The 136107-nt window shown below is 57.7% G+C and overlaps 6 protein-coding genes and 2 long non-coding RNA genes across 26 annotated transcripts in view; 3 read left to right on the top strand and 5 right to left on the bottom strand.

Moving 5' to 3' along the window:
• Positions 1-3145, bottom strand: part of TOR1B (torsin family 1 member B) — a 4296-nt gene extending 1151 nt beyond the window's left edge. Inside the window, exons 1-3 of one of the 2 annotated variants that reach the window (XM_042913475.1) lie at positions 2883-3145; positions 2005-2270; positions 438-613 (exon numbers count right to left, since the gene is read on the bottom strand). In XM_042913475.1, the coding sequence (XP_042769409.1) occupies positions 438-613; positions 2005-2270; positions 2883-3081 (641 nt within the window). In that variant the 5' untranslated portion in view covers positions 3082-3145. The remainder of the gene's footprint in view (positions 1-437; positions 614-2004; positions 2271-2882) is intronic. The other variant, XM_042913474.1, reaches the window with a different exon arrangement.
• An 18436-nt stretch (positions 3146-21581) lies between these two features.
• PTGES (prostaglandin E synthase) lies at positions 21582-44604 on the top strand. 10 transcript variants are annotated; one of them, XM_042912336.1, is made up of 6 exons: positions 21582-21782; positions 23952-24079; positions 30169-30292; positions 31114-34302; positions 37390-37472; positions 44035-44604. In XM_042912336.1, exons 4-6 carry the CDS (start codon positions 33766-33768, stop codon positions 44282-44284), a joined length of 870 nt encoding a protein of 289 aa, XP_042768270.1. In that variant the 5' UTR covers positions 21582-21782; positions 23952-24079; positions 30169-30292; positions 31114-33765; the 3' UTR covers positions 44285-44604. The 10 variants fall into 10 exon arrangements, with proteins under 10 accessions (XP_042768270.1, XP_042768272.1, XP_042768271.1 ...); XM_042912337.1 differs by lacking the exon at positions 21582-21782 and adding an exon at positions 22519-22702; XM_042912340.1 differs by lacking the exons at positions 21582-21782; positions 23952-24079 and adding exons at positions 26868-26937; positions 29047-29425 and having other exon boundaries at positions 34106-34302.
• On the bottom strand, positions 25181-28404 carry LOC122204725. Of its 2 annotated transcripts, none has more exons than XR_006195762.1 (3): positions 26720-28404; positions 26315-26629; positions 25181-26066 (listed from the first exon to the last, which is right to left on the bottom strand). It is a non-coding gene; the product is annotated as an uncharacterized LOC122204725 (long non-coding RNA). The 2 variants fall into 2 exon arrangements; XR_006195763.1 differs by lacking the exon at positions 25181-26066 and having other exon boundaries at positions 26211-26629; positions 26720-26903; positions 27006-28404.
• Positions 33649-39998, bottom strand: LOC122204726. Its single transcript, XR_006195764.1, has 3 exons — positions 39907-39998; positions 39669-39821; positions 33649-33686 (listed from the first exon to the last, which is right to left on the bottom strand). It is a non-coding gene; the product is annotated as an uncharacterized LOC122204726 (long non-coding RNA).
• A 10478-nt stretch (positions 44605-55082) lies between the features above and the next one.
• Positions 55083-96584, bottom strand: PRRX2 (paired related homeobox 2). Its single transcript, XM_042913899.1, has 4 exons — positions 96290-96584; positions 57406-57596; positions 56367-56545; positions 55083-55494 (listed from the first exon to the last, which is right to left on the bottom strand). Exons 1-4 carry the CDS (start codon positions 96582-96584, stop codon positions 55359-55361), a joined length of 801 nt encoding a protein of 266 aa, XP_042769833.1. The 3' UTR covers positions 55083-55358.
• Positions 96585-114163: 17579 nt separating this feature from the next.
• Positions 114164-120172, top strand: ASB6 (ankyrin repeat and SOCS box containing 6). Of its 2 annotated transcripts, XM_042912589.1 has the most exons (6): positions 114164-114416; positions 115897-116078; positions 117113-117219; positions 117325-117433; positions 118489-118575; positions 118683-120172. In XM_042912589.1, the coding sequence occupies exons 1-6, from the start codon at positions 114304-114306 to the stop codon at positions 119348-119350; spliced, it is 1266 nt and encodes a 421-aa protein (XP_042768523.1). In that variant the 5' UTR covers positions 114164-114303; the 3' UTR covers positions 119351-120172. The 2 variants fall into 2 exon arrangements, with proteins under 2 accessions (XP_042768523.1, XP_042768525.1); XM_042912591.1 differs by lacking the exon at positions 117325-117433 and having other exon boundaries at positions 118683-118877.
• A 753-nt stretch (positions 120173-120925) lies between these two features.
• NTMT1 (N-terminal Xaa-Pro-Lys N-methyltransferase 1) lies at positions 120926-130408 on the bottom strand. 7 transcript variants are annotated; one of them, XM_042912593.1, is made up of 4 exons: positions 130271-130408; positions 123476-123687; positions 122361-122613; positions 120926-121314 (listed from the first exon to the last, which is right to left on the bottom strand). In XM_042912593.1, exons 2-4 carry the CDS (start codon positions 123635-123637, stop codon positions 121058-121060), a joined length of 672 nt encoding a protein of 223 aa, XP_042768527.1. In that variant the 5' UTR covers positions 123638-123687; positions 130271-130408; the 3' UTR covers positions 120926-121057. The 7 variants fall into 7 exon arrangements, with proteins under 7 accessions (XP_042768527.1, XP_042768529.1, XP_042768526.1 ...); XM_042912595.1 differs by lacking the exon at positions 130271-130408 and adding an exon at positions 128771-128941; XM_042912592.1 differs by lacking the exon at positions 130271-130408 and adding an exon at positions 128144-128278.
• A 1039-nt stretch (positions 130409-131447) lies between these two features.
• The window catches only part of CD4H9orf50 (chromosome D4 C9orf50 homolog), a 5826-nt gene continuing 1166 nt past the window's right edge, over positions 131448-136107 (top strand). The window contains exons 1-4 of the mRNA XM_042912124.1: positions 131448-131982; positions 132225-132315; positions 132417-132533; positions 134542-134705. Of these exons, the coding sequence (XP_042768058.1) occupies positions 131448-131982; positions 132225-132315; positions 132417-132533; positions 134542-134705 (907 nt within the window). The remainder of the gene's footprint in view (positions 131983-132224; positions 132316-132416; positions 132534-134541; positions 134706-136107) is intronic.

Raw genomic sequence — 136107 nt, 5'->3', positions numbered from 1 at the left:
AGCGAGGGAGGGGCAGAGAGAGCGAGGGAGACCCAGAATCCGAAGCGGGCTCCAGGCTCTAAGCTGTCAGCACAGAGCCCGATGTGGGGCGCGGGCCCACAAACCCTGTGACCATGACCTGAGCCGAACTCGGATGCTCAACCGACTGAGCCACCCAGGCGCCGCCCCACCCCCACCCCCCTGTGCTGACTTTTTACCCTCAGAGACACGTGCAGGTAATGAAATTGCCTGTTATCAGCAATAATTTCATTCATTTTTCTCCCACCCGCAGCTGCCATGCTGAGAGTAGCAACCCCAAAGTAACAGAAGTCACCAATTCACTTTTGCCAGGCACCTCTGTCCCTCGGCAACAGAATCCCGATGGTTGCCGGGGCCTCCTTCTAGCACTAGGAGAAAGAACGGCTTGCGGGGCCCCTGAGAAATCCCCTCCCGCTCACCTGAGAAACATGAAAATGGCCTTCCGGTAAGACACGCCATCAACCTGCTCGTAGTAGTCTAGAAACGGCTTGATCGCGTCGATGACCCCGGGGTGCAATTTGTCCATCTCGTCAAATATGAACACGGAGCTGGCACACGCACTCACGTTACCCCGGATCCATCCCTGTAACTGGTCCTGGACCAGCCATAAAAGAAACAGAAGCTCAGAGGATGTGCCTGGAGAGGCACACGTGCGACCCTGTTCCTCAGGCTCCGAACGATGAAAAATCAGAGCTCTCTGGGATTCGACAAAGAGCTCTTGGAAACTGCCTCCCAACCGACAGCTTTTCCACAACTTTGTCTATAAAAAGTCGAACCTGGCAGATAGGTGCTAGGGTGTCAAGCCGTTTTTCTTTTCCTAACTCAAATGACGTGCCGGAGAGGACTTTCTAAAGGTACAAGAGGGGCCAAAGGCATGAAGAGTCATCAGTTCGCTGTTAACCCATCATTTCCACTCACTGTGAACTGAAACCTCAAGTTAATTTCACCAGACATACTGGGGAACAAGAAACTGCACTGAGGTTGGCACAGCGCCCCACACCAATGCCTCGTACCGACGCGGCGAACGAAGGCAGTGGCGCTCCCCAGAAAGCACGTGTTCCTGAAACAAAGATACCCAAGCAACAAGCCCTCAACCCCCAGACACGAAAGGCTCCAGAGGCACCCTCACCCCATCACTGGATTCCTAGAGATACAACCCTTTATCCAAGGATTTGGAAAACGGAAATCCCTTCTTATTCTTTCTTTTTGGCAAGCTTCCCTGTCTCACGAACACCCACTTTCAATTCCTTGTCCCGATCAGTTTCTGTTTCCTCTGTAGGCCCCCACCTAACAGTAAGACGATTAACCTTTACAAGGACGACATTGATTTAAATGAGAACCCTACCAGACAACTTATAAATTAAATGCAGGAAGAGTAGCTCAAAAGAAAAAGTTATCTCTTAGGATTCAGTTCTTCGCAGCTTTCGTGTGAAGAAAGAAAAGCAACACCAAGGATTTGGATGGGAGGCACAAAGGGAACAGAAGCTGGGGCAGGGAACCCTCCAGTCTACAGCGCTAAACACAGAGTGCTCAATGCACATGCTGCATCACAGGGGAGACTTAAATGAAGCTGTGTCCAAACACATCGTCTGAGACCTGCTCCGCTCCACCAAGGGCTGGGACGGGAATGCCGAACACGCTGGGTCACTGCAGAACGTGGCTAGTGGGAGTTTGGAGAGCTGGGTTCAAGCGTGTGATTTGCCACAAGGCCAGAAAGACTGTAAGGAGCAGGTCCCCTGGCCTCTCTTGGCTCCACCTTTTAATGTAAATAAACGTCACCTGTCCCACTGTATTATTTTGGAACCAAACGAGGAAAAGAAGTGGTGGGAGAGCTCAGCCAACAGCAAAGGGTTACCGTGGGCGAGTGTGCCTTAACTCAGCGGGACCCCGGGCTACTCCAAAGCCAAGAGAGGCAGCAGAGGCCAGAGTTAGTGAAGGTCGCCCCGACCAGAGTGGCCGGTGGACAGGGTAACGGGATTCTCTTGCCTGGTACAGTTTTATGTGCTGCTCGTGAGGGAAGTGCAGAGTCGAGACAAACAGGTGGACAAAGTTACTCTTCAGGCCTTTCGAGTGAAGATTTTCAGCCACAATTTGGCTGACAAAATTCTTGCCCGTGCCAGCCCAGCCGTGTAAGGACAGAGTCAGCGGTTTCTTGGGGTTTTTATTGTTCTTGAAGCCAGTCAGCGCCTTGAGAATCACCTCTGTGGCCAGATGCTGCCCAAACAGCTTCTCCTCTAATTCCAGCTTGAGGGCTGCAGGAGCCAGCCGGAGAACAGAGAGAAAAATATACATTAAACAGGCACCAGAAAAGCAGCGCTTTCCCCAGCTGGCCAAAGCGAGAGGCACCTATTAGCAAGCGGTCCGGCAGGGTGTCTGCCAAACCCCAGGGCTGGCCAGGAGCACAGCCTCGGGTTGCAGAGCCACACGATGCCACTTCCAAGGAAATGCGCTAGATGGATGTCCTGCTTAACACTCCAGCGTCTGATAAGGAAGCTGAACGTGTTCGTTCGTCCAAGGATTAGCCCTCTCTGGACTGCGCTGCGTGCTATTCCCCAGCTACCCCTGCTGAAGTGTAAGAAAACCCGGGGCCAAACGTGGGCTTTCTGGGCAGCCGCTGCACACGCTGCACATCTGAAAACTACTTAATGGGGCAAAGGGCTGAGCACGCTGCTTCCAGCTTCTTTCTGTACTCCCAGGGAATCCGAGGCATTTAAGAAGGAACTTAGGCAGAGCCCCCACGGTCTGCAGGCTGTCTCAGCAGGCACGGCTTGCAGGGCGGGAGTCCGGACCGAGGCCCCGTCCGTCCTCCCTCCCGCCCCAGCTCAGGGTGAGCGCCGCGCCCCTCGCGGGCGGACCCGCCCTACCGGACGCGTTGAGCCGCTGCTCCTCGCGGCAGCACTCGGCGAAGCGGCAGTACAGGTCCGTGTAGGACAGGTAGCCGGTGAGGGCGGACGCGGCCCCGAGGGCGATGCCCACGCTGATGGGCTCGATCGCCGCCACCACGTGAGCCGCCAGCAGCGGCCCCAGCGCCGCTGCACGGCCGAGCCCCGCCGCCCGCGGCATCGCCCCGCTCACAGTCCGCCAACCTCTGCACCGCGCTCCCAGGCCGCGAAGCCGCGGCCGGACTTCCGGCTGCGTCACTTCCGCCCCGCAGGCCCGCCTCTCCCTCGGGACGGCCATATTGGCGGGGACTGGGGAATCTGTGTCGCCATCTTTGTGCGTGGCGCGAGAGGCGTCCCGGGGCTGGCCTCTCGCGACCCCCTCGCCTGCTTCTTCTCGTTTCCAGCCCCCACCCTTGGCTTTGTCATCCCTTCCCCTGGAGCTGTCATGAGCGTCTCCCATGTCGGCCCACCACCTGCCTTCCTGAAACAGCTGCTCTGCGCCCCGGAGGTCCAGGCCCGGGCCGGGAGGCACCAAGACCGAGGCGCACAATCAAACCAGAAACCCGTCCGGTCGTTCAGCATGCGACAAGGCAGGCCCTTTGCTGGCTGCTGGGAAGACAACAGTGAAGGAGAGGGAGTTGGCTCTGGCCCTCTCCGGTGTCCAGGCTATTGGGCAAGAGCCCGTACTGGGCGGTGGGAGAAACACAAGGGCCGTGGAGCAGGGAAAGCTTCTGTCTAAACGGAGAACGAAAGGAGTTAGCCCGCAACAAGTGAGGAGTGGAATCTTCACCCAGAGGAACAGAAACTGCAGTTTGGAGAAGTGTTTCACACGGTGGAGGCTGGTGACAATGAGGGGGCAGAGCCAGGTGGAGACTGGCATGGGAAGACCTCCAGGGCTGTAAGGAGGCTGGCTTCTAGTCTGGGGGGGGGGGGGGGGGGGGGGGCATAGGGAGCCACGGAAGGTTTTACACAAGGAGCAGCATGGTCAGAACAGAGATCACTGTGGTTGTTGGGTTCAGTGAGGAGGTTGGTCCAGGTAACCTTGGCCCAGACTTGGCTGAAATTGGTTGAGTTTACCCATCAGCCAACCTATCAACAAATATTTAATGAACACTGGTGCCGTGTCAGATTCGGTGCCATATGCTGGGGGTGCAGCAGGTATCCGGGCTGACGGAGCCCCTGTCCTCACAGAGCTCTCGGTCTAGGTGGGGGAGACGGAGGGGCAACAGATGCTTTACATACCTTGAGGTCAGTGCCGTGAGGTGGGATGCACAGAGGGGGCACCTCACCCAATCTGCAGGCTGGGGAAGGCTTTCCTCCCTAGCTCCGTTTTGACCTGAACGACGAGCAAAATTGCGACGGGGCAAGATCCCACTGAGCATGCTGGAAGAACAAAGGAGCAATATTGTCTTAAAATGTTGGTACAATAGACAGGAGATCGGGTCTTTTGCAGCCATTTCAAACTTACGATGAAAAGTTTCAATGTCCGTCTAAAAATGCACAGAGGAGATAGGTGAGCAAAAGGCATGTGAAGACCCCTACCCGAAACCCTATCCTGCTCCATAGGCATTGACTCTTCATCCTTCAGGTGGACTCTGCCTTTACTAGGCCTAGTTGGTGCCTCCCTCTGGATTGGCAGCTGCTAAGAAAGGACTTCTGCGTGGATCTGGGGCTTGGTTCCCCGGCCGGATGGCCTCCTTCCTCTCCACCGTCAGCCCCTCGCTTGCCACACCTTCCCTGTCTCCCCACTCTACAATCCTGAACTGCCCTGGGGCTCTGTTCCAGACCCCTTCTGTCTCCATCCTCTCTCCCTGGGTGGGAGGCCTTGACTTTCTCCCCCAAGACCCTGCATCTGGCTGCACACTGGACACCTCCACTTGGCTATGCACCGGGCATCTCCCCATCCCTACAGTCAAACAGAAGCCTTGATTGTTTTCTCCAACATGTCCCTCCCCCACGGCCCCTGTCTCAGGAAGCGGACCCGCCTTCCCCCAGTTGCTTAGACCCAAAGCTAGTAGCTGCCTTGGATTCTTTTTTCCCCCCAGTCTCCACTTCCAATCCATCAGGAGGTTGCCGACCCTGTCTCTAAAACCTGTCCAAAGCTCTTCAGTCGCCGCCATCTTTTCGGCCACCCCCCCCCCCCCCCACCGTCCGAGCCTCTGTCATGCATGACCACAGTAGCCCTCTGGGCAGTCCCCTGCCTCTGCACTTGTGCCCCCTGATTCACACTCCCCACGAGAGACAGGTGGTGTTCTCCCAACAAACCGGATCATCTCACTCCCGATTCAGCCTGTCAATGGCTTCCAAAAATCCTTAAGAAAAAAAAAAAAAAATCTATCCTTTTTATTCTGACCTCGAAGCCCTCTGTGATGTGCCTCTGCCTTCCTCTCAGACCTTCACCTCCCCCATACTCTTTTATTCCCAAACCCACAGCCCCTTCTGCCTCCCCACTGTCCGGTTCTCTCTGCCTGGAATCTTGCTTCAGAGTCTCTCCTGGCTGAGAACTTTCAGGCCTCAGCTTGAAGTCCACCTGCCATATCTAAAGTAACTCCACTTCTACCCCCAGTCACCTACTCTCCCTGTCACCCTGTTTGTGTCCCTGTCTGTTGTCCAACTTTGCCACTGGCCCGCGAGCTTCTGGAGGGAACTTAACTCTTGTGTTCTGTTTCTCGCAGCTCTTGGGACTGTGCCGCATACACAGTAGGAACTCAACAAATGTGTTTAATGTTCAAGGTTGCGACACTGTCCAAGAAGGTGGGCTCTGATCTGGGGTCCAGGGATGCTGCTATGGACGGAATGTTCTCATCCCCCCTAAATGTATATTCTGAATGTGATGGTATTAGGAGGAGGGGTCTTTGGGGAGGTGGCTGGGCCATGAGGGTGGGACCCTTAACATTAAGTTGCTAATAACAGGGAAAACTGGGTGAGGGCTCTATGGAAACGCTCTGTACTAGCTTTGCAGGTTTTCTGTAAATCTAAACTAAAAGGTTTCTTTTGTTTACAAAAAGCAGTCCCGTCTGTGCTGCGTCTGGCCCTCAGTGATACTGTAAAATCCATAATCACACAAGCTTTAATTCTTCTAAACTGACGTGGGTTTGTGAAAGTGTGGAAATTGCACTTGTTGGGCAGAAAGGCTCAAAAGACTGAATGCAGTGTGTGTGAATGGATAAATTATCTATTTTAAATCCGTGAAGAGGAGGGAGGATCCCAGGGGTGGGGCGTGTAGGACACAGTGGCAGGAGCTCTGGGGCCTCGATGCTCTGCCACTGTCCTCGGGAAGAGAGAATCTGATTGGCCCAACCTGGGTCAGGTATCTCGACCTTGGATCAACTAACCATGGGCAGGGATGCTGTGCCAAAGTAGCCCCCCATTGGTACTATTCTATACATATCCGACATTTTGTTCCCCTAAAAAGTGAGTATTTCCTCGTTTGTCTTTTGGTCCCTTATGGTGCAGTTGGCCACTGGAATCCATGGAGGGGCCTCAAAGCCGCCTCCCAAAGAACTCTCTGGGGGGTCAAGACACATTGGAACCCAGGAGTGGACATAGCTGAGCCCCAACAGTTGTCCCCCAACTGTGTAATGATCCTGACACTGCTTTGCACTCCATTCCTGCTCTTTTAAGAAAGTTAAATTTTTTTAATGTTTATTTATTTTTGAGAGAGACAGAGAGAGAGAGAGAGAGAGAGAGAGCGAGCATGAGCGGGGGAGGGGCAGAGAGAGGGAGACACAGAATCAGAAGCAGGCTCCAGGCTCTGAGCTATCAGCACAAAGCCCCACTCTAGGCTCGAACTCATGGACCGCGAGATCATGACCCGAGCTGAAGTCGTACGCCTAACAGACTGAACCACCCAGGCGCCCAAAGAATGTTAAAAAATTTTAATAAAACAATTTATATATTTCAAATTGGCAAAAATGTACTATCATTTAGAGTATCTTAGGATACATTGCCTTAGAATGGGAACTCCCAGTACTCTGAATTCTGCAAGACATAGCTAGAAACTTTGTTTCTATAGAAAAGGAGGACTGTTTAAGTCAGATCAGAGGGAAGGTAGTGGAGGCCTATGTTTCTTTTTTTTTTTTTTTTTTTTTTTTTTTTAAATTTTTTTTTAACGTTTATTTATTTTTGAGACAGAGACAGAGCATGAACGGGGGAGGGTCAGAGAGAGGGAGACACAGAATCTGAAACAGGCTCCAGGCTCCGAGCTGTCAGCACAGAGCCCGACGCGGGGCTTGAACTCACGGACCGCGAGATCATGACCTGAGCCGAAGTCGGCGGCTTAACCGACTGAGCCACCCAGGCGCCCCGGCCTATGTTTCTTTTTTATTAATTGCTGTGATACTGGCTGCGATACTATTCCTTTCATATTCATTTCTGTTACAAATCTTACAAAGGGGAGTGCTTCTGGGTATTTAGATCCACATTCTATCTTAAGGCTGTATGTTGGGTTTTCATAAATTGTCCAAGGCTGTGGGGGCTGCTGTCTTGTGTCACTGTCACTGGAAGCCTGGTGCCTTCCTCACCCTCCACCCAATCCCCTGGCCCTCATTCTGCACCATTCTCTTTACTCTTTCTATCATCGCTCTGTTGGAGCATTGCTTACAATGTTTACATTGTTGATCAAAAACACTCAAAGCCACCAGCTTGACTCCTCGAGGCTGTCATAAATGCAAAGAGCAACGAGAAAAGTCTTGGAAGGGTGATTCTGGTGCAGACAGGGCTCAGCCCTCTGGTGTCGCTGCTGGTTGAGATTTTCAGGACCAGAGACAGCACCCCACTCCCCACCCCCAACCACACCTGTTTCCCAGGAAGCCTTGGGTTTGACCTTAAGGAGAGACCTGATTGACTAGGAAACTGGAAGGCTGGGAAGACCTGGGGAGGAAAGCACTAGAGGGTGCTAGTGAGCTACTGGTCTGAAGACTGATATCTGTTCAAATTTTGACTCTATCACTTACTACCTTCTGCAACCTTCAGAAGGTCACAAAATTAACGACAACAAAAAAATTTTCAAAATCTTAGATTACTTAAAATGCCAGGATGCCTGGGTGGCTCAGTCAGTCAAGCGCCAGACTTCAGCTCAGGTCATGATCTCACGGTTTGTGGGTTCGAGCCCCATGTCGGGCTCTGTGCTGACGGCTCAGCCTGGAGCCTGCTTTGGATTCCGTGTCTCCCTCTCTCTCTCTGAACCTCCCTCCCTCACACTCTGTCACTCTCTCTCTCTCTCTCTCTCTCCCAAAAATAAATAAACATTAAAAAGAAAGCCAATTGTTGGGGCACCTGGTGGCTCAGTTGGTTAAGTGTCCAACTTCAGTTCAGGTCTCGATTCAGGTCATGATCTCACAGTTCCCGGGGTCGGGCTCTGTGCTAACAGCTCAGAGCCTGGAGTCTGCTTCGGATTCTGTGTGTCCCTCTCTCTCTCTGCCCCTGCCCCGCTCATGTTCTATCTTTCTCTCTCTCTCTCTCTCTCTCTCTCTCTCAACAATAAAAATAGACACTAGAAAAAAAATTTTTATGCCAATTATTTGCACTGAGCCCTGTTCTCATCCAAGTTTTTTTAGTGTCTATATTATACAGAGGTGCACTCCTGGGGTTTCCAGTGTTTGATGTTCTCCTCTCGTTTGTTATTCTGCATACGATGATACCCAGTTTGTTTCTATGAAATCTTACAGCTATATAATGTTACATATGCTTTTAAACAGCTCTGTTGAGCTCGAGTTGACATACAACCAAGGGCACATATTCAAAGTGTACAATTTGATACGTTTTAACACATGCACACGCCCACGAAACCATCGCCATGATCAAGACAGGGAACATCATCCCAAAAGATCCCTCTTGTCATTTTGTCATCCTTCCCTCTCATCTCCACCCCCCCCCACATTCCCCCCTCCCCTACCAGCCACGGGTTTGCCTTCTATCCCTGTAGATTAGTATGCTTTGTTTTTTTTAATTTTTTTTAACGTTTTTTATTTATTTTTGAGACAGAGAGAGACAGAGCATGAACGGGGGAGGGTCAGAGAGAGAGGGAGACACAGAATCGGAAGCAGGCTCCGGGCTCTGAGCCATCAGCCCAGAGCCCAACGCGGGGCTCGAACTCACGGACTGCGAGACCGTGACACGAGCCGAAGTCAGACGCTCAACCGACTGAGCCACCCAGGTGCCCCTAGTATGCTTTTTATAGAATGTTGCATGTTTTAGAAATGACATTATGTATTATTTTATTTGTTGCATGCTCATAAATGCCAGGCTCTGGGTGCATTAAGTCATTATCCAATTTAATTCTAAAGCAACGCTGTGAAACAGCAGTGGAAATCTCCATTTTACAGGCGGAGAAGTTGAGAGGTTTAACTAACGTGCCCGAGGAGCTCACTTCAGGAACAGAAAGTGGTGGAACCAGGACGGACACTCGGGCCCTTTCAAGGCCTCCCTTCCCCCCACCGCCAAGCTCCCACCCACTGACCTGTCGCTCTCCCTCCTTCACCAAGCAGGAGACAAAGTGCCTGGATTCAAATTCTGCCTCTGCTATGACCGTGTGTGTATGACCCTGGGCGGGTCACACAACCTCTCCGGGCCCCGGGGTTCCTCATTTGTAGAATGTTTGTAACAATAGTCTCTGCCTTATAGGGTCGCCCTGCGGGTCACTTGAGATGATGTCGGGGGCACCTTACTTAGCAGAGGGCTCGGGCAGGATGACTGAACGTGCGGCCAGGGTGTAGGGTGGGTGCATCGAGACAGACGTGCAGTGTATCATGGGAACCTGGGAGGAAGGAAGGGGGGCGTTGGCGTGGGAACCAAGACTTCTGGAAAGGTATCTCCTTGAACCCCTGGACCATTATTGCCTGTTCTACTCGTGTTGGAAATGCACCCATCCATCTTCTAGGGGTCAAAGTCTTCCTGTGTGTTGGCCACTGCCCGCGTTCCTCCTTGGGATTCACAGCGAGCAAGAAAGACTTGGTGCCCCCCAGCAGGGCTCCCATCCGGTTGGGGGAGTGGGCCGCACATCCCAGCGATTATAGTTTAGTGTCCTCAGGGCCATGGCAGGGGCAAATATTTTCCCATTTCCCATTTATAATCCCTTGAAACTTTTTTCCTCCAAGTTCTACCAGTGTCACCTGGGACTGACCAACTGCCCCACGGACAATTCTTTATAAACACAACGTTACTGAAAAACACCCCAAGGTGTCACCACTGCTGCTGTTGAAAACTTTCTGAAGAAGCTTTCTCTGCCTTGTGCTTATATATTGCACTCCAACCCCTCGCCATTGTTCCCTGAGTGCCACCTCCAGTCCCCCAGTCAATCACAGGTGGATGACCCGGGGCTGGGCTTGGGGGATGACTGGCCTGGCTTGGAAACCCAGCCACACCACTGCAGGCTGTGTGTCCTTGGCAATCGTTTATTTCAAGGCCCAGGTGTTCACTCAAGAATTCTCTGCAGAACATGTTTAACGCAAAGCTGGTTTCTTCTCCCCCTGGGACCTGGCCATGCCCTCTGACCTCCCAGTGGATGTGGGCTCAACGGTTGCCAACTCACTTGATAAGCAAAACACAACGGGAAGAGGAAATCTGCTGTCCAGATCAATCACACGGCAGAGGTCCAAGCCCAACGCTGGAGAAGATGGCCAGTGGGTTGCATCCATAGGGACTACACATTTCAAGCCAAAGAAAACACCAGAGCTGGATTAAGCAGCAAAAGGAACTGGGTCATCAGGGCCAAGGAGACTCACAGTAACTCATCTACCATGCAGAGGTGCTGGGGGCCGAGGGAGGGACCTGAGTCAGGTCCAGAGCGCCTGGCTCTCCCCCTCCTCCTCTCTCATCACCTTCCCTTTGTGGATCTGCTCCATTCTCCACAGGGCACCTGGCTTTGTGTGTGTGGCTCTAGACACCCAGAGAGACCACACAGTCACTGTCTTCTTCTCCCCTGCCCCACTCTCAGCCCCAATTCCAAACTCCCAGGGAAGGGATTTGATTGGCCCAGCCTGGGTCAGGTGGCCCCTGATCCAGTCAGCTGTGGCCAGGGGTGGGAGCAGCATCCCCCCCCCAGTATGAACCACGTGAATGAGGAAAGGGTCGCTCCCAAAAGGAGATCCACCTCTAGCGTGGATCTCCCAGTCTCCTCCCACATGGTCCCCGAGCCCCCCATGCCCTTCCCACTCTGCCCAGCATCCCTGCTCACTCCCATTCCAACACCTAGGTTCATTCATTCATTCGCTCAGCCAAAGAATTCCTTTTCACTTGGCCTTTTGTTCTACTCATACCTTCAACAGGTTGGATGAGGTCCACCCACAGATGTCGATAAATATTTGTGAAATGAATGGATGGTTGGTGCTCCACGGTCCTAAGCTGCATCCCCAGGAAACGGAAGTCACCCAGATCTTCCGGGGGAGAAAGAGCCCCCCAAAGTCAGTCAAAGAGATAAGGTAGACGACAAGACTACTTTGGCAATACCTGGCTTAGCTGAAGGTCGCATGCTCTGTGGCCCCCGAATTCCACTGTTCAAGCCTTTATCATGTTATGGCACACGAAGAAAAGGAAACGATGAGTGCGTCCCACTGTGGAGAGACTGCTGGACGAAGCGACTGGACTCAGGGCTCCGGCCTCCCTAGGTTCTTCCCAGTTGCCCACCTGCAGCCCATTCATAGCGTGGAGGGTGCAGAACCCAGCCCCAGAGGGCCGCACACCTGCACACAGGGGACACATTGGAGGATGTTGAGGCTCCGTTTGCAATATTACAAACCGGCATCAAACCTAATTGGCCATCACTAGGGGAACGGATAAGCAAACCGTTGTCTAGTCCTACAATGGAACATTATGTGGCGGACCAAAATGGATGAACTTGAATCGTGTGTGTCAGTGTCTGTACATCTCAGGAATAAGAGTTGAGTGGACACGTAGCAAAGGATACGGCACAGCACGTCACTTGCATATTAAAAATGCGCATGTGCTCCAACATCGGGTTATGTTACAAAGCTGTAGTCACCAAAACAGTATGGCACTGGCACGAAAATGGACCCAGAGATCAATGGGACAGAGCAGAAATCTACAATTACGTGGGCAATTCATCTTCAAGAAAGGAGGCAAGAATATGCACCGGGAAAAAGACAGTCTCTTCAACAAATGGTGGGGGGAAAACCTGATGGCTCCATGCAAAAGAACGAAACTGGACCACTTTCTAACAGCATACACAAAAATAAACTCAGACTAGGTTAAGGACCTAAATGTGAGGCCTGAAACCATAAGAATCCTAGAAGAGAGCACAGGCAGCAATTTCTCTGACATCTACCTTTCTAGATCCGTCTCCTGAGGCCAGAGAAATAAAAGCAAAAATACACTATCGGGACTGCATCAGAGTAACAAGTTTCTTTCTGCACAGCAAAGGAAACAACCCATGAACCTGAAAGACAGCCTACGGAATGGGAGCAGATACTTGCACAAGATAACGTCTGACGAAGGGTCGTTTCCAAAATATGTAAAGAACTGATTCAGCTCAACGACCCAGAAACCAAATAATCCAGTGGAAAAAAATGGGCAGAAGGCATGAACAGGCACTTCTCTAAAGAGGACGTTCAGGATGGGGCGCCTGGGTGGCGCAGTCGGTTAAGCGTCCGACTTCAGCCAGGTCACGATCTCACGGTCCGTGAGTTCGAGCCCCGCGTCAGGCTCTGGGCTGATGGCTCAGAGCCTGGAGCCTGTTTCCGATTCTGTGTCTCCCTCTCTCTCTGTCCCTCCCCCGTTCATGCTCTGTCTCTCTCTGTCCCAAAAATAAATAAACGTTGAAAAAAAAAAAAAAAAAAAGAAGACGTTCAGGTAGCCCACAGACACGCAGACAGACGCTCAACAGCACTCGTCATCAGGGAAACGCAAATCAAAACCACAGTGGGGTATCCCCTCACACGTGTCAGAATGGCTGAAACCAACAACACGGGAAACGGGTGTCGGGGAGAAAGGAACCCTCGCGCGCCGTCGGTGGGAATGCGAACTGGTGCAGCCACCGTGGAGAACGGCATGGAGGTTCCTCAGAAAGTTAAAAATAGGACTACCCTTACGATCTGGCAATCGCACTATTGGGTATTTGCCCCCAAATCTAAAAACACTAATGCAAAGGGATATATGCACCCCTATGTTTATTGCAGCATTGTTTATAATAGCCGAATTATGGATACAGCTCAAGTGTCCACTGACAGATGAATGGATAAAGAACATGTGGGGTGTGTGTGTGTGTGTGTGTGTGTGTGTGTGTGTGTGTGACTGTATACCTAAAATGTATACATATGTATACATATACGTGTATACATATGTATACATTTTAGGTATACATATGTATACGTATACATATATATACATAAAATATATAAATACATGTATAAATAAATGTATACATATAAAATATGTAAATTATATAAAATATACAAATAAATGTATACATATAAAATACATATGTATACATAAAATGTATACATATGTATACGTATACATATGTATACATAAAATAGATAAATACATGTATAAATAAATGTATACATATAAAATATGTAAATTATATAAAATATACAAATAAATGTATACATATAAAATACATATGTATACATAAAATGTATACATATGTATACATATACATATGTATACATAAAATAGATAAATACATGTATAAATAAATGTATACATATAAAAATGTAAATTATATAAAATACATAAATAAATGTATACATATAAAATACTTATGTATACATTTTATGTATACATATGTATACGTATACATTTTATGTATACATATGTATACGTATACATTTTATGTATACATTACATTTTATGTATTATACATATATAAAATGAAATATTACTCAGCCATAAAAAAGAATGGAATCTTGCCATTTGCAACAACATGAATGGAGCTAGAGAGCATTATGCTAAGCAAAATAAGTCAGAGAAGGACCAAACCATATGATTTGACTCATAAGGGGAATGTAAGAAACAAAACAAACGAACAACGGGAAAAGAGAGAGAGAGAGACAAACCAAGAAACAGACTCTAACTATAGAAACACCGATGGTTACCAGAGGAGAGGTGGTGGAGGGAATGAGTAAAACAGGCGATGGGGATTAAAAAGCACACTTCTTGGGAGCGGGGCACCTGGGTGGCTCAGTCGTTAAGCGTCCGACTCTTGATTTTGGCTTGGGTCATGCTCTCACAGTTAGTGGGTTCCAGCCCCACGTCGGGCTCCCCACTGACAGCGCAGAGCCTGCTTGGGATTCTCTGTCTCCCTCTCTCTCTCTCTCTCTCTCTCTCTCTGCCCCTTCCCTGCTCACACTCTCTCAAAAATAAATAAATAAGCTTATTTATTTACACTCCAATTTCGGCAGGGAGATGACTTTGGGGGAGGATCACCAAAGGGATGGGGTTTGGAGCTTTCCTTTTATGAAAACACAGAGAACTGGAGGGACCACTATAGCAAAATGTAACCATCTGTCACATCTGGGGTGTGATGTTATTTCCTTCCACGGAATAGTTTATAATCGAATACAAGAGTTAGGGTGGCCTCCAGAGAGGTAGCTTGAACCCATCTGGAGAATCTGGTAACCTGACAAATGTGGCTAACGTTGTCCCTGAGAGGAAAGGGCTAGAAAGGCATTCATTTCCCCAAAGCTGGCCTCACCTGGTCAAAGGGAAGCTAGTGTACTTCCGGGGTCTGACCACTAGATGGGGCCAGCAGATGGGGCGACTCCAGATGGCCCCAGCAACTTCCAACAAGTAGTTTTTGCAAGACAGAGGCAGAGAGGCAGAGAATGTATCTGAGAACACGAGAGGCAGGTAGAGGTAGAAAGCAGCGCCCAGGTAACAAAAGGACCCCTAGTTGGCGCGGCAATACCGTTCGCTGGTGTTGATCGAGTGTGTCTTTCCTAATCCTTGAAATCACACAAGATGCGGGTCTTAGGCACTAAGACAAATGTCAACAAGGGGTCCAGGCCCCACGCCCACGTCTGACATCATCCCGCTCCCGTCCACTGAACGCCCCAGAGGTGTATGCACCCTGTGGAAAGTGGAACGATCCATTTTCAATCTCAAGTGCCTTGACTTTGGCAGAAAGGCCCTGAGTCCACCTCCCGGCTCTGCTTCTCATCAGCTGTGTGACTTTGGGCGATTGTCTTAACATCTCTGGGCCTCGGGGTTGTGGGGATAATATTAGTCCCTACTCTGGACTGTTGCAAGGGTTAAGTGGGATTACATATGTGAGGCCCCTGGCACGTAGTAGGCCTTTCCTAAACGGAAGAAACGTCAGGTGCTGATGCCCACAGCACTCGAAAGTAAGTAATCCCAGGGAGCAAGGAAAAGGTGTTAACCCAGCAACACAGTGAGCAAAGTTTAACGCTCCCCTGAAGGGTAAAGATATTCCCAAGCACCCAGCCATGGCGGAGGGATGTGGTTGGATATGTGATGACCGTGTAGAGAGAGCAGCTAGGGGGACGCCCCCGGGGGGCTCAGTCGATTAAGCATCTGACTCTTGGTTTGGGCTCAGGTCACGATCTCAGGGCTCATGAGATCAAGCCCCGAGCTGGGCTCTGTGCTGACAGCGCGGAGCCTTCTTGGGATTCTCTGTCGCTCTCTCTCCGCCCCTCCCCACTGTCAAAATAAATAAATAAACATAAAAGGAGCAGCTGGAGACCCTGCCACTAACCCGAGGCGGCGGGGGGGGGGGGGGGGGGGTGGGGGCGACACCATTCCTTCCTTCTTTCATCGCTTCGGCAAGTATTTAGAGGCCAGCTTGCTGTGTGGGCTCTGGGACACAGCGGTGAGCAAGACGGACATGGCCTCCCCCCTCCCCCCGCCAGGGACGCACAGCCCAGTGGGAGCCAAACAGATGTGTGAGGGCTTGGGGGCAAAGGAGAAGAGGTCAGGACTAAGATCGTGAGTCCTGGGTGTCCGCCAGGCGTGGGCAAGCCTGTCAAAAAGAAGGTTCTCTGACACAAAACAAAGCAGAGCAAACCCAACCCAAACACTATTAGTCAATACGTGCGAGCCCAGTAACATTTTAAAATTGCATCATCGAGGCTTGTTTGCCTACCGCGTGGTTCACGCTTTTCACGTGTGCGGCGTTGCGATTTTTAGGAAACGTACCAAGTTACGCAACAACCATCCCCACAGACCAGCCTGAAACCATCTCGTCTCCCCAGCGTGCTCCCTCACGCACGTTTACCGTTCTCTCCCGTCCCCACCCCGGGGAACCACGAATGTACCTTCTGTCTTTATAGCTCTGCCTTTTCTGGATATTTCACATACATAGGCCGATAACCCATGGTCTCTTGTGTCCGGCTTCTTTTCCTGGGTGTCATATTTTGAAGGGTCATCCGTGTCGTAGCACGTATCTGTAGGCGGTTCCCCTTTATTGCTGAATAGTATTCCATTATAAGGACATACCACATTCTGGCCACCCACTTACCAGTTGATGGACACTTAGGCCGTGTCCCATTGCTTTTTTTATTGTTATTTCTTTTCTCTTTTCTTTTTCTTTTTTTTTTTTAACGTTTATTTATTCTTAAGAGACAGAGCAGGAGCAGGGGAGGGGCAGAGAGAGAGGGAGACACAGGATCCGAAGCAGGCTCCAGGCTTCGAGCCATCAGCACAGAGCCCGATGCGGGGCTCGAACCCACGAACCGTGAGATCATGACCCGAACCGAAGTCGGACACTTAACCGACTGAACCACCCAGGTGCCCCTATTTTTTCTTTTTAAGAGAGAAAACGAGGGAGCAGGGGAGAGGGACAGAGCGGGGGGGGGGGGGGGAGAGAGAGAATCCCAAGCAGGCTCTGAGGTCAGAGCCTGGGATTGTGACCTGAGCCGAAACCGAGAGTCAGATGCTTAACCAGTCGAGCCACTCAGGTGTCCTGGTTGTGTCCCATTTCCGTCTGGTCCATAAAATTCTAACGTAGGGCCAGCGAGTGGACTCCACACATTCAGTCAGCTTCTTGACCCGACGTGCAGAATAAATGAGTGTGATTTTTATGAGAAAAGCCCTATAATTTTCACAGACTCTCAGAACGCACCTTGACCACCCTACCGTCTACAGAAGCAGGGATGAATTCTGGACCAAGCGAGGCTGGCTCGGTGAGACCAGCCTAAATTAGGTGGAGTTATTTCTCGTGCTGCTCAAAGAATGTGGGCCTTTGGCGTGGGGACCCTGCTCAGAGGGTCTCCTGATGGAGGGTGGGGGATGGTGGCCAGCAGCGGCCAAAGGGACACGATCCTGAACCAACATCCAGGCTGTGCCCGCCCAGCGAGGATGGTTCTGGAAGTAGGCTTGTAGCATAGAAACAGCCTATGCTGTTTCTCCCTGGAAACAGCATAAACAAAAATGGCGGGGTTTCCAGGCTAGCCCAGCTGGGGGTCCTGAGGGTGATACAGGGGAAAGAGAGAGAGAAGGGGGAGAAAAGTTTCCACCCCTGTTCCTGATGCAACAAGAAAGCAGGAGGCTCCTTATTAGAAAACTGATAGCATTTTATTTGGGGGGGGGGGAATTGAACCTCCAGAAAAGTACAAGACTACGGTGAACATTCGTACGCCCTTCACGGGGACCCACCCAATGTGAACGCACTCCCATCTGGTCACCTCTTTATTCCTTCTGCTGACCCGTTTGAAAGCCCTTTGCAGACATCATGACACTTCAACCCTAAGCCCTCCATCATGTGTTTCCTAAAGTTAAGGACAACTCCCGGAAGGCCATCCTACGCAACTTACCTTCAGTATAGTAATATTATCGATTATACAGTCCCCATTCAAGTTCCCCCAATGACCCCGATACTATCCTTTAGAGGTTGGTTTGTTTGTTTTAGCCCAAGATCTGATCAAAGATTCAGCCTTGCATTTGGTTGTCAGGAGAAGCCAGATTTGAAATCGAACGAAAATTGATGACAATTGCTAGCCTGGGGGAGACCTTGAAGGGAACCAAGGCGCCCCAGGGAAGGACTGCGCAGGGGGCATCTCAAGGAACCCTCGGAACAGCCTGGGTGGGGGTTGCTGCCCACATTTGTAGGCAGAATCCTTGTGAGAGAACTGAGCCGCGATCCCCCCGGGGTGGGATAGATGAGGGAAAACCCGCAAAGCTTGCCTGAAGTCCCCCAGCTTGAGGCGGGATGTGAACCCTGCCTGGTGAACTCTGGGCCCCGAGACGCTGCTGAAGCTTAGGTTCTATCCACCGCCTGCTTTGCTGACCCCGCGGCTCCTTCCCATCTGGGGCGCAGTCCCGTGGCCGCTGGGTTCTGCACCGCGCTCTGACTTCTCCCTCCCTGCGGTGGGAAGCGCCCGGCTCATGGGTGTTGAACCCCAATGCTTGCTTTTGTGACCCATGGGATCAGGCTAGGGTCTGAGTCTGGGGGGGGTCGCAGGGGGAACGGAAGTGGGACACCAGAGCTGAGCGCAAAGGCCACGCACAGCTGGACGGCACGGTTGGGGAGAAGTCAAGGCGCAGGGCCCCAGGGCGCTCGGTGCCGGGGCGCAGGGCTCGGGCCCTGGCGTCCTTGCAGTTCTCTGGGGAAGGGGGGTGCATCTCAGACCTCACCTAGGTTTTGAAAGACCCCGAACAACAACGGAAAAAGGGTCTAACAGCGGAGGCGGGGAACCTTAGGCCGCCACTCATCACTTCCCTTGACTTGACAACTTAAAAAAATAAAATAAAAAGCACCCATAATGTGTGTGTATATTTTAAAATATTTTTTCAGGGGCGCCTGGGTGGCCCAACTGGTGAAGCTAACCACTCTCGGTTTCCGCTCAGGTCATGATCTTATGGTTCCTGAGTTCAGCCCGGCTTCTGGTTCCTTGCTGACGGTGCCTAGGATTCCCCCCCCCTCTGTCTCTCTCTCTCTCTCTCTCTCAGATCCTCCCCTGCTCATGCTTTCTCTCTCCCTCTCACAAATAAAAAATAAACTAAAATACTTTTTAATCACAGAAATAGGACATGTGTGTGAAGAAAATTAGAAAATACAAAGAAGCAAAAATTAGCAAATATATCATATGCCCGCCACCCAGACATCACGGCTGTTCCAATACTAGATGCTTCTAGATCTTTCACCAGGCAGGTGCTTTCCTAGGCTAGGGCTTTGTTTTTTGGACTGAGACCTCAGACGACCAGATCACCGGCTGAGGAGACGCTGTGGCTTTACAGAAGGTCGATTGTTCTTAGGAGGGGCCGATTTAATGATTCTGATGTGATTTCATTTTGGGAACCGAACAAAATACACTCTTTCATGACCTGCTTTAATCTGTCAGTGACTTCCATGTTTTCATTTCAGACAGTTCTCATCTTACCTAAAATGAGATTTTATTAAGATTTCCCAAGGGCCCCTGGGTGGCTCAGTTGATTAAGCGTCTGGCTTCGGCTCAGGTCATGATCTCACGTTTGTGAGTTCAAGCCCCGCACCTGGGGCTCTGTGCTGGGCTCTGCGCTGACAGCTCAGAGCCCAGAGCCTGCTTCGGATTCTGTGTCTCCCTCTCTCTCTGCCCCTCCCCTGTTAATGCTCTCTCTCTCTCAAAAATAAAAAAAACATTAATTTTTTTTTATGATTTCCCCGTAACCCCACAGTGTTTCCCTTTTGAAAAAAAAATTTTTGTAACATTTATTTATTTTTTGAGACAGAGAGAGAGAGAGAGAGAGCGTGAGTTGGGGAGGGGCAGAGAGAGAGAGGGAGACACAGAATCCGAAGCAGGCTCCGGGCTCCTAGCTGTCAGCACAGAGCCCGACGCGGGGCTTGAACTCACGCACCGAGAGATCGTGACCTGAGCCGAAGTCGGACGCTTAACCGACTGAGCCACCCAGGCGCCCCCCACAGTGTTTTTTTGTAGCTGGTTTGTGCATACTGGCATTCAAGCTGGGCCATGCAGTATTCTCATTGTAAGCTAGTGTGCCCCTTTTTGCGCCAGTGACCGGCCGGCGGGAAGGGGCCAAACGCTCCAGGGAAAGCCCCACCCCCTAGCTTTTTCTCTTACTGCCTCCTGGTGTGACCCAGCTCATGGCTCCCGCCCCCTACCTCCTCTAAACTGGAAGTTAAAACGAGGCTGGATGGCATGAACTATGAACCTGGGATGACAAGGCTCCCACCACACAGGAGTGTCCAGTTAAGGAGAGAAGGTCACCCTTCTGGTCCTTCTCCGCAGAGATGAACACTTGTTGGCTGGCTGCTCCTCCTTCCGGAACCTTTTCTCTGCTGATACAAATGTTGGGCCGTTCCTGTGCTTCCGATTGTGCGAAAAAGGGATTGATACGCTAGCCATTGTTCTGGGACTTTTTCAAAACCGTGACCATGTATCTCGGCCCCCCTCTCCATGCCCTGATCGTGAACCTCTGTCATAGATTGTCACAGATCACATCCATCTGGTTGACTAAAAACCATACTTCTTCTGTGCATAAGCTGCCGTTCGTGGCGAGTCTGGAGGACCTAAATGCAAATTCGATGGACAAGATAGCATCTAACTTATTCAGCAGGCTTTTGACTCCTCTCCCCGCCCCCATCCCTGCAAGCCCTTCGCCCACAGCCATCAGATGATCTTTTGCAGGGCCTTTGCATGTTCTAGGCTCTTTCCTGCAGTGCTCTGGCCATCTCTCCCCACCTCCCCCCTGCTCCCAGCTCCTTCAGCTGTGGCTCGCCAAGATATCTTTCCCTGTCTATAGAAGAAAAGCCACTACGAACAGCTGATCACTGGTTTCGGGCCCACGTTGTGGGCAAGCATTTTCGGTGTGTGCACCCCTTCAGGGTTGAATGGATCCCTCTGAACAAGAGGGTCCCTCTTCCTACCCTGATCTCCATCCCACACTGGGAGTTCCAGGGAGCGGGTGACAGCAATCTCCCCGTCTTGTTTGCCGTCACATCTCTAGGACGCCGGACAGGGCCTGGCACAGAGCTGGCCCCCGGGGAAGGAACGGATGGCCAGATGAACGAATGCTGTTAGGAACACACGCTGGGGAAACCTCGTTGCCAGTGGGGATCCAGAGTCTTAAGGACACGCTCTGATCCAGAAACACTACTTGTAGGAACTCATCTGAACGTGCACAAGTGGCCTCCTGGCATTGTTTACCCTGGGGAATGCACTGGGAACGATTTAGATGTCCAGCAGTCGGTTCAACACAAAGTGGAATGCTTGATGTTTTTCTTTCAAGTTCGTGTTTCCTCCGGGCTTCCCATCACAGTCAGTGGCATCCCTGCCTACTGAGCTATTCGAGTCAGATCTGGGCATTGGGATTTTATTTCCTTTTTTTAATGAAACCCGCCCAGAGGGAGACAGACATCTCTCAGCACCCAAGAAGTTCCCTCGTGTCCTATCCCAGTCCACACCGCTCCTCTGCGCAGAGGTAAGCACCGTTCGGACCACTACTGGCATTCTGTCTTCCTGCTTCCTCCTGACAGCCAGCTTTGTCCCGGAGGCTCACCAGTTCTGTGTTCTGGCTTTCCTCAGGCCCCGTCACCTCTCATCTGGGCAACAGCACCGGCCCCCCACCGGTCCCCTATCCTTGGGCACCGCTCCCCGACCCTGAGCAGCTGGGGACATGACGGAAGAGAAGACTGGCCTTGACCTCAGCAGAGATGAGGGTCTCTATCTGCTTGGCATCTGAACCCTGGCGTCAGAAGGCTGAGAGGCAGGGGAAGGCGGGCGAAGCAGGGGGGAGGGGGGGTGTGTGTGACCCGGCAGGGCCTGTGGTTTGAGTGAAGAAAGCGATTGCATAAAAATGGAGAGCCTTACCACAGCCTGGGTCCTGTCCCTGCCTGAGTCATGCTAGAGAGACAGGGAGGGGACGGCAAGAGCCCGAAGCCCCTCAGATCTCAAGCTGGCCAAGGCCTTGGGTGTGACATTTCTGAAGTCATCACCGATGAGCTCAGGCAGAGGCGCGCCTGGGGACAGGGTAAGAGACAAGAGGGAGGGCTGAGGTTGTCTCAGCAGAACTCCAGGTCTGGGTTGGCAAGAGGTCACGGGGTGGAGAGTTGGCCCCGGAGACAGCTCCAAACCACTCCCAAGGCCAGGGCGCCTCTGACGTGAGCCCCGTGTCTCCGACACCAGCAATGTGTCTGGCACACTCAGGCTTCGGGGGTCAGTGGATGAACGGGCCAGAAGAGCGCCTCTGAGGGGCACTCCGGTCCCCCACTTTAATCCTCTAAGCTTCAGCAGGGGCTGTGCTGGGGCCTCACGTGTCCCTGGTTCCCACGACAACAGACCCTGGTATTCTGGTCATGAGTTCCCCCCCTCCCCCCCGTTTGCACAGGCTTAGGTGTGTGGCTCAGTCTATGCAGAGCTGGGGGGATGACTGAAACCTGGGTATAGATCTGGCATCCAGCCAGGAGGAAGAAGCATTTTTTTTTTTTTTTCCCTCCAAGATAATGTGTAACTCAGAGGCCACAGACTGCTGCCCCCAGGATAAGACAGGAGAATCAAACCTGATCACCTGGGTTCCTGGCTGCAGCTTGTGCTGGGGGTAGTGGGGACAGCAAGGGACACATCTGGGCCTTTCCAGACTCCAAGTTCAGAACAATTCCGAGTGCTGTGCTCCTCCAGGAGGGGGACGACTTGGCTCTCGGGACAAGGTGACAGCAGGGAGGCCTTCATGGTGGTGGAGTTAGGGGTGGGGCGGGGGTGGGGTGGGGCGGGGTGGGGAGCTGGACAGGGAAGCAATGAGAGGCTTGCGCAGAAAACGTCGTCTTACCCTACAGGACCCAGAAAACAGGCGAGGTCCAAAGCGGCCTTGGGTGGGGGCCTCGGCTTCCGGTGGGGACCCCAGCGCCCCGTAGAACAGGTGACAGACCTGCGCTGACCAGCCCCCGGTTAATGGTAACTGGTTCCTTGCGTCGTCTCGAGGCCGGGGCTGCTTTGGGGGTTCCGGGATCGAGGGGCTCCTGGTGAGGACGTTCGCGGTACAAGGGGCGCGGGGACGCAGGTGACGACCCCCGGGGCCGACCAGGAGCGGATTCGGATTCGCGGAGGTTCTCCCCAGGCCACTCACAGCCACCCCACCCCACCCCGGGGCCGCTGAGCTCAGCCTCCTCCGGCGCCCAGGTCCACCTTTCCGTCCCCCGCTGGCTATTCTCCGTTCACACCTGCGAGGCACCTGCTCAGCGCGCTCTGCGCTCATTGGCTGTTGGCCAGCCTCCCATTGGCCGCCCTGTGCTCAGGCGCTCTCCACTGTCCAATCAGAGCCCGGAATTGCCCGGGGCTGCGTCTGCCCGTGTTTGTGTTCCGGAAGAGGGGGGACCCCTTACAGGGGCTCGGGCAGGGCTCCCGTTCTAGGCCTTGTGCGCTACACCCTCTGGCTTCCAACCAGCTAATCAGGTTCCCGGAGGACCCAGCACAAGCACCACTTTCTCCCCGGCCCCCCCCCCCCCCCCACTTCTCCCCTGATACACGCACCCACCGCTACGGGTTCTTATCTTGTTGTGATGTAATTAGTTCTTTGCCCGTCTCTACCGGCCCTGGACTGATGATTCACGGGGCGGGGGGTAGGGCCGGACCGTCACACTCCGTATCTGTCCAGCCCCCCGGGCGCTGCCTCGGGGATGACTCAGGCCTGGTTGAAGCTCAGCGGTTAACACACCAGCCGCGGTGACCGCTGGCGATTAACACGAGGCACAATGTCACGTGTCACCTGGGTTATCTCAGTAATCCTCCATGGAAGGTGTATTATCACACCCGTTTTAGAGATGGAGAAAGCGAGGCCCAGAGAGGGGAAGTATGGCGCTCGGATAGGAGGCAGTGGTTCGGGGCTTGGGTTTCCGTCCTGCTCCTCAACCGCTGAGCCACGGCGGACAGGCTACTTGGTCAATCCGGGCCTCAGTGTCCCCTTCTCCAAAAGGGAGAGAAGCAGATTTAACATATGAGGTGGCCGCAGAAAATCAGCGGTTTTCAAGCTGCAAAGACTCAACCCCGAGGTTGGCATCGTTATCACAGGTGGGAGGAGGAGCTTGACTGCTCTTTCAGCAATAAATCGGGCTCTGCAGACTTGACCTTCAAGTCCAGCTTGCTTGAAATCGGCCCACGATTTGGGCACATACCTCAAGGACAGCGTTGACGTTTTGAATCACAGATCTTGAGACCGGAACAGAAAGGCCGACACCTCATCTGAGATTCTCAGTGCACCTGTGACCTTTGTGCCGTGTCTTAAAGCAATCAAAGAACCAGAAGATCCTAGACCACTCTGCGGCACAGTGAGAGGTCAGTGACAGTAGCCCATCTCTTTATGTAGAGTGGCCAGATGTGGCCTTTGATCTCCCAAAACGTGGTGAGTCCAAGCTGAGATGTCTCATGACCGTGAAGTTCACACTGGTTTTTAAAGACTTCACATGAGAACAAGTAAAACACCTCACTAATAATTTACAAATACTAACTGCACGTTAAAGTGATCATATTTTGGGGAGTGCCCGGGTGGCTCAGTCAGTTGAGCGTCCAACTTCAGCTCAGGTCATGATCCCACAGCTCGTGGGTTCGAGCCCCGCGTCGGGCTCTGTGCTGACGGCTCAGAACCCGGAGCCTGCTTCAGATTCTGTGTCTCCCTTGCTCTCTGCCCCTCCCCTGCTCACGCTCTGTCTCTCTCTCTGTCAAAACTAAATAAACATTCTAAAAGGTAATAATATTTTTAAATCATTACCGTAATTATTAAATATTATTACCTTTTAGAATGTTTATTTAGTTTTGAGAGAGAGAGAGAGACAGAGCATGAGCAGGGGAGGGGCAGAGAGAGAAGTGTCAGCACAGAGCCCGACACGGGGCTCAAACCCATGAGCTGTGAGATCATGACCTGAGCCGGAGCTGGCTGCTTAACCGAATGAGCCACCCGGGCACCCCGAAAGTGATAATGTTTTTTTTTTTAATTTTTTTTAACGTTTTATTTATTTTTGACACAGGGAGAGACAGAGCATGAACAGGGGAGGGTCAGAGAGAGAGAGGGAGACACAGAATCTGAAGCAGGCTCCAGGCTCTGAGCTGTCAGCACAGAGCCCGACACGGGGCTCGAACTCACGGACCGCGAGATCGTGACACGAGCCGAAGTCGGCCGCTTAACCGACTGAGCCACCCAGGCGCCCCAAGTGATAATGTTTTTGATACATTAAGTTAAAATATTCTTTTTTAAAGTTTATTTATTTATTTTGAGAGAGAGAGAGAGAAAGAGCACACAAGCAGGGAAGGGCAGAGAGAGAGAATCCCAAGTAGGCCCCACAGTGTCAGGGCAGAGAGCCTGACTCGGGGCTCAGGCTCACCAACTGTGGATGATGACCTGAGCCGAAATCAGTCAGGTTCTTAATTGACTGAGCCGCCCAGGCACCCGGATATATTAGGTTAAATCAAATACATTATTATAATATGCTGCATAATATTCCAAAGATATCAGTTCCTATTCCTGGAACCCGTGTTGCCTTTTGGGAAAAGGGGTCCTTCTTTGCGATTGTGACACAGTTAAAGATCTCGAGATGGGGAGATTACCCTGGGATTACCCAGGTAAACCCCGAATGCGGTCACACGTATCTTGATCAGTGAGAGACGGAGGGAGAGTTACACAGACACGTGGAGAAGAGGAGACAGCAGGCTGGAGAGAGGTGGCCACAAGCCAAGGAATCCCAGCATCACCAGGAGCCAGAAGAGGCAAGGGACAGATTCTCCTGGACGCTGTGGCAGGGAGCAAAACCCTGCCAACGCCTTGGCGTCAGACTTCTGGCCTCCAGAATCGTGAAAGACTAAATTCCTACTCTTCTAAGTCACCAAGTTCCGGGTAATTTGTTACAGTGGCCACAGGGAACTCATACGATTATAGAAATTAATTCCACCTGATACATTTTTTTTTTAACATGGCTACAAGAAAAAAAATTTTTTTTTTATTTTAGAGAGAGAGAGCACGCGTGAGCGAGGGTCAGAGGGAGACAGAGTGCAGAGTGCGGAGCCCAGAGTTGGGGCTCGAGCTCGCCCGAAGTGGGACTTGAGCTCGCGCAATGCGGGGCTCGAACTCACGGACCGGGCGATCACAACCCGAGCCAAAGTCGGACGCTTAACAGGCTGAGCCGCCCAGGCGCCCCGACACGGTGAGTCGCAAATGTCAAGTTCCACGTGTGGCTTGCACTTGGCGTGTGTGTTAGGTTTCTGCTGGACAGCGCTCTCTGGAGATCCAACCAGAGCTACGTACGCTTGTTCTGTAGACACACGAGCACCTCTGAAAACACAAGAAGGCGGGGCGCCCGGGTGGCTCAGTCAGTTGAGCGTCCGATCTTGATTTCAGCTCAGGTGACGATCCCAGGGCCGTGGGATCGAGCCCCGCGTTGGAAGCCTGCTTGAGATTCTCTCTTTCCCTCTGCCCCCCTCTCTCCCCCGCGCACACGCTCTCTCTCTCAGAAATAAACATAAAATCAATCAAATAAAAACACAAGAAGGCACTGTATGAGTGATGTAGAGCTGTAATACCTAATGACCACAGACTGTTCGGCTTAAAGCAACAGAAAAGGATCCTCTCCTAGTCCTGGACACCGGAGATCTGAAGTCAAGGCGTTGACTGGGTTGGTTCCTTCTGGAGGCTCTGAGGGGGAAACGCATCTCGTGGCTGTCTTCTGGTGGCTTCCGGCAAGCCTCCGCCTCCCCCGGCTTGTGGCCACATCGCTCCAATCTCTGCCTCCCGCTTCACCTGGCCTTTTCCTCCGTGTGTCTGAATCTCCCTCCGCTTTCCTTTACAGGGACACGGGTCATTGGACTCAGACTGAGCTCCGTGTATATACGTCTCTCCTAAGATCACATTCACAAATACTGTAGGTTAGGACTCAGACATATATATATTTTTTTTTTTCAGAGGACACTATTCAACACACTACAGACCTGTTATGTGGGCTACTGAAGGGTAGAGGTTGAACTGCAAAGGGCGTGGGCTCTGTGGCCGTGTGATCCTGGGTTTGAGCCCTCCAGTCGCGATCTCTTTGCTATGGTTGCTCCCTCCCAGGCGCTTCAGGAACCTTCTCTGGAAACTGGAGGTGGTGTCGTTACGAGTGCTTCCTCCAAAATGCTGTGACGAGACCACTTGTCAGTTCCGTAACTGAGTGAGTTACTCAACTGCTCTGTGTCTGAGTTTTCTCATCTGTCGAGTGGGAATAGTCGTAGTACCTACCTCAACAGGATGTCGAAGATCAGGTTAACATTCCCCCAGGCACATCGTGAACACTGTACAATGTTTTCTTTTTTCTTTTCTTTTGAAGTAATCTCTCCGCCCAGCGTGGGGCTCGAACTCGTGGCCCCAAGATCAAGAGCCGCACGCTCTACCGGCTGAGCCAGCCGGGCACCCCTATGCAAGTGTTGTGGTTGTTCGTGTCGTTATTTATGATAAAATGTTGTTCATGTTGTTATTTATAATAGAACGTTGGCATCGTTTACATTGGGCACAGGTGATGAAATGTTCTATCGAGCTCTCGTGTTATCCTTTCTCTGGCTTTGATTCGGACCTGACTTCCTTACTCAGCTCATGTTGAATGACCCTGAGCACAGAATCAGGGCCAGTTCATGCAGCCACACGGGGTCCCGTGGGGCCGACTCACCAGTCCACTGTCAGCCGCCTGAAACTCCCGACAACGTTTGAAAAGGGACTTTGCGTTTTCATTTTGCGCGGGGCCCCACTGATTCCTGTGGCCAGATCTCCTTGGAGTCACAACTCGTCCTGTGCTTGCAGCAGTGAGGGGTCTCCAGCGAGGGGTGGCGGTCCCCCTCTGGTCTCCGAGGGACCTTTACAAACTAGGTCGCGGCGGCTGGGAAAACACGGCGTCCGAGGATGAGCCAGCCGACTGGGGCCGCGTTTGTTTTGCCTGCAAGAGGAGATTTAGGGCTGACCTGGTGGTGTCCTCCAATTCCCAAGGCCTGTGGCGAGGAGAAGGGAGCATGCGTGTGCCCTGCGGCCCCGAAGGGGCAGTTCGGCTCAGCACAAGGAAGGAGATCTGAACGAGAGTTGTGCAAGAATGGAACAGCTGGCTTGCCTTCAAACCTCGGCTCTGCCTGCGGGGGTGGGGTGGGGGGGGTTGCTGGTGAAGAAAGCAGGCTCTGGCTGCCGATAGCTTCACCTCTGCCCAGATCCGTGATCTTAGGGCAAAGTCATTCATAGCCCTGAGCCCGTTTTTCCACCGAGAACGCTGGCTGATCAGGCTCTATCATCCAGGGTGACAGCGCGAAAGATAAGACAAGGCAGGTGGATGCATGAATCACGGAAATGGTGCCTACCTCCTTGACAACAGCTGCTGTTTTCTGGTTGCTGTTTTATTATTATTATTATTATTATTATTATTATTGGAAAGTAGGGAGTCCCCCCAGACTGGCAGGGTTCCAGTTGAGAGGGGCCATCAAGGAGGTTGCAGACATGACCTCGCGTCAGAGCTGAAGGAGGGAGCACGCGCTCTGCCCCCTTAACGATGTCCGCTTCTGTCATATTTGGACGATTCGTTTAAAAGCCCACGGTTATAGGGGGCGCCTGGGTGGCTCAGGCGGTGAAGCGTCCGACTTCGGCTCAGGTCAGGATCTCACGGTCAGGGGTTCGAGCCCCCGGGCCGGGCTCTGTGCTGACGGCTTGGAGCCTGGAGCCTGCCGCCGGATGCTGTGTCTCCCTCTCTCTCTCTCTCTTTCTCTCTCTCTCTGCCCCCGCCCCCGCCTCTCTAAAAAATAAATAATCATCGTAAGTAAAAAAAAATCAAAACCTGCCGTCATAAAATAGTGTTGTCCTTGTGACAAAGGCCCCGGGGGAAACCCGGTGGCACTTCTTGTGAAACTGAGGAAGTTCGGGGTCCCGGGGGCCCCCGGAAAGCCGGAGGGTTCCCATCATCGCTGTGTTTGAAAGCCCCGGCCCGCTGTCCCCTGAGCCATCGCTGGCTGAACTGGGATCCCAGGAATGCAAAACTCCCTTCCAGGGCCTCCTAGGAAAAGGCTTCCTGATGCGTCCGAGGGCCGGACACGGGAAATGCCCCCGGGGAGACAGCATCCGGGGGCGGTGCGCGTGCGTGGGCGCTGGCTGGACGCGTCCCCAGCCTGGGCACGGGAGGGTCTTGGCTGCGGCCTGATCCCGGAGCCTCTGCCCGGAGGACTGCCCCTTCTCTGCAAAGGTCTTGGCAGGGATTCGTGCTGAGACGAACATTTCCTCCCCTCCCGCCTCCCCCATCCGCCTCTCCTGTCAGCTGTGTGCCGTCCTCCCCCCACAAAGCATCCAGGAAATGCTCCTGCCTGTGCCGTCCCCCCCCCCCCCCGCCCCCGCCCCCAAAGCATCAGGAAATGCTCCTGCCTGACCGCAGCTCTGCGCATCCGTAACCGGATCTGAGGCCTGCGGTCAGGGGCCAACAGATGGGCTCCATCAAGGGCGGCGCTTGGTCGGAGTGTGAAGGGCCCCACGTGTGCTCCTCTCTGCGGCGACAGGAGAACGGGACGGCCCGGGAACGTGCAGTGTGTCAGGCACACGTTCAGGTGGCCCGTCTCCCGACAAATACCTGCGAAGCCCAGCTCTGTGCAGACGCCACACCGGGTGCCGTGTGTACAGCCGCGGAGAAGCCAGCAGCCCAGGTTTTCCTTTCCCCTTTTTCTTTCCAACGTACAATGAATCACTGTGGGGGACGCCTGTCTGGCGGGGTCGGTTGACTCTTGATTTCGGCTCCCGTCATGATCCCAGGGTCGTGGGATGGAGCCCCGCGGTGGGGCTCCGCGCTGAGCCTGGACCCTGCTTGGGATTCTCTCCCCACCTTTCTCCGCCCCTCCCCTGCTTGAGCCCTGTCTTTCTCTCAAAAAAAAAATAAATACTAAAAAAAAAAAAAAAAAAAAAAAAAAAAAAAAAGTAACCATCTTGAAATGTACAGGTCAGTGGCACTAAGTAGGTTCACGCTGTAGTGCAGCCATCATCATCGTCTCTAGAACTTTCCCGCCCTTCCAGAAGAAAGCCCGGTGCGCGTTAAATGGTCGTTCCTATTCGGCCTCCGTCTACACCCTGGCAGCCACCGATCCGCTTTCTGTCTCTAGGGATTTGCCCATTCTGGACATTTCTTATAAACAGAATCATATGATATGCAGTCTTTCGTGTTTCTGGCTCTTGGCACGATGCCTTCCGGGTTCATCCACCTTGTAGCAGGTGTTAGTAAGTTCGTCCGTCTTAAGGCTGAACAATACTCCACTGTGTGGGTGAAGCCGCCGGGCTTTACAGCTGAGCAACCTTGCTTTCATCCTCACTCCCAAGAGGGGAAGAGCCCCCCCGGGAGGTTCCTGACTTGGGGAAGCCTCCGGAGAGGAGAGGAACCTTCCCTTACGCATTACAGATCGCTGCCTCTTAAGGTGCTGACCGGTTCCCCTGGGCCACAGCCCACAGCCCCGCAGCCAGAACAGCAAAGCGTCGGTGGCAAGAACATCCCCCTGGATCCAAGCCCAGCTGTGAGACCCGGGGTGAGTATAACCGCCAATCTGGGCCTCAGGCCCCACATCTCTAAAATGGGTCTAATAGTCCTATCTCCCTCAGGAGGGTTAAATACGATGGCATCTGTGATTAGGCCAAGGTTGGGTCTGAGAGCATTGCCCAGTGATTGATCCTCTGGCCGCCGCCCTATCTGACTGTGGTCCTTAAGCAGAATGGCATCATCCTTCAAGGCCATCTTGGCTATCTCAGGAATGGGCTGAGGGGCCAGGCTGGCCTTGAGAGCCCAGGAAGCAGCCTGATCGTCCCCATTTATCCTTATGAGTAAACGTCAGCTGCTGACCTAGGCTTCTTCCCTGGCTCTGTGCCTGTCAGGAGAGGCAGCCAGGCTCCCCCCAGGGCATTCCAGGAAGTAGGCGGGCAGGAGTCAGGACCCTGAACCAAACTCTGGAGCTCTTCAGTTATCCGGGTCTAGACTCCTTTGGTTATAAAGAAAGAAATCCCAATCAAGTGAGCTTAAATCAATTCAGTGAATTACAGTTGGGTCTGTATGTCAGGCACGGGACCGGTGCTTGTGGCTCATCAGCAAACAGGACTGAGACCCCCCCCCCCTTCCCCCCAGGAATCCGGGTGTTAGACAGTAAGGACAGGAAATAAATTGCATGGCGTGTCATTGAATGAAATGGGCCGTGGAAAGAACAGAGAAAGCACAGGCAGCAAAATGACATCAGAAATGGCTGGGGGGGGGGGGGGGGCTGCGCAGCGGATTAATGCGGTGTTGGGAGCGGGGTGGGGAGTGGGGGTGGAGGAGGCGACACCTGAGCAAAGACTTGAAGGTGAAGTGTCAACACAGCCCATGTCCAGGGGAAGAGACTTCCAGGCAGAGGCCGCCACCAGAGTGAAGGCCGGGAGCAAGGACAGAGTGGCTAGGCTGACGGAGCGAGCGGGGGAGGAATCCAGAGAGAACCGGATGGAGACCAGATGGGACGGGGCCGTGGGCCACGGTCCAAACTTTGGCTTTTACTCTGAGCAAGACGGGGGCCACCGCAGTTTGGAGCCAAAGACAAACGTGATTTTGACTGATGTTTTGTTTAAGCGAAGAAGGAAACTGTTAAGACTCCCAGGCCCGGGTGAGTCAGAGGTTGGGGCCTTGTTGCCCCCAGAATACAGGCCCCCTCCACGTGGGGAAGGCGGGGGGGATAGTTCCACGCAGCTTCAGGCCGCTGAGGCCCCAAGCCTCAGCCCTAGAGCCAACGGGGGGGGGGGGGTCTCCGGAGGGGGAGGTCACAATATAAACTCCCAGGGAAGCCTCTGATTGGCTCTGCCAGCTGCCGGGACCATTGGGATTGCCTTCCCTGGGTCACGTGGCCCACCCCCATTCCCAAGAAAGGGAGTACTGGGATTGGCTGCCCCTACGGTCCCTGAAAGGAAAGCTGTGCTTTCCCAGGGTTAGTTAGGAGGACGCGGTGGTTCGACAGCCCTTCATGGCCTTGTTCACTCTGCGAGGAGTTCAGGGGTCCCACCTGGAGCAGGGGGGAGGGGAGCGGAGCGGGAAGCTTCTGCCCCAGCGGGGCCCGCACGCAGCGCCATGGGAAAGCGCCGGCTAATCCGTGGGTTCGCACGGCACCCCTTCTCAAGGGTGGGGAGACGTGGCCGATGCCAGCCGGGACGACTGGGGCGCAATACAAATCTGCCTCCGGTCGCTCGAGCCACGGTTCTTTCTCTTCCATCCCCTGGCTGGAGAACGTCCCGGCGCCTCTCACCGAGGTCAGGAACCCAGCCGCAGGGGTGGGGCTGCTTCCTCCTCTCTCTTAAGCTCCTCTGAAGTCACAGACAATGAACCGGCCCAAGAGCTGGGTCTCTGATCCTCAGGAAATGCCGAGGAGGGCCAGCTGGAAGAAGCCACATGGGGGCTTGGACAAAGCAGCCCCTCTTTGCTCACCGTGACCAGAGAATTCTTGCGTGTGTGTGTGTGTGTGTGTGTGTGTGTGTGTGTGTTTAACCCAGCAAAGTCACCACTTAAGATACATCTCAGGGAGTTTTTACATCTAGATTCACCGGTGTAACCACCACCCAGCCGTGATGTAAACACATTTCTGACCCCCAGGACGCCTCCTCCTGGGGGACACCCCCCCCCCCGGGGGTTTCGTCTTGCCTTCATTTTCAGGCAGGCGCTGCTGTAGTCCCCCCCACCTCCCGCGAGGCAGGGGCACGTCTTTTGCAGGCAAAGAACCTGAGCTCCGAGAGAAGCGTCACCACCCTCACCACCACCACCAAGAACAAAACCGCAGCTTCCCCAGGCGGAGGGAGGCTTTAGGGAAATTCTTGGCCGGAAATCAGAGGAGACCTCGTCCCGTCTGTCTGCCAGGCCCTGGCTTGGCTGGTTCGTTCCCGCAGACGTGGAGGAAAAGATTCCTACCGTGAAGTCATCAGCCCGCAGGGCTTCCCCACGAAGTCCCTCTTATTTTCCGCTCCAGGTGACTGATGGGTAACAATCCGCCCTTTGCCCGCGCTGGTTTCTCTAGCCTCTGCTGGTGAGGTTTCTGTCTCGTTTCAGAAGCCCAAGCAGGGCCCAGCGCGCTCCCTCAAACACCCAGGCAGAGAGAACGTACAATGCAGGACGTCCCCTGCGTCCTCTGTCCCGTCCCTGATTGTGACTTGCCATGTATCGTGTGGGTCTGGGACGACCCCGGCTGGCAGCCCCATATCCCAGAAACACGGGTGTCGGCTTCCAAGCACGGCGCACAGCAAATGGACAAGCGATCGACCCCCACCCCCTACCCACTCCCTGCTCCAGCAGCAAGCACGGGGTGCTTCCAAGAGCCTCCCTCCTGGCAAGCCAAGCGTTACCCCCATTTGGAGGAGGAGGAAACTGAGGCTCAGAAGCTCATACAGATCAGGGCTTCCTAGGTGCCCGGTGTTTAATAATTAGACACGACTCCCTTTCGTTGAAGACAAGGATTCGGCGAAGGAACCTGCTCGCCCGAGACCACACGGCTGCAGTCGCCAAGGGCTGGCTCTGGGACCCGACGTCAGCTGAGTCGGGCTCCGGAGCACGTGGCCAGTGTCTGTGCCCTCTGGCCAGTCTTTCCTCTTGGTCTCTGCTGCTTTGGGGGCACAGCCCAGACGGACACCGCGGTCCCTTCGGGGCAGGCGCCAGGGCGGAGAAGGCACAGGACACTGAGGTTTCCCTCTTGCCCCCCTCCCCAGGGGACCCCCGGGCAAAGCGAGCGGTGTTGGCGAAACTAAAGGCAAAAGATTCCTGCCTCTGCTGACGTCCGACTCTCCGTGCCAGCTCAGGTCATGGGACGGAGCTCGCGTCGGGCCCCGAGCTGACAGCTCACATCGGGATTCTCTCTCCCTCTCGCTCTGCTCCAGCCTGCTCCTTCTCAGCGCTCGCTCGCTCTCTCAAAATCAATAACTAAACTTAAAAAAAAAAAAAATCAGAGTCACATCAAGGTAGGTATGACTGTGGTTCAAGCGTCCAGGCTGAGAGTGGGGACAGATGGCCCAGTTCTCCTGCCCAACACCTGTGCTGACCCGCGGGGACGGGGACAGACACCAGAGCTATCGGCCACCTGTGGATGTCCCGCCAGGCGTCTGCCTTTGTCCCACACACACACCCCCCTCCCCCAGAAGGCAGGCCCTGCCGGACGCCCCCATGTTGCAGATGAAGAGACAGACTAGAACGCGTTTAAGGATTTGCCAGGGGAGGGGTGTCTGGGGCCGGAGGCTGGACAGGGGACACAGCTCAGCCCTGCGCCTCCCCCAGCATCTGGCCGCTGAGAGTGGGCGTGTGCTGTGTGCAGACAGGCCTCCTGGCGGGCTCTCCCCGCCTCCTCCAGCTCGTAGAGACACAGCCACACGCGCCTGCTGCGGCCGCCTGCCCCAGAGCTCCCGCCTGCCCATGGAGATGCCTGCCCCTGTCCTGGCATTGGTGAGAGGCCAGGCGCTGCCGGCCTTCCTGCTCTGCAGCACGCTGCTGGTCATCAAGATGTACGTGGTGGCCATCATCACGGGCCAAGTGAGGCTTCGGAAGAAGGTATGCTCCCCTGGAGCACCCCCCCCCCCACCCCCGCCTCCCCGGCCCCAGCCCTGCTGGGAAACTGCAGGGATGGGAAACTTGGCCGAGGTGTTCTCCGGGCCAGAATGTGAGGGCCCTGGAGGCCTTTGGGATGGCAGGACCCGCACCTTCTTGTCCTCTGTTGTAAGAGCATTTACTCACCCCGCCGTGCTACCAGGTAAGTTCTGGCACGACGGGTGCTGCTGAGCTCTGCTGGGTGTCTCAGAGAGAAGCAGGTCCCGGAGGGTGGAATGAGACAGCAAGAATGCCTCCATCAGACCCGGCAGCTTCCCAGCACAGGAGATCGGAGATTTGGGTGGAGTGGAAACCGGCGACGCAGGAGCCCCGGGAATTTTAAGTGGAAATTCCCAATTCATTGGCGAGGTGGCTTACGAACGCACGGCAGCGTCCAGAGGCCAGGTCTCGGCCGGCCTGGGCTCCACTGGAATTTTCAAGGAGGAATTCCCCACCCCCCCCCTTCCCCCGGCCACCCCACCGATCCCAAGTCCCCGGAGCCAAAACAACAAAGAGGCTAAGATCGGAGCCTGGGTGGGCGGGACGGCCCATTCAGAACAGCTCTGCTCGCATTGGACACGACCAGAGTCAGAGAAGTTTTGGGCCAAGCCGGCCGGCTGTCTTGTTTTTCAGTAGAGGACTCGTTTCCAGAAACCATGGCCCCTTTGTCCGCCTTTGTCCCGTTCAAAGGCAAGGCAAGGTTAGCTCTGGTATCACGTTGGGTGTGGACACCCAGGAGCGGGGATCTTGCTGGGGAGTCGGACTCAGCCCCTGGCATAGGCGCGGGCAGGGGTGAAGGCGGGACGGCTTTAACGCCCAGAGGCACAGACACAGGCACCCGGATGACCCCTGCCTCCTCTCTGCCTCACCCCGGTCCTGGATGCGGGATACGGGGAACCCAGCAGGGACAGGTGCATTCAGCCATTAAGTCCTTCCTTGGAGCTGAGCGTTTAATAGGTGGGAGCCACATTCACCTTTTCTTCCGGGAGAGGACACCTGTGAGGCCACGCAGCAGGGTTTGAACGGGGCTGTCCGGCCCCACAACCTGTCCGGAGGGGGCAGGTGCGGGGATAGAATTCTCAACAGCAAAGCGCAGGGGTCCGGAGCCTCCCTCTTCAATGTGAATTCAGGGATAGAAGGAGGGAAACCCGAGAGTGCCTTTCTCTCTGGTGGGTGGAGAGTGCCAGAAAGAAACCTTCCCTGGGGCTGTCCCCCAGGGGCTCCTTACCGTCTGTGAGTTTCCCTCCCATGCCAGGAAGGAGCCTGGAAGCCACATCCCTGGGCAGGTGACAGATAAGGGCTCTGACTCGTCCACCCTTTGCCCCTGGGGCGAGTCTGGGGGCCGTTTCCTCATCTGTAAAGCGGGGGACAGTCACGCTCGAGCCGGGCGAGTTCGGCACCTGGCGCAGAGCAAGTGTTCTCATTACGAACTCATTAAGAGTTCTCATTACGAACAAACAACTGGAATTCACTCGAAGGCCGCAACCACAGCTCGGTCCCGGGAGTGCATCCAACGGCCTGCCCCCTTGTCCCAATTAAAGGTAGCAATTCTGGCTTCGGACGACAGCGGTTCCTCGGTCTGCCCTACAACCGGCTCCCGGCCCGGCGGGCTTGTGTTCCGGTTCTGTCTTTAGGAACGAGCCACCCCTCGGACCCGGGCCTAGGACCCTTTGAAGGGAGTCACGGGTCCACGGACTCTGTGCCGGCCCATCGGGATTGGTGATTCCACGAGTGCAGGGCCAGTGGAGAGGAATTCTGGGTGTGGGGGCTCTGATCCTGACCCTGACGGGCCTCAGGCGTGGGACAGGTGGGACGCACCAGAGCTTGAGGACAGGGGTCACCAGGGCTCATGAGTCAGAGGCGGGAGTATTTGCCATTGGATGAGCAATCCAGAAAGCGTGCTGCTGAGATTCGTGTTTGCTGTGGGGTTGGTGAGCGCTGGGCGTGGGCCTCCGGTGACCGAAACGTGACCTGAAGTTTCTGCTGGTCGTAGACTATTCGTCGAGCACCTTCCCCATGCCGGTGCTCCCAGTGCCCGGCATTGGGCGGAGGCCTCTCCAGTTCTCCCCTTCACTCTTCGCGCGGGAAATGAGCCCCGCTTGATCCAGAGTTCACGGATGAGGGAGCTGAGGCTCAGGGAAGCGAAGAAATGGGCAGCTAGTCTTTGTGGAACTGTCAAAAACCCTCTCACTGCTCTTAGTTCCAAGTCCAAAGTCTTAAGAGTGCCCTCGGGACCCCAGCAACTTCATCTTGGGCCTCTGTCCCTCGCTCTCTATACTCCAGCCACGCTAGGTTTCTGTTCTTCAAACACCCCCATCTTCTTCTGACCCCAGGGCCTTTGCACATGCTTTCCTGGATGTCTTCAATGCTCTTTCTCCAGCCGGCCCTCACCGGGCTCATGTTGTTGCCTCCTCCAAAGCTTAGCTTGAATGCCCCTGCCTCAGAGAAGCCGCCTCTGACCCCCAGGCTTGATCAGGTCTCCTGGAAACATTCTCAAGGCCAACCTTGTCTTCTCTCTGTTTAACACTCACCACCTGGTCTTCCCTGGTTCGTAGGCCATTTCCCCATCAGACTGTGAGCTTCCCACAAGCCAGGACATGAGGGCCTTTGCCTTCGTCCGTTCTGGCTGCTATAAGAGTGTCGCGGGCACACGGGCCTGGACTGGGGGGGGCGGGGCTTGTAAACAGCAGACTTCTTTCTCACCATTCTGGAGGCAAGGTGCCTGGAGATTCCGCGTCTGGTGAGGGTCCACTTCCTGGTTCACAGGTGGCCGTCTTCCGGCTGTATCCTCCAGTGGCAGGAGGGTGAAGGAGCTCTCTGGGGTCTCCTTTCTAAAGGCACTAATCCCATTCCCAAGGGCTCTACCCTCCTGACCTAATCACCCCAGAGGACCCCACCCCCCGCCCCCCAACACCATCACCTTGGAGGTCAGCTTTCAACATACGAATCCGCGGGGCACACGTTCAGCCCATAGCGGCCTTGGTCATGGCGAGTGCCAGCACTTGGCACGTGGAGGGGGCTAGGCCAGTAACTCTCGCTGACGTGTTCCAGGCTTTTGCCAACCCCGAGGATGCCCTGAGACACGGAGGCCTCCAGTACTGCCGGAGTGACCAGGACGTAGATCGCTGCCTCAGGCAAGTACTGTTGGGCCCCAGCCTGGCCACGGTCTGCCCCTGTCCAGGCTCCGCTCTGAGCACCAGGGCCAGGGGGGGGGCACCCAGAGGACCGAGGTCTCCTGCCTTCCGGAGCCCCTCAGACAGCTCTAATTTATTCATTGATTTAATTTCTTTCTTTCTTTTTTAAAATGTTTTTATTTATTTTTGAGAGAGAGATTGAGAGTGCGAGCCAGGGAGGGGCAGAGAGAGAGGGAGGCACAGAATCGGAAGCAGGCTCCGGGCTCCGAGCCGTCGGCACAGAGCCCGGGCGGGGCTCGAACTCACGGACCCTGAGCTCAGGACCTGAGCACAAGTCCGACGTTTAACCGGCTGAGCCGCCCAGGCGCCTCCAGTCCCTCCACCGTGGTTGGGTTCTGCCAATGGGATGGGTGAACATTTGCCACGTTTTGGTTTTATTTTGCATTTCTTTCGTTCGGAGTGAAGCTGAACGTCACTCCCTCTGCCGAACAACCCCCCAGTCGATCAAAAACAATTTTTCTCATCGTGAAAGTCAGAACTGCTGACGATCGCCGGCGACCTGGGTCGCACTGCAAACACACGGAGGGCAAAGGGAGACCAGTCCCGACTCTAATCCCCGCTAACCTCTAACACTGTGTTCACCCAGCTCCTCTTTGTAGATGTTTCCCAGAAAATCCCGTGTGCATTGTGTGCCCAGGGCGGGGTTCTGGTATTTCTTTTTCCGTGAACGTTATTTGGTGAGCACTTTCCGTGTGGGCAAATGTTACTCAAAACCTGATTCTTTAAAAATAGCCGTGTAAACTGGGGCGCCTGGGTGGCTCAGTCGGCGGAGCGTCCGACTTCGGCTCAGGTCATGGTCTCGCGGCTCGTGAGTTCGAGCCCCGCGTCGGGCTCTGTGCTGACGGCTCGGAGCCTGGAGCCTGCTTCCGATTCTGTGTCTCCCTACCCCCACTCTGCTCACACTCTGTCTCTCTCAAAACTAAAAATAATAAAAACATGGGAAAAATGGGGAAAAAAAATAGCTGCGTAAAATCCCATCGGAGACTAGATGTGGATTGATTTCATGTTCCTGATCTGAATGTTGTGGTTTTGGCAGTTGGCTCTCCCCTGGCTGACCCCGGTGGGCTGGAGAGGGAGGAGGCAGCACTTCCAGGGGACAGGGACTGCCAGCGGAGTTGAGGGACAAGCGGAAGGACGGGCAGCTGCACAGGGGGAGACAGGAGACAAACTCTCACGTAGTTGCCAGGGCATTCCCGTGCACCGAGGGCAGAAATGGGTGGGACACTGGAGTGTAAATAAGAGATTCTTTTCTTCGAGGAGAGCGGTTTTTTTCTCTTCGTTTTCTTGCCCGTTGAGAATAATATGCATACTTGTGGTTTTTAAGAATGACAGAGATGTGTAAGGTAGGCAGTGAAATCCTGTGCTGTTCTAGTGTTTCTGATATAACTAGGGTATGTAGTTCTTCCTGTGAGGTCCATCCGTCCGTCCATCCATCCATCCCATACCGGTGACCCTTATCCCGCCCACCCCCTTGGTTGGCCCGACTCTCCTGGGCGGTGGAGAAGGGCCTGAGCAGTCGAGGCGGCCGTGACCGCCGTGGATAGCCTGGGCTGGCTCACCGCAGCCACCGAGGGGGTTTACTTGGCTTTTCACAGGGTACACGCGTCCTCCGTAGCGAAGCTTACTTGTGGCACAGGAGCGGTTACGTGAGCCGACGAGCACTTTGGTTTATTTTTTACTGGCTGTAAGCAAGCCGAGGAGAGATAACAGACCCGTGTGGTGCCGAAATGTTTCTGCGTACCCAGTACAGCTTCTTCTTCCGATCAAAATGACCCTCTATCGATAGTGGCGATGCTCCAACGGCTGGAGTTCGATTCAGCGCTTTTTAAAAAAGGTTTATTTTTGAAAGACAGACAGAGTGTGAGTGGGGGAGGGGGCAGAGAGAGAGGGAGACACAGAATGTGAAGCAGGCTCCAGGCTCCGAGCCGTCAGCACAGAGCCCGACGCGGGGCTCGAACTCACGGACCATGAGATCATGACCTGAGCCGAAGTCGGCCGCTTAACCGACTGAGCCACCCAGGCGCCCCAGTTCAACCCTTTTTGAGCACCTCTTACCAGATAACGTTTTATGTCCATTTGGCAAGTGTTTATCGGTGGAGGGGACGTGCGACGTACTGGTATTTATTGGAGACTTACCACGGCAGGTCTGGGGGTTCCTGGTCCCTCGGGGTCTCCTCCACCTCCTGCCTTCACAGAACGTCGTGGAACCGTGAAGGTGCAGGGCTCAGAGAATCACACGTCCCGTCATCCCCTGCTGGAGAACTTGCTGGAACCTGAGGGGGACATGCCCTGGAAGCAGAAGTTAGTTAAATATTAGACCAGAGTTTATGGTGCAGTCAGGGTCACCCTCCTGCCCAAACAGGAAAGCACTTACGTCTTGGTTCTTGGAGGATAAATCTGCCTTGCAGATTAGCCACACGCCAGAGCCAAAACGAACGTGAGCCCGGCTCTGGGAGAGGTCAGGAGCCGGATTTCCAGGGAAATGATGAAACCCGGCCACCTTGTTTCATGACACCAATCCCAGCCTCCTGCTCAGGTGTCTTTGGGCCAGATCCCGAGTCCGTGTGTGGGAAACCTCAGGGAGGGAGTCTCCGAGTGGCCCCAAGGGAGGCAGACGGGCACGGGGCCCATGCTTGGCGAGGTTTCTGACTACTCGGAACACGCAGCCTGAATCCGACTGAACCGGTTTGTCCGGAGATCGGTCTCCGAATCGCAGTCCTAGAAGTCCCTTCGATGTTGTGGACGGTGAACCGAGGCCAGGGAGCAGGTTAGAGGGACGCAGAACCGCGGGCTCATGCCCGGCCCTCCTCTCTGCGGCTCCACACAGGGTTTCATTCACCTGGCCGAGGCAGGAGAGGCTGGCAAAACCGAGAGGGCGAGATTAGCGTTCAGGGTCGTGCCCCAGACCAGGCCGGCGATGGTGGCGAGGGAGAGGAGGAAGACGGCAGGTGCATCGGGGCGCAGCCCCTCCGCGGCAGCGGGGTCCTAAGCACCTTGTCGATAGCTGCCAACCCGCCGGGCCCCCCAACAGCCTCCCCGGGGAGGGTGCTGTTATCTCTGGAGGCAGAGCAGGCTTGCCGAGGCCACGCGGTTGAGCCCGGGACCGCAGGCTCTGTAGGAACGCGGTTTTGCTCGGCTTTATGCCTGCCCTTGACGCTGAGCAGCGGGGGACCTGCTGTTCCAGGGCATGGCCAGCGTGGGCGGCGGGGAGGGCCAGGGATGAGGACGGAGGTGGAGGTCGCGGCAGCTGTCCCTGCCAGCTGCCTGGGGCTACTCGCAGACCTTCTCCCCGCCCGTCACCTGCCGTCATGCAGCCGGTGTTGCAATGGCCGGGGGGTGGGGAGGGGCGGCCCAGTGCCACAGGAAGCCCAGCAAGTCCGGTCTGGCGGGGATTTGCTTTGGGTGACTTTTATGTTAAAAAGTGGCTGTTATTGGAATGACACGTTTTGCCCAACCACGTCTCTCTGGTACGTGACTCCCTCCACGTCTGTGAGTTCACATCCGGGCCCCCCGGGGAGGGGAATGAGTTTTCTTGCCTCACCTTTGATTTCCCCACAGCTCCCTGTCCTGGGCACCACTTGCGGGCTTCGTGGGGAACCCTCGCTTTGATCCCTACTGGAGGGAGGAGGGAGAGGGAGGAGGGACGGGCTGGGCCAGCTCTCAGTGGGGGGTGGGGGGTGGGGTGGAGGGCGGGGTGCTGAGGGTCAGAGCCTCAGGGCTTTCTCAGCCCCCAGCCACCTCTCCTCCGTCACTGGCGACCTTGGGCTGGAGCTGGGAGGTGGGGTCAGGACCACCGCTTGGTTTTCTGCAGGGGCTGCACCTCCCCGCCTCTCGGTTCTGCCCCGAAGAATGGGTCCCCACCTGCCACGAACCTTGCCCATCCCACCCTCCTCTCCACCCTGCTCCCCTTTGTCGGCTCTTTGGGGTTTGGCCAATGTCAGCTCTCTAAAAAGTGACTCACTCGTCCGATGTGAATACCTGCTTTAAAGGACAGTATCCGGATGAATGGGTTTCCATACCAGTGGGTGCTTTTCCTGAAACTTTCAGATGAGCGTGTGACAGAAAGGCCCATCCAGGCGGGTCAGCTGTGAGAGGCAGACCGATTTCTGGGACACGCTGACTTCATTTAATGTTTATTTATTTTTGAGAGAAAGAGAGGGAGACAGAGCGTGAGCGGAGTGAGGAGCAGAGAGGGAGGGAGAGACAGAATCCGAAGCAGGCTCCAGGCTCCGAGCCATCAGCACAGAGCCCGACGTGGGGCTCGAACCCACGAACCGCGAGATCATGACCTGAGTCAAAGTCGGACATGACTGACTGAGCCATCCAGGCGCCCCATCACTGACTTCATGTAAAGTAAGCTTTCCAGGGGCGTCCGGGTGGCTCAGTCGGTTCATCGTGATCTCAGCTCAGGTCCTGATCTCACGGTCTATGGGACTGAGCCCCACGTGGGGCTCTGCACTGACAGTGGCTCCCTCTCTCTCTCTGCCCCTCCCCCTGCTCTCTCTCTCTCTTAAAATAAGTAAATAAACATTAAAGAATAAGAAGAATAAAGCACGTTTCCCAAGGGTGTCCCTCTAATGGGGGATGTTGGGGGGCACAGCCCCATTTCCATAGGGTAGAGGGGTCTGGAGGAAGCCTTGCTGTCCCCTCACAAGTGAGGTAAGGGACTTGCTTGATCAGGGAGCTGGGGGACGGGGCGGGCCCAGCTTAATTTTCCCTCTTCTTCTTTCCCACGGCCAGGATCTGACCAGGGCCTACGACTTGCTCTCAGGCACAGGCAGGTGGCAGGGCCTCACCCAACTGGGTGAGACCGGGCCTTCCTGCAGACCTGCTTTCCCCGAGGCTGGGTCCCAAGGTGGAGATTTGGGAGAAAAGGGGAAGGCGGGCTCACGTTGGCTTCGGGATACGGGGCCAGAGACGCCAACCGCTGTGTCCCGAGTTTCACCTAAGAACGGTCCAGGCCCCGCTGGGTTAACGGGGGCTTTTGCACACGCGGATTGAATTCCAGGCCCCAAGCCCCCCCTTCACGAGCCCCCCCCCCCTCCTGCTTTCAACCTGCCTCGCTCCCTCTCATGCCACCCCACTCCAGACACGCTCCAGGGTCACTTTTCGGTGCCTCGAACACCCTATGCTCAATCCCACCCCAGGGCCTTCGCGCCTGCCCCTCCTGCTCCCTGGAAAGTTCTTCCCCTGCACCGGTGGTGACCTGCTGATGATCCCTGATCATTCAGGCTTCGGTGCAAACATCTCCTCCCCTGAACCCACCCACGCCGGTCACTCGGCAGAGACCCCTGCAGCACGGGGCAGCCGAGTTAGGGCCTCTCCCGTGCCCTGCCCAGCCCCATTCCCTAGGTCAGGCCACACACCAGGCCCTTGCCTAAGGCTCTGCTTGCAAGTGGGAGGGAAGAGGAGGGCTGTGTTACCGGCCGTCACATAGGAGCTGCTGGGCCGGCCCGGCCCGCGGGCGCACAGCGTTGGGGGAACGCGTCCCAGCTGGAAGGCGCACCTCGCTTCCCGCCCCCGAGTCCCCCCTGCCTCACACATGCGGCCTTGTCCTCGGGGGAGGTCCCAGCCCCGGTACTAGGTTCCTGTTTATTCTTCCAACATAGCGTCTGTGGCCTCAGGCACGGGTTCAGTCTCTAATTTATGAGACTTGACCTCCTCACCTCTCCCCAAGGAAGCTGTCCATTAGCGGGAGTCATGGAAAATGTGACCCAACTCTTAGCAGACGCGGGTGGGTTTTCTTTCGTGGTCATTTATTTACGCCAGGGCTATACTCAGCCCTTGCACTCCCCCCGCGCCACCCCACGTGCTCACGCGCTTGACCGTTTTGAACAAACACAAAGACACAGGACAGCGTAGACGAAATGAAGAGCTTTACCGGGGGGCGGGGGGGGGGGGCAGCTGTTCTGTTATTATTATTATTATCCCCGAAAGAGGCAGGAGGGTTTGCCGACATCTAGGGGCAGGACAAGACGGTTAGGCAAGGGTTTCAGACATGTGCTCTAGCCCACGCCCCTGGGGAGGGCCCAGGCACCTGCGTTCAGAAGGAGGGTGCCCCCACCCGCCCCGAAAAGCCCTGCCCGGGGGGGGGGGGGTAAAGGGCGCGGGTTGGAGTCAGACCTAGGCTCCACCCCCGCTCTCAACCCCCTCTGAGTCCCACTGTTCCCGGCTGGCGTCCAAGGCCACACGACGGAAGACGGTGGGGAGCGGGGCCGGGGCCAAGTCCTGGGGAGCCCCAGGGCTCGGTAGGAAAACCCCGGCTAGCTGCCTGTCACGGCCACTGGCCCATAAGTGGGGTTTTACGTCCTGGCAGCAGCTGACTTGGAATTGCTGTCGCTTCTGCCTCCGTGGTATCTCTTCCTCCCGGCCACGAACGGACTCCAGGCGGGCAGCCCGAGATGGTCCCCAGGGGCGTGGGGCCCTTCGGGGCAGAGGGCCCCGGCTTCCACGAGCGTCTCCGTGCTGACGCCCGGCTGACCGCACACCCTTGCCTTCCCAGAGCCCACCGGAATGACATGGAGACCATCTACCCCTTCCTGTTCCTGGGCCTCGTTTACTCCTTCCTGGGGCCTGACCCCTTCATCGCCCGGATGCACTTCCTCGTCTTCTTCCTGGGCCGCGTGGTGCACACCGTGGCCTATCTGGGCAAGCTTCGGGCACCCACCCGCTCCCTGGCCTACACCCTGGCCCAGCTCCCCTGTGCCTCCATGGCCTTCCAGATCGTCCGGGAAGCTGCCTGCCACCTGTGACCGGCAGCCGACAACTGCTCAGCCGGCAGACCGCTGGCCGCGAGCCCCCGTGACTGTACCCGGAGGGCGCTGGGCGGCCCTTGGGGATTGTGCTCAGCCCAGGGAGCCGGTTTCTTGGCAACCCACCGAGCGCGGGATTCTGGGCTCCGCGGGCCTGTGTGTGTTTGCCTACGTGTGTGCACGCGTGTGGGCGGGCGCGCCTCTCGGACTTCTGGGTGGAGTGGCTGCCCGGACCGTGTGGAGATGGCTTCTCAAGACTGACAGAAAAATCGTCCCGCTCGATAGCACCAGCGCATTAAAAGCCATGTTCCTTCTCCGTCCCTGCGAGTGAGAGAAGAGTCCGTTCAGGTTCCCCAACAAAACGACCATCCGGATTCAGGGCTGTACTAGCCGCAAGCTTCTTAGACCCACCCCAGAGATTCCGATTCGGCTAGTCTCGAGGGGACCCTGGGCATCCGCGTGTCTGTAAAGCTCCCTGTGTCCCAGCGGTGTCCGGGCCCCGGCTCCACGCTACCCCTTTCCTCCAGAAGCAGGACCCGGCACAGGGTGGGGTGTGATATTGCGATTTCTTCTGTGGTGGGAGTTTAGCGAGGGGGGCGGGGGATTACGTTCCCCGGCGCCCTGTTGACACTCCCCGTGCTCAGTCTCCGTTCCTTTGCTGGATCCTTCTCTCCTACGTGCAGGTGCCGAAAGGCGGGGCCCATAGTGAAGGTCGCTTCTCTTCCCCGGGGGGAGTCAGTCACTGGTTAAGGGCCATAAATAAAGCAAGAGAATGGGCCCGGCATGACCAACCGCTCAAAGGAACTTTCCGGCTCCTTCGGTACCCGCAAGATTTGAAAAGTACAAGTGTGCGCACCCCTGCGGGGAATCTGTGTGTGTGTGTGTGTGTGTGTGTGTGTGTGTGTGTATCTCCTAGACTCTTGTTCTAAGATGTGTGGGGCCTTGATCATTCAATGGAAGGGTCTGTCCGGCTTGGGCCACCACCCTGCAACCCCTTGGCTGCCCGCCCCTGGGGTCTATCGCTGCCCGAGTGGGTCATTTTCGCTGGACACTTTTGTTAGTGCGTGTCCACACTGACGGGACGACGTCTCTGGAAAACACACAAATGCGCCCTGACCGGGGGGTTAAGTCCCACGCAAACATGCAAGCTGGGTGCTCGCGGGCCCCCTCCTGCCTCCTTCCCACGGGTGAGTAAGGTGGTCTATCAAGTCCATCCTTTACAGATGAGGACACTGAGGCTCCAGGAGGTGGGCCCCTGACGCGCAGGGCCCCGCTCTGAATCTGGCGCGTCCGCCTCCAAAGCCCCGCTCTCACCACCGTCCCCTACTGCCTCACCTCCCCTGACCGCCTCTCAGCGCTGCCGCTTCTCTCCAGGGTCTGGAGAAGGCGCTGGGCAGGTGTCCCTCCCAACAGCCCGAAGCCGCTGAACTGCCCTTGATGCACCTGCCGGGTGGGGGCCTCGTGGGGACCCCTGGCCTCTCCAGAAATTCCAGCTTCCCCCTGATCCCTGAGGCTCCGTGGGTGGGGAGGCGCTCACAGCTGGGAGTGGACAACACTGCCCTCTGGTGGTGAGATGAGACTCTAGCCTCCGGAGGGAGCCGAACGCTCACCCAGAACAGGGAAGGGCCCCGTCGCAGCCCGAGAGAGCCTGCCGTTTGCTAAGCGCTGGCTGGGCGCGGTGCTTACGATCTTTTTTCACGCGATCCTTGCACTGATCCCGGGAGGGAGGCATTTCTGTTTTCAGTTGGCGGAAGTAGGGCTCAGAGGGGAGAGGTCGCTTGCCCACTGTCCCCCAGCTGGGGTGTGGTAAAAGGCCAGGGGTGTGTGTGTGTGTGTGTGTGTGTATTTGTTTGTTTTAGAGAGAGAGAGGGCCCGAGCCGAGTCGGGGAGAGGAGCAGAGGGAAAGAGGAAGAATCTTAAGGAGGCTGCGCCTCAGCCCGACGCGGGGCTCGATCCCACGACCCTGGGATTGGACGCTCAACCGACGGAGCCACCCAGGCGCCCCCGCCCCCTCCCCCCACTTGTGTGTATTTTCCCTCGTGGAGAAAGAGGGGCTGAGAGAGCACAGCTCAGAGCCGGGTGAGGAGGGAGCCCTGTGAACCTGGATGGAGGGGGTGGCCCCGTGGAGCCACGGAGCCGATGAGCCCCTGCGCCTTGCCCCCCAGCCATTCACCTCTGTGGAACCTCCTTAGATGCTGGGCCAGGCCGGGGGGACAGCAGGACAGCACAGTGACCACCTAGAGTGCCGGGACCCTAATGGGGCGGGGGGGGATGAGGCAGTGGGGGCACAGGGAGCGCCTTAGGAGCCCTGCGGAGACAGGCTTCCGCGGTGGGGGCGGGGGTGGGGGGGGGTGGGGGGGTAGAAGTCACCTGGGAATAGAGGTGAGACAGATCTGTTTTAGGGGGATTATCCAAACGGAGGAAACTGAGGGGCAAAGAGGAGCAGAGCTCTCGCCGCTGGGATCTTGCAGTGGGGATGTGGAGGAAAAGTAGGGGGTGGCAGGGAGGGGGGTGGAGGGAAGATGGGGGGGAGGGAAGGGGGCGGTGGAAGGGAGGTGGGGGGTGGGGGGGGCGTGGGTATGGAGGGGAGGGGGTGAAGGGAAAGCTAGCAGAGGAGTGGGAGGAGGGGAGGGGAAGGGGAGGGGTGTGCAGAAAATGAGGCTAAAGGAGTCAGCAGTAGCGGGGCTCATTTGAGGCTCTGGGGCCTTGTTGGGGGTCTTTGGAGGGGGGATCGGTAGAGTTGGGGTCTGCCTCCTCAAAGGATGTCTGAGAAAGCCAGCAAAGTAGGGTTGACCGCCAGGCAGTGGGCGGAGCAGAGCGGGAGGGCCCAGGGGAGAGGCAGGGGAGAGGCAGGTGTGAGCGGAGGGCTGGGAGGGGCCAGCCCAGGGTGCTGTCCGGGGGCAGCTGGCCGGAGCAGGGGAGGAGGATGCCCAGGGATGTGCTGTGCTCCTGCCAGCCGGGCAGACCCAATCCAGGGTGGGGGAGGGCTGGGAGCCCCGTGGCCGCACACCCGGGCCCGGGAAGCTGAGCTGGCCCTGGTTGGGGTGTCGTGTCTGGGGGCATCTTCTCCTGGGCTCTGAGTGAGCAGGAAAGGCCCGAGCCGGGCTGGGGTGTCACAGAGACCCCAGGGTCAAGTTGGGACCCTGCCCCCAAAATGTTGCCAGTGTGGTCTAACGTCATAGAAGCTATACCCCCACTCCAGTGCGCACACATTCTACGGAGGAAGCTCAAGACAGGTGATGGCTGAGGGCCCCTGTCCCGTGAGGGCCCCTGCCGGGAAACCCTGGGGCTCCCTGGTCCAACGGATTTCTTGGCTCGAGGCTTCCAAAAGCTTCCCCGGTGTGAGAGGGACCTGAGAAACCAGGCAACTATTGAGAAGGCGAAGAAGCCCGGATTTCAGTCCTGGAGGCAGGGACAGGATCTGGGGACCCCCTGCAGAAGCAGAGCCCGGTTCCCAGAGGACCCACAGAAGCCTGTGTGTGTGTGCATGTGTGTGTGTGTGTCCCCAGGAGGCTGTTGGCCAGGGAGGAAAGACCCACCCCTTCTAAGCGGGCTGGGCCTTGGCGGGGTGGGGGTGGGGGGGTCACAGCAAAGGGGCTAGGTGTCCGGCTGGTGAAATCCAATCAACCTTGCCAGGAGAGGTATCCTTTGAACTGGAACCTGAAAGGGGGGTGTTGTTTGTTTGTTTGTTTGTTTGTTTAACTTATTAAAAAAATTTTTTTTAACATTTATTCATTTTTTGAGAGTGAGTAGGGGAGGGGCAGAGAGAGAGGGGGAGACACAGAATCGGAAGAGGCTCCAGGCTCCGAGCCATCAGCACAGAGCCCGACGCGGGGCTCGAACCCATGGACCGCGAGATCGTGACCTGAGCCGAAGTCGGACGCTTAACCCACTGAGCCACCCAGGCGCCCCGAACTGTGAATTATAGGTATGACCAGTGGTCAGTGTCAAAGGTTCGGGAACCATGGGAAAGCTCGAAGAAGAAAATAAAAACCTGCCGTACTGTCACCACACAGAGGCAGTCCTGGGTCGCTCCCCGGGGGCTCTGGGACCCTTGTTCGTGCCCGTTGTGATGAGGGCTGGGGTCATCGCGACCACTTCCCAATCAGATCCCTGCCTCTCCCCTTGCCTCCCACTCGAGGGACGCTGCCTTCTCGCGAGGCTGGCCGCTTCTTTTCTTCGTTGTTGGTCTCTTCCTATAGAGTGCGAGGGGCACAGGGGTGTGGGCCTCTGCCGTTTTCCTGCTGGGCCCGTGTCCCCAGGCCTCGGAAGGGCGCCTGGCTCCTAAGGTGTTTGTGTTAAGTGAACAGATAGTGTGTAAAATGAACGTGACTGTGTGTGTACGTGCAACACAAGGTAAGGCTTCAGGATTGCCTTTATCCGGCGTGGGATTCCACGACCCAAAGTTTTTGTGAAGGGCTTCCCGGCGCGTCACAGACCCGGGTGGCATCCGGGCTCGGGGCTCCCACATTCTTGCAGCGACATGCGGGACCGGCTCTTTTGTCACCGCTGGAGGTTTTCCTTAATGGTACATTTGCACTTCCTCCCGGGGCTTTCGATGGTCAAGAACACGAGTTTTATCCCCCTGGTTTTTCATCATCCCGGACAACCTCATCATTTATTTACTCGGCCCTCATCGTCGGATAAATCAATTTTCCAAGGCCGCGTCGGGATCAGCACTGCTTCCACGAGCATCTTCGAACATAAATCTCCGTGCACGTCCGTTTCTTGAAGGTACGTTTCTAGAAGCAAAATTGCTGAGTGAGAGGCATGTGTTTTTTTTGAGGCTCGCGGTATAGAGATTGTGCTCCAAAACAACAGTCCCCATTTGGATGGGATTTTAAAAAGAGTTTTGATGGGGCACCTGGGTGGCCCAGTTCGTTGGGCGTCCGACTTCAGCTCAGGTCATGATCTCACAGCTCGTGAGTTCGAGCCCCGTGTCGGGCTCTGTGCGGACAACTCAGAGCCTGGAACCTGCTTCAGATTCTGTGTCTCCCTCTCTCTCTGCCCCTCCCCTGCTCATGCTCTGTCTCTCTCTGTCTCAGAAATAAATAAAAACATCAAAAAAAAATTGTTTAAAAAAAAAAAGAGTCTTGTCAAGTTTTAGTGCCCGCATGGGGAAATTTACAAGCGTGTATATAAAGAGCAGAGACCCCCCACGATCCCGCGTCCCTGAGAAAAATCACTGTTCACATTATGGTTTATTAGTTGCCAGATTTTTTTTTTAACCATGCATATTACAAACATGCATATGAGATGTAATAAGCATAATATATCTGTGCATAGTAGATACATGTAAATGTGTCAGTGTATAAATAATACACTTATATATGAGTGTGTGTGTATATATCTCTCCAAAGAGAGAGAGAGAGATGGTGAGGCATGTCAGGTTTCTTCACCTCTGCTCCCTGGAGAGCCTGTCGTGTGGCCACCCACGGGACAAGGGTATCTGTGCCAGCCAAGAAGATTCTGAGCCGCTTCCCTTTCCAAAGCTCGAACCTTGAAAATAATAGGGTTTTCCTTTCCATTTCCAGATATAAAATGATGACACTGAATTATTCTTTTTCAAACTTCACGCAGCTCCCCAGACATGCAGAGGTATCTGCGGGCTGTCTAGAACTTGACTTTGTTTTTTTAAAAAGCTGACACTACAGGGGCACCTGGGCGGCTTGGTCGGTTGAGCGTCTGACTCTCAGTTTCGGCTCAGGCTGTGAGCCCGGGGTCGTGGGATTGAGCCTCGTGTTGGGCTCCGTGCTGAGTGTGGAAACTGCTTGAGATTCTCTCTCTGTCTCTCTCTCTCTCCCTCTTTCTCTTTCTCTCTCTCTCTTAAAAAAAAAAGTTGACACTGCATCGTAACCCTCGTTGGAATGCATTTTCACGGCCATAAGAGAGCAGCCAGAGGAAGGAACGAGACAGGGAAAAGGAACCGTCTGGAGGGATCGTCTGGAGTCTGGGGTGGGGGACAAGGAGGGGTTAAGGCTGGACAGGAAGAGCAGGGCTAGGTGGTGGAGCCCCGAACACCTGGCCTGGGTGATGGAACATGGTTGAGAGAGCCCTCGGGAGCCGCAGGAGGCTTTAGACAGGGAAGGGACATGATCGGAGCTGGGTTTTAGGGCAAGAAATCAGTCAGCTTGTACAGAAGGGCCCGGAAGGAGGTGAGAGGGGAGGCTGTTCCTGTGGCCTGGCAGATAATTCGAGCAAAGGCTCCAGGTCGCCTCCGTGGTGGGTCTGGGGTCCTTGGGCACCAGGTCCTTGGGTCCTGTGCCACGGGCAGAGGGAGGCCCAGCTCAAGGTAGACATCCAAGCTCTATCTCCACCTGTGTTCCTGTCTATGCCGTGTAACAAGTCGCTGCAAACGTAGTGGCTTAAAACAACACCCATTCGTGATCTGACAGTTTCTGTAGGTCAAGAGTCGGGGCACAACAGGGCTGTTTGGTTATAAGGCCGGCAGGCAAGAGAGCATCTCTCTACTTTGAGCCCCTTCTTTCAGGGAAGACCGGAGTCTCTTTAGAAGGCTCACCTGCTTAGGTCAGGCCCACCCAGGATAATCACTCTCCCTTTTGATTAAGTCAAGTCAACTGATTAGGGACCTTCATTAACTCTGCTAACTTCCTTCATTTTCGGTTAGAAACAAGTCAGAGTTTCCACCCACACTCAAGGAGAGGGGATTTCACAAAGCTGTGGTTACCTGGGGGTGAGAATCCCGGGGCCATTCTAGAAGGATGCCTACCGCACACCTCTCCTTTCAGTGCTTTTTCTTTTCCTTTAATGTTTATTTTTGAGAGAGAGAGCATGTGAGCAGGGAAGGAGCAGAGAGAGAGCGAGCGAGAGAAGCCAAAGCAGGCCCAGGCTCCCAGCTGTCAGCAAAGAGTCCGATGCGAGGCTCGAACTCATGAACTGTGAGATCACGACCTGAGCTGAAGTCAGACGCTTAACCGACTGAGCCACCCAGGCGCCCCAACACATCTTCCATCTTTAAAGAGCTCCTTCGCCAGTGGAGACGATTACGTGGGCCTGTTTGTTTTTGTTTTTTGATAGGGTTATCAGCCACGTCACAGAAAATACGCAGACGAGCGGATTGCAAGCCGCCCATAAAACATAAACTACAATATTTACCTTTTGGTTCCCGCCTTCTCAGGGTTTTTACACCGCGGGGATGAAACGTGGGGGAAACGGCTCAGCACGCATTGGTTTTGATTCCCCTTTTGGATTCTTTCTCAACGTGGGGCTGACAGATGGCATCGGATGGGACACGTTCCGGAAGGCTGGTGCCAGTGTTTGCGCTGTGACCCCTGCTGGTGATTTAGGATTTGTTCGCCCCTTTGTGTTTCAAGAGAAGGCTAGGTCAGGGGCCCCCCTACTAGGCCTGTGGTTCTCCCAGCTCTGTGCCCGACAGTGGCCTCACAGCGCCCTCCAGGGAGGGATGACACAGGGGTGGGACGTGGGGATGCCATTTTGCTTTGGTCCTCAACTGGCGTTCCCCAAGAGTGTGGGCAAAGAAGGGGCCCTGAATGGTGTGCGCCAGGGTCTCCGGGCAGGAACGCTGTTCACTGCACCCTGGGACCTCAAACTCCACTCTGCGTGCTGTCACCATAAACACCAAAGTGCCCGTTGATAGAAGGTAACCCTGTGCCAACAATCCTGTGGCGTGGCTTCTGTGATCATGACGTGTTCTTACCCCCATTTTACAGAGGACGAAACTGAGGCCCGGAGAAGTGCTCTGCCCAAGGTCAAACCGGTCTGTTTCTCAGGTCTGGGGTTTTCCGAGAGCCGAACTGCCTTTTCTCTTTCTCCCAATCACCTTCCTTTATTTCAAACGGACAAACAAAAAATAGAGGCAGATGCTTGCAATCTCCTCTCCCAAGCGTGCTTGGCCAAAGGGGCAGAGGGAGGCCGAGAGAGGAAGGTTCCAAGTTCTCCCAGCCTGGGACGGGGCCCGGGGTACCTTATCCTCATGGAAAATTCTATCCCAGGACGGCTGCCCACACAGCCCAGCAATCAGGGCTACAAGAGTGACAGCAATGTTTGAATAGATTTTCTGTTACGGGGGGGGGGGGGGGGGGGGGGGGGGCTGCTGTGCTCCCCTCCCTCAGCTCCCGGAGCAGCATATGTAAACGATTAAGACGGTTTGTTTTCTCTAGCGTGCTTGGGAGGAAGTGACACCGAAATCCTGGTGGCCCAACGGCAGGGCCAGCGCCTCCGTGGGAAACGGGCCCCCAGCTTTTTCTGCAGCGGGTGTTGTTGGGACCCGCCTTCCCCCCACCCCCCAACCGGAGCCCTCCGCCCAGTGTGACCCCATCTCCGCCGCAGGCAGCCCCGACCTGGCGATGCTTCGTGAGACCCTCCCTTTGGATGAGACATAAGCCGATGGGCCTCCATCCAGTGGCGAGGGCACTGCTCTGGACCCCGCGGGCCGGCCCTTCACTCGTGCAGATTCCTGGGGTTGGGGGTGGGGGACACGGTCAGCTCCTCACGAGGGAGGACGCCACTCCCTGCTTGGAAAAGGACGGCCCAGCTCTCGTGTGGGTAGAAGGGCAGGCCAGCGTCTTCCCGACACCTCTACCAGGCAGGCCCTGCTTCCAGAATCTCTTTCTCCCAGGCCCGCGTGCCTAAGCCACATCCTGGCCACCTGGCCGTCTCCCTCAGCCCGTCATCTGGTCATTAACCCCTGCCCTGCTGTGTCCGGGATACCTCCCAGATCTGCCCGCTCTGTCCCCATCCGGTCCGGGCTCCTGTCCATCCAGCATCTGCCCTGGCCCCCGCAGGGGTCACTCTGCCTCCACTCTTAGCCCTGGGGCCACTCCTCCACACGGAACCCCGGGGGGCGTGTCCCTCCACCACGGCTCCCCGCCGCCAGGATGACATCCAGAATTCTCCATCTGGCCCCACGGGCCCCACTTAAGCCAGCCTCTGCTCCTCTCCGCCTTCATCCTGCATGAGGAGATCCAGCCCGGGAACTGTCCCCGCTGGCCCCGAGAGACAGCTTTTGGCTCGTCCCGGGGCCTTCACGCACGCTGTTCCCTTAGCTAGAAACACTGTTCCCCTCCCCACCCCACCCCCCGCCTTGGCCTGGCAAACTCTTCGTCCTTGCAGGACGCCGCTTCCGGGAAGGCTGCCCAGATGTCTGAGACTAAGTTTGGGGCTCCCTGGGCCTGGTGTGGCCTCTGCCCCGAGGGACCCTGCGTCAGTTCTCTGCTCTCTCCTCACACAGCGTGTCATGTTTGTTCAGTGAATGAGTGGCAAATGGCAGCCCAGGAACCACTTACCCGAGGCAGAGGCCACACGGAGGAAGACGACGCGGCTCTGGCCGCACACGCTCCCCCACCCCCACCCCACCCCAGTCCAGGGCACAGGTGTCTCCCCTGCTCTGGCCCTCGCAGTCAGGGTGAGCCCGAGCCCCCTCAAGACATCCGCAGGACGCCCCCCCCCACGCCTTCAGCCGGAGCCCGTGCCTCCCTCACCCTCAACGGTGCCCCACGCTCTCCTGCGGACGGAGTCCCAACTGTCCAGCCGCAAGGCAGTCACACGGGGAGCGTCCTGGGGCTCGTCTGCGCATCCGAAGGAGGCAAGAAGCTCAGTGCGCGAGAACCCCGTTTTCGTGGCGAAATTCCAGCTGAAGGGTGGGGAGGGGTCCTCGTCTGACTCGCAGGTATGATTACCATACCTCCCAAGACACAAATGGGGATCGTCCCCGACACAAGGATTGTCCCCGAGGCTTTGACCCGTTTGGGGTCATCAGGGGTGTGCAGCTGATGGGCGGGAACACGGACGCTTTGGGGCCCTTGGCTGCAAGGGCAGGGCAGACTCCGGGACAAGAGGTCAGCTGATCTACCCCATGGGCTGTGACCGCCGTGTCACCGCGAGGGCCATCGCCAGGAGGGACTGGTCGCCTTCGTGCCCTCTGGGGGTCGGGGAGCGCTGTCCTACTTACTTGGGGGCTGACTGAGGGCCCCCTCAGCAGAAATGACTCTGAACTTCCCTGGAGGGTGCGCCCCCCAGAAAGAGTGGTATGGGGCCAGGCGGAGGGGGCCCGGGCTTCCCGCAGACTCCCTTACAAGTGACATCATTGGCTGGTGGCACATGTGTCCTCTGTGACCCTTATCGTCTGCAAAAAGGCGGGCGGACTTGGGTAAGGTCTTCTGGTGTCCTTGGCTGTTGGGACCACTCCTCCGTCCCGGGGGGCCACCCGGGACCTCCACTCTGCACTATGTCTGGGGCATTTGTCTCGGCCGCTCTACAGTCAAATGCCCAGGAGGGTCCCCTACGTCCTGCAAGCCCCAGAGATAAGGAATTGAATTTCTAGCACCTGCCTCACACACTGTCAGCTCAGCCCAGGAATCCAAGGTCACCTACCCTGCCCCCCACCATAGGGCAGAGGGGATACTCCCTGCCCAGAGGGGATACTCCCTGCCCAGAGGGGATACTCCCTGCCCAGACAGGGAAGGGATCCTGCCCAGTGTCACACAGCAGGGCTTTCTCCCAGATGCCTGGGTGTCCACGGGGTCCAGGGCCGGTCTCTGATTTCCTCCCCCACTCCCCAGCCCTGGGGCTCTGCAGGGTGATGGAGAGCTTCGTGCAGAAGAAGGCTGGGACATGAGGGCATCTGGTCCTGCCATGGCTGCTGGTCCGAGCATGGCCCAGGGCCGCCCCACGACGGCTGCAGGCCAGAGCAGGGCCCCAGAAGGCCATCCCTCAATTACTTTGCTGCCCTCGTCCGCCCGCCCTCCCTCAACCTTTTTGGGGCTTAAAAAAAATTTTTTTTTTATTTCTTAAAGACAAAAGCTTTTTGGTTTTAATACACAAAATAAATGCAGTCCTTGTGGGGTTCCTGCTCCACCTCTGGCCCAACCCCCCCAAAGGTCATGGGCCAAAGTCTCCCACGGCTGTAGACGGGGGCCTGAGCCAGGCTCCCGGGATCTCAGCAGCCTCTTGGGCCCGGGAGTCCAGACTGGAGAGAGGGCCCAGGAGATCCCTGTCCTGGAGACAGGGGACAGGAGAAGGGCACTCTCCCGCACGTCTGCCCTCTCTGCCGTTGTGAGACCAGGCGGGCAGCTGGGTCCTGGCGGGCCGACCATCAGTTCACCGTGGGCACCTGGCTGTGGTGCAGGCTGAACTCCTTGGCCTTGAGACGGAGGCTGGCGATGCTGTTGGCCATGTTGACTCCCGGGGTCGCAGGGCCTGAGCCTCCAGGGCTGTAGGGCGGCACCGTGCTGGGGGCGACAGAAGATACCAGGACACTGGGCTGTGGCTGACGTGATGCCCGAAGCTGACCACTTCTGGCTGCCAGCCCTGGACCCCAGCCTCTGGTCCTCCCGCCTCCCTTCCTCGGTTTACCTTCCCGGCAAGCCCTCCCCGCCACGGGATGGGCATGATCGGGGCTGCAGAATTTGGGGAGGAGTCAGAAATGCCCACAGACAGCACGGGGACACAGGCAGCTCCTGTGGATCTGTAGGCGTCCCTCCCTGGATCAGGAGCCTCCGGAGAGCAGGTCCTGGGTCCCGTCCCCGCCCCCGCCCCCCTCCACCCAGCACCTGCACTGGGCCTGGTGCACAGCAGGATGGAGACACGGCAAACCACCTCTTGGTGGCTCTTCCGCCCCGGGTAAGGACAGAGCAGGAGAGCTGGCCAACATGGGATCACGAGGACTCTGACCCCACAAGCCGACCCGCCGGATCTTGCCTCCCACAAGACCAGGGCTCCAGCAGAGTGACTCACACAGACTAAGGGACAGGTGTCACCCCTTGGAGTTGTGGGCACAGAAAAACGACTCCCTGGCACCCCTTCCCTCTTCCTTCCTGCCCTGCCGCCTTTTTCCATCTTTGACCAGGACAAAACTGCCCCAGAACGTGGCTCTGGACCCCAGCCGGGTCCCTGGGACAGGGGAGCCGTGCCCTCAGCCCTCCCTGGCCTCCCAGGGAGATCGGCACACACACGTGTCCCCACACGGAAGGCCCAGGCTTCAGGGGCGCCTGGGCACCATGCACAGCTGTCTTGAGATGCTCAAAGGAGCCCCGGGCCCTAAGAGGCCGCACGGGTCGCCCAGGCTGCTCCCCCTCCCGCCAGAAGGGGTTCCTGCTCTCACCTGTAGGGGGACGAGGCCGTCCAGGAAAGATAATCGGGGCTCAGGGTGGCGGGCCGGGGAACCACGGGCTGCTCGATGGCGGCCTCCTGGCTGTAGGACTTGAGCAGCGAGGCAGAGCGGTTGGCCAGCATGGCCCTCTCGTTTCGGCGGAACTTGGCCCGGCGGTTCTGAAACCAGACCTGGGGGTGGGAAGGCGTGCTGAACGGGGCACAGCAGGCCGCAAGGGGGGACCCCAAGTCCTTTGGGACGGCGGTGCGGGCCCGCTCTGCCACCAGCTCTGGACGGGCGGCCCCACGGAGCCTCAGCTTCCTCCTCGGGAAGATGGGGATGCTAAGGCTGCTGGGTAAGCGTGTGCAAAAATGAGCACTTCACCGTGGTAAGGTTGCAACTAGAGAGGGGCACTTGGCTCAGAGCGGGGCTGAACGCTGCAACACGGCGTTTAGTCACCCAAACCTTCCACGCCGGGCACGGCTCCAAGCCCGCTGACAAACATATTAACCAGGGGCGCCCGGGGGGCTCCGTCGGTGGAGCGACGGACTCCGGCTCCGGTCATGATCTCGCGGTCCGTGAGTTCGAGCCCCGCGTCAGGCTCTGGGCTGATGGCTCGGAGCCTGGAGCCTGTTTCCGATTCTGTGTCTCCCTCTCTCTCTGACCCTCCCCGTTCATGCTCTGTCTCTCTCTGTCCCAAAAATAAATAAAAAACGTTGAAAAAAAATTTAAAAATAAAATAAAATAAAAATAAAAAAATAAAAAAAAATTTAAAACTCCCAAATATATCCACTACTTTGGTTCTCGTAAGAACCCCAGGAAATAGACCCACGCGATCCTCATTTTACAGGGAGGCACCAGAGAGGTTAGGTAACCTGCCCAAGGCCACACAGCTGGGAAGTGGCAGGGCTTGGCCTCGAACCTCGAACCTCGGTGCTCCGGGCCTCGGACGCTCCCGCTCTTAATTACCGCCCCTCCGCAGCAGCTGCGCCCCCCAGACGGCGAGGGGGCTGCGCGCTCCCGCGGGCGCCCGCGCGGGCGCGGCGCTCACCTGCACACGCGCCTCGCTGAGGTTGACGCGCCGCGCCAGCTCCTCGCGCACAAAGGCGTCGGGGTAGTGCGTGCGCTCGAACACGCGCTCCAGCGCCTGCAGCTGGCTGCTGTTGAACGTGGTCCGGTTCCGCCGCTGCTTCTTCTTCCGCTTGGCGGCGCCGCCGCCGCGCCCGGGGCTCGGACACTCACCTGCGGAGGGGATCGGGTGTCAGCAGGTGCAGCCCCGCCCCGCCCCCGGAGGTGCCCAGGGGGTCCCGACCCCCCCACCACTGGCTCGGCAGCGTGCGCTGAGCGCTCTCCCTGTGTCTCCCGCAGCGGATGGATGGAGGGTCCAGCCCCGAGGGCGGGAGCAGATCCCTTGAATTCTCTCCTTCACGCATCCCTTCATTCATCCATCCGTTCATTCTTCAACACGTATTAACTGAGCAGCTACTGTGTGACCGGCGCAGTGCTAGGGCCCACGGGGAATATAACAGTGAACAAAAGCAGGCAGATTCCACAGGAGGTGGAAATGAGCCAGAGGGTGAATCCCAGCAGAGGAGCCGACCGAGGGTCTGTGCTGGCCTCTGGTTCAGAACGCGCGGCTCAGGTAAGGAGGCCCAGCACAACCTTAGGGAACGCACGGGGTCAGCAACCCTTACCTTTTAGGTCCACCCTGTCCTTTGAGAGGACGGGTTGGGGGGGGGGGGGGATTCAGCCACTATTGCCACATCGATGGGCAGAACTGTTGACTCTTCGTCCCCAAGAGCCCAGGTCATTGCCCACTCCTCCAGGCAGCCCTCCGGATCACCCGGGTCCACGTGGGATCCCCTCCCGCGCTCACCGGCACCACCCGCGACACTGCCCAGGTCAGCCCTTCCTCCCCTATCCGATTTTCTTATTAAAAACGTACATGATAATAACAAAGTAATGTCATTGCTGGTGGCAGGAACGGATTCGAAAACCAGAGGGGGGTAAAAAAGTGACACGAAGTACCCTCCTCTCCCCGCGCTTTACCAGATTACAAATGTACCTTCAAAAAACTTACAAGCATGAGACCGTGCTGAACACATTGGTGCTTCAACTTCCCTGTTTTTTACTTGATAATATTCCAGACATTCCATCTCGCAGACAGCAAACACAGCCCTCTTTATCTGGATTGTTTTGCATACTCTATTTTCTCTCCCTCCACGCGTAGGGACTTAGTTTTTTTAGGTCCGTTTTTGCTTTTGCTGGAGCATCGCTCTTTGCAAATATAATAAAATACGTACCATATTTTTCCTATCAAAAAGTCGCCTACGACGTCCTGCCCCCTCACCTCACCTCTTCCCCACTTAGCACCTATCTCAGGGATCCCTCCATCCAGGGCCCAGAAATCATTCACATTCCTCTCCCCAGCCCCCCCAAGGCCCTTGGCTGGGGGACCGTCCCCTGGTTTATCCTCCCAGAGTCCTATGGATGGGCCTCTGGCGTGTTTCCAATCTTCCGCAACTGAAAGAGTGCCATGATGAATAAGCTCGTGAAGACATGATTTTCTATTTTTGCCAGTGTCTGTTTGGGATAGATTCCTAGAAGCGGGAATCGCCGGGCCAATAAAAAACAAAAAAAAACCCCAAAAAACCGCTAGATGTGGCCAGGTTCCCGCACCAGCCTTCCCACCAGCGGTGTAGGCGAAGGTCTGTTTTGCCCAGTTTGGACAACAGAACGTATTGTCGGCCTTTGGGAGTTCAGTCCACGCCTTGTGTTTTTTTTTTTTGCTTTCCCCGGCGACACGTTCCCTTCATACATTCAGTGTTCCCTGCACAATGCCGGGTATTGGCTCTGCTGAGCATCTAGAACATTCCAGGCCCGGCAATGGCTACCACTCAGTCCCTGCTTTCAAATAAGTTCCCACGCGAGCAGGGTTTATTGCCTCTGGGGCAATCCACTGATTGGACTTGAGGCTGAAGTGGTCCACGGGACTGGTAAATGATCGTGGGGGCAAAGAGGGGGTCTTCTCAGGCAGGACTCAGGGAATGCCCCGGGCACAGATGACCTTACAGCTGAGTTTGGACCAGAAGTTCCCATCTGAGGGCAGTTCTGCCTCCGGGGGGACATCTGACAGTGTCTGGAGATAGTTTTGATTGTGAGGACCGGGGGGCGGGAGGTGCCATGGGGATTGAACGGGTGGAGGCCGGGGGCTGTCGCTAAATACCCTTCAGGACGAGCACAGGCCCCCACAGCGAAGAATCTTCTCGTGCACCATGCCCACGGCCCTGGCTCAGCGGGACGTTCAGGATGGTTGCAAACACAGGAGACACAGGCTGGGGAGCGACGGGGAACACGAGTGGTCCCAAGGGAGCCGCTGCGTCCCCTGGCCTGGCTCCAGCCTTCTCCCCTCCCCCCACCCCCCACCCCCACCCCGCAGGAAAACGGAAAAGTGGAGGAGAATGCCTGGTGCCTGTGACCGTGTCTCTGCCCGCATCCCCGTCCCCTGGAGCGGGAGGAAATCTAAACCAAAACAACGAGGGCCCGTGAGCTGAAAACCGGGGGGTGATCAACAGCCCCGAAAGCGGGGACAGAAGCTTCTGGAACACCAGCCAACCCAGAGACGACTTCCGTCCCCCTTCAGGCAACGCCGATTGGGCACACACCCAACGCAGGAGGCATTTCGGCCAAAAAAGGAGACTTTTTCGAGAAGTTTCCGAGCAGTCCCAAACGGAGGGTGTCTAAATGAAAACCATTCTTCAGCTTCTGCCCCGCCAAGTGGGCGTCGGAAGAGACTGGGCTCTTTCGTCGCCGGTTTATTTTTATTTTTATTTTTATTTATTTTTTTTTTTTTAATTTTTTTTTTTCAACGTTTTTTATTTTATTTTTTGGGGACAGAGAGAGACAGAGCATGAACGGGGGAGGGGCAGAGAGAGAGGGAGACACAGAATCGGAAACAGGCTCCGGGCTCTGAGCCATCAGCCCAGAGCCCGACGCGGGGCTCGAACTCACTCGAGATCACGCGAGATCACGCGAGATCGTGACCTGAGCCGAAGTCGGACGCTCAACCGACTGAGCCACCCAGGCGCCCCTCGTCGCCGGTTTAAACCGAGTAGTGACTTGGAGCCAGAACCCTCACGCAAGGGCATTTGTCGCCACGTCCCCGACCACCTGCCACACCAGCCCCAGCTGGGCTCCTCGCCGGTCTGGGGTCCGCTCTCTCCGGGGTCACAGCAAGGCCGCTCCGACGGGGGCCGCTCAGCCAAAGCTGGTTTGGGGCCACGGGGGGTGCCAAGCGGGCCACCCGCTCCCTAACCCCCACCCTGGGGGGTGTGACCCCATTTCACACACAGGGAAACTGAGGCCAAGGTTGCACCTCTGGGTTGGAATTCATGTTTGTCAGAGGCTCGGCCGGCGCGGGGCTGTAGGCTCGGCCTCTCCTCCCTCACCCGCCTTGCTCCCGGGGAAGGTGACGCAGGGGTCTGTCACAATCTCAGTCCTGGCTCTAGGAGGCCTAAGTGCGGAAATGCCCTTGGGTCTCCATCCCAGACTGTGGGAAGTACGTCCCCGGGCCCCGCTTTTGTTCCGAAGGAAGACGTCACCTCTGGAAGCGGCAAGGGACAACACACAGCGTGCCCAGAGTCACATAAAGTTCCTAAGAGGAGCAGAGCTTAATTCCGTGCCGAGAGCATAGTAATTGCTCAATAAATAGCGGCTGCCCTTAGCATTGTCGCTTATGAGGAAGCCAAGGGTCTTTCTCTCGGCCCTTGGGTCCCTTCATCCCAGCCCGCAGTAGAAAGCCGGGTCTGCAGTCCCTGCCGGGCAGAGGCTGAGAGGCGGCCGAGGCCGAGGACGACTGAAGCATCGTCCTGAAGGTGACCCGGGGCTCGAACCCACCGGCTGGCCACCGGCTTCCCAGCGGATGTGCTGGATATTTGTTACCCTAAGTCCCTGAGTCACCGCCTGAGAAATGTATTGTGGTGGGCGTGTGTCCCCCTGGGGGCTCCACGCTGGGACTTTGAAGCATTTGGAAAAGAAATAAATACTCACTAAGCCTCAGGCCAGCGATGGCTGGCCCCGCCCCCCCCCTTTCCAAGTCGGGCCAGTCCCCAAGTTTCCTTTTGTTCGGTAAAAGTCCTGCTTTTCTCTGGGGTTGAAAAAGAAAGCCTGAAACCACCTCTCTCTCTCTCTAGGGGGAGAGAGAAAGGTATTCAGACGCGGGAGGCCCGCCGCCCACGCTCCCTCTCCCTTAAAACCCCCTCTCCCTTAAAACCGAATTACTTCGTCCCCGGTTACATTACAATAAAAAAAAAAAAAAAAAAAAGAATGACTTGTGCACAGTTTTCTGCCATTAAATTATTTCACACGTACCATTTATTTAGCTGACTGAGGGCCAAAGACATTTAAAAACTCCGCTCTCAGCCAGATAATCGAGTGGTCCTGGCTTCTCTCTCCTGCACCCATGGTTTTTCTTATTCCGTGTAATTTAAGGGTCTAAATAGTCTGGAGGGAATTAACTGCAAATTCTTCCTAAGACAAATAAACCCAGCCTCTTCGTTTCTGCCTTCCTCAAGCTGTTGAGAGACACCCTCTGTTTGTTTTTGCTTCAAATAGTCAGTTTGTGCCTGACCCCGGGGCCGCGGCGAGCTCCAACCCAAATAAATAACTTTTATTAATTAGCATTTATTCTGACCAGAAAAGCAGCCCCTCTCCTCGCCGCCCCCCCCCCCCCCAATGTGATCTCTGCCAACACGTTCGCAAAAATAAACAACGGGTCCCCAGGACCTTGATGTGGATTTAACAAATTAACACCGGCCCTTGGTCAAAGGAGCTCCAAGCTGCAGAAATATTTACAGCCGGGAAAGTCTGAGGAAGACTGGAGAAAAGAAGGTGGAGGGCCCGGAGGGGCCTGCAAAAGCTTCGGGCCCACCCCCCAGGTCTCCTGGAAGGGACGAGGGTTCCTCTGAAAGACCCCTGGTTCTGCCTTGTCGGGGCTCAGACGGGAACCCTGGAATCTGTCCTTAGCTGTCTCCGGTGCCAACAGGGGACACCCGAAGGGAAATGTGTCGCCTCTTCAGGTGAGACGTGAGAGGCCTACAGCCCCGTGGCTGAGGGGGGAATGATCTCCAGCAGAGTGGCCAGGGCAAATCTGTTAGCGACTCCCAGCCTCTGGAATCTCCCGGAAAACTGGGAACAACAGAAATGACCTCATTAACTCTCCTATGGGCCTTACACGAGGGCCCCTAGCCCACGATTCTACAGATGAGGCACCTGAGGCTCACACGGGACAGCAACATGCCAAAGCCATAGGACTCGTCAAGGCCGGAGCTGGGATTTGAACCTGCCGATGGGCACCAGGCCCAGGTTCTTAAACCTTGGCGCGGCGGGGGGACCGGCCCTAAGAGGCCCGCACCCTCGTTCCTCCCGCAGCGGGATTCTGAGAATCTCTCCGTGGGCTTAGGGTGAACCAGGAGGAGGGACACGGAAGGCAGCAGCTGGAGAAGCACAGGAGAGAAGGGTGCGCGGGCCGCCCAGCCTGGGAGACAGGGCCAGAGGGGAGCACGACACCCAGTCAGGCCAACGTTCGAAGGAAGAACGGAAGCAAAGACGGGAGGGGGGAGGAAGGAGAAAGGAGAAGAAACATGGTCCCTGGAGCCTTCTGGAGAAGGGCTTCCCTGGGCGGCCGGCCCCACTCCAGCCAGGATCCCAAGCGAGGAACCTTAAGAGCTGGTTTCATGTCCGGCCAAGCTGGCGTTGGTCCCGGACACTGAGGGACCAGGCCTAAGACACAGGGGAGGGGCTCGGGTCCTCGGGTGAGATCACACAGGCAGACTTTCCAGCATCACCTCCCCGGAGGCCCCCAACAGCCACAAGAGGGGCGGGCAGGGCTGTCTCTGTCCTACAGAGAAGGCAGAGGGAGGCCCAGAGAGGGGCCGGGACCTACCCGGGGTCACGCAGCAAGGAAAGCCCACTCCCGCGGCCCTTTCTCTTCTCGATACATCCCTGGTAGCCAGTCGTCTGGGATAATGGAGAGAGGAGGTAGCCCGCCCCCCAGCCCAGGGCTGGGCAAATCCAATGATGAGCACAACGGAAGGACAGAGGCTTTCTCTTGAGGGCCTTTCTGGCTCTATCCAGTGGATGGGGCCACCCAGGCCACCCTGGTGGGCAGAGCCAGGGCCTGGACCTCAGGAGGGCTGGTGGTACTCACATTGGACGTGCCCACCCCTCACTGCGGACCCCTTCTGCATACCATTCCTGGGCTTTCCACCGCCCCCCTCTGTCCCTCCCTGACTTTTACCTTCAGCAGCAGAATGCCCCCTCCTCCAGGAAGCCCTCCCAGACCCCTGTCATAGCTGTGCCACACTGTAGAGCAGACGTGGGGTCATTCGTCCAGCAGGGACTGGAACTTACTGGGTTTTGTCTCTCTGGAACCCATCACAGGACCTAGCTCAGGGTAAACTCTTCACAAATATTTTTTTGAGTGCTGGGTGAACGAGGGAATGAAAAACCTGGGACTGTCACGCCCATACTCCCCTCACAGCCCCCAGGCCAGTGACCGGTGTGGCTACAAGGGGGCCTAAGCAGGCTTCGGCTGACCCTGGAGTCTAGAGGAGGCTGGGGGAGGCTCCCCCGTGTCCCCTAGAAACCTCAGCAGAGCCCTGGAGGCAGCTGCCACGCATTGGGGTCTCTCTAGGCTCTGGAGCCTCTCCTTCACATGCACAAAGGTCTTGGGGTGCTGCATACGCTTCCACAGGATGACTGGACCCCCTCCCCACCCCAAGAAACCCAGTGCACCAATGGAATCTACCCTACAAGACCACATGAGCTCCTCCCCACCTCAGGGCCTTTGCACATGCTTTTCCCTCTGCATTCCTTCTGCCTCATGCTTACCCAGTTTTTAGTCTAAACCTAAATTCCCTGCCCTGAAAGGCTTTCCAAGCCCCCAGGCCAGGCCAGATCTCCTCGCCACAGGCTCCTGGGCTGTCTCCCTCTCCTGAACGTCTGCAATGAAGTTGTTCTTCTGTTCTGGTTCTCCACTTTGTGCTTGTCTCTTCCCTTTAGCTCAGCTCTAGGAGGTAGGGACTGTGTGCGCCTTGTCACTGCTATATCCCCGGGACTGGGCAAGAAGTTTGGTCTCAAAAAGATGTCTCAATATAAATGAAGGAAGGACTCCCTCCAGAAAACAATGGGAAGTCCCAGCATCCAAACCCAGTTCCCCCTGCCCTTCAAAAGGCCAGACAATGGTTACTTAGATGGGACAACTCAAAGCACAAGCCAGTAAAGAAAGGAAGATAAATCAGACTTCATAAAGATTAAAACTTTGGTGGACACCATCAAGAAAGTGAAAAAGGGGGTCGGGGCGCCTGGGCGGCTCGGTCAGTTGAGCGTCCAACTTCAGCTTCGTCACGATCTCACATCCGTGGGTTCGAGCCCCGCGTCGGGCTCTGTGCTGACGGCTCGGAGCCTGCCTGGGATGCTCTCCCTCTCCCTCTACTCTGCCCCTCCCCTGCCCTCTCTCTCAAAATAAATAAACATTAAGGAAAAAAAAAGACAGTAAAAAAGACAACCCAGAGAACGAGGAAAATATCCACAAATCGCGTATTCAGTAAGGGATCGTATTTGGTAAGGGATCGTATTTAGAAAATATGAAGAATGCTTTCCACGTGACAATAAAAAGGCAAACCATCCCATTAAAAATGAGCAAAAGGTCCGCATCGGCGTTTTCCCAAAGGAGGCATGTGAATGGCCAACAAGCATGTGAAAAAAGTGCTGGTCCTGAGTCATCAAGAAAACGCAGCGCGCAACCACAAGGAGATGCCGCTTCACACCCAGTATGACGGCTAGAATCAGAAGGCAGATAATAACAAGTGGGGACAAGAATTTGGAGACATTGGACCCCCCCCCCCCCCCCGTGCACCGCTGGCGGGAAAGTCCAATGGTGCAGCCGCTCTGGAAGAGTCTGGCAGGTCCTCCAAATGTGAAATTCTGAGTTACCATCTGACCCAGCAGTTTCACTGCTAGGTATCTACCCGGGGGGGGGGGGGGGGGGAATGAAACCTACGTCCACACCACGATACTCCAAACAGCCCGAACTTGGAGACAACCCAAACGCCCGGCCAACTGATGACTGGGTACACAGAATGTAGTCTGTCCACACAATGGAATGTTTTTTGACCGTAAAAAGGAACGAGGTGCTGATTCATGCTCTGATGTGGGCGAGCCTTTAAAAACGTTATTTATGTTTAAAAATACCGTGCTACGTAAAAGCAGCCCGTGCCATCCAGGAAGGGCCGCATAATGAAGGATTCCGAGGACGAGAAACGTCCAGAACAAGCAAAACCTAGAGAGACAGAATGTCCGTCGGCGGCTGCTAGGGCCTGGGTGGGGTGGGGTGGGGTGGGGTGGGGGGGATGGACGGTGATGACCGAGGGGTGCGGGGTTTCTGTTTGGGCTGCCGGAAAAGCTCTAAAATCTTGGCGACGGTTGCACAAGTGAACATATTAAAACTCACTGACGTGCACACTTTAAGGGGATGAATTGCATGGCCCATGCAGTATATCTCAATAAAGTTGGTCTATAAAAAGAAGTACACAGGAAAGGCTGGGGGCAGAACGTCTCCATGGGAGAGGGGACATGTGGGGCTGCCACCCCTGGGGGAAGCCAGGGGGCAGATACAGATTAGGCCAAAGCCTCTTCTCAGGCCCAGGAGCCTTTTGAGAAATGGCGTCACTGGGCCCAAGCGGGGAGCAGAGACAAAGCTACTGGGCAGAGAATATCTACGTCCTACTCTCAGGCACAGAAAAGGGCCAGGGGGTCAAGGCCAGCTACAGCTGGCCATCTCAAAAGCTCTGGGTTTCCCAAGCCACCTCCTGTGTCCCGCACCCAGGCCTCTGGCTTTAGCAGCCCAGGAAGGAGCCAAGGGTTCAAACTTGACATCGGCGGTCGGCCCAGCCTCCTCCGCTCCCCACACCCCGAAACCACCTCCAGAAAGTGGGAGCACAGGAGGGAAGGGAGTCGGGGAGTCATTCAGGAGGAAGAGGAGCAGGCCCCCCCCCTCCCCCGCTCACAAATTGGTCAGAGAAGGAGGGCAGTGTCTGTCCCGTCTGGTTTTAATCTGAGGCTGGTGGCCCAATGCCAAATTTATTGTCAGACCTCCATTTTAATAAGGGGTTGGTATTTGGAGGCAAGCTGCCCTCATTAACCACTTCCAGACCGGGGTGACGTTGCCGCTCAGGGGCCAGCGTGGGGTCCTGCCTCCCAGTTAGGAGCCTGGGGAGGGGGGGCCTGGCAAAGCCTGCAGCCGGCACCTGCTGGGAACCGCGGTGAGCCCTGATGGTCAGGGAGAGAGACGTTCGGAGAGCTCGGTTCCGAAGAAAACCCGCCAACGGCCCTGGGGGCCTCAAGCCTGGTACTCTCGTCTTCTCGAGGGCTCAGACCTGCAGGGCCCTCACAGCTCATCTGTCAAAGGCCTTTATTTTTGTAGATGCGGAAATGGCGGCAAGGAGGGGGGCACTGGCTTGGCCAAACGCTCCCAGCGAGGCACTGGGGTCCCACGTTCTGCCCCCGGAGGCGAGGTGCGATCCCCGAGAACACACGTGTGCCTCCCCCCCCCCCCCCCCGCTCCCCGCGTCCCTGGGTTCCCCGGGACCGGGGAGGACGCGGCTTACCCTTGACCCAGCCATGGGGCACGCTTGGGGACAGTGGGGGAGGGGCAACCCGCAGCCCACCCAGAGAGCAAATGACTGCCTCCCTCTGCCCCCCAGCATCTGAGAATGGGGAAAACTCCCCTGTCCCTCGCTTCGGGGCCCTCAGTTTCACCATCTGTGCGCTGGGGTGAGAGGAGTTACCATCGCCCCCCCCCCTGTCCCCGATGGAACAGTCTGGGGCTCCCCCGAGAGCTCGACACAGACAACCCTTCTCCCCGCTCTGACTTTTTTCCCCAAGGGAAACCTAGGCCCTGGCTCACTGGTCCTCCCCCCCCCCCCCCCCCCCCCCCGTTTCGACTCAGAACCCGTGGAGGAATCTGAGGAATTCTACGGGTCCTTCCCAGAAAAACACAGGTGCGCACAAAATTCTGCATGGAACCTCGTTCGGGTGATTCACGAACTCGGAGAATCCGGTCCGCAGACCCCACCCTGTAAAGTCAGCGTGACGGAAAGCCAAGTCCCTTTTGCCCCAGAAGAACCCGCCCCCTCCGCCCCCTGTTCCATCTTGGGGTCCCCACCGGTCGCCCCCTCCCACCCCAAGGGAGCAGGCAAGACCCAGGCCGTGCCCATTAGCCCCTCTCCCGAGGCCGGCGGGACCTCGCGGAGCCCTGGCTCTGGGTCCACGCCGCGCTCCCAGAGAGGGTAACCTTTAAAGCACCGCCAGAGGGTTTTTATGACCCGCTGGTGAGTTCCAGGCCTTCTGGAAAATGTGTCTGAGGCTCAGCTCAGAGGAGCTCCAAGGCTGTCTTGACTGTTAGGCTGCCCTCGTCACTGCAGCTGGGCCTGTGGGTGAGGACATGGGACTCCTCCCCCTCCCTTTTCTTTTCCTTTCCTTTCCTTTCCTTTCCTTTCCTTTCCTTTTGTTTTTCTTTTCCTTTCCTTTCCTTTCTTTTCTTTTCTTTTCCTTCTCTTCTCTTCTTTCTTTTCTTTTCCTTCCCCTCCCCTCCCTTCCCTTCCCTTTTTCTGTTTTCTTTTCTTTTCCTTTCTTTTCTTTTCCTTCTCTTCTCTTCTCTCTTTTCTTTTCCTTCCCCTTCCCCTCCCCTCCCTTCCCTTCCCTTTTTCTGTTTTCTTTTCTTTTCTTTTCCTTCTCTTCTCTTCTTTCTTTTCTTTTCCTTCCCCTCCCCTCCCCTCCCTTCCCTTCCCTTTTTCTGTTTTCTTTTCTTTTCCTTTCTTTTCTTTCTCTTCTCTTCTCTTCTCTTCTCTTTTTTCTTTTCCTTCCCCTTCCCCTCCCCTCCCTTCCCTTCCCTTTTTCTGTTTGGCCTCCGTTTACTAAACTTTATTACGTGCCTGGCCCTGGGTTATAGAGCCCTGCCTTCGGAAACGTGGAAGGCACCGTTATTAAGCCTTGTTCTCAGTGGGGGATGGGGAGGTTCAGAGAGGGGAAGTCACCGACCCGGGTCACCCAGCCAGGCTATGAGGCAAGCAATTTATGCCTTGTCTCTCCCAAAGCGGTTGCTCCCTGGAGGAGAGGGGCTCCGGTTAACCCTTTCGGGACCAGGGTGAAGTTGCTGCTAAGGGCCCAGTATGGTTTCCTCTGTCCCAGTTTTTTTTTTTTAATTTTATTTTTTTAACATTTTATTTATTTTTTTAATTTTATTTTTTTAACATTTTATTTATTTTGGGGACAGGGAGAGACAGAGCAGGAACAGGGGAGGGTCAGAGCAAGGGAGACTCAGAATCCGAAGCAGGCTCCAGGCCCCGAGCTGTCGGCACAGAGCCCGACGCGGGGCTCGAACTCCCGGACCGTGAGATCGTGACCTGAGCCGAAGTCGGCCGCTCAACCGACGCAGCCACCCAGGCGCTCCCGCTCGGACTTTGCGGCAAAGTCTCTCCCACCCACAAGTGTGGCCACCGGGGGCTTCAGGGCCGCAAGCTGGGGATGGCGAGGCACGACACGAAAAGCAGCGATGGGTGCTCATGCTCTGCCCCGTCCCATGCGGTAGCCGCGAGCTCCGCGCAGCCGTCTCCGTTCACACCGATTCGAATGAAATAACAACATAAATCCCGTTCCGCAGTCACCCGAGCCACGTTTTCAAGGGCTCGACGGCCACAAGTGGGACGACACAGACAGGGAACATTTCCATCGTTACGGAAAGTTGTATCAGCGGGAGCTGCTCTGGCATTCCAATTTTTCTTCTTCTTTTTTTTTTAATGGGGAGGGAACAAACCACAACAAAGACCAGCCCTGAAGGACCTTTGAAAGAAGAAAAATCACCCCTCGATCCCACCATGCCAGCCTATCGGTTTAGTTTTTTGCGGACTTTTTGGCCCGCGTCCACACGTATCCAGCTTGCACCTGAGTCCACTTAACGGTGCGCATGAATAACATTTTCTTTTTGGGACGAGGCATTGGTGAAAAGGCCAGGATTAAGATCAGACATGCGCAGCAGAGACAGCATGTACGGTTGCACAGGTTGTGCACTGCGCAACGCCAAGGGCACCATCCCCATAGACTATAGTGTACCTGGTGCCCCCTATAGTTGTGCAGTGGACAACCCGCTAGACCGCCCTCTGCTTTCTGGAAATAGCTGCATTCAAGTTCTGGCTCCACCTCGCACCAGCCACGGGAGCTCTGTGGACACGTGGCTTCACCTCCCGGAGTCTGGTTGCCTCACTGTAAACGGAGGCAGCGGTACCTGACGTGCTCGGACAACGCCCCTGGCACCTCGGAAGTGCCCAAGTCACTTAGCTATTATGTCGGCGACGACTACCACCTCACGATTTTAGGGGGCGGGTTCCCCAAGATTCACTCCCTTTTGCTGTGAGCCGCACAGACCGGGGCTCAGCACGTGTTGGTTGATGTTCATTTAAGCTCCGCCCTCTTCGTCAAGCTCACCGTGAGCGGCTGCATCATTTCGCCTCGCGGGGGTCCTAAGACCACCTCCCTAGTCATTCCCCTCTTGTTGGACACCTACGTTCTGCCCGATTTTCCTCTGTCGTCAACCGCCGCGGAAATGGCTCGAGTCTTTGTCCTCCCGCTGGATTTCCAAACTCCACCCACTTCGGCGGAAGTTCCTACAACCTCTCTTCCAGGACCTTCTGGGCTCTCTCCCGCCAGAACAGGTTCCCCCCAAGGGTATTGAAGCTGATGCACCCAGCACGATGGTTAAAAGCTGGACTCTGGAATCAGCCTGCCCGCCCCCTCCCGCCCGGGGTTCGAATCCTAGCTTCACTGCTCAGGACCCTGAGTAAGTTACAACCTTTCTGTACTTGGGTGCTCCCGTCTAGAAAACGGAGATGACCACCTATCCCTTACGCGGATTGAATGAGTTCACATTTATACAATTCTGAAAACAGCGTCTGGGACCTAGTACATGCTACGTCACATCAGCCATGAGTATATTATGTGGGGTCAGATGGGTCTCAGTTAGAGTCCCAGACTGGCCATCTAGTGGCTGGGCGACCTTTGGGCGAGTTACTTAACCTCTCTGAACCTCACGTTTGCATCTGTGTTGTGGAGACCTTGGCTACTGAGAGGTCTTGGCGCACTGAAGTCTCACTCCCAAACACTCCGAAAGGTCACCTTTGCCCCAGGGCTGGTGCCTTCCCCCCCCCCCCCCCCAACAGAGGCTTCCCCGAATGTGCCCCCAAAAGTCTGTCCTTCGCGGACGCTTCCACAGAAGCTGGGCTGCTTCCAGCAGGAAGCCCTCCCAGTCCCAGACTGAACTTGCCTCTTTATGCTCAGCGCCTGGCACGTAGTAGGTGCTCAATAAATACTGGATGAATAACTATATGAATGACTGATTGCAAGAATGAATGGATGGATGGATGGATGGATGGATGGATGGAATTGGGGGCCGAAGGGGAGGTAACCCCAATTCTCTGGCCACCCCAATCCGTGAAGACTTTTATGCACTATAGATCGGGGTGAAGTGTACGAGCTTTCCCACTCTCCCGACCCTCCCATCTGAAGAAACGAATGTATTTATTCTCTAAATGTGGGGGCCAGAGCCTGATCCACTGGGCCTGGGTCTCCTCACGAGCGACGTGCTCCAACGGGCCGGCGGTGGCGAGAACAGCAGCCTCCTCTGCAGCAGGGGGAAACGGCCAGCCGGTCGGCCACCCGCGTCTCGCCCTCTCCACGCCATCCCGAGCCCCTGGGGATGGCGCAGCAGGTACAGGAGCCCTCACCCCACAGGCACCTGCTTCCGGGCGCTGGTGTTTACGGGGCGGATGTTCCCTTCCCCCCACTCAGCGTCCCAGCTCCCCACTTCTAGGAGCCTGGAAGGCCAGGAGCAAGCGCTCTTCCCACATATCTTCAAAGGATTTCTGTGCAACACTCTTCCCACGAGTCCGGGAAGGACTGCAAACCGAGGGGACCACCCCAAACCCCAAGGCCCTGGGTGACGCCCGCCTCCTCCGCAGCCAGACTTGGGCCGGCCCAGACCGACAGCGCCACCCTGTCCCGTGCTTCCTCTCTGCTCTCCACGAGGCCTCCATCTCGGGGGACCAGGGTGCCCCCTCGCCACCCCCGCCCCCATCTTCCTAACTTCCCCTGCTGGGAGTGGTCTTCTGCTGGGGGCCCGGTCCCTTGCTCACCACAGGACCCCAGAGGGGGCCCAGGGAGGGAAGGAGGGAGTCCGGAAAGGCAGGGCACCCCAGCCAGGGGAGGCTGAAGCCCGTCCTGCGGTCGATGCCGATTTGTTGCCAAGCGGGGACAGGCCTCGCTGAAACCCTTGCCTTTACCCCGGCGGCGGGCGAAAAGCCCCCTCGCGCATCCATGCGCTTCCAAGCGGCCAACCCCCACGTTTCCTTCGCCCCGTTTCCTGCTCCCCTCCCCCCCACGCTGGCCTGTCTCAGTGTGGCCCAAACTCCTCATCTTAGGGGAAGCTCTGACTCAGAACTTGAAAAATCTTACGCACTGACTTGAGAAAACAAACTTGGGGGGCGGCCGGGAAGAGTCCCCGGTCCTTGGGGGGAGGGGGTGGGGCTCTCCAAGAGGCCATCCTTCCCTCCCGGGGATGAGGCCAGCGGGCTGGGCGGACCCCAACCGGGGAAGCCCCGCGCCCCGGGGGTCGCTTTCCCCGCCGGGCCGGGCGGGGCGCACCGGCGCTCGGCTGGCGGGTGGGGGCTGGGGTCGCTTTTACGCACACGCGGGGCCGGGGTCGACCCCGAACCCCGGGGGGCGGGGGTGGGGGTGGGGGTGGGGGAGGGGGTGGTGCCCGGCCCGGCGCGCCAGCCGCCGCCGCCCGCCCCGCCCGGCCATGTGCGCGCCAGCCCGTGCGTGCGAGCGCGCCGCGCCGGTGGCGGCCAGAGCGGCGCCGCGGCACATCTGGTTCCAGGCGAGCCCCTGGCGCCTGCCTCGCCGCAGACCCGCGGCCCAGACACACAGACGTTAATAGATCGGCGCGCCCAGCCCCGCGCGGCCCGCGCCCGCCGCCGCCAAGCCGCTCGGCGGGAGTGCGAGGCGGCCGCCCGCGCGGGAGGGCGGGCGCGCAGGGGTGGGCGCGGGGCGCGCGGGGGCCGGCGCGCCCGCCCTCCCCCTCCCCCCTCCCCCCTCCCTCCGCCCGCCCTCCGGCTCCGACACCTCCCTCCCACCCCCGCCCCCCAGCCTCCGCTCCGTCCCCGGCTTGGAACCGGGACCGCCCTTTTCCCGTCCCGGGAACCCGAGTTCACGGCGGCCTCCGCCAGCCGGTGACCGGCGCTGCCCGCTTGCCCCCGCGCGCACGGCCGGGCCAAGCGCGGGGGTGCGGCGCCGCGAGGGCGCACCTCCGCGCACCGTGACCCTCTGCGAAGACGCCGCTGCCACCGCGCGTCCATTTCCCGGTCGGGAAACTGAGGCTGGAGCGGCCGGTCGCACCAAGGTTACCCATCGGGAAGGCACCCCAGCTGGCCTCCCACTGGGGCGCAGGACTCCGCTCCCCCCACCCCCCCACCCCCCAGGCGGCTCGGCATCAGTTTTGCCGCCTCCTCAACTCCTCACGTGCACACCCGGAACCCAAGGTCACTGGCAGTCGGCGAGGCCACACCGGCCTTTACCTGGGGCGCCCACACCCCCTTTCTCGGAGGAGAGCCTGTCCTCAGCTGCAACCCCTGAGGCTTCGGCTGAGGTCCTCCGACCCCAACACCTGGAGGCGGTGAGGCTTCCGGGGGGGGGACAGCTCAGCAATGTGGGTGGATTCTTTCTCTCGGCAAGGTTCCAAGCCGACTCCTCATTCCGAAATGCTCCCGAAATCAACCCTGCAGCCCCGGGGTGCGCTTCAGGCCCACCCCGGCTCCTCCGGAGGAAGCCGCCCCGCTTTGGAAGCGCCTTTATTATTCGAGGGTAGACGGCATGTCCATGTCTGTTTTGCCTTTAAAAGGAAGCTGTGAGCCCCCCCCCCCCCGCCCCCCAGTGGCTCAGTCGGTGTAGCCTCCCACTTCGGCTCAGGTCGTGATCTCACAGTTCGTGAGTTCGAGCCCCGCATGGGGCTCTGTGCCGACAGCTCGAAGCCTGGAGCCTGCTTCGGATTCTGTGTCTCCCTCTCTCTCTGCCCCTCCCCTGCTCATGCTCTGTTTCTCTCTCTCTCTCTCTCAAAAATGAATAAATATTAAAATTAAAAATAAAAAGGAAGCTACGATCTTCAAAGGATCTCCATCTGAGCTGGTTAAAGTGGGTGCGGGTTTCCCTCTCTTTAGACACACACACACGCATATACACTACGGCCTTTAGCCCCTAGAGGTAAGCACGTGTGCTTGCAAATTCCAAGTAATTTGTTGGCTGCAGGTTAAATTTTAGCATTCCCCCCCCCCCCCCAGGGGACTTTATAAGAAAACGGACCCACATCAAAGTGCCACGTTCGCCCTTAAAACTAGGAGAAGAGCATTTTTTTTTTTTTTCCCTGGAGCTGCTTACACCACGGGGGAGTTCTGTTCAGAACTTTCCCATTAATACCCTCTGAATTCACTTGGGGGGCTTGTTAACGTGGGCCATCAGAAACTCTGGGTTTGAGAACAAAACCACACTTTTAAAAAGTTCCCGGCCCGAAGGCTGATAGGCTCTGCGACAACGGCCTTGGTGAATGCGCCCAGGCGTCCAAAGCCCGTCTGGTTTGACTCTCCAGCCCAAGCCCCACGTTAAAGTTCGGGGCTGGGGGGGGCCCCATCCCCCACCCTCGCCACCCAGAACGGGGTGCCGGGAGAAGGGCAGCCTGGTGCTGGAAGGGGAGGCTCCTGCAAACTGGGGGCTCCTAACCCAGCTCCCAGCCCTTATTCCCCCCTCCCAGATATTCCCCCCTCCCAGAGTAAGATATCCCCCCCCCCCCCCCCCCCCCGCCAATGGTAAGGCACGCCGAGTGGGCCTGGGGGCCACTGAAGGCCAGGCCACTGGCCGGGACTAACAGACAGGGGTTCCGGGTGTAAAAACCAAACCAAAGAAGCAACCTGGCTGAGTAGAGCCTGGAGCAAATGACAGTGAATTCGGAGGGAGGGATTCTACGAAGCGGCTGCCACTCCGTAAAGGTGGTTTCTTTCTCCTGGTACTGAAGCTTGCGACAGTTTCTGGTCACAGGGGTCTGTGACCAGACCTTCCATCTGGTGGCCTCCCCCCACCTCCTTCCTTAGCCAGAAGCCTCTGGACAGGATGCCGACCGCAGGTGCCCAGGGTGGGTGGCTGGGGAGGGGAGGGACGCTGAACCTCCCAAGCCAGAGGCCCGGCCCAGCTCTGAGGCCTTTGCTTGACCACCGGGGCCACGTGCCGACACCGTACGAGTTCGCGTGACCCCGAAAGGGGCTCCCGCAGCCACCCTCCACGGAGACCCCTGTGTGCCGGACCCCCTGCACCCGTGACTTTCCAGATTTCCCCACATCTGCAACCCCGGGAACCAGATACCCTCATCAACCCATTACACAGATGTAGACACTGGATCTGAGAGGACGAATGGCGTCTCCAAGGTCACACAGCCGGTTAGCGTGGGACTAATCAGGCACGCGACCCCGACGCGCCTTCCCACACCACTTCTAATCGCCTGGTACAGCTGTTTGGGACACTGTGTTAAGGAAGATCCTGAGGGGCCCTGGTTGTTTGCCATGGGCTCAGGAAGGGGGGTCTGATTGGAAGGCGAGCATCTGTCAGTCCTGAGCCTGGCTGCAGCGTCCTTGTCGTACAGAAGCAGAAGACAAGAGACCAGGAAGGAGGCACCGTGTGCTCAGGGGCGCGGGGAGAGTTCCAGACAAAGGCAGAGAGGGGGGCGTGGGTTTTGCTCCCCTCTGGGGGCTCTTTCCACCTCAAGGGTTGTGTCACATGGGCCATCATCTCACTGCCCCTTGGCCCCTGACACACTCATCTGTGACACGGCTCACAGAGGTGCATTTGAAGAGACGTATGTTCGGTTCTGCCTCCTTAAGGAAATAAATGAGCGGCAATCTGGCATCTCCAGGAGGCAAGCCCTTGTCCAGGGCCCCAGTGGCAGCAAGAAAAGTCGTCCTACCGCCTTTGACGTATTTAAAATAGGGATGGGGTGCCTGGGTGGCTCAGTCGGTGAAGCACCCGACTCTTGATTTCGGCTCGGGGCTTGAACTCACGAACCGTGAGATCTCACGGTTCGTGAGTTCAAGCCCCGCATCGGGCTCTTCACCGACAGCGCAGAGCCTGCTTGGGATTCTCCTCTCCCTCTCTCTCTCTGCCCCTCCCTCGCTCACGTTCTTTCTCTCTCTCTTCCTCAAAATGAAATACACACTAAAAAAATAAATAAGTTAAAAAAAATAAAACGGGGACCATATTCTGCCCACTGCACGGGAATATCACATTGCTAGTAATGTGGGCAAGCCAAGTTTCACCTCGAGAGAACAATTATTTTTAAGACCGTACCATGAAAAAAGTTTTTTACAAAATTATATTGTAACCAACCCAAGTTTTTTTTTTTTTAACTTTTTAATTCTTATTTATTTTTGAGGGAGAGAGAGAGAGAGAGGGAGAGAGAGAGAGAAAACATGAGTGGGGGAGGGGCAAAGAGAAGACACAGAATCAGAAGCAGGCTCCAGGCTCTGAGCTGTCAGCACAGAGCCCGACGTGGGGCTCGAACTCATGAACTTTGAGATCATAACCTGAGCCGAAGTCGGATGCTTAACCAGCTGAGCCACCCGGGCGCCCCTAAACAACCCAGGTTTACTCTCGTTCATGGCTGGTGGGCATACAAAATGGTGCAGCCACTTTGGAAGCCAGTTTGCCAGGTTTTTTTACGAAACTAACCCTACTCTTAACCATGTGACCCAGCAATCACGCTTCTTAGTATTTACCCAAAGGAGTTGAAAACCCACGTCCACACCAAAAGCCGCACGTGGATGCTCACAGCAGCTTTATTCATAGCTGCCAAAACTTGGAAGGTGAGCAGATGAACCGTGGTCCATCCAGACAACAGAATATTATACGGCTTTAAAAGAAATGAGCTATCAAGCCAGGAAAAGAAATGAAGGAACTGGAAAAAAATTTTTTTAATGTTTATTTATTTTTGAGACAGAGAGAGACAGAGTGTGAGCATCGGAAGGGCAGAGAGAGAGGAAGACACAGAATCCGAAGCAGGCTCCAGGCTCTGAGACATCAGCACAGAGCCCGACGCGGGGCTCGCGCTCACGAACCGGGGCTCGAACTGCGAGATCGTGACCCGAGCTGAAGTTGGACGCTTAACTGACTGAGCCACCCAGGCGCCCCAAGAAATGAAGGAACTTTAAATGCATCTTACTAAGCGAAAGAAGTCAATCTGAAAAGGCCACACCCTGTATGATTCCAACCGTATGACATTCTGGAAAAGGCAAAACTATGCAAACAAGAAAAAGGGGTGGGCATCCGGGGGAGGGATAAACAGGTGGAATACGGGATTTTTTAGGGCAGCGAAACCATTCCGTAGGATACTGTAGTGGCGGGTATCTGTCATTATCCATTTGTCCAAAGCCTACGGGCGGGGTGCCAATGATGTGCCAGTGTGAGTTCCTGAACTGCGACAGACAAACGTAGGAGGTTGACACTGGGGCCGACCGTGTGGGAGGGGCGGGGGACGGGGATGAGAACTTCCTGCTCACCTTTGCTGTGACCCTGAAACTTCCCTAAAAAAAATAAAGTCTATTTCGAGGGAAAACCAAAAACAAATTTTTTTTTTTTTCAAGTTATGGCTTGTGGTATGCTGCTAAACGTGTCACAACCTAAACGTGTCACAACCAGTGACCCTTGATTTATGTTTGCCAGTTTCTGGGGTATAACTGCTTCCACCACAACCAATTTCTAGCTACAATGTAACACCAGCGAAGGCAAAACCAGGAGCCACACAGAAGCACAGGGCAGTCTAGTTATTCCCGCTGCCCAGATCCCATACATGCAAATGACCCCAAGGATATAAATAATAGTAAATGTAGCAAAATGATAAGAGGGGAGTTTGGAGTAAATGTTGCCCTTGCTTTAAATATAGCTTGTGTAGTTGGGAGTTTATGTAATTGAACTCCCGATGGCATCTGTGTTTGACAATCAGCTTCCAAAATCCTGCACATTTTTAAAAATGTTTTTTTTTTAATTTATGTTTGAGAAAGAGAGAGAGACAGAGTGTGAGTGGGGGAGGGGCAGAGACAGAGAGGGAGACACAGAATCGGAAGCAAGGCTCCAGGCTCCCAGCTGTCAGCACAGAGCCCGACGCGGAGCTCGAACTCGGGAACGGTGAGATCGTGACCTGAGCGGAAGTCGCACGCTTAACCGACTGAGCCACCCGGGCGCCCCTAATACTGCACATTTTCTAGCTGGCACTCCTGAGCCACTACGGTTTCTGGCCCACCCAAGGGAGGTGTTTGGCCCAGTTACCCACATCCTGGTCCAGGCACATCCGATTTAGGATTTTGAGAGCAGGTATTGTGTTGACAGTGATAGGTGTATCTGTCCCCCAGAACTGTGGCCCTTGGGCGGCCCTGTCAAGCCCCCGATCCTGCTTACCTGGTCACTAAGGTTCAGATCCTTCCCAGCAACCTGAAGCAACCTGTGTGTCTAACATCACCTGCCCTGAACACAGGGGGCCTTTCTAAAGCGAGTCATTACCCTCAAAAGTGTGCCCAAAGGGCTGACAAGTTCTGCCAGAGAAGACTCAGGTTTCGTGCTAATTCTCAGGGAAAGAGGGACGCACCCCGCAAAACACAGCCCATGAGAGAAGCAGGGGATGGGCTGGGGAAGGTGGGAGGGATGGGGGCCGCAAGCTGAAACGGGGGTCCTAGCTGTAGGTGCTCAGCACAATCCCTGGGGGGTGGGGTGTCCGCCTTCGGCTCAGGTCACGATCTCACGGTTCGTGAGTTCGAGCCCCGCGTCGGGCTCTGTGCTGACAGCTCAGAGCCTGGAGCCTGCTTCGGATTCCGTGTCTCCCTCTCTCTCTTTCTCTGTCCCTCCCCCGTGCGTGCTCTATCTCTCTCTCTCTCAAAAATAAATCAACATTAATAAGATGCCAAGCCGCACCCAGCCCTCCGCCCTCAAGAGTCTGACTCAACAGCTTTGGGCTATCACACAAGCCAGGGTCGAGAACCACCCACAGACAACGCCAAATGCATGGTCTTGGAGTCGAGCCCCAGAACTAGGCCACTTAGCCCAAGCGGGCCTAGTTCTCCATCTGCAAAATGGATCGTCACCGGCGATAACTCAGGTAGCTAACCCCACGGCGCCGGGCAGAAGGCAGGGGACTGAGAAATGATGGGCTCTGGAGACATCTGCGGAGCCACCCTCGCGTGCAGGGCACCGAGCCAAATGCACCACCCTGGGAGACGAACGCTGTCGCTTACCCGGGTTCTACGGAGGGGGCAGCCAAGGCTCGGGGAGAAGGAGGGCCTGCCCAGGGTCACCCAGCTAGCTGGTCAGCAGCGTTAGGATTCAGACCAGAGCGGGCAGGCTTTTGCTCTAGATGTGAGTGCCCGGGGAGCCCAGAGAAGCCAAGAAAGCTTAAAGGGCAGAGATTTGGAGAGGAGGTGGGGGTGCGGCAAGGAGCGTGGGAGTGTCTCCCGGTGCCACGGGACCAGCACCTGTAAGCCATGGGCCTCTCGGCAGACGGCAACGTGCAACGTTCCCGCCAACGAGACCCTCGTTGTCCCTACCTCCCGGGGAGCCTCAGCGGAACAGTCAGAGCGAGCCACGTGGACCCGGGGAGCCCTCGCCCCCCTTTCTCCTTCAAAGTCGCTGAGCCTCACGCTGCTGTCCGTGGTGCTTCTTGGAGAAAACAGGAGTGCGGTGTGCTATCGCGGGGGTTCTGGGGGTGGGGGCAGGAAGGCGCAGAGAGGCATGGTCCGTGCCCGCACCGTGGAGCCCGGGTGGAGGGTGGCTCTTCAAACAGCCCTCCTTCACTCCCGGGGACCCTTCCGGCCCTCGAAGCCCTTTCTCACCCACCCTTAGAGACGGTGCAAGGGGGATCCGGTCATCGACTGGCTTTACGAAAGGGGAAAGAGCCCGGGAGAGTTGACGTGGGCCGCCCAAGTTTGCCCAGCTGGGATCTGAGCTCGAGTCTGCCCGCCCTTAGCTCCTGGGCCGTGCTACCTTCCTGCTTCCCATCTCAGGCGGGTATAAGAAGACGGCCATCCTCGCTGGGTGCTTAGGATGATTCCATGGGCTCGGGCACAGCGGCCAAGGCGGCCTGCAAATCAGGCTGCTGGTTCTGCCACCTCGGCAAATCAGTTCGTCGTTCCACGCCTCAGTTTCCCTGTGCGCACAGCACACCTCTCAGGGACTGTTGTGAGGGTTCCGTGGGGTGATGCCCGGAAGGCGGTCGAGATATGGGACCCGCAGGTGTCGCCACGGCTGACAAGCATGCGTCCGGCCCTCTGTACCCCTCACCGGTCCGGAGGGGGGGCAGTCGTACAGGCCAAGCTCCCTGCCGAGCCACGAGGCCCATCTTTGCCCCCTCCCTTCCACGAAGCATCCTTGAATGCCGAGGGCAGCCCACTCGGAGTCTGGCAGGCTCCCAGGACTGAGAAAGCAACCTGCTCCCCACCCCCATCATATGTCCCCAATCCCCCTGCTGCCGGGGGGGGGGGGGGTGCTGCGCTGCGGGTGGCTGTCCCTCAGCCGGCACCAATCAAATATGGAAAAGAGTCTACCACAGGTTGGGCACATTTGCTTAATTCTACCCTAACCAGGGCCTGGCCCCCACCTGGGCAGCTCTGATTTCATTAGCATTTTGCCGAGACCCTCTCCCGCCACCAGACCCACGGGGGGCCTGGCTAGAACTCTTTTCCACCTTGCCCAACCCAGTCTTCACCTCTCACCTGGGGCACCACTTCCCGTGGGAACCCTCCCCTCCCCAGCCCAGAAAAGCTTGGGGACCTGTCTGCCTCCCCCCACCGCTTCACCATCCCTGGTTAAGCTCCCTTGGATGGCACCAGCCTGTTTCCCTCTGTCCCTGTCCAGGGTCATCTGCTTTGACAATGGTGCCTGGCGCTAGGTAGGTGCTCAATAAACACCGGATGAATTAATGAATGACTCACAGCCCAGCTCCGTTTAGCCTTTAGAGCCACAATGTCTAGGGCCCAGGAGCTTTTTTTAAGAGCCCAGGAAAATGAAAGATGTGAAATACAGTTTTTTTTTAAGTTTATTTATTTATTCTGAGAGAGAGAGAGAGAGAGGGCACAAATGCAGGAGGGGCAGAGAGAGAGGGAGACACAGAATCCGAAAGCAGGCTCCAGGCTCCGAGACATCAGCACAGAGCCCGACGCGGGGCTCGAACCCACGAACCTTGAGATCACGACCTGAGTCGAAGCCTGACGCTTAACTGAGCCACCCAGGCGCCCCTGCGATAGAGTTTTCTATAGAGGCTCCAGGATCCAATGTGGAAGGGTTATTAACAAATGGGGGAGGGCACGTTGACCGCACATGACGGCAGGTCAGCCGGACAGGCAAAGTCCGCCACCGCTCTCGGCCGTGGATAAAGGGTACTTGCCATGGACTCTTTGCTGTCATGGGAGGGGGACACCGCTACCGGAAGGGGGTCCTATGTCCAGCAAGACCCTGACAGCCCCAGCTGCCAGGCGAGGGCAGTGACAGCCCCCTTCTGAAGCTACCTCCGTGTCTTCCTGCCACCAGCCTTCAGCCCAGGACACAGAGTGTTCAGATTCTGCAGGCACTGCACAGACCCACGTGGCCAAATGGACTCGCTCGGCCCCGAGAGGGGGGGGAGCACGGGGCCTCAGTGACACGGCTGCCTGCCCTGCTGGAAGGGGACAAGACGGCAGAAGGGTGGCCCCGGTGCCACCTGGAGAGACACTGGTTGCTTTGAGGGTCACGGTTGAGACACGAGGTCCAGCTCCTCTAAACACGGGCTGGGTGACCTCGGGAAAGTTACTTGACCTCTCTGAGCCTTGGCTTCCTCGTCTCCAAAGCGGGCACATAAAGGCCCCTCTGTGAGTATTAGGTGAGATAATACATGCCAAACAAGCACAGCAGGCCCCCCGTGCTATTTGGGGAACGCCTCCTTGTAAATGCAAGCTCTGTTGTGTCGGGCTGCACCCCTCTGGAGGACCGGGCCTCCTTCCTTTCCTCCTGGCCCAGAGGGTTTGGGCGAAGCCTCTACCCACACAGTCCAGCCCTCGGCCAATCGGCACGAAGCCCCTCTGTGATTGGTTCGGACGTGGGCAGGGACCCAGTCCTGGCCGAGCAAGACCCTGGGGTGAGCGATGCTGGCCGCTCCATTGTTGAAGCCCTGGATGGAGCCGGGCCTGAAGTCCCGCCCTGCATTTTTGAGTTACGCACATCACGATCTTGCTTTCGCCTAAGCTCCTCGCTCAGGGCCGGTTTTCTCTCCGTTGTGGGTGACCGCACTGACTAGCACACTGCTGGAGCCTCACCTACATCCCTAGCCTAGCAGCACGAGGGCGGCGGGCCCCCCCACGAGGGGAACCCCCTTCCTCCAAGTACAGCACCGGGAGAGACCTGTGGACCCGCCTTTGGCAACCCGCCTCCTCTGCTCGTAGCCCTGCCCCTGCCACGTGGGCGGTCGCGGACCCCTCTCCCAGCTACGGTGGGCCGGGGATCTTTGCAGCCTGTTCGGAGGGGCTCTCGTGAGCCACAGCTCGCACCACGGGGAGGGCAGGGATCCCCCTGCCAGGGGCTGGCTGTGCAGTCCTGGGACGGCAACTCCCGTCTCTGAGCCGCGGAGGCCCCCCCCCCCCCCCCCCCCCCCCCGTGCTTCTCAACTCGGCGGAATTTACTGGCACTGGATTCAATTCCCCGTCTGTGTCATTATCAGTTAATTGCCTGTCTCCCGTTACCTGGAAGCCGCTAAAGGCTGACGGCTGGATGTCTGCCCCGTGGCTGCACATCGCATGGGGCTCAAGAAGTATATGTTGAGTAGAGGAACCTCCACTTCTCACCTGTAAAATGGGAGTATTGACAGCCTCCTGTAAAGACGGAGGTGCGGGCGAGATGTGTGCCCTGGGCTTAGGCCTGGGTGAGAGCTTCCTCTGGGGGGGGTGGTGATTTGTCACTCTTATGAAGGGGGTCCCCGCAGGGGCTCTCTGTGGACAGTGACATCACCCAAAGGAGCGAGGTTGATGGCTCGCCAGAGCAGGGCCAGGAGCGGCCTGGGGGGTGGGGTGCGGAGACCTCGGCCTGTTGCTTGCATGTACCCCTCCTCTCCCGCCCATGCCAGGGCCAGCAGACAAGGGGAACAGACGAGCCCCGACTCCCCCTGCCCTGCCCACGGTGGGGCTCGGGGTGGGCAGAGAGCTCTTGCCTTAATATGGAGCTAGTCTGGGCTGCGACAGTTTCTGTCCCTTGCTGGGGAGAAGAGGGACCCTAGGGACCGGCAGCTGCCAGGGGTGGGGCGGGTTCCTCCTCCCATTCTCTCAGGGCCCCGCATGAGTCGCTAATTACAGCAATGGCAGTAATGATGGAGCACAGCCTAAGCACTTCCCAACTCTGCGTCCCCACAACCCACTTGTCATTATCCCCACTTTGCGGATGGAGAAACTGAGGCCCGAAAGGGAAAACCCTTCGCCCCAGAGAGCCGTCTGGGGTTGGTCGGACTCACTGGCCCCCACTCTGGACCTCCTCTCCCTGGGGCCCTTTGGACACACAAGGAGGCCACCAGGCTGCAGGCTTGGCTACGAACTCCTCAGAACTTCTGCCTTCCTGACGGCGGCGGGGGGGGGGGGGGGGGGGGGGGGGGTCATGCATGTCAGAGACCTGCCTGCACCGGGGGAAGGTAGAGACAAAAATCTGCCGTGCAGAGGACACCGGTTTGAAGAAAGCAGCGAACATTCTTCACGATCCGCTGAGCCCAAGAAGCTACTATGGAACTCTCCAGAACCCTGAGGCTCTTCTGTGGGGGCTCCGGGTTGACCCCTGGGTGCCGAAGGAGACGCACCCTGCCTCCGGCCCCTTTGGAATGGGACTGGCCCAGCTCTCCTCCCTCCTCCCTGACTGGGCCTCCCTCCCATGCCGTCTGCCCTGTCCACGGACCCACTCTTCACTTAGATTTCCATCCGGGTCTGGTTTTTCAGGGGTGGAGGGAGGAGAGGGTTTAGGGAGAAGCTGAGAGCTGGCAGCTGGCAGACGTAAATCTGGTACCTTCTTTTCTTGGTCCCCCAAGCTCTGTGAATTTCCCCCTGCCATCTGCCCCCATGAACTTGGGGGTGCCTGATCGTCACAGAACCTGCTTCCGGTGGGCAGCAGGAAAGTGGGGTCCTGGGCAGAGAAAGGAGCCCGCATCGAGATCAGCTTTCCCACGAAGGCAAACACCGTGTCTAACCCAGCTCTGCTGGAGCCCTCAGATCAGTTGAGAGTGTGTGTGTGTGTGTGTGTGTGTGTGTGTGTGTGCGCGCGCACACACACACACACACACACACACACACACCTGTTCTAGATATGTGGCAAGAACCCATCCGTAATCCCTGAGGGAGCATATCTGAATATCTCAGCCTTCCTCCCTGAGCCATTTTATGCACAGACCTTCTAGAAGTGGCAATTGATCTCTCATTTGAATTTTTAACCTCAAATGCCACATTATAAACATACTTGCGTTGTGTTTTATAGACGGCATTTGTCATGAAATTATACGTATATATACAATATGGGCCACAGGAAATAAAGCAAGAGGCTCGTTCTGCACGGGAACAAGCAGTCCGTATCAGCCAGGCTGGGGCTGCAGCAAATCCGTGCCGTCCTTCCAGAGAGGGGACCCCAGGTCACCAGGCAGGGCTGGGCAGGGGCAGTGGGGCTTGGGTCCTGCGGGTGTGTTGGGGGGCACCCAGGGCTGGATAATCTGTCCCCTCTTTGGAAAGCATAGTTAGATCCCAGCAAAGGCCGCCAGAGCCAGCTCCTGGGACCCAGAACTCTGTTCCTGATCTCAGCTCCTTTTCCCGTGGGGCCTCGGGAAACTTCTCCCTCCTTGGTTTCTCCATCTGTGGGAGGGCTTGGCAGTCCTAAACTGGGCTGCTTCCTCCTCCCACGCGGCAGAGAGAGCGAACGCGGAAACAAATTGGCCAGGGGGGCAGAGCACTGAGCCCCGAGCTGCTTGATTTCACCAACTCTTCAGAACAATCCAAGCTCTGGCTGCTATCGTTACGCCCATTTTGCAGACGCAGAACATGAGGCTCAGGGAAAGAAGGCACTTTCCCAAGATCGTCAGAGATCGGGGGGTGAGGCTGGGGCCAGAATCCCACAGCCAGGCCAGACCCCACCAGCGACATGTCCGGCCCCTGACAAGGCAGGGGAGCCACTGGGACCAGCTGTCTGTTTCTATGCCGGTGTCGCCATGGAGCCACACAGGGGTCCAGGGAGGCTGTCCCTGTCCCAGGGTCGAGCTGGAGCCTCTGTTCTTTCCCATAAGCAAAGCCTGGAGAGGCTGGACGAGGTCGGAGTGAGCACAGCCCCAGGGGCCCTGGGCCAGCCAGGCTGAGAAACATGCTGACAGCAAGGGCCTCAGACCCGGGACCCCCGTGTCCTCAGTACATAGCTCATCTTTCTGGGCCTCGGCCTCCCCATCTGGAAAACAGGGCCAGAAGACTACCTTCCTCCTAGAGTCTCCGGGAGGGATTGATGAGAGGAACCACGGAGGGTTGAGCAAACAGCAGGTGCACGATAGATGGTCCGGACTGGTGGATGATCGTGATGAACATGAACATGCCCACAAATCATCCGGCCCCACTGCCCCGACCCAGCCACGAGCACCCCAGGTCCCCTCCGTCCTTCCAGGGATTTGCGGCTGGACGGCCTGGGCCGACCTTTCGCCTTGTTAACGGACCCGCGAATGAAGCTTCGATCTCAGGATTGTTGCAAAGTCTCTCCTCCCCGACTCGGGATCTCAGATCTCAGGGTGACTGGGCCCTGGGCAGCCAGTTAGGGCTTGTGGTCAGCTCCTTTGGAGACAGGGGCACCCTGGGCGCTCTGGGCAGCCAGGCCACCTGCTGTTCCCAAGTGAGCCACTCATATCCCACACGACAGGCTCACTGGCTCACCAGGAGAGCTCCTGGGGAGGCCCTGGGTGCTCTGGATACTCCAGGCACCCACAGACGAGCAGGAAGCGTTCTCACCGCTCCTCATACAAAAAACGGCGGGTCTTGGGTCAGGCCTTGCTCGCTGGCCCACCGCCACGGGGCTCCCTCACACCCCTCTGCTCCTGGAACAGCCGATCTCTTTCTTACCTCTGAGCCTCTGTATCTGCTATTCCCGCCACCCGAGACACCCTTCCCCCACCTCTTCTTCTGGCTAACTCCACTCATCCTTTAGGTACAGTCTGAAATTCCGCCTCCTCCAGGAAGCCTTCCCAGAACCTCCAGGCCAGGTAGGGGGCCCCTTTATCTGTCCTCAGGGCAGCCAGGACATCTTCGTGGCGGGGACCACACTTCCCTTGATCCCGCTGGGACCCCAGGACCTAGCCCACCCCCCGACATGGAGTAGGTGCTCGACAAATATTTGTGGAAGGAGGGAGGGAAGCGTTCACGGGATGCCTCCCCCATTCTCTTCCTCCCTTGAGAGAGAAATCAGCCCCTCGAAAAGGCCGCCCCCTTGGGAGCTCTGCTCGGCCCGGACTCGAGTTCACGGCAACAGCAACGATCGCCTTTCAACAGCGACCTCGCTTTCGGCCGCGTTAGATCTTCGCCTTTTCCTCTTCCCTTCCCAGTGAAACCAGAGCAGTCCATTTTTACTTCTTGTCTCCGGCAATTTCCCGCTTCGAGCCCTGACACTCGCCCTGCCTGGGGGTCAGCCTGGGGTTGTGATGGCAGGGCAGACGGCTCTGGGGGAGGGGCCGGCCTTCCCGGGGAAAACACGACGTGTCTGGGAAGCACGAGATTCCCAAAGGCTGGGGTCCCTTCCTGGCCCCCCCCCACCCGGGCCCCCGGCCCCAGCCCCTGCGTCGCAGCACAGCCCGGAGTCCCCCTGCCGGACCGCTGGGGGCGAGGCCTGCACAAGGGGGTCCCTGGAAAAGCAGCGCCCTCCTCAGGGGCACTGCAGAGGTTTCCAGGTGAGAAGCAGGAAGATGGGAGACGCAGTCCCTCCCTGTCAGGGCTGCTTGGTCACCTGGGGGCCCGGCAGGGGGTGACCAGCCTTGTCCCTAGGCTCTGGGGATCACCGCACATTTCCTCAGCGGCTTTGGGCCACCTCGCTCTGCCTTTCTGAGCCTCAGTTTCCTCATCTGCAAGATGGGGATAATGCTTCCCTGCCCTCCTAAGGCCGCTGAGAGAATTCAGCAGCGGGCTGCACGTGAAGTGCTGTGCTGAGCCAGGCAGGTGGGGACGGCCGGCTGAGACCGCAGGCCGCGACCCTGCCTTCGCGCTCCCCTCCCCGGTGAGGGACCAGGGCTCCCCCGTCCCCCTGGTGTTTTCTCCCCGCACGATGTCTCGGAACAACACCACGTGTGCCCTGAATGAACGGGCAAATTAACGCGCCCCAGCCCCGTCACCTTGCAACCCCAAAGCAAGGCATATCTTAGAGAGGGATGGGGAGGGCTGGGGCTTAACGGTCTCTTCGGGGGACGACGAGAAGACCTGTTTTCTGTAGCTTCACCATGACGGGAAACAGGGGACAAAGTGCCAATCTGTCTCTTCTCCCACCGTTGGGCTGTTTTCCCGGACGGCCCTCCCTCGGTCTGGGAAGCGGCCAGAAGATGATGCTCTGGGTCCCGGGAGGGGGGTGGCGCTCAGGTCTCCCGGCCTCCGTCTGGGCATCCACAGGCCCCTCTGCCTTCCGGGCCCGTGCGGTTAGTGGTGGGGACTCTGAGGGGACGTGGGGCCTCCGCGAGGGCAGGGCCGGCCTGTGCTGTCTCGGGCCTCGCTTCTCCGCCCCCTGTGTAACCCCAGGCTAGTCGCTTGACCCCCCGGAGCCTCCGTTTCCCCGACGGTAATCAAAGCAGCCGACACCCTTGCTGGCCACCTCACGCCACGTATCCCCCGCCAGCCAGCTCTCGTGTTTCCCCAGATCTGTGAAACGTGCCGAGGCCACACGGCTGGCGGGGGGTGGGGGGGAGGACCCCGCTGCACTGTCCACCCCCCACCCCTGCAAACACACCTTCGGATGACTGCTTCTCATCAACAGGGAGAGAGTCAGAGGAAGGAAAGGCGGAGAAGGAATCCCCCGGGCCGCACAGGGTGCAGGGGCCCAGGAGAGACGGGGGACGGGTGCCCGGCTCCCCCGAGGGCCCTGCGACCCCCCCTGGGGAGGGGGGCGGCCAGAACCCGAGCCCTGATCGGCCTGGCTGCCCGCTGGCTGGACCGGCCGCCCGCGGCAGCATCTTGAGAACATTAGGGGCTGCTGTTAACAGATGTTTTCTGTTACGTGTTATTTGTTAGTCTAATGAAAAGAGGTGCACTGGCTTTCAAGACCTCGGCGTTCCGCGGGGGTTTTATATGGGAGGCCGGGGCGCGGAGCTCTGGCGGCGGAGAGGCCCAGACCCCTGCCAGGCGCGCCCGGCGGCTCGCGCTTTGATTCCGAGGTTTGCAGCCATCCGCGTGGTTAATTCCAGCTCTGGTTAAATGTCACTTTTAATAACGCCATCTCTGGCGTGGAGATGTCTGTGCCCACGGCAGGAGGGGAGGATGGACCGGGAGGTGGGATGGGGGGGGGGCCAGGTGGCCGCCCTCCTGGGGCCCCCCGGGGACCCACCCCCGCGAGGGAGAGCCGCGGGCGGGCGGGACGCCGGGAGGGGGCTTTGAGGGTTCGGTGGTGCCCGCCACTCTAACGTGCACCCCCTAATGCACGTAGAAGTGTGTGGGAACCTGTCAAATGCAGGTGCCCGGGCCCACGGAGCACCATTCCACGGGCTGGGGTAGAGCCCAGGAACATGCCTTTCAACCGGCTGCCCAGGTGCGTCTTTCTGGGGCCACATGTTGACCCACAGCTGGGTCCAAACCCCCTCAGACCAGCGACAGGACACGTCCAGGGCCCCACCTACGACCCCCTGAGCAGCAGTGTCACAGACGTGACAAACCTTCACCCGGTCGGGTCTCAGGCGACCAAGATGCTTTGCTCAGGGCCCGCTGCGGAAGCTCCCAGGGGTGCCTGTCCCGGCCTCCTCCCCTTTCACTGCCCCACAACAAGAAGCTTCCCCAAAGACCACGGTCCCCCCCTGGGCCGCCAGGTCTGAGCTTCTTGGCTTCTCTGTAACGCCTCGCCCCCCGCCGCCCCCCAAACTGGAAGGTCCCAACTGCCCCTCCCATGCACAGAAAAGCAGAATGGATCACAAAGAGGGACCAAAAATAATGCCTTCCAGAGCCCGCTTCATCTTTTAGGATGCAATAAGATATCGCCGGCTGTAAAGTACCCCATGTGGACGGCGCCTGTCATCACGGTGGCCCCTCGGAGCCAGGCTGGGGACAGGCAGCTTCCCAGATGTGGAAGGGACACAGAGCAATAGGGGCCAGACTCCCAGCGGCGGTGACAGCATCTGGGTGGTTCCGCGACCTGATTCCCAGGACATCTTAAGATGCCACGACTCCTGGGCTCTGGCTGGGGGCGGGGTGGGGGCTCTGCCCCTGCCATTGCCAGCAAGCCCACGCTCCCGGGGAGGCCGCAGCTCCTTCCTGGCAGCAGCCCTGGATGGGGAGCACCCTGCCTCCTGCCTCCTGCCCCCTGTGCCCTCGCCTACCCCCCAGAGCACCCTGTCTGCTCAGCACGGGAGCCCGTGCAATGACTTTCCCCACCTCTGTCTAAACAGGAAGCTCCCACGGTGCTCTCCTACTCACCACCTCACCAAAGGCACTTAACCCTTGGCCCGTTCCAGAGCCTTCTGGCCGCTCACTGCTCACTGGCTGCCTGAGGCCGCCCTGCCCACTAAGAGCCTGGACGCGATCGCTTGGGCCAGGCTGGAGCCCTGGCGGAGGGGCGTGAGCGTTGTGGGCGTGAGTGTGTGCGCGCACGTTCGTGTGTGTCGATGAGGGGGTGTGTGCGAACGAGTGGGCTTGTGTGTACGGACGCGAGTGTGGGTGGGCGTGAGAGGGTTTGTGGGTGCGAGTGTGTGTGTGCGGGGCGGGGGGGGGTGCGTCTCTGTGTCTGAAACGGACGGAGGCAACGGAGGCAACCGGACGGTCCTGTCGCGAGTAAATGGGTTTCTGGGCAACTTGTACAACCGGCCGCTCTGGGCCAATGCCTCTAAGCTCACTGGGCTCGAATCCAAAAGCCTGGGCGGGTGGTAGGGGCTCGAGGCCTGACACACAGTGGGCACTCAGAAAACGACTGTGGAATGAATGAATGAATGAATGAATGAGTATGGGAGCTGCGGTCAACTAGGAAAGGCGGCCGTCCTATCGATGTTCCTCAGAGTCAAGGACCCTCCACGGCTCTCCTGTGTCCGGGAGGCTGGAGATAGGCCTGCGGAGGGTGGGATAGGCCATTCTGGATGTTTCTGGGCAGGAGAGGGTCCCCCACTAGGCTCACACCTTCCCAAACCTCCCAAGCTGGGCGGCCCCCCAACACTGCCAGGATTGCTCGTCTCCCCCAGGCCGGGCTGCTGAAAAGACCCCTCCACAGGCTGCCTCATGCCCCCTGAGTGCGGCCTGGGAGTGGCCATCCCCGGTTGGACCAGCCCGCGTTCTGGGGGCTCCGGGGATGGCTTTAGGCAGTGGTGGAGAACAGGGCCTTCAGAACTGGACAGACCTGGGAAGCTTCACGGGAAGCTGACTTGGCAAGTGGCTCATCTCCCTCGTGTAAAATGGGGATGGGGGGCCGCCTGGGTGGCTCTGTTGGTTCAATGTCCGACTTCGGCTCAGGTCACAATCTCGCGGTTTGTGGGTTCGAGCCCCGCGTCGGGCTCTGGGCTGCTGGCTCGGAGCCTGGCACCTGCTTCGGATTCTGTGTCTCCCTCTCTCTCTCTCTCTCTGCCCCTCTCCCATGCGCACTCTCTCTCACAAATAAACATTTAAAAAAAGATTGGGGGTACTAAAAAGACCCACTTCCGTGGTTGGTGGGGAGACAAGAGGGGTGAGGCGGGTAGAGCCCTGGCTGGCACGCGGTGAGCACTCAGCGAACGTGCCTCTCAGGGCCGCTGGCCACGGTCACGGCCTCACCGGCACGTCCCCTCTCTCTACTCCCGCAACCGACTTCTCACTTCAACTCCAGGGCAACACCGGGCCAGGTCCCGACCCTGACGTGCCGTGTGTCGGATGTGTTCAGGGGACCCGCCGGCTCCCTGTTAATCACCCCCCAAGATTCATTTCCATCTGTGGTCAGCCACTGTCCTTTGGGTCTTAGACACCAGGACCGCCCCTCAGGTTTTGCCTCAGCCCATTTGACCCCACGTCCCCACCTAGGACGAGCCACCGGAAACCCTCCTTTGTCTTCAGAAGTTTAGAAACCCTGAACACGGCACAGGGCCTACCCCCACAGCCCCACTCTGTGCAGCCCTCAAGGCCTAGCCCTTCCCACCTCTCCATCCCTTTAGTTCCCCAAACAAATCCCGCCCCTCCCTTCCCAGCTGGGAGGCCTTGGGCAGGTTGCTTTGCCTCTCTGGGCCCCCTCAAAATAGGGATGGTAAATCACTAGCCCTGCCTGATTCCCAGGGCAGGCGTGGGCATCCCAGTGAGCTGCCATGGAGGCCCTTTATTGAGAACCTACTATGTGCTGCCTCCCGCACCCACTCAGGGCACCCCGCACCTACAGGGACATCAGGTCCGTTCTCCCCCTGTCGTCTTTGGCAATGCCTTCTGGGCCTCAAGTGTGGTGTGCAAACAGGCATTCTCACCACTGCTCCAAAACTACTTTTCCGGAATCTTCCGCGAGGGAACAACGACCGCTCGGGCCCTGTTGAGCTTCTGCCCTTACGGGGTGCTAGCGGGTCCGAGGGTCCCGTGCCACACCCCAAGCTCCAGGCAGATGATTTACTAGAGGACCAAGATGACCCTGGAACCTAGAGGACAATGAACTAAACAGGGAGTGCCCACCCCCCTGACAAAAAGCCAGAGACGCGCCCCTCCCGCCAGCCCGGCCAACCCAGCAGTTCTCAAACTGGATTCCCCTGGGCTCCCAGCTTCTAGGCCTGGCTCTTCAGCGTCTCGCTCACCCTCCTCTCTCCCTACCCGGGGCATAGGCTGGGGGGCTGCCCTCACCAGGCCCTGCCAGGATCCAGACCCCAGAGACTCCACGTTCCTGCTCGTTTTCTCAGCCTGGATCAAATCACGATGAAAGGCGGGAGGGGCCCCTCCAACATCTGGGCACTGCCTCCCCCTTTCAGGTGGGAACTGAGCCCAGAGAAGGGATGTGACATGCCCAAGGTCACACACAGAGGGGGCAGCAAAAGCCAGGGCTCCCACTGCAGACGGCTCTGCCCCCGCCCTCCCACCCCCCGGGACCCCCTTGAAATGGATGCCAGGAAAGGAAGGCCAGAGGGAAGAAGGGTAGGCTCTAGGCCCCCCGAGGGGCTCAGTTGGTTGGGCGATCGACTCTTGGTTTCGGCTCAGGTCATGATCTCACGGCTTCGTGAGTTCGAGCCCCGGGTCGGGCTCTGCACCAAGAGCACGGAAACTGCCTGGGACTCTCTCTCCCTCTCTCTCTGCCCCTCCCCTGCTCACTCTCTATCTCTCTCTCAAAATAAATACATAAACGTTAAAAAAAAGAAAAGGAAAGCAGGGATTTGAAAAGGTATTTGCACACCGTACTCACAGCAGCATTTGTCACAACAGCCAAAAGGTGGAAAACATCCACGTGTCCACCGACACGTGAACGGATGTTCAAAACGTGGCACGTGCGAGCGCGCACACACACACACACGCACACGCACTCAGCGAAATACTGCTCAGCCGTAAAAAGAAAGGAGATTCTGACCCACGCCTACGACATGGACGAACCCAGAAGACATCCTGCTAAGTGTCACAAAAGGGCGAACGTCGTAAGCTCGTAAGCTCCCGCTTACGTGAGGTCCCTAGAGTTGTCAGATTCAGAGAGACAGAGAGGAGAGTGGGGGGTGGGGAGTCAGTGTTTCAAGGGGGCAGAATCTCGGTCTGGGACGCTGAGAAAGTTCTGGGGACGGGCAGCAGTTGGCGGCTGAACAACGGCGTGAATGCGCTGAGCGCCCCTGAATGGCTAAAGGGCTGAATCTTGGATACATTTCGCTACAATAAAAGTTTTAAGAATTGAAGGCAGGTCGGCCAGTCTCTAGAACTCAGGGGTCCCTTCAGGTCCACTACTCCGGGGAAGGGGCAGGCCCCCACCCTAAACCAGGTTCACCCTTGGCCTCCTGGCCCCCCATTAGCAGATGTGGCTGAGGGAGCCCAGAACCCCCCACCCGGGGCTCCAGCCCACCCTCCGGCCCAGCCTGTGCCCTCAGCCTCCAAGCACCCGGCTGTCCCGAATCTCCGGGCAGTGGACCCTCGTGGTCCTGAGGTCTCCAAACCAGGTACCAGCCAGATGGCTTTGGGGGGGGGGGGAGGGCTCCCGGGCTGGGGGCCTCACCCGGCTGGCTCCAGGGGCCGTGTTTATTTTCACAGTGTGTCCGCATCCCTGTTTCCGCCCTGCCCACAGGAGGGAATGCTTTAAAGAAAATCTCGGTTATTAATGTGGTTTCTTTTGTTGTAAGTCACTGCAAAGACAGCAAACGAGGGTTTATTTTCCTAACGTGCTTGGCATAGCTCAGCGCCCGGCGCAGACCTCAGCGTTTGATTTGGGAGGGACACGAGACCCTGCTTTGCTCTGAGTCACCAGCAAAGCCACAGCCTTCCCGGCCAGTTCCGGGGACGCCTGCTCTGGGAAAATCACTGGCGAGGCTCTGCTACATCTACTGGTGGCTTTGTGAAAACAAAAGAGAAGAAAAAAAATTTTTTTTTTAATTTTGAGCCTGCTCTCCTGGCAGACTGAAAATGTATCAATTTTCTAACTCATGAGTTTCTCCATTAGCCCTTAATTTTTAATGGGGGGGGGGACATCTCTCTTTGGTGTCAGTTGTTTTCTTTGGACCCAGAAACAGCTCCAGAAGCCACAGGAAAACCCACTTCTGAGCATGGGCAAATCTTCGGCGAGGCGCCAGGGCTCCAGGCGGGCCCAGGACTGGGGGACGAAGTCACAGCCCAGGGCCCTGTGCCTGCTGGCCTGGGGTCTAGAGTCCCGACACCCTGAGGTCTGGTTGCCTATTTAGGAAAGGGGTCTCGTGATGCAGGCTGGGTTCCCCGAGATCCCGGGAGGGAAGGTTCCTTCTCCCCCACTTTGGAGACTTCGAGACTCGGGAATCCACAGTGAGTGGCAGTGGGAGGGGGCACCTGCCTGAGGAGGGAAGGAAATGGAAAAAGAACAGAGCGACCAGCCTCTGCCCTCTCTCTGCAGGCCCAGACGCAGAGAGCAAGCCGAGGGAGTCTCACGGGCCAGGGGGACAGCCATACAGTGTCCCCTCCCCCCCTGCGTCCCGCCTGCCTCTCCGGGGGGAACTCTGCCCGCAGCGGGCACCCCTGGAATGCGCCCAGTTGGCCTTGGGGAGACGCTTGACTCTATATAAAACATTTGGATTTCATGGACTAGCGATTTGCTTCCAATCTAAGGAATGAGTATAGGGTTACCTCCTTTTAATTTTGCCAAGTAAGGACATTAAAATCAAACAATCTCCAATTATCATCCCCAGTTCATGAAAGAAAGGGCGTTTTAACACCACACGTGAGGGGGAAAGATGTGATCCCCAACACAGAGAAGCCTGGAAACTGAAACGTGTAGCTTCCCGAAGAACCCTCCACGGTGGCCATGCAGGTTTCAGTTTCACAGCTGAGTGGGAGATGCTCGCTTCTGGGGGCCAGACCGCTGCCGCCGCTCTTGCCCCACCCCACCCGACCCCACACCCAGTGTGTTCCCTGTCCCCAGGGCCTTGGTGCCCCCAGGGTGCGGAAGCCCCATCTAGGAAAGGAGAGCCCCCCCCCCCCACCGCGGGCTCTCACTGAGGGTGGCCGGGCTAAGGTGGGCAGGGGGGTGCTGGGGAGGCCCCCTACCCACTGAGCTCCCTGGGGGCTGCCAGCGGCCCTGTCCAGGCACTTGTGTCCGCAGCTGACACAAGCAGTTCTGGGACACCCCCAGAAAAACCCTGCGTTTGGGAAACCTATGCTGTGTCCCAACAGCGGCGATGCCTTCCACCGTCTCTCCCCACGGCTGGGCTGGAAACAGGCACCCAGCCCCTGGCCAGGTCTCGAGGGCAGGAAGCCCGTGCCTCCTTCCTTCTTCTCGCGGCCACTTCTGCGCCCCTCTCTTCTCTCCTGTCCTTCCTTTTGGCCCTTCCTTCTTGGCTTCACCTTCAATTTGCTCCTCCTTCTCTCCCCATCTCTCCCCCGCTGGGGGTCCCCCATTCGTTCAGGTAAAATCAGAGACCTCTCCTCTCCTCTTAGGGGAAGCCAGCTCAGAGCCAGCCGCTCCTCCCAGGAGCCCTGGGGTCCTGGAACGAACTCAGGCTGGCAGAGCCCCTCTCCTCTTGCACCAGAAGGCGCCCACTTTGCCCCCGGCCCAAACCAGACACCTCGCTTCCACTTTTCCATCAGGGAAACCCCAGCTCCCGCGGGTGGGTCGGCCTGCTTCGTGCTCACCCTAGAGGGTGCAGAGAGATGCCGGAAGGCTGTGGCTGGTGGGCCAGTGGACACCCCCGGGAGGGAGCCAGCAGCGGCCGGACGCGGCTGGCACCAGCTGGGTGCTCTGTGAGGTGCCGCTGGGAGTCAGGCACGCCTCACGTACACACGTGCTCCTGGACAAGGTCTCAGGCGAGGCTGGAGTCACCTCGGTGCCCCCTGCACCTCCTCTCATCTGAAAAGCAGGGCATGTAGCCAGCCAGGGGGGCGGGGGGGGGGGGGGGGGGCACAACTCCCCTGAGACCTGGAGGCTGGTGCAGGAAGTGGGGGTCCCCAGGAGGGGGTGGGAAGGGCTCTTAAAGGGGCCCAGAGCTTCCAGCAGGCCAGCTGGTTCCCCGAGGTAGGGGACCTGGCTGTGGTCTCAGCCACCCTGGCTACTCTACAGGTTGTAGGAGAGCTGTGGGGACTCCTGTCCTTCCTCGGCTCCCACGAGAAACGTCCAGGGCCAGGCACCTTCGCTGTATCTCCATCTCCCGCCCCCCCCCCCCCCCCCCCCCGTCCTGGTCTCACCCAGGGCTCAGGCCCCAGTGATCCAGTACGACTTTCTGAAAAAAGCCACTTGGGTGGGTTGTTTGTTTTTAAAGCCCTTTCCTGATGACCTTTAACCTCGGCAGAGGAGAGAGGCCTCGCTGGCTCCTTAGGGTTGGGCCAGTCCATCTAGGAAGCCGCCGGTGGGGTAAACTGGGGGTGGGGTTGGGGGGGGGGGCAGGCATCCCCACCCCCGCCAAGGAGCCCATCTTAAGAGCTAGCCGCAGCTGGAGTGGGACAGGAGGAAGCGGGGCGGCCTCTGAAACCCAGGCGTGTGACCCGGCTGCCCTGCCCCTCGGAAGCCTCGGTCTCCCCGGCTGTGACTTGGCAGTGATCGCACCCACTTCCCGGGCGACCTGGCGGGGCGGCCGCGAGCGCTGCCCACCCCCCTCCCCCCCCCCCCCACACCGGGCCGGGCACCAAGGCGGCACACGTCCCCGCCGTTCCCACGACCTGCGGCGGCGGCCGTGGCCGAGGGCGGCCGAGCCCCTCCCCGGGTCCAGAGCCCCGGTCCCCGCAGCCCGCCCGATCGCAGACCGACGGCCCCCACCCGGCAGCCGCACCCCCGGCGGGTCCCGCGCCGCGTCCGCGCCCCGACTCCCTCCCGTCCCGGACCCCGCGGAGCGCGCGCCCCCGCGGACCCCGCGCTTCCGTTCCCACGCCCCCCCCCCCGCCCCCGCCCCGGGCCCCGGCCGCCCCCCCCCCCCTCCGCCCGGGCTCCCCACCCCCCACCCCCGCCCCCGCCCCGCCCGCACTCACCGTCCTGCGGCGCCGCCTCGCTGCCGCTGCTGCCCCCGGACGGCTCCCGCGCCGCGCCCTCCCGCGCCTCGGCCCGGGCCGCGGGGCGCGCCGCCAGCCGCCCGGCCGCCGCCACCTCCTCCAGGTCCAGGAGGTGGCTCACCGTGAAGTTCTTGCGCGCCTGGGCGCAGTCGCCGGGCCCCAGCGCGGGCGGCGGCGGCGGCGGCGGCGGCGGCGGCGGCCCCGGGCCCAGCGGCGGCTTGTCCAGGGCGAAGGCGGCGGCGGCGGCGGCGGCGGCGGCGGCCGCGCTGTCCATGCCCGCCAGGGCCCCGGGGTCGCCGGCGCGGGTGGCAGGCGCGGGTCGGAGCGAGCGCGCCCCGCGGCCGCCCCGCGCTCGGCCCCGCTCCCCGCCGCCTGCTCGCCCCCCGGCCGCCGCGGCCCGCCCGGCGCTGACGTCGGGGAAGCAAACTTTCTCCCTCCCCTCCGCCGCCTCGCGCTCTCCAAGTTGCTAAAACGCGAGCTCCTCCGGCCGCACGCCCCTTCTTGAAGCAGACCTCGCCCCTGCCTCGCCTCCTCCTCCTCCTCCTCCCCGCGCCGCGCCTCGCCCGCCCCCACCCTGCGGCTGCGGGGAGGGAGGGGGTCCTGCGCGGAGTCCGGCGGGGGGGGGGGGGGGGGGAGGGAGGGGGAGGGGAGGGGGGGAAGGGGTGTCCTCCCCGCGCCCTCCCCACCCACAATGTAAGGAGTGGGAAAGTTCAGTGTTCGTGGCGGTGGGGGGGGGGGGCGGTTGTAAATCCCCCCCCCCCCCCCCGCCTCCATTCACAAAGTCCTCCTCGGGTGGAGGGGGGCGACTCTGAGACAGCTGAGGGGGGCAGGGCCAACTCCCAACTCCACCCTCATCACCCCCCCCACACACCCCCACACTGTGCACCCCAACGCGGTTCCTAATCTTCTGGGAAGAACCCGGGGTCCGTCCTGTTCACTCCACCTGGCGGGAGACCCAGAAAGCAGCACGTTCTCAAGCTTCTGGGGTGTAGGCGCGGGCGGCCCCCAATACACACGCCTCGTAGCCCACCTCCAGGATGCTCCAGGCCCTCCCCGGGGGAAAATCAAGCCGATAGGAAAGAGTTTCCCTCCAGAATTCCTACTTGACGCCCAGAGGACAGACAGCCAGACGACAGCCAGGCTGACAGATGGGTGACAGGGTAAGAGAGCCGCAGGCTGGGGTCTCTGCTCTTGGTTGGTTTTTCAAGGAAAGCCCTCCAGATACCGCAGGTGTCTCCCCGGGGACAGCCACCTGGAGGCCTGGCCCTCTGTCCTCCCTGCCATCCCTGCACGGTGGTAATGTCAGACCAAGAAAAATAATAAGCCTGTGGAGAGGGGCGGGAGGGGGGGAGGCCTTCCGGGTGCCCTTCCTGGGCCTCTGCACGGATAAAACCCAGCCTGTGCGCACCCCCCCCCCCCGAGAATCTGCAGAACCGGCCACCTGGGTTCTGCAGGAGTCACCCCCACCCAGAGAGAAGGGAGGGACCCCTAAGGTGGGGCGAAGTGTCCCCCAGGTGGTGGTCACCCCAGCAATCCACGGAGGTGCACACGTGGGCAGATCGAGGGTTTGGAGAAAATGGGGTTTCTCTTCTTCGGAAAGAACCGGCTGAATGAAATACCAGTCTCCGGGCGCTCCTGGTGGGGGGGGGGGTTCAGCAGGTGAAATCTAGGGCCTGTGGACCTGGGAAGGGCCCAAGAGAGTATGTAGATCCCATTCCCCGGCATGACAGGTGGGGAAACCGAGGCAGCAAGGGCAGAAGCTCCCTCCGGGGCTGGGAGGACCATGGAAATTGTTCCGTCCGAGCCCTTCCTTTGAAGAGGGGGCCGTGAGGAGTACGGTGGTCGGGTCTCAGTCCCAGTGGCTTCGTCCCTGAGCTCGTCCTTCCATCCTGCACATTCAGAGACGTAACGTGCTGTATCTGTGTATGACGGATGGTGTTCGGCCCCCGCCTCCTGGCTTCAAATCCAGACCTTGACTTCCTCGCCGTGGGCCTTGGCAGTCTGTTTGGACTGCTCCTCTTGGTTATCTCCTCTGTAAAATGGGCTGTTAGGGGCACTAAATAAGTTGATACGGACATCGTGGGGCACCTGCTATCCAGTGAGCACCCAGAGAGCGTCAACAAATTTGTTTTTTTTTTTTTCCGGCATTTATTCCTAGAAGCGGTGCAGGGCAGTGATGGCGAAGTCAGACTCCGGAGCTGGAGGGACGTGGGCCTGCATCTCTTCCCTGCCGCTTGCTAGCTGTGTGGCCTTGGAAAGGTCACTCAGTAGTTCTCTCTGAGTCTGATCCGTCACCTGTACGTAGGGATAAGAAAAGAGACCAACCCGATACCTGAATTCTTGTGAATCGGACACTGTTGCAACTAGGGTCGTTGCTCGTTTTGAAATATTTATTTATTTATTTAGAAAGCGTGAACACGAGCAGGGGGAGGGGCAGAGAGAGAGGGAGACAGAATCCCAAGCAGGCTTCGAGGCACAGAGGCGGATGCAGGGCTCAGGCTCAGGAACCACAAGATCATGACCTGAGCTGAAACCAAGAGTCAGTCGCTCACCTATTGAACCACCTAGGCGTCCCTGGGTTTTTTTTTGTTTGTTTGTTTGTTTTTGTTTTTAATTTTATTGGATGTCATTGCTATTGAGTGGTTACGACCCTTGTCAGTCCTGGGGCCGGGGGCATAGGCCACTATTCCAAAGCTGAGCCCTTGAGCAAGAACTCTGGGCCTGATGTAGCCGAGGAAATGCCAGTTAACCCGGAGAAGGCAAAACTCATTACCCCCCAGGGACGCGGCTAGGAAAGAAACCATTTCCATGGTGATTGAGATCAAGGCCGGGATGTCAGCCCAGAGGGGGCAATGAAGGGGAATTAGGATCACAGTTGAGAACCTCAGTTCAACAGGGGTTTACTGAACCAGGCCCTGGTCCAGGCAGCAGGGATGGGGAGGAACAGGGGGGCACAGAGAGGTTCCCTGCTCTCCAGAGAAGGTTCTGCAGAGAAGGAGCTGATCCTTAATTAGTGACTCTGCTAGAGGTTGGATCCTAGGTGAGACCATGAGCTAAAGTGCCTGTTTGTCCCAGTCTCAAAAGCTCACATGCTTTAAAAAAAAAAAAAAAAAAAAAAAAGTTAAATTCTTATCGCAGAAATAAGATGCTTGATGTGGAGATTTTAGGAAACATCAATAAAATTAAGAAAATAAAAGTGACTGGGGCCTCTGGGTGGCTCAGTTGGTTAAGAGTCTGGCTCTTGGTTTTGGCTCAGGTCATGATCTCCTGGATCGTGAGTTTGGGGAGTTTGAGCCCCACGTCGGGTTCTACGATGACAGCACGGGCCCTGCTTGGGATTCCCTCTCTCTCTCTCTCTCTCTCTCTCTCTCTCAAAATAAATAAATAAACTTAAGAAAACAAACAAGAGAAAATAAAAATTACATATGACCCGCTCCCAGATGTCTCTGACACACAGTAGGTATTCAATACATGTTTTTAAGAAGTCGGTTTAATGAATTACACCGTAAGTTAACCAACTTGGATTTAAGTCAAAAATAAAAACAATAAAAATAAATAAAAGTTGGTTTAATGAAAGGAATTGAAGATAATCACTATATTTATTCAATACTGAAGATCTAGAAAAGCAATGAGACAAGGAAAAGGAATGAGCTAAAAATAATCTGAGTATATCTTTCCAGCTTATATCTGTATTCTAGATGGAGAAAGATCATCATTCATCTTTTAAAAGTCAAGCTACATTGTAACAACTGTTTATAACTTGCTTACTGTGTCTTGTCTACCACTGTTTTTTTAAATGTTGATTTATGTATTTTGAGAGACAGAGAGAGAGGGAGACAGAGCATGAGCAGGGGAGGGGCAGAGAGAGAGGGAGACCCGGAATCCGAAGCAGGCTCCAGGCTCTGAGCTGTCAGCACAGAGCCCGACGTCGGGCTTGAACCCGCAAACCACAAGATCATGACCTCAGCCCAGGTTGGATGCTTAACGGACTGAGCCACCCAGGCGCCCCATTCCACCACTGTTTTTAATGAACCCCTAGTGATACATCATTCCCTGCTGCTAAACATCCTTACTTAGGTTCTTGCTAATAAATATCCGGATGTGGTAGACGAATAATAGCCTCCCAAAGATGTCCCCAGCATAATCCTTGGAATTTGTGGATTTGCTAAAGCGGAATTAAGGTAGCAGATGGAATTAAGGCTGCCTGTCTACCCGAAGGAGATCCTTGTAGATGACAGTGTAATTACATGGGCCCTTCCAAAGGGAAGAGGGAGGTAGGAGAGCCTCTGTCAGAGTGATACAATTGGAGAAAAACTCCACCAGCCAGTACTGGCTTTGAAGAAGGAGGAAGGCGCCCACAAACTCAGGAAGGTGGGAAGCCTCTAGAAGCTGGAAAAGGCAAGGAAAACAGATTCTTCCTTAAGAGATCCCCCCACGGGGAGACATGCAGCACCGCCCCCCAGCCGGGCCTTGATTTGAGCCCCGGACTCTCCGATCTCCAGAACGGAACGGTAATACGTTTGTTATCATCTTCAAGGACTAGGTTTGTGATCCTTTGTCACAGCCCAAGTAGAAACCTCCCGCGCTGGGTCCGAGATTCTGCGAGAGATTGAAGGCTTTCGATCATATTGCCATAGAGCCTCCTCCGGAAAGGTTGTCTCAGTTTCTCTTCCTGGGTCTCTGCGTCCCGGTTAGCACGAGGTATTTTATTTGTTTGTTTGTTTACGGCAATGTCTTTGTGGCTTTAACACAAATGAAACGTGCACATGGGCTGTCTATTCATTTTCCTCCCCACGCAGCCCGGTGTGGGGACTGGTGACCGTCGGCCCGCTGGCTGAGTTTTCTACAACCGCCTTGCGGTTCTCGGAGGAACCGTTGTGACCAGTCCCATACGGTAAGATCTTTTTTGCACACCGGCATCACTGTGACTTCCGGCTCCTCGATGTTGTGGCCCAGAAGCTTCTGGAAGCCACTGGGTGGCCCACCCTTTATTTTCTTGTTGCTCTTAGAACCACCATGGGGCATCGAGAACTGGCCCCTGAATCTCCTCCGCGTCCTGTGGTCAGTGCCAGTCATACTTAATTTTGACCTGTCGTCGGACTGGCACCAAATGAACTTCTTGGTGTGTGTGTGTGTGTGTGTGTGTGTGTGTGTGTGTGTGTGTGTGTTTGATGATCTTGGACTTCACCGGGGGCCCGAGGGCAGCATGATGCCAAGGAGTGAGTACCTTAGGCAGTGCTGAGGCAGAGCGGTACTAAGAAATTATTTTAAATTTGGAAAGGCGTCTCCCGTTTCAACCTGCCTACGTTGAATGGCTGCGGAAGGTAAATATTTTTGGTATCTAATGACCTCTCGCGTTTCTTATCTGTAAGAGGTCCGTCTATAGTCACTACCCATTTTTTTCCCGCCATGGTTCTATTTCTTCTGGAGTTGAATCGGCGTCATTCCTCAGCCACAACAACGACAAGACACTCGACTGTCCGTCGTTCAAGGGCAAGGCCCATTTCACAGATGGGTAAACTGAGACCGAGAATGGCACGGAATCCTACGGCTCTTCTGATTCATCTAATCGGCCCCTGTGGCCGTGTACCCAGGAGCCTCTTCCGAAGGAGCCAGTTCAGCAGGGACAGCAGAGGCACACGGGCTGAACTGCGCTCACTCTTGTGCGTCTGGGGAATCGTAAACAGCGCAGGCTGATGTGACTCAGACGTGACCAGGCATGACCGTGACAGATCACAGGGTTCTGTAAATATTGTGTCAGGCTGCGATCACAGCGGGGCTCCCTGCTCATCCCAGACCCCCGTCCACCCTGTGGGAAGTGGAGTCGGGCCCAACGGGGCAGGACATCTGGTTCTCTGCCTCAGCTCACTGCCCGGACTTTTCCCAGCCTCAGTTTCCCCCCTGAGGATCTCCCGGCCGGGATATCCTGCTGAAGTGACTGGTCCTCAGCTCTTGGCAAGGGTTGAACTATTATGCCCCTTTGAAAACTATTTCTGCCTTACCTGCAAATCCAAAAATTGACATGGGCTCCGTAATGGCAGCGGCTCACCTTAAACCACATTGTCTTACCTCGTCCTCCCAACTACCGTGCGAGGAGGGGAAACCGAGACCCAGGAAGCATAAGCTTGGTGTTCCAGTAAGTTTGTCAGGCTGTTGACCATCATGCCAAGTGGTTCCATGGGAATTTAGCACTCAGAAGCTCTGTGTTTCTCTTGAAGGGTTACGGTCTCCTTAAAAAAATAAAATAAATAACACAAAAAACAAACAAAAAAACTCCGGATATAACTAGACATGGCCGACGTTGCATTTCCCTTTTTGCCTTGGCTAACCAGGAACTCCAAAGCTAATGTTAAGACATAATCGTTGGTTCTTGGGGCTCCTGGGTGGCTCAGTTGGTGAAGCATCCGACTTCGGCTCAGGTCGCGATCTCATGGCTCGTGAGTTCGAGCCCCACATCGGGGCCTGCGCTGACAGCTTGGAGTCTGGAGCCTGTTTCAGATTCCCTGTCTCCCTCTCCCTCTGCCCCTCCCCACTCATGCTCTCTCTCTCTCTCTCAAAAATAAACATTAAAAAAAAAAAAGACATAATCATAGTGATGTTATCTGTCCAGATGGCAAGTCGGTGTATTAGCTTCTCTTTCCTTCTCTTTCCATGTCGCCTTTTTTTTTTTTTTTTTTTTTTTTTTAAGATGAGCCAAATGCAGTAGTGAGAAGGGGGCGAAGAATAGAATGAAGAGCCCGATCCGTAACGGACTAAAATTGTGTTCACTCACCACCTTCGGACCAGCCTCCACTGCCTTTTGGTTTTCCTGTTTTGGTTTCAGAGTTTGGGGGTTCAGAGTTTTGGGTTCAAAAACCAACAAGCCTTTTGGTTTTCCTGTTTTGGTTTCAGAGTTTTGGGGGCGCAGTTAGGGTTAGGGTCAGAGTTAGGGTGTTTGACACTTTCCAGCAGCGGGACTGGGTCACTTAACCTCCCTGGATTTCAGTTGTCCTCGCCTGTCAACCGGAGGGAATGACAGGGCGTATCTCCCGGGGCTCTTGCGAGAAGCAGATGAAGCCGGCCGTGTAAATCGAAGGCCTGGCATGGGGAAAATATTTGATAAACGTCCCCTGCGGGTATGAAGAAAAGGCTTTGATAAGAGCCAAGAGAGCAGAGGGAATGGCCTAAATGGGGAGACTGGACCGGACTCGAGGCTGGCCCCACTGTGGACGTGCTGTGACTTCGGGTCACGTGCCCCCCTCTCCGAGCCTCCGCTTCCCGTCCTGCCGGCAGACGGCCCGCTCTCTCCCGCTCACCGTTGCGTCCCCAGAACCTGGCATTGGGGAGAAAAAGGAGAAGCTGACGCGGGCCCTGCCCCAGCACGCAGTACGACTCCACACGTGGTTGTCCTGAGCGTGGACAGCTGATTGGGCGGCCGGGGGTCAGAACCCCCACTGCCCAGGAGACGCCCGGCCGGCATGGTGGGTCGTGCCTGGGCTGGTGCCGGGGCGGCAATAAGGCAGGTCTGGGGTCCCGAGGAGCCGGCAGGGCCAGGACAAGCCTGCATCCAGGCCTAGGGCCGAACAAGCTCCTATTGAGTGCCTACTGTATGCACGGCTCCAGGAGGGAACAGCTCACTGCACTCTAGACCCGCAGCAAACCCCTTGCCACCCGCACACTTCACGGGGAGATGGGGCAATGGGAAACGGTGCAGAACAACTCATTCCATGGGGATTTATTGAGCACCTACTGTATGCCGAGTTCCCTCCGGGGAGCACCAGACCCTGGCGGGACTCCTGAGGAGGTATTCTCGTCCGGCTGAGCCGCACAGACTAAACTCGGTCGGGCCAATCACTCTGTTCCCGTAAACACATCTTCCGCGCCGCGGGCTTTGGGCGGCTGGGACCCACATGACTCCCGGGATGACCCCTCTTGTTACAGGCGGAGAAACTGAGGCTCAAAGGGGAAAGGACCCATCCCACACTGGGGATCCACCTCGCATGCAACTCTCCAGCATTCTCTTCTGGCAAACTGCCCCGACGCCCCCCCCCAGCCTTGCCACGAGTCAGGGGAAGGATGCCCGGGGCCGGGCGGGGGGGGGGGGGGGGGCACAGGCTGAGGCCCGGAGAGGCCTGAGCCTTCATAAAGGCTTCCGGAACCCTCAGGCCCTGCTCTGGCTCCCTCCCGGGCCCTGCAACATCTTGCTGTGATTACTTTGTGGCGAGTGGGGTGGGGCTTGGGAGGCTCCTCCTTGCACACAGCAATGGGGGGGGGCGGGGAGGGCATGTTCAATAAAAGGGGGGCAGTGGCTGAGGACCAGGCAGGGCTGGAAGGCGGGGCGACGAGGCTTTCAGCTCACCAGCTTAATTGGGGATATAATATTTATTGTTATTTATAACTTGCTCTTGAACCCACGGCAGGAGAGTGTGTTCGCAGCCTGCACGATCCAGGCAGGCGTTAAATAATTAAACCAAGGGCCTAATCGGCAGTGAAACTCCCCAGGGCTCCCACTTCCTTTAGTTCGCTGATTGCTGATATTTTGGGGGTGAAATATGACCATTTTTACCATCAAAGAGATCAGAGTTCCAAAGGAAAGAAATGGGGGGAAAAAAAAAAAGGGAGGGGGGTGGGTTCTCCCAGTTTTCTTTTCCTCTGACTTAGTGGTCTGGTAAAGTTTCTTTAGACGTGCAAAGATTTACACACCTTTCTGCAGGGAGCCTTAAATTACTCCCCGATTCTTCACACATTTCCCCCAGAGCGGGAACAGTAAGTCATTGAGGAATGAGCAGGCCGCCCCATAATCGCTCCGGCGGCCTTTGAGAAGGAGAATGTCTAATGACTTTTTTTGAAGTGGAGGTCAAGGTTTTTTAAATAAAACAATCTGTATTAATGCAATTTCCTTTTTAGCTGTAGCATTGGATTTTTTTCCCCCTTTTGGGCGGGGGGCGGGGGTGGGGGTGGGGGGAGGGGGGTGGGAGGCAGGGGTGGGGAAGGGCATCATTTTTCTCCTGCCAGACACTACGGCCCTAATGAGATACATTTATTTAAAACTCTGTATATCATCACCCTGTCAGGACCTGCAAGAGGGACCCCACGTCTCCCTCTGCGTTTGTTTCGGATTAGTGCGGGCCCACCGATGGCCTTGCAGATCTGGTGGCTCTTGGGGCCTCTGGCCTCTTGCTCCCGCCCTTAGTATAGCCTCGACCCTTGCATTCTGTGCCCCTGCCCCACCACCCCCCATCTGATCACCCGGATCGTAGTACAGCCCTTGGCTCCCAGATCCCCTGCCTTTCCCCACCTGCCTCTCGCTGCTCGGACCTGGTCCCCCCGGTCCCTGGAGGCCTTCCTCCCTGCACCTGGGCCGAAGTACGGCCCTGAGGTCATGCCAATGATACCGCCCCAGACACAGCCGAGTTCCAGTCCTAGCTCTGCCGTTCAACCCCATAACTGTGGGCCAACAACCCGGTTTCTCCAAACCTGCATTTCTTTATCTGTCAAATGGGGATAACAAGAGTTACCCACCCTCCCTCCCCGGGGTTGCCATGCGGCCGTAAGAAGGTTCTGCCGGGCTCCCTGAGCATCTGCCTGGTCCCCAGGGCACAGCACGTGTCCACTTACAGCCGCAACCCCTGTCAACACCACCTTTACAGCTTCCCCAGACCTAGAGCAGAGCCGGGGGGGCAGGACCTGGCCTCTTCCCCGCTCCCCCCTCCCCCGTTAACAAGCTGGCAGGACCTGAATGCAGGGCTCAGTACGCCTATAGACACGTTTTCACGGGGCGCCTTCTGGTGCGGGGGCGGGGCTGGGACACAGGGATGCAGTGGTGACCCAGACAGCCCAGCAGAGAATCTAGAGAAGCAGGAAGATCCGGGGAGCATGGGGGAAGGGGTGCGGGGAGGGGGCCTTGAGCGGACTGGTGAGGCACGAGCAGGGTTCAGCAGGTGGAAAGGGCTGGGGTCCAGGGACGGCCAGGCAGGGGACCCACAGAGGCTCCCCCCTGACCTGGGCCCTGCCGCAGAGTCCCTTTTGGTCTCACCGTGACTCACTTTCCCCTCCCTGCCAAGAGTTTGAATTACATGATTAAGGGCTCCGTGTGCCCCAAGGTCATGAGACATCCATTCCACAAATGTGTGCCACGCTCCTTCCTGCGCCCCCTCGGGGCTGGGCCTGGGGCCTCTCTGAGGACAGATCGGAGCTGGCTCCCACCCTCCCGGCTCCCGGCCTGCAGAAGGAAAGGACGTGGGTGCTGGATATGAGCTGGACTTCGGCATCCCAGGGGCAGGGCGTGGTCAAGGGAGGCTATGCGGGCTGCAGGGCGGGAGCTGAGTTTTAGGGGAGGAAGGGAATTAACCCCAGAGTCTGTCTGCCTAGAGCAAAGACCATGTTCTCCCCCTACAGCCCTGGCTGGCAGGAACGCCTGGAGCCTTGTTTGGGCCCAAGGGCTCTGGGACCCGGGGGGGGGGGGGGGGGGAAGAGGGGGGAAGCTTGGAGACCAGGGGCAGGATTGCTAATGTGCTAAGGTGGCCAAAAGAGGGGACTAGGCCGGTGGCGATGGCTCAGCCATGGGGTCAAGGCTGAGAAGCTGTCCACTTGTCCCCATTCCCACGAGCACCTACTTGACCCAGCTCAGGGCAAGACCCTGGGGCCCGGAGGGTCCTGCTCCTGCAACAGAGAGACCCCGATGCCTCCGTCCCCACCTCCTCTCTTAGGCAGCAGGTCCCGCCCAGGCATAGGACCCACGTTAACCGCTGCCGACTGCCCAGGCGAGGTCCGCTTGCCCTGGCTCCTGCCCGCCGGACCCGCTGAGTTTCACGCTGCGGCCTCCCCAGAGCCTCGCCCGGTGCCTGGCACTGGGGAGCGCGACACGAATAGCCACCAAGTAATTACCAACACGGTGACCCACGCAGCATGTCTAGACAGCATCCAGATGGGCCTGAGATCGGACACCAGCGCTGCCCCGCGTGTGTTCTGTGACCTTAGCTGAGTCACCTCCTTCTCATCTGTAAATGGGAGGAGCCACACCCCGCGGTGTCTCAAGCGGCTTGATAAACGCTGGCTACCCGAGGGGACCCTGGCCAGGCGTGTGGTGCTCTCTCGGGCTACACGGGGGCCCTCCACCTCTTCTCACTTTTGACACCTCTGCGGCCAAACCCCGAGGCGCAGCCCTGACCCCACAGCCCTTCCTGCCGCCCCCCCACCCCGGACCCTCCCCCTACATCTTTGTCTCAGCCTGTTCTGTCCCTTTTGTCTTCGTCTCTGCCGGTTTCACTGCCTGTGGTTTCTCTCCACGTCTGCCAGGAATCCTATCCCAGAGGAACCCATACTCTGGGGCTGTACTGGGTTCCTTTCACGCAGTGAGATGGGAAGAGAGAAGGAGGGAGAGAGAGAGAGAGAGAGAGAGAGGAGGAAAAAAAATCAAAGCCCACATATTGGTTCCAGATGTGGCCTGCTCCCCCAGCCCTTCTCCAACTATTTAATTAAATTCCCCCAGACAGCCAGGAGGGTTTCTTAATGATCAAATTTCCCGGCTCCCCTCCACTCTGTCTCCCTGACGGATGGCCGGCCAGATTCTTCCTGCGTTCGCTTTGCCAAGCAGGGCCGGTGGGGGTGGCGTGGAGGGCTTTCTGGGGAGCACAAAGAACCCTGTGCCCGCCTCTTGCCCTCCCTCCTTCCCCAAGGGATCTGAGCCATCCCTTGGTGGAGCCTGATGGGGCCTGGCGACAGCGGCTGGAGGGGGGCCCCGCGGTCCCATCCTTCGAGCTCTGCCTCTGGGCAGGCCTGCCAGGAACTGAGGCCGACTGGGCACCAGCAGGTTTCAGATGGGGGAGTCTCTGGGATCAGGACTCTGGGCTCACGGACCAGCCAGAGATGGGGCTCAGACCTCCCAGGGGCCCTCCCCACGCCCATTTGGCTCAGAGAGGGCAAAGCCTGTGCCAAGACCACACGGACCTGCTTGCCAGGAGAGGCGGAGGCAGGGTGACCAGCATTTAGGAGGTGAGCATCTGCCAGGGAGAGGCCTGGGCACTATTTCTCAGGATGGTTCCCCCACGTGGAGCTAAGAGTGTCTCTCAGTAAGCCCCCCGACTTCTGGAGCGGGAGGACACGTGGGCAAGCCTCGAGACCACCAGCTTTTTCTTCTTGGGTTTTTTTTTTTTTTTTTAATGTTTATTCATTTTTGAGAGAAAGAGAGGGAGAGAGACAGAGTGTGAGCGGGGACCGGGCAGAGAGAGAGGGAGACGCAGAATCCGAAGCAGGCTCCAGGCTCCGGGCTGTCAGCACAGAGGCCGACGCAGGGCCCGAACTCACAGAACCTTGAGATCACGACCTGAGCCGCAGTCGGACGCTCAACCGACTGACCGCCCCCAGGCGCCCCGAAACCATCGTCGTCTTGTGTAGACGGGGCAGTGAGGCTGGGAAAGGGCCAGGCCCGAGCCTGGGCCCCAGAAGCCTTCCTGTCTTGGGGCAAGGGGGCCTGAAGGGCTCTGTATGGACTGAATGTGCCCCCCAGGTTCATATGTTGAAGCCCTGACCTCCGAGCTGATGGTATTAGGAGGTGGGGCCGTTGGAAGGTAATTACCTAATTAGGTTGGATGAGGTCATGAGGGTGGAACCCCAGGATGGGATTAGCGCCCTTACCGGGAGGACAAGAGTCGCCAGAATGCGTTCTTTGCACGCGCAGGAAGAAGTGAGCACAGAGTGAGAGTGGCCGCCCATGAGCCAAGAGGTGAGGCCTCAACATGAAGCCCACCTTACTGGAACCTTGATCTTGGACTCCCCAGCCTCCGGAACCGGGAGGAATGAATGCTGTTTAAGCCCCCCAGTCTACGGTATTTTGCTACGGCGGCTTGAACAGCTAAGACAGGCTCGGAGCACCTTCACAGCCTGTCCGCCTGGGCTTATAAGGCCCTGAGGACCCACCTCATCTGGAAAAGCCAGGCACCAGGACCTCCTGGTAGTGTCTGGGGGCGGGGGGAGGGACCATGTCAGGGAGGAGGCTGCCCCCTTGGTCAGCAGGGGTGGGTTCCCCTCGGTGCTTCTTAGGAGAACAAACGGAGGGAGGGAGGGGACAGGAAAGTCTTCCCCGGCCCGGCCAAGATCCCAGCACCTGCTCCTCCTGGCTTCCTGGTCCCTCAGTTTCCCCCTGCGCCCACAGAGGATTGGGCCTCTGGGAGAGGAGAATCGGGGCCTTGTCCTTCCAAAGAGGGCCAAGCAGGTTCTGGTCTTGAGGGTCCGGCGTCAGGGTGGGGTCAGGGTGTGGGGGCGGGGAAGGAGGACAGGGGAGGGGGCGAGCGGGGGGTGGGGGGGGCCAGGGGAGGAGAGGAGACTGGAGGAAGCCTGGTGTGTGTGCGGCGGGGAGGGGGGCGGTGAGGCGGGCCCATGACCGAGCTTCAGAAATATGCCCAGCCCTGGAGCTCTGTGCCTCGGTGCCCCGTGCGTGTGTGTGTGTGTGTGTGTGTGTGTGTACAACGATGTGTCTGAGAAAGTATGTGTGAGAGAGGGTGGGTGTGTGAGGCTATGTTGGGGAGAGTGTGACAGGGTGTGAGCACGTCTTGTCAGTGTGACTGGTGACGTGCACACACGTGTAAGCGTTTCTGAGAACGGGTGGGCACGTGAGGGCTGGGACAGGTTAAGAGCCAGGGTCTTAAGAGCCCCGGCTGGGCCCGCTGGCTGTGAGTCGGCCTGTCTCTCAGCCTCAGGCTACGACGAGGTAGGAGCCCTGCCACCACTTCCTTCCGGGGGTGTCACGACTGGTCAATGAGCTCACACACGCGTCAGGCTTCTAATTCAATTCACAGGACACGGCGACGCACTCAACCAAAGTCCGCCGTTGTTAACAATTTATCCCTCACTGTCCCGCTGGGCCCTGTGATGCCCCAGAGGACGGGGGGGGGGGGGGCAGGGGGAAGGAAACGAATCAGGTGCTAATTCCAGGCTGGGAGGGCCCAGAAGAAGGGGGCTCGGGGGGCCTCCGGGGCAGGTGACCTGTGTGCTGGGCGGATGTCACTTGACAGAGTTGGGAGGAGAAAGATTTTGTGGACAGCGCGGGGCCCGGCCCTGGTGTTCATGGATAGATACCCGAGATACGGGAGGAGTGTGCAGGGCCTGATTCGCTGCCTGTGGCTGATTCAGCATCCCGAGTCTCAGGCAAGAAAGACACTCATTGGTACAAAGGCAGGAAATACACAGAAACACAAAGAAGATAAAACTTCCCGAGATCCCAGCGCCCGGAAGCCATCACCGCTGACATCTTGCCGTGGGGCCGTGGCAATGACCCCTGCCTCCGTACACATGCATACGTGGGCACACATATACACGGCACTTTTTCCCAAGGGGGAGTCGCACAGTACCTACTATTCTCGGACTCACTTTGTTGAACCGCCCTGGGGCAGAGTCTCATATGAGGTAAATCCCATAGGGCAGCTCTTATCACTGTTGGCGTTGGATACCTGGAGAGGCTAGACTTCTCCCTTCATGCCTGTTAACCGTTTCTCATCCTTTGTGACTCACCGGGGTGTGTCCTCGGCCCATTTTTCTGTTAGTGCTTTTGCCTGCTTGTTGTTGATTTTCAACAGTTCTTTATATATTAAGGCTATCCCTCTCTACACATTGCGCAGTCAGAGGGACTCCCAAGCTCCCTGGGGCAGGGACAGATCAGCCAGAGTCCGAGCACGCAGTGCCTGGCTCCAGGACACCCAGGCTGCCCAGGAATCCTGGAATTGGGTGGCCGGAGGTGGCTAGGCTGGCAGGGCAGCGAGGGGCAGCGGCAAGGAAAGAAGAGAGAAGGTTCAGAACTTGAAAATCAGAGGCTCTGAGTGACAGGGCCTTAATGGGAGGCAGATGGAGAAAACAAGGTTGCCCTTGCTGACAGGAGGGAGGGCAAGGGTCAAGGAACTTTCTAAAGATAGGGGCCTGGGCGACAGGCAGGCGGCAGGGCGGTTCCACAGTGTGATGCCCAGGGGCTGTGACAGAGCAGGGGTCAGCTCCTTACTCCTGCTTGTGCAGACCCTCTGAGGCCCACACCCAGAGGAGCCACAAGGCAGAAGGCCAGATATTTGGAAGAGCACCCCCGCCCCCAGACCTGGGTCGGAGTCTCAACCCGGCTGTGCAACATTGGGCGAGCCTCTAAACCTCTCTGAACCTGTCTCCTCGTTTGAAAAATAGGCAGATACCATCATTCACTTAATGGGACTTGTTGAGATCGGCGAGTCAAGCATTTAGCACAGAGCTTGGCACATTAGAAGGGCTCAGGACACGAAAGTTAACTCGTTGTTACTTTACCGGTCACAGGACAATCCCAGTCTTCTTGTCGGCAGAGCCCCTCAGCGGGCAACAAGGACCTCTTCGTGGGCTCCGAGACCGTCAGAGCTTGAAGCGCCTTCAGGTTACAGGTAAGGAAACTGAGTCCCAGAGACCAGAAGGGCCATGCCTGGGGTCACCCATCAGAGCGGTCTCAACTGGGTCCTGCAAAGAGACATGTTCAAGCCCGGTCTCTGGTACTTTTGACTGGGACCTTATTTGGAAGTAGAGGTTTGTTTTTCTCTGGCAAATGCAATCAAGTTAAAATGAATTCATACCAGATCAGGATGGGCCCTCAATCCAAGGGCTGGGGTCGTTCAGAAAGGACAAGGTCACTTGGACAGGGACACGGATATAGGGAGGAAGGCCACTTGAACACAGAGGTAGGCAAAAATTGGAGTGAAGCGGCCATAAGCTAAGGAAAGCCGGGGGCCACCAGAAGCTGTCAGAGGCAAGAAAGGAACTCTCCCTTAGAGTCTTTGGAGGGAGTCTGTCCCTGCCGACGCTTTGAATTCGGACTTCTGGCTCCCGGGACCGCCCAGTTTGTGACGCTTTGCTACGCCAGCCTTAGGAAACCAGTGGAGGCAGGCAGAAGCTGGCCTCAGCTGAGGTGGTCGCCCCCGGTCTGCCCTGGACCCCATTCTCAACAGGCCTCCTCCGGTTACTCACCACGTGCCCTGGGGTAAGTCAGGCCCCTCTGGGTGCCTCAGGCCCCTGACCTGTGCCACAGAGCAAGGGACCTTGAATCAAATAGGAAGGGCTACGGAGGCTCTGGTTGCCTGTCGGCTGCTACACCATCAATCGAGAGGCAGGCTGTGGACCCTTAAAATAGAGGCAGACATCCCTCCCCCCACCAGGGTAACACCTTGGGGGGACCGAGGCACACGGGGGCAAGTGCCCCATTCAGATGCTCATTGTGGCCAGATGGGAATTTGGGCCCAGGCGCCCAATCTTCTGATTTTATGAGATAGAAAGCGCCGTATCAACGTGAGCAAAATTTCCCAGTGTCACTCAAGACGACGCTTCTTTTCTGGGGTGAGGGCCAAGGCAGGCATGTGCTGGGAGCCACAGACCCCGTGGTCTGCACCCCTTCTGCCAAGCCCAAGCTGCCCACTCCCACCCCTCTTTCTTGCCCCGTTAGGCAATGATGGTGGAGGCAAAAAGGTGTTTTGAGCACCCGATGAGGATTTTGACAGCTTTCCACTTGATCTGCACAACAACCTTGTAAACTTAGCAACAGTAACAGCCAGCAATGAACTGTGCAGCCCCTGCCGCCTATTAGTCGCTGCTGGGTCCCCAGGGAGCGACCTAGCAAGAGTGCTTGATTGTGTCTCCTGGGTCAATCTGTTCTGCTCTTGGAGGGGATGGAGGGGAGCACACAGACAAATCACAGGCACGTCGGATTGTCTTCAAACGCCTCTCTAGACCTTCTCTCCTTCGCTCAACAACTCTTGCCTCTGGCAGGTGCCAGATGGGAGGGATTTCCAAGGGCGCCCGGTGGGGGCGGGAGGCTGAGGCACCATGCCAGCGCCGGGACCCGCACACCTCCTCAGAAAGGGCTTTTCCAGAATCAGGAAGACATCAGGCCTCCAATATGCGACTCGGGGTTGTGGAGGTTCACATGTATGGCCTTACAGGAAGATGCCTAAGTGGCTCCAGGTTTGGGTTCCTTCCTGATAGATTCCACTTCCCTGATATTAACAGAGTTCTTGATCCAAGAATCTCGGGTGCGTGCGAGTATCCCCTCTTTTTTTTTTTAATTTTTTTTTTCAACGTTTTTTTTTTTTTAATTTATTTTTGGGACAGAGAGAGACAGAGCATGAACGGGGGAGGGTCAGAGAGAGAGGGAGACACAGAATCGGAAACAGGCTCCAGGCTCCGAGCCATCAGCCCAGAGCCTGACGCGGGGCTCGAACTCACGGACCGCGAGATCGTGACCTGGCTGAAGTCGGACGCTTAACCGACTGCGCCACCCAGGCGCCCCGCGAGTATCCCCTCTTTAACGGATTAGAAAATTAAAGGTCACTGAGGCCATCCAGGAGGAAATTGGAAGGAGCTGGCATGGCAGCCTGAAGGGCCAGGAGCTCCTGGGGACAGAGAATAAGGAACTGTCCCCACCACCCGTCGGGGCGTGTGGGCATCCACTCAGCGTTGGGGAGAGGCGAGAGCCAGGCCAAGCCGGAGGGAGCCCTGGTCCGATCCGAGTCCAGGGCGGCTGGGCGGCGCCCGGGGTCCGAGTCACCTCCACCGCCCGGGTGCTAGCGCAGCGGCCAGCCAGGGCGCCCTATGGGCGGAGCTCGGACGGCGCCCAGCGGCCGCGGACGGGATCGCAGGGCGGAGCAGGGCCGGGCCGGGCCGGGCCGGGCCGAGGCGGGCCCGCGGTGGGTGGCGATCAGGCTGGCCGGCAGGTCCTCGCCCTCCACTCCCCGGGGGCGGGTGTCCGGGACACCCCCAGCGCTCTCCCCGGGTCGCGCCGCGGTTCCTCCGAGCCCGCAGGGGGCGCTGTCGCCGCCGCTCGCTTTCCTGGGCGCCGCGGACCGGAAGTGCGGGGGTCACTTCCGGCGCGGAGCAGCGGGGTGGAAGGCGGGCCGGCTGGCGGGGCGCGGGGGCTGGACCTGCAGAAGCCGAGTCGAGCCCGCTGCCTCCGGAGCGCGCACAGTCGGCGTCTGGGCCTCGGCGGAAGGTGCGGCCGCCCTGCCGCGCCCGGGGCCGCCGCCATGCCGTTCCTGCACGGCTTCCGGAGGATCATCTTCGAGTACCAGCCGCTGGTGGATGCGATTCTGGGCTCCCTGGGGATCCAGGACCCTGAGCGGCAGGAGCCTCTGGACGGGTAACTAGCTTCCTTGCCGCCGACGCCCTTCGGTTGTCACTGCAAGTGTGGCGGGGACGGGGGCGGCTGCGGCCCCGCTCCGCAGATGAAGTTGCGTTGCTTCGAGCGTGAGCTCCTGCACCTGGCTCGAATCTTGCCCTCGGCAGGATGGAGGGTGCTCGAGGCCGGCGGAGGGAGGCCTGCAGGGTGGAGTGGCGGCCGGGCCTCCGCCTCGGCGCCCCACCCTGTGCGCTGTCGGCCTGCTGCAGGTTGCAGGGGAGCAGGGTGGAGTCCGAGGGCCTCGGGTTTTACCCCAGAGCGGTGCGAACCTGAACTTTCTGTAAATGAGTTTGCATTTTACGTAGACAGGAGCGGGTGTATCCGTGAACTTGTGGGAACGGTGTCAGAGAGTGAGGCGTTCAGGGATACGTCAGCGAGCTAAACAAAACCCCCGGCCTTCCTGGTGCTTCTGCATCAGAGGAGAGAGACTGAGGATCACGAGTCAGGTGTCTGCATATTCCGTGTAATGGAGAAGAGCGCAGAGGAAATGGGGAAGCCGGTGTGTGTTTCTGGGATCCTTTGGAATTTGAAACACAGCGGTTATCGTGCGTCTCTCTAGGGACTTGGGTGGAAACACAGGCTTTTCTTCATCACCGCTCTGTTCACTTTGAGACTTGTTCTGAAAACACAGTGTAAGGTGTTTCCTTAACTCCAAGGCTGTTTTGGGGGGGGGCCTTTTGTAGTCCCAGAATTTTTGCTTTGTATGCATGGTGCGCTCCCCCCTCCCCGGGGCCGGGGAACGAGACGGATTCCTGCCCAGGCAGTAAGGATGGAACCTTGATCTTGACGACTGAAGGGTGGCGGATGGATGACGCTAAGGGAGTGGGGAGCACCGGTGGGGAGGGGAAGCCTCACTCAGAGGAGCAGGTGGCGGCCAGGGAAAGAGCTGCGTGCAGGTTCACGGAGCTGTCCGCGGGCCTGCGCTTTTGGGGAAAGGCTCGGCAGGTCTCGGAGGTCCGCGCTGGCCGGGCAGGTGGCGTTGGGGCTGGGGTGTGAAGGGCCACCTTCTGGGGACTGGGAAGCTAAAAGCCTCCGAGTGTGGGCGGGGGAGGAGGGCCTGGCTGCGGGGGTGTTGCCTGGGCTGCTCTGGCAACTTCTGCAGCTCAGGGATGGTCCGTGCCCGGGGAAGGAGTGGTCGCAGCAGCACGGCTGTGTGAGGCTTTGTTCCCAAGCCAGGGACCAGATTCTCTGGGCACCTTGGGAGGAGGCTGGAGAAAACCCCAGTTCTTTCTCAGCAAACCCGAGGGGCCGGCTGGGGTTAAAAGATCCAGCTCGCTCTGTCTCTACCGCAGACCTTTTCCGAGGAGACGTTCTGCCCCACAGAACCAGGCCCTGGCGTGGGCGGGGCGGGGGGGGAGGGGGGAAGACCACCCGCCAGCCCGGGCAGGCGGGTCCCACAGCCGTGCCCACCCTCACCCGGTCCGCCCCCCTCCTGCCCCAGGTCCAGTTATGTTGCCAGCGAGGAGAGCCGGATCCTGGTTCTCACTGAGCTGCTGGAGAGAAAGGCCCACTCCCCGTTTTACCAGGAAGGTGTGAGCAACGCCCTGCTGAAGATGGCCGAGCTGGGGCTGACCCGGGCGGCCGATGTCCTCCTGCGCAACGGGGCCAACCTCAACTTTGAAGGTCAGCTGGAGCCCGGGGGGGCCAGGGGCGGGTAGGTGGCTCGAGTGTGGCTGGGCTTTGGGTGGGCCAGGTCTTCAGGCGCTGCTTTTCTTGTCCTCTCGGGAGCCGCCTCCCTCCTTCCTTTCGCGGGGGACCACTGAGGCGGCCCGTCCCCCTGCTTCCCACCTCTGGTCCAAGAGCGAGTTTGTTGCTGCTTCCGCCGTGTGACTGATTCAGCAAACTCTCCCGGCTCCCAGCGAAATCCCTGCTTCCGTTATCGTGAAAACGCGGCTGGTGGCACTGTGCCCAGAGCGCGGGGACAGCAATTTCTGCCGCTCGTTCTGAGCCATCTCACATTTTGGCTCACGCCAGAGGGAGAGGGGCAAACACAGAAGCTACGCTGGGTGTAAGTCACGGCAGGACCGGGTTGGCTTCTAGCTTCTAAGTGCCTCTCTGGCTTGCTCGCCGGGAGGGCGGGGTCAACCAGGAGACGTTCAGGGCTGACCTGGGACCAGATGGGGGTCTTTGAGCTGACCCACGCTGTGACCAGGCGTGCCTCCCCCCCCCCCCCCCCCATCTGATGACAGGCTTAGAGGGCGCTAGGGTCCTAGGCTCCCGGAGGGCCGGCCCAAGAGCTGAGGGGCGGGGGCTGTTACAAAGTCAGTTACCCGGACACTGGCTTTGAGGACGTGGCTGTCACTACTGGGGTTGAGGAGTTGTCACTCTGGGTGTTTCTCCTAGCCGCCCCAGAAGGGGCGCCCTGTCTTATGGTTCCGTTTTACAGAAGAGGAGAGTAAAACCCAGACAGATCAGCTGCCCCCCCCTCCCCCCGCCGCTGGAATGGCGCCAGGACCCCGACCGAGCTCTGACTGCAGAGCTCGCGCTCTGGTATCTGATGAGGACGGCCGTGTCCTGACCCTGACCCCTGGTGGTGCCGGGCCCCTGGGCCACCCCAGGGGGCGGGTGTGCTGGGGCTGAGCCCGGGGCCAGGTCCTGGGGTCCCGCGAGGAGGTGGCGATAGGCGGGACTGACATCAGCCGTGTCTGTGCCTTCAGACCCCGTCACCTACTACACGGCCCTGCACATCGCTGTCCTGCGAAACCAGCCCGACATGGTAGAGCTGCTGGTGCGCCACGGGGCCGACATTAACCGGAGGGACCGGGTAAGGGCGGGGCCCAGCCTGCTCTCAAGCAGGGACTGGGGGGGGGGGGGGCACGAGCAGCTTCCCAGGCCCCCGGGCCAACTCCGCTGTGCTCTCTTGCCTCAGATCCACGAGAGCAGCCCCCTGGACCTGGCCAGCGAGGAGCCGGAGCGCCTGCCCTGCCTGCAGCGCCTCCTGGACCTCGGGGCAGACGTCAACGCGGCCGACAAGCACGGTGGGTGCCCCCGGCGGGAAAGCGGGACGGCCGTGCGCCAGGTGCCTCGGGAGGGACACCCACAGCAGCCCAGGACGGCGGCCAGGTGGGCGGGCGGGCTGGACGCAGCTCGTGCGATGACGCAGCGCAGCGGACGCACGGGTGCACCTTGCTGACCCGCCACAGAGGCCTTAGGGAAGGAGAAGTGGCACAGCCCTTGGCCCCGCGCCGGCCGCTTGAGGGCTCTCTGGGGGAGGAGGCGGGGCACGCGCGCGCTCAGATTCTGCCGGGGGAGCCGTGGCTTCTCGGGAAAGCCTCGGCCCAGGCCTCAGGCAGCGTCTGAGTGTCCAGGAACCATTCTGTTCCTGGTTTTGTGCGGGTGGAAAGACAATGACCAGAAACCTGTCACCCTCAGCCCTGGCTCTGAGAGCTCAGTCCTTTTTGAAGCTGGCCTTCTGGGGGTGTCTGGCTGCAACTCTTGATCTCGGGGTTGTGAGTTCGAGCCCCACGTCAGGTGCAGAGATTACTTAAAAAATAAGATCTTTGGATGGGGTGCCTGGGCGGCTCGGCCGGGCACCCGACTCTTGATTTCAGCTCAGGTCACGATCTCAGGTTTGTGGGATTGAGTCCTGAGTAGGGCTCCTTGCTGACAGCACAGGGCCTGCTTGGGATTCTCTCCCTGCCCCTCCCCTGCTCACACACACATTTTCTCTCTCTCTCTCTCTCTCAAAATGAATAAACTTAGGGGCGCCTGCGTGGCTCAGTCGGTTAAGTATCCGACTTCGGCTCAGGTCATGATCTCACGGTTCGTGGGTTCGAGCCCCGCACCAGGTTCTGTGCTGACGGCTCGGGGCCTGGAGCCTGCTTCGGATTCTGTGTCTCCTTCTCTCTCTGCCCCTCCCCCTGCTCACGCTCTCTCTCTCTGTCTCTCTCTCTCAAAAACGAATAGACATTAAAAAATTTAAAACGAAACAGAAAACAAAGTTCATTTTCTGATCCTGTTTTCCCTGCACCTCAGGGGTTGCCCTGACCTTGGCTTCCTGGCCCAGACTCCTCCTCATTCTCTTTCTCTGTAGGAAAGACCGCGCTGCTGCACGCATTGGCCAGCAGTGACGGGGTGCAGATCTACAACACCGAGAACATCCGGCTCTTACTGGAAGGAGGTGAGGCGCGTCCGCAGTTCCCTGTCCTCTCACTGTGAAACGTTAAGCGTCACTTTGCAGGGGTTTGAGATCTTCTCCCACCTTGTTTTCTTGCCCGGCCCTTGCAGGGGCAGACGTCAAGGCCACCACCAAAGACGGGGACACCGTGTTCACCTGCATCATCTTCCTGCTCGGGGAGACGGTGGGAGGGGACAAGGACGAGGCCCAGATGATCAGCCGCTTCTGCTTCCAAGTCACGAAGCTGCTGCTGGCCCACGGGGCCGACCCCAGCGAGTGCCCGGCCCACGAGTCCCTCACCCACATCTGCCTTAAGAGCTTCAAACTGCATTTCCCTCTCCTGCGCTTCCTGCTGGAGTCCGGAGCAGCCTATAACTGTTCCCTCCACGGCGCGTCCTGCTGGTCTGGCTTCCACATCATCTTCGAGAGGCTCTGTTCGCACCCGGGCTGCGCGGAAGACGAGAGCCACGTGGACCTCCTGCGCAAAGCCGAGACCGTCCTGGATCTCATGGTGACTAATTCCCAGAAACTCCAGCTGCCCGAAAACTTCGATATCCACCCCGTGGGCAGCCTGGCAGAGAAGATCCAGGCCCTTCACTTCTCCTTGAGGCAGCTGGAGAGCTACCCCCCGTCCCTCAAGCACCTGTGTCGCGTTTACATCCGCCTCTACCTTCAGCCCTGGCCTGTGGACGTGAAGGTCAAAGCCCTGCCTCTGCCCGACAGGCTCAAGTGGTACCTCCTTAGTGAGCACAGCGGTACCACGGAGGAGGACATCTGATCGCTCCCCGACTGAAGGCGGCGGGGTCTGGGCAGCTCAGCCCGCTGGCGGATTTCGGTACCTGTGGCAGCCTTGGGGAGAACCTTCGGGCCTTCTGTCAGAAGGTATGGGTTGGGAGACGAGACTTCATCCGTACTGAGTACCAAGAAAACCAGGTGGGGCCTGGCAGCTAGTCATTCCAGTGGGAAAAGGCTCGGTCTTCCAGGGGGACCGCCTCCCAAGTCTCAACCACACTGGGAAAAGGGACAGGGTTTAGATTTGGGACAAGCATACACTCTGTTAATTTGAGGGGAGCACCGGGCAGGGTAGCTGTGAGGCCGGGTCCCGCTGAGAGCCGCAGGAGGCTGGTCTGTCCTGCGTGGGGCCCAGCGGATGCGAGGAAGCACATGGGCCCGTCAGGGCACGGCCCGGCCTAGGCCGCCCTTCCCCCCTCCCCCCGTGAGATTACGTCACCCACAGAAGTGCTTCTAGCGGACTAAGGAGAAGAGCGAGCCGAGCCCTGCTGCCTCTGGCAGCTCTGGGGCCAGGTCACCCAACGGCCCCGGACCGGGCTCTGGTGGCAGCTCTGTGCCAAACCTGGGATCTAGGGGGACCATGCCTTCTGCCGCAAAGTAATCCTGCATGACCAGGGACAGCCCTTTCCAAGATGTCTCCATGTTGCGCGGGGTCCGTCTGGCCAAGAAAGCCACCAGTGCTGACGGCTGACTGTGCTGCTGTACAGGCTGAGCCCCCAGCGAGCCGAGTGCGAGTCGCGTGGGTCACTGAATTGTGTCACTGCCTAGGAAGGAAGCTGAGGCAAGTAAATGATTCACGCTAACGTGAGACGTTGTTCTTGGCTCTCAAGATCCTTGCGTAACGTTCCGGCCCCTCGGCGCCCCTCCCCAGCCTAGGATCAAGGCTCCCACTGCAGCCACTGTGTGGGCAGCACGAAGGGACGGCAGCACGTGGGGGGCACGGTTTTCAGGTAGCACGACGCTGCTGCCCCGTAAAGACGACCTCCGCCCCAGACCGGCTAGGACCTTTCCAATACGGGATTCACCCTTTTATTTTGTGACTTTGGCGAACGTCCACCGAGAAGCCGCGAGGCACAGCCCAGAGTGAGGCTACGGACTCCCCTTGCCGTAGGCTGTTGTGACGCTCACGTTAGGGACACCAGGGCTCAATCGCCAAACAGAACTTAGAACGTGAACGTCCCAGCGGCTGCAGGAGGCACCGCAAAGGCTCAGGCAGGGAGGGTGCAGGCACCGCAAAGGCTCAGGCAGGGAGGGTGCAGACGGCCGGCCGCGGCTCTGCTGCCTGGCCCTGGCCCCTCCCCCCCCCCCCCCCCCCCCCCCCCCCCCGGAGAAAGTCCTCAACAGCCAAGAGTTCTCTTAAGGCACCCAGGCCTGGGGCCGGAAGGCCAGGTGGTGGTAAGGGGCATCCAGGGACTCGCCAGGGGCCCTGGAGTCACACGGGTCTGTACCGCGGTCCCCGCCTGCCAGGGCAGCAGAGCCGGGCTCCAGCCTCTCCACTCCGTGTGGGCCACACCCTTCCCCGCTGGGTCCCCGTCAGGCCTTCTGAAAAAGAGTCCAGTGAGCGGCGGCAGACAGTGTATTTCGAGGTCTTGCTCCGCGTCCCCGAGCCATCGTCACGGAGCCTCCGGGTCTTGCCCCACTGCCAGCCCCCCACCCTGCGCGGCGCTGGTCCCTTACTCCTGCCGGTGCCTGCTCATCTCAGGGCTAAGCTGTACACGTGATAGATCTCGTCGGGAAGGTTCTCCTGGCGCTCCTGGGCTAGCAGGCTGAGGCCCGCGCTGCGGATGATCCTGTGGACCACCTCGAGGCCCCGGCACACGCTGCTGTCCACGTCATCCAGGATCACGCCCTCCTGGGCCATGTTGTCTTTGATGACAATGATGCCGTTGGGGCGCAGGCCCTGCTTGCAGCGCCGCAGGAACTCGGCCAGGTGCTGATCAGTCAGGTGACCTGGGGACCGCAGAGGCCGGGGTCACTAGGGAGCGGCACAAGCGTGTACCTGCCACTGGCCGTCCCCTTCAGCTTCCCGACTCACTGAGCTCGCCCTCTGTGTGAACACCGCCTCCCTGGCTCTCGGCAGCCCGGAGACGTTTACCAACCCCCAGGTGACGTAAGAGAAAACCGGCTCAGGAGTCACCCACCCAGGGCAGTCACAAAGCATGCAGCTGGGATCTCACCCTCACTGGGCGACTTCTGGGCCCTGCCCGACCCCACGCTCCATCCACCCGCGTCAGGCCTGGATTGCAGGAGCACACCGGAGTTCCTTCCCTTCCCTGCCCTAAAACTCCAGACAGGCTTTTTAGAAGCCCAAAATACAGGGCCGGGCCCAGTGTGTCCCTGGCAGGTCTGGAGTCCACCGCGGAACGGGCGGCCAGCTGCTGGTACGGTGGCCTGCGGCCGGGTCAGCAGCCCAGGAAGAGCACGCGGGGTGCGCCGTTGGGCTAAGTGGGTGCGGGAGGGGGCGGCAGGGCGCGGCTCGCCCTCTGAGCAGCAGGGACAGCCACGGCTTCCGTGCTTCTTCTTACTAAACACTGGGGTGCCTGGGTGGCTCAGTCAGCTAAGCGGCCCGACTGGATTTCGGCTCAGATCATGGTCTCAGCGATTCGTGAGCTCAAGCCCCGCATCAGGCTCTGCGCCGACAGCTGGGGTTCTCTCTCTGCCCTTCCCCTGCACGCGTGTACGTGCTCTCTCAAAATAAACTTAAGAAGACTTACAAAAGCTCATTTCCACTTTCTTCGATGCAGCTAAGCTCTTGCTCATTTACATTTTTTCAACACAAAACTGCCCCCAAATGGGTCCTATAACAGGTACTGACAACACGGAAAGGGTACTTGCAGGGAATGTTTCCCACGGTCCTGGCGGACCCAGGGAGGACGGGAGAAATCCCCGCCGCCCCGCCTGCCGCAGGGGCCCCCAAGGCCTCGGGGGGGGGGGGGGGGGACCCACCTCTGCCACGGGAGGCGTGTGGGAGGTGGAGAGGGCCGCGAGAAGCTCACCTATCACCCACTGGATCCAGATGACGTCGTAGGAGTTAGGCTCGGGGCTGAAGTCCTGGAGGCCGCAGCAGAAGTAGTTCCTCACCCTCTTGCCCTCCTCCCCCAGGTAGGTCTTGGCTTTAATCAGAAAGTCTTCGGTCACGTCCACCATATCCACCACTCCAAAGAGCGGCAGGAGCAGCCGCTTGGTGATCCGGCCTATGCCGGCTCCGCAGTCCAAGGCACAGGAGGTCCCCGTCTTGTTTGGGCCTTCCTGAGAAGCAGGGAAGGCACAGACTCCGTGAGGACGGCTCAGAAAGCCAGCGGGACCCTGTCCCCGTGAGGGGGCTGTCCCTCCCGAGCTCCCAGAGTTACTCAAATCAGAGGACCGGGCACAGGCTGGGGGCTGGCGGGCGCGGGGTCGTCAGCGGGTAGGAGCGCGGCACGTTCTCGTCCCGGGCCACACGTTTCTAAGCTGAGCGCCAACCTGCACTTACAGGTGAGCGCCTGAATGGGTGCGTTTAATCCCTCTTACTCCCGAGACCCCGTTAAAACAACGGAACGTGAAAAGAACCCAAGCAGCGAGAGAATGAAAGGGCGGTCAGGGATCCTCACCCGTTTCCACAGACCTGGCAAGATGGACCGTGGGCGGGGGAACAGCACGTGGCGTGGGGAGCACGCGGCCTCTGACGCTCACCGGGGGGGAGGGAGGAGGGGGAGGAGGAGGGGGAGGGCCAGGGAGATGGCAGCCCGGCACAGAGGAGGGCAGAGCGGGCGAGGGGGTGAGGAGCTGGGAGCCTGCCTTCAGCACAACAGCCAACGTCACGGCCCAGGGGCCCGCAAACTCGGCAAGGCAGCAAAGGACTCGGCCTCGGCAGAACCGAACAGTTAAGGGGAGACTCCGTTCTGGTGTCCGGGAGCCCCGGCACGGCGGCCAGCGCCCGTCTGGCAGCCTCGAGACAGAGGCCCCGGTCCACGCGCCACCCCCGCCCCAGCCTTTGAGGCCTGGGTCACCGACGCCCACGGCTAACCAGAGGCCTTGCGGGGTACGCGTAAGAGGTGGCGCCCCGTGCAAACCGGGCGGGGCCGCCAGGGCCACATCCTCTGCTCCTGGAGAGCACACCAGACCTGCCTACCCTCAAAAACCTCTGCAGGAACTTCCGGGAGCTGCTGATGTCGATGCTGGAGATGTGGCCATACCCCCCGAGCATGCCGTCCACGGTGGGCGGGACTTCCTTCCAGTACGTCTTAGCCTTCGAATAGAACTGTTTCTCATCTTCGATCACCTCACTCGTCATGCTGTCACCAACCGACTCGGCTCAGGCACCAAACTCAGCGGCAGTGCCTCCTGAACAAGAAAAAGAGCAAGTCAACAAGGCAGAGAGCCCCAGTCTCACCTCCACGCTTCAACGGTCACACAACCCTGCCTGCTGCAGGGAAATGTCCAGTGTCCCCAAAACCGCGTATAGGCGTTGGATGACAGGGCCCTGCCTCTTGTATTCAAGTCATTTTGCAAAGTCCCCTTTGTACCCGAGGAGGAGACCCAGAGTCCTGGGCTGCGAGTCCTTCCCTTACTGTACGTGACACCTGACCCGACGGCTTCTCACCCTCGGCTATAGAGAACCCCAATCTACACTTGAGGAAAGCAAAGCAAGGAACCCCAGCCTTCCACGGTGGACGTCCCGGCTGGTCCCGGGAGGGCCTGGGGGAGTCCACACACCTCCCTCCCTCTCTCTGCGGAGCACAGAATGAAGCTCGCTGTGGGGTCCGGTCCTTTGTTAACCATGAGCCGGACCCTGTGCCAGGCGCTGTGCTGGGAACTGAGGAGACAGCCCCACGGAAACCGCCCCCCCCGCACACAATGGCAACCGTGCGGGGCCGCAGACAAACACAAGGTGTGGGTGCGGCCCACCCCAGGGGAGGCACTGCCCCGGGGAGTCAAAGAAGGAATCCCCAGGGATGACAACACATCAGCTGAAAGGAAAGGTGAGGAAGAGCTCACTGAGCCAACGGGCAAGCCTGCTCCAGGGGGAGAGGTGCGAACGGCGCACGGAGAGCCGTCGCGACTGGAAACACAGGGTCCGGGGGGACGTGACATTACACTCCTCCCTAAAGAGCAGTGAGCCTGAGCTACTCTAGGTTAAGCAGGCGGACGTGTTCTGGAAGGCTGTGTTGGCAGCTGTGTGGAATCCGGGCAAGAGTGAAAGCAGACAGGACAAGAGGGTGTCGGGAGAACAGGGGAGGGGCAGCTACACAGCAAGAGCCGGGGCCGGGGGGCGGGGCCGGCCACTCAGGCCAGGGAGGGACAGAAGGGTCACACCTCTGCCGGGAGGCGCGGGCACAGGCACGCTTCCGCCAGCTCACCACATACTTGCAAGTGCTGGTCTGGTTGCTCTGAGATAAAGCCCGACCCTCAGAGAGCTTCCCGTCCAGCGGGAGACAGAAGCGAGCGGAACACAAGGCAGAACCAGGCCGCTTGCTGAGCCACAAGTGCTGTGGGAACTCAGAGAGGGGCAGATGGGTGGGGGGCGGCCGGGTTGGCAACCCGAGCTCGGCCCTCAAAGACCAGGAATGCTAGGCGGCCGGGGAGGGCGCAGGCAGAGGCAGAGACGGCCTGGGCTGGCAGGAACGCACACAGAGGAAGAGGGTGTCATGGGAGGGGGGCTCAGACAGGCAGACTGGGCCTGGATTGCAGGGGGGCCCCCCCGAGGACAGGTGGGGGGCGTGGGTCTAGCCTGTTGGTAATGGGAAATCAACCAGCCGAGGGTTTCTGAAGGGCCCCAGGTGGGCGGCTGGGCCGGGAGCTGCGGCGGGACCACGGGCACACGGGGACCAGCAGGAGCCGGGCCAAGGGGCGGCAGCACAGAAGCGAGACCAGACAGGGGCGGGGGCCACAGTGCATGCTCCGCACGCAGGCGCTTCCCATCGGCCACTGGATCGTCACAACCGACTGTGAGCCCCGGGCGGGCCACTAGCCTGAACGTCACCAAGGAGCTGGGTTTGGGGGCCCCACAGCCACCACCACCCAGGAAGGACGGCATCGGCCAGCGGCGCCCCCACGCAGCGCTCACCTGGGGGCCTGGCAACGCCGACCCTTCCCCACCAGCCGCCCCCACCAGTCTTGGCGAACCGCTGGTTTCGCCCTCGCAGCTGTCTCCCCACTGGCCCGGGAGCTCCTTGGAGAACACCCGCGACACCCTGAGATCGACCCCCGTATCGCTCTCGAACCGCACGCAGCACACAGGCCTTCGACAGAAAGTTCACTCCCGCCAGCTGACCAGAATAAATGTGGGGCCTGACCCTCCCCTGGCGGTGTCTGCCTTTCCTCCCAGGAGGTAAGCTTCCTGGAGGCAGGGACATGACCTCACACCCCCTTAGCGCAGCACCTGATAAAAGGTGGCTGTTTGCTAGTTGGTTGCTGAATGACCCAAAGAATGAGCCTTGTGTGGCCACAGTCATTTTCCACTTTTCAGAAAACCCTACAGAAATCCAACCGTTCCAAACTGGGAACACTGAAGGCCATTACCGACAACGTGAGTTTTTGCTTTACCAAAAAAGCCTTCCAACATGGTCTCTCTAAATGTCAAGGTCCTCTGAATAATCTAATTTACCAGAACTCCACTTACAGGCAGATTCTAGGAACAGGCCAGGGGAGGGACGTCTGGGCCGAGACATGGCAAGCATAATTTTGACATTTGTTCCAACAGCTGATTCATTAGTAAACGTGACTCCATGGGGCCCTGTCTACACTTTGTCTCCCAGCGTCCCGACTGGAGTGGGCAGGAGGTCCCTGGGAGCCAGAGGGAACAGTCGTCAGTCAAATGGCAGGAAGTCCCCCTATACTCTGCCCGGCGGGGGTGAGGGGCTGCAGGGCTCCAGGGCTAGGGAAAGGGCAGTCTGGCTCTGTGCGCACGCCAGGCGAGCCAGAAGAGGAAGAGAGGCCCTTTGCTCATAGTGGGCTCTGTCACCTCCTCTTTCCCTCCAAGGTGTTTAGGGTGACAGGTGGGCAGTCGCCCCAGCTACCGCTTCTCCCAGGATCCCTGGAAAAGAATGCTGTCCGAGCCGTGACGGTCAGTGCTTTGTGGAGGCATCACACCCTCTCTGCAAAAGCCTGGAGGCCACAGGAGGCAGGAGTCTGCCTGGAGTTACCTCCTCCCTCTTGCAGCCTGCTGGACAGGGCCTGCTCTCCCTGGATCCGTGACAGCAGCTGGACATAAGGGAATGGCAAGGTGCTCTATGAAAAAGAAAGCAAAGGAAGGAGAAAGAAGACCAAAAAAAAAAGGGGGGGGGGGGGAGGAGCAGTGCAGAGAGATTTAAAAACAAACTAAGGCTCTGGGGCGCCTGGGTGGCTCAGTCGGTTGAGCGTCCGACTTCGGCTCAGGTCACGATCTCCCGGCTCGTGAGTTCGAGCCCCGCATCGGGTTCTCCTCGGACAGCTCGGAGCCCGGAGCCTGCTTCAGATTCCGTGTCTCCCTCTCTCTCTGCCCCTCCCCCACTTGTGCTGTCTCACTGTCTCTGTCTCAAAAATAAATTCAAAACCATTTTAAAAAATTTTAAAAAAACAACCAAAAAACCCAAGTCTCTGGTGGAGTCAAACACCCCAGGTCTGAATCCTAGCTTTGCTTCTCACTGGCTGTGTTGTGTAAGCTCGCATAAGACACTTCACCTCGGTTAAGTACACTTCTTTATCTATAAGACAGGAACAGCAATGCTGACGTCACAGGAAGGCTGGGATGATTAAAGGTGGGTATAACAGCATCAAGTGACCCATAGAGTGCCAGGCACGCATTATTTCTGCCAAATGAGATTCTCATCAATTCTCACTGGCAATCCCAGAGATCAAACGAGATAAATACCCTGAAATGCCCTATAAACTGTAGGGCGTTGGACACATCTAAGGCATTATTACTGTTATGCTGGGTGATGGATTCGGGACAGTCAAACAGCTCTGCAGACCTGTAGGAGAGGGGAGTGGGACGCTATCTCTGTGACTCTGTAGCTTCTGGTCGCCACCAAAGCGTTCCAACCCTCCCCCCGGCTCCCCACCCCGTCTACCGCTAGAAAACCATTCCACTAAGGGAGTGATGTGCCTTCAACGCACACAGGAAACCAGGAAGAGCACACGGAGGGAACCCAGACGTCTTACCACAGTCAAGGCCCCACCAGGGCAATGATTCTATACGTCCAGACCGTCTGCAATCCTGCCCCACCCCACCGTCAGGGCCTCTGACACCAGCTGTCTCGGTCCCAGAGGCAACCCGCCGCGCTGATGGGCAGCAGAGCCCGGGCCTTTCGTTCGATCTGGCAGCCCCTCCGCAAACAGGCTGACCTTGGCTCCAAGGGCTCTTGGCTGGCGAGCTCTCTTCTGAGCGGCACCTGTGTCGACCGTAACTGGGGCTGGATCCAAGGTGAAATAAGATAGCAACTCCCATGCAGCGGGCACTGCTCTGTGCCCGGCTCTGACCTGAGCATTTTACTGAACCCTGACACCGACTCTCCGAGTGCCTGCTCTCCTTATCCCCGCTTCTCCAGGGGAAACTGAGGCTCAGGCAGGGAAAGGGACTAGCTGCGACCCCGGAAAGGCGTCGGGGGAGGGGCTGCCCCGTGCAGGCTCGGGGTGCCCCGGCCTTCCCCTTCCACCAGCCCCCAGCGGCCCCCTTGTCCGACCTCCCCGGGACGCGCACGTGGGGCCCCGGCAGCTCGCGCCGGGTCACGTGACGAGCCGGGACCTCAGGGCGCCGAGGCAGTTGGCGGTCGGGGCCACCTCTCCCCCGCCGGCCGCCGCTCCGCCTCGCGCTACTCACCCCGGGTGGGGGCTCCCGGGACCCGGGAGAAGAGGACGAGGAACAGGAAGCCGAAGGGAGGGCGGCGGCGGCGGCGGCGGCGGCGAACCCCCCACAAGCCCACCACCAGCTCCGTCAGACCACGGCCAGACGCGACACCTCGCGGCGCGCGCTGCCTTTGTCCGCACACGTCACTTCCGGGCGCCCGGGGGCGGGGCCGCGACTAGCTCCGCCCCACGGCCGGTTTGCCCCGCCCCGGTCGGCTTTCTGGTTCCTGGAAGCGCCTCTCAGACTTAAAAGAGCCTGGGTGCCGCCGAGCCTCTCCTGCCTCCAGCACGTGCACCGGTTCGTTTGGAGGCCGAAGGCTGGACTTTTAAAAACGAGCGTTCTGTGGGTTTTCCACCGGGGAGAAAGAGAGGAGGAGCCTCATTCCCCAAATCGTACCCATAACAATTTGCACCTTAAAATAATATGCAGAGCCAAGAAAGAGAGAGAGAAAGAAAAAAAAGAAAAGAAGAAGAAAAACAACCCTTGATGGCACCAAGGGGATGCTACCTCAATTAAGCAGAACAAATCCTTGAAGTTTCCATTCCCAAAAGCCTGCCCTCCCATAGGTTCCTCCCATGTGTAGAAATTCTGGAGGGATACCTGAAAGCAATCTTGATGGAAATATGATGGGTTTGCACGTGGTAGGCCTTGTGACCCTCTCCAAGGAGACCTCTTCTTCCAGGCTGGCGTGCTTACTCACTTCCCAATGCTCTGGGTGTTAAATTTGTAGGATATTGCCGGTGGAGCCTTCAGCCCCGTGCCTGCAGTGTGCTGTCAGTAAATAGACAGTATTTATCATAAGTTCATTTTTCCTAAACTGATGTCCTGGTCTTAGATGCCTTCCTCTGGGCTTTGCACACAGGAAATACTTCAGGTGTGTTTGCTCTAATGACATGAAAGCTGGGGAGGGGGACAGGCTGCAGCTGAGTCCCCCAAATCTGTTTATGTATATATATTATTTGGCATTCTTTCCAGAGTACTCCAAATCAGACTTGGTTCCCCTGGCCTGGGCCCCTCTCCCAAGCTTCATTTTCCGTGGTCTCTAAGGGAAGAGGATAAATCCTGAACAATCTCAATTGCTGGATGTGGATTCTTCCTTTGGGGGCAGCTCTGAGCCCAGCTTTTCCAGGGATGCCTAAAAATCCACCCCTACCTTTTTTTTGGATGGCTCAGTCGGTGGAGCATCCAACTTCATCAGGTCATAATCTCATAGTTCATGAGTTCGAGCCCCGCGTCAGGCTCTGTGCTGACCGCTCAGAGCCAGGAACCTGCTTCAGATTCTGTGTCTCCCTCTCTTTCTGCCCCTCCCCGCTCATGCTCTTTCAAAAATAAGTAAACATTGAAAAAAAAAAAAAAAGAAATCATGTAGTTAGTCTGGTGTTCCTCATCCATTTTTTAAAAAAATTCATGTACTCTTAGAATAAACGTAAAAAATGTTCACCTTTCCAGGGAATAGATATAAAAAGATTCACCTTCCTGGGGTGCCTGGGTAGCTCAGCCCGTTAAGCATCTGACTTTGGCTTAGGTCATGATCTCATAGTTCATGCGTTCGGGCCCCGCATTGGGCTCTGCGCTGGTGTGGAGTATGCTTGGGATTCGTGCTCTCTCCATTCTCTCTGCCCCTCCCCTGCTCATGCTTTCTCTTAAGATAAATAAACTTAAAAAAAAAAAATGTTCACCTTCCCCACTCAATATTCCAACTTCCCAGGGAGGTACACCCTTCCATCCCTGGTTGAAGAGTATATGCAGAAAATGGAAATACATCGGCTATGATACTTCCTCCAGGCCGACTTGTAAAATTGTCAAATTATACCATGCCAGTGAAATTGCTGGGCCAAACAATCCTTCTCCCCCACTCCAATTTCACAACGCAAGCTTCTCCCCTGCCTCCTCCCAGCCAAGAGTCACGGATGGGGTCCAACAGTCTGTTTTACCACGGAGCCCTGAGAAAGGACAGCTTCTCCAGCATTGCGAAGCAAATAGAAACAGAGCCTGGACTGGAAATCAGTTCTCTTGGTTTCCAAGCCCACTGCCTTCTTACTGCCCAGCCTTCCAGTGGAAGCTGGGCTTCCAGACCTACCCAGCCCAAACTTGACCCACCTGGGCCTCCCAAATCCAGAGAGGGTAGCGGAACCCTGGCGTTTCCACCGCTGGCTTGGGCCCGGCTGCCCTGGTCAGGAGTCCCACCACCCCCTTGTGCGGGCAGCTTTGGCTCTCTGGGCACAAAGCCCCACCCTCTGTCTCCAGGCCTGAGAGACCATCGCTCCTCGAATGGCCTTGGGTGAGGGGCGGATCACAATGACCCTGAAGAGGCCCAGGAGGGAGGCCTGGAGGGAGAGCAGGGAGGGTCCAGCAGATGGACCAGGCCGGGAAGATGGGCTCTCTCAAGGACCAACCCACCAGTTAGGGGGCTCCAAACTCAAGGGACCTCCTCAGGACTCTCCCAGAAGCCCCATTAGGGTGAGTGTGATAGCAGGAGCCAGCTCAGAGCTGACAATAATCTGGGGGTGCGGTGTGATAGGGAGGAACCAGGCTCCAAGACCTCCCCCCCCCCCCGAAACCCCAACCCAGCGTCAAGATGCTGGGGGCAGGCGTGGAGCTCTGTCTCCCAAAGGGGAAGTTTGTTAAAAATAGGTGTCTTGGCCCCACCCCAGACCTACTGAGTTAGAACCTGGGGGCATCCGCATTTTCAGCAAGCTCTCCACCCAAGGGGCCCTGGGGCCCCAGCAGGACCGCGCAACTGCTGGGAGGGTCTCTCCTTTCAAGCCGGTTCCAGGTTTCTTAATTCCCCGCGGAGCGCTAACAGCGTGAACAGGACAGCAGCACTCCCGTGTGCTGAGCCACAAAGGGGGCAGGTGCTCCGTCACCCCCATTCTACAGATAAAGGCACTAAGAAAAGGTAATCGACTGGCTTGTCCAAGGTTGCGAAGCTAGTAAGCAGCGGAACTGAGACTAAATCCTGCATTTCAAAAAGTTTAAAATGCTAACAACATCGATAATAGTAGCGCGCCCCCTCACCTAGACGTCACAGCAACTCAGAGAGGTGTGTGCTCTGACGTGACCATTTGGCAGGTGAGGAAACAGAGGCTAGGCGAGCTCTAGCCTGAAGCCGCTCACTGCCTGGCGAACCGGGGGCGCTACCCCCAAACCACACGACCCGGCTCTGGGCACTATGGCCTGGGGGCTGGTGTACACCCTCCTCTGCACTTCACACGGCACCCCCCCCCCCGCCCCCACTGAGGCGTGAGGACGCCCTGAGCTGAGCGCAGGGCCAGACATGACCCGGCGTCACCCCAACCCCTGGACGCAGCAGGTGGCGTCCCCCAACCCCTGGACCCAGCAGGTGGCGCCCAAGGGGCTCCCCGGCGACCGCGCTCGCCGAAGGAGAGACCCGCTGCTGCCCAGTTTGCCCCTGCCCCAAATCCGGGGAGTATCTGGCGCGGGGGCCACCCGGGGCTCGAGGGCCTCGGGGAGCGACGACGGGTGGTGGGGCGGGTCCTCGCTCCCAGAGCTGGGGGTGGGTGTCAGGAGCGCCCCGCTGAGCCTGCCCACCCTGCCCACTGGGGCCCAGCGGGCGGCGGAGAACCGGGCGAAGCTGAGGTCGCTCCTGCTGCCGCCCCTGCTCCGGGCCGGGGCGCCCCGGGACCCCGCGCCCTGGCGCCCCAGGCCTGGAGAGAGCGAGGACCCCTGCAGGGGCTCGGCCAGGGAGACCCCGGACTCCCTGCTCGCGCTCCAAGGAGAGCTCCTCCCCAGCAAGTTCCGGGAGTTCCTGCAGCGGACGGGGGCAGAGTGCGTCCGGGCGACGCCACCGAGTGAGGCCCCGCCCAGGACCCCAGGGGGCGGGGCGGAGTCATTTCTGGAATGAATGAAGCGGCTGTTAGTTGAGGATGCCTGGCAGAGCCCGGACGACCGCCCCTTGAGGGCGGGTCTACCATTGCCCCTGTAGTACAGATGAGGAAACTGAGGCCCAAGGCCGCGTAGCTAGGAAAAGCCTAGTGAGGACTGTCCCCAAGGGAAGGCTCATAGCTCTTTCCCCCCTCCTCCTGGCTCCCAGCATCCTCAGCACGGCAATCAAAAAAGAGTGTGTCAGAGCACTGCCAGCATCTTCCCCGGTGTCCCCACTGTTCCTTCCCTTCAGACCTGCGGTGAGTGTCGCTGACCTGCTTTTGGGGACAGGGCTGCCATCAGTGCTCCGAGGGTGGGGACCCTGGCCATTCACGCCAGGTGTGGCTTGTGTGTCTTCAAGGGGCCAGCCATCGTACTTCCAGAATAGTCTTAAGAAGATTTTGCTGCATCAGATACCTGCCCTGGGGACCCTGAAGAGAGATCGCTCACAATTCATCACCTTCAAAAAGGCCAACCAGTGAGTTACAAGAGGCTGGCGTTATGGGGGGTGGGAGAAAGCATTTCTTCTGTTCTTTCCTCTGTCTTTCACCTGTGAATCTATCCACCTGTCCGCCGACACATCCATCTATGTGTCCATCCATGAGTCAGGTCTTCCATCCATTCGTCCATCTAGCCAGTCATCCCTCTATCCACAAACTCTGACAATTCTATGCACCATCCAGGAATCTGATGATCAGTCATCTACAAACCTTTCCACGCACTTGTAAATCCAGGATACTGTCCATCTGTAGTCTCGTTATAAAGCCAGAGATGAGTCCACATGCCTGTCTGTCTAGGCATTCATCCACCCGTCCGTACATCTACGCCTCCTCCTAAGACCCAGTCCTTCTATTCAGACCTTTTCCTGAACTCATTCATCAGTCCGTCCGTCCATCCACCCGCCCAGTCGTTCATCCTTTTGCCCACCCCACCATTCATCGGTCCATTCCTTCCTCTAACTCTGATTAGGTTTGACTATATGTCAAATATGGGGGGAAATAAGACAAGGGATGGAGGCTGGAGAAGAGCCTGGGCATTAGAGCTTACCTGGACTCGATGCCATAGCTCTAATGGAGAGGAAAAAGAATGCAGAAAAAATTCCCCCAGCATACACAGGCTTAGACAGAGGTGAAAGGTGAAAAACATCGCCCATGAGTTTAAAGACCAAAGAGTAAATACGTGACATCCATGCCGTTCCTTCTCGTTCTGGGCCCATGGCTGACAGTATCATCGGATCACAGCATTTTTCCCCACTGGGCCTCGAACCCGCCCTGACACAGCGCTCCAGGCCGGCGCCACCAACGGATCGGCGTGGGTGCCGGGAGCGAAACCCATTTGCCAACCCGGGAACTTTAAATCAGTGGGGCCAAATAAACACACTTCTCCCAAGATATAATAAGGAAAAGTATGGAACTCGTTATCCCCACTATGACACACGGCAGAGAGAGACACATTCACAGCGTTTCGCATTGAAGACCGAATGCTTGCGCACCTTATGGTGTGCGAGATTCCCTGGTAGGCCCTGCAGGGGACAGCGGGGTGCGGCGGATGAGGCTCCGGGAGCCTTTGACGGGAGAAGCTGAGCTTCCAGTCCTAGGGGCAGGGCTGGGGTGCACCTGTATATGGCCCTGCGGCCAGCACAGAGCAGGCAGCTGGGGGATCGCTAGGTCCCAATGCCCATAGCCTGGCACTGTCCTGACATCTCCTGGCTTCCTGGCTCCTTAGTGGGCTGATGACAGGATCCCTTCCGGGGATCCACACGGACACAGAGATACAGTCGGATAAATGGCTGCGGATACGTCAATCCGTGTGTACTTAAAGTTGAACGTGGCGTTTCTGAGTAACAGATCCACGGACGGATCGAGCCGGCCCTTCTGCAGCCTTGCCCTTGAGGCTGAAATTAATAGCAATACGTGCAGCAATAACAGATGCCCTTTACTGAGCACAGGCCCCGGGGCCAGGCCTGTACTGGATGCCTCAAGTAAGTTATCGGAGACCTAGCGCCCTCTTATAAGGGTGCTGTTATCACACCTACAATACACAATACGTAACCTAAAGGGGAAAACTGCAAAATGGACACGTGAGTGCGGGCTGCCCCGGGTCACGTGGCCGGGAAGGGCCGTATTCTCGCTGCTGAACTCCTTGATGTATAAGAGTGCCAGCTCTGGAGCTAAGATTCGGATCTTGGCTCCACCCTTTACCGGCCGTAGGACCTTGGGCCGTTGCAGAACATCTCTGTGTGCCTCAGTTGTCCTCGTCTGTAAAATGGGAATAATAATCATGTTGCCCAGGGTGGTGTGGGTGTGACGGGTAGACGGATGCCCGTTACGTGCCTGAGCCCATCGCCCGGCCGGCGTGGGGTACTCAGGAGAGGCCGGCCGCTGGGGCTCTCAGCATACACGGCGAGCTCTGGTCCAGCGGGTGTGCGTGGCCCGGGTGGAACGTGCGGCTGGGGACTCAGCCGGCCCCCTTGCCTCTCTCGCCAGGCCCCACGGTGTCCAGACCCCCAAGCTCAAGACTGTGCTCACTCACAGCTCCTCGGGAGAAGGCTCGGGGAAGAAGCGTAGGCGTTTCTGCCCCTTCCGCGTGCGATTTGCTGATGAGACCCTGCGGGACAGCGCGCTCCGCTACTGGGAACGTAGCTTGGCAGGTAAGCAGACAGCAGGGGGAGCCCCAGGACTCCAGAAAGTTCCAGCCTGGAGCCCAGAGAGCAGAGGCCGCGGCCCTGGGTCCTGGGAGTGAGGGCCGGCCCGGAAAAGGCCAGGAATCCACTGACCCTACGGACAAGGTACCTGCACTGGCTTCTCCGGAGAGTGTCGGAGGCTCCTCGAGGGCCAAGGAGAGGGGCTGAGGTCCTGCAGAGGTGTCCCAACGTGGGAGGCACCAGGGAGCAGCCGCCTTGGAGGAAACAATGGGTGCCCGGGCCCGGGCACCACAGGAGGACTTCTTCCTGCCAAGGGCTCGCACGTGTCATATCTGCCCACGTTGGGGACAGGCCCCCACAGCCTCCTGACCCCACGTCTGGTCCCCTCCATGGCCTACAGGGGCGGAAGAAGACGGGAAGCCACCGGAAGCATCTTCTCCCTGTATCCATGAAGGCCTGCCTGGCTGAGGAGATGCCCAGAAAGGTCCAGAAGATCAAACCGTCTCTCTGGGGGAGGCAGGCACTGCCTGGTCCAGCAAAGAAGCTGGCAGTCACCGGGCCTGGGTTCTGGGATGGAAGTTTGCTCTCAGCTCTTTGGTGGGGGATGGATGTGGTAGTGTCTGCGTTGGCATAGTTTCCAGTGTTTTCTAAAGGTGTCAAGAGGCAGGTGGGAAGAATACCGTGTCCTTGCTCTGGTATAACCTTTATCACCTGCCCTGCCCGCCCCCCCCCCCCCGCCCCCTTCTCCATCTGCCCGGCCTCTTCACTTCACAGGATATAGCTGCCCCAGGGCCTCCCAACAGCTTGCATCCATTTATTGAGCACCGACTGTGTGCAGTTTGAGCAGAGGCTGCTCCAAAGCCTAGCTGTGGGCTAAAGCCCCCAAATCCCGGACCTTCGCTGATTAGGAAGGGACCCTCCCCAGGCCCCTTAAGGTCATAGGAAATTGCAAATAGAAGCTGCAGTTTCGCCCAGCTTCTCGTCGTTTGATGGGGAAGCCAAAGCCCCGAGAGCAGGTGACACACGGTGGCCGAGAAGAGAAGCCCGGGTTCCCCCAGGGAGACACGGTTTCGTGCGAATGGCATTTGGCTGGGAGAAGCTTCCTCGTCAGCCACGGGCCCCAGGAGCTGTGGTCACATCCCGGGGCGCCAGAGTGGGGCTCGTCACATCCCAGGGCACCAGAGTGGGGCTCGGCTGCTGACTTCCCAGCCCCCTCCATCCCTGCAGAAATCTCGGTATTGTCTCTGGATTTCGATGGGGGCGTGACTGGCCTTCCCACTACGGGAAAGAAGGCCCTTGTGGGGGCTGCCGCGGGAGTGGGCATGTGCGTGGTGGGGCACAGCGTGGGTAATAAAGGCAGAGACAGTCACGCAAGATAGTTTTAAAACCTGAGCCTTCTCTGGAGGCA

This window comes from Panthera leo, chromosome D4 (genome assembly GCF_018350215.1).
Source record: "Panthera leo isolate Ple1 chromosome D4, P.leo_Ple1_pat1.1, whole genome shotgun sequence".
Taxonomy (NCBI): domain Eukaryota; kingdom Metazoa; phylum Chordata; class Mammalia; order Carnivora; family Felidae; genus Panthera; species Panthera leo.
This window is presented reverse-complemented; position numbering and strand designations above follow the sequence as displayed.

What these genes read in the sequence shown, in the direction of transcription:
- NTMT1 (XM_042912593.1), bottom strand. Translation starts at nt 123,637, where the DNA reads ATGACGAGTGAGGTGATCGAAGATGAGAAACAGTTCTATTCGAAGGCT. An exon ending in TCCTGCAGAGGTTTTTGAGG is followed by an intron (nt 122,614 to 123,475) that starts GTAGGCAGGTCT and finishes CCTGCTTCTCAG; the next exon opens with GAAGGCCCAAACAAGACGGG. An exon ending in CTGGATCCAGTGGGTGATAG is followed by an intron (nt 121,315 to 122,360) that starts GTGAGCTTCTCG and finishes TGCGGTCCCCAG; the next exon opens with GTCACCTGACTGATCAGCAC.
- PRRX2 (XM_042913899.1), bottom strand. Translation starts at nt 96,584, where the DNA reads ATGGACAGCGCGGCCGCCGCCGCCGCCGCCGCCGCCGCCGCCTTCGCC. An exon ending in CGAGGCGGCGCCGCAGGACG is followed by an intron (nt 57,597 to 96,289) that starts GTGAGTGCGGGC and finishes TCCCCTCCGCAG; the next exon opens with GTGAGTGTCCGAGCCCCGGG. An exon ending in TCAGCGAGGCGCGTGTGCAG is followed by an intron (nt 56,546 to 57,405) that starts GTGAGCGCCGCG and finishes TCCCACCCCCAG; the next exon opens with GTCTGGTTTCAGAACCGCCG.
- PTGES (XM_042912338.1), top strand. Translation starts at nt 33,766, where the DNA reads ATGGCCCAGTTCTCCTGCCCAACACCTGTGCTGACCCGCGGGGACGGG. An exon ending in AAGTGAGGCTTCGGAAGAAG is followed by an intron (nt 34,303 to 37,389) that starts GTATGCTCCCCT and finishes GACGTGTTCCAG; the next exon opens with GCTTTTGCCAACCCCGAGGA. An exon ending in GACGTAGATCGCTGCCTCAG is followed by an intron (nt 37,473 to 44,034) that starts GCAAGTACTGTT and finishes TTGCCTTCCCAG; the next exon opens with AGCCCACCGGAATGACATGG.
- ASB6 (XM_042912589.1), top strand. Translation starts at nt 114,304, where the DNA reads ATGCCGTTCCTGCACGGCTTCCGGAGGATCATCTTCGAGTACCAGCCG. An exon ending in CGGCAGGAGCCTCTGGACGG is followed by an intron (nt 114,417 to 115,896) that starts GTAACTAGCTTC and finishes CTCCTGCCCCAG; the next exon opens with GTCCAGTTATGTTGCCAGCG. An exon ending in ACATTAACCGGAGGGACCGG is followed by an intron (nt 117,220 to 117,324) that starts GTAAGGGCGGGG and finishes CTCTTGCCTCAG; the next exon opens with ATCCACGAGAGCAGCCCCCT.